The 144,179-nt window shown below is 44.3% G+C and overlaps 2 protein-coding genes across 4 annotated transcripts; one reads left to right on the top strand and one right to left on the bottom strand.

The window, feature by feature from the left end:
• The first annotated feature begins 73,758 nt into the window (after positions 1 to 73,758).
• Positions 73,759 to 118,158, top strand: LOC140479126 (claudin-15-like). 3 transcript variants are annotated; one of them, XM_072573066.1, is made up of 6 exons: positions 73,759 to 73,888; positions 84,902 to 85,174; positions 105,598 to 105,762; positions 111,145 to 111,226; positions 113,294 to 113,398; positions 114,609 to 118,158. In XM_072573066.1, exons 2-6 carry the CDS (start codon positions 84,955 to 84,957, stop codon positions 114,688 to 114,690), a joined length of 654 nt encoding a protein of 217 aa, XP_072429167.1. In that variant the 5' UTR covers positions 73,759 to 73,888; positions 84,902 to 84,954; the 3' UTR covers positions 114,691 to 118,158. The 3 variants fall into 3 exon arrangements, with proteins under 3 accessions (XP_072429167.1, XP_072429168.1, XP_072429169.1); XM_072573067.1 differs by lacking the exon at positions 73,759 to 73,888 and adding an exon at positions 73,951 to 74,130; XM_072573068.1 differs by lacking the exons at positions 73,759 to 73,888; positions 84,902 to 85,174 and adding an exon at positions 95,775 to 96,306.
• Positions 118,159 to 123,765: 5,607 nt separating this feature from the next.
• Positions 123,766 to 133,470, bottom strand: dusp28 (dual specificity phosphatase 28). Its single transcript, XM_072573065.1, has 2 exons — positions 132,919 to 133,470; positions 123,766 to 126,316 (listed from the first exon to the last, which is right to left on the bottom strand). The coding sequence occupies exons 1-2, from the start codon at positions 133,261 to 133,263 to the stop codon at positions 126,197 to 126,199; spliced, it is 465 nt and encodes a 154-aa protein (XP_072429166.1). The 5' UTR covers positions 133,264 to 133,470; the 3' UTR covers positions 123,766 to 126,196.
• Positions 133,471 to 144,179: the final 10,709 nt, after the last annotated feature.

Raw genomic sequence — 144,179 nt, 5'->3', positions numbered from 1 at the left:
CTCCCTCCCACTCTGCCGAGGACATGGAGGTCCTGGGCCTCCTTCACCGCCGCTCCCTCACCACCAGACGCCTGGAGGAAGAACGCCTCATCTTCCGCCTTGGAACCCTTCAACCCTAGGGCATCAATGTGGACTTCACCAGCTTCCTCATTTCCCCTTCCCCCACCTCATCCTAGTTTCAAACTTCCAGCTCAGTTACTGTCTCCTTGACTTGTCCGACCTGCCTATCTTCTTTTCCACCTATCCACTCCACCCTCTCCTCCTTGACCTATCACCTTCATCTCCTCCCCCACTCACCCATTGTACTCTCTGCTACTCTCTCCCCACCCCCACCCTCCTCTAGCTTATCTCTCCATGCTTCAGGCTCACTGCCTTTATTCCTGATGAAGGGCTTTTGCCCGAAACGTCGATTTCGCTGCTCATTGGATGCTGCCTGAACTGCTGTGCTCTTCAGCACCACTAATCAAGTATGGACCTAACCTACTCAAGCTCTCCTCATAAAACAATCCCTCCATACATGGGATCAGTCTCGTGAGCTTTCTCTGGACTGCCTCCAATGCCAGTATATCTTTTTATAAACAAGGAGCTCAAAACTGATCACTTTATAGTCAGACTAATACCTTGCACAGTTTTAGCAAACATCCTTCTTTTTATGCTCTGTTCCCTTTGAGATAAATGTCAATGTACCATTTGCTTTCCCTATTATCTGCTGAGCGTGTATGCCAGCTTTTTTGTGATTTAACTCATAAGGACTCCCAAATCCTTCTGCGCTGTGCTTTCTTCAGTCTTACTTCATTTAAATAATATTCAGTTCTTCTATTCTTCCTGCCAAAATGCATAACCTCATATTTTCCCACATTATATTCCACCAGACAAGTTTTTTTTTCCCCACTTGTTTAATGTGTTTATAACCTCTTCATACTCTTTATGTCATCCTCACCACTTGCCTTGCCACCTATTTTTGAATCATTCTCAAGTCTGCCTGTAGTACATTCACTTTCCTCAACCAAATCATTAATACACATAAATAACTGCGGCCCTAGCACTGATCCCTATGGCACTCCACTAATTACAGGCTGCCATCCTGAAAATGTGTCCCTTATCTCAACTCTCTGTCTTCTATTGGTTAGTCAATCCTCTGTCCATGTTAATATGTTACATCTCTTTTACCTTCTTAAGTAGCCTAATCTGTGGTACCTTATCAAACACCTATCCAAGTATATTACATTCATTGCTTCCTCTTTATCTATTATGCTTGTTAGCTCCTCAAAAATTCAAATAAATTTATCAGGTGTGATTTCCCCTTTGTAAAGCCATGCTGACTCTGCTTGGTTGTACTGTGCACAGCAAAATTTGTCTTAACTAGCACCTTAAGAACCGGCACTCTCAATAAGCTGGCAAATATTACATGCCTCAAATACCACAAAGTTTACTGTATTATTCTATCCAGTTATTACAAGTTTTTAAAATTTATTTACCTCAACATAAATACACTCCTTCAATCAAATGGCCACAAAAATATCAACAGTTGATTCAATTTTGAGTCAATTTCTCCTCAAACACTGTGATCTAACGTGATGTCCGAGTAGTCAGTTGAGGGTGAGTGGGAAGGGTCACTGCCAATAAGTTTATTTAATGCAGAGTTGCATTATTATGTAAGCGATTTATACCTCCTGTATACCTCCTGCATTATGTTTCTATTATTTAGTGTGAGTTTTTACATTGATTATATGGAGCTCTTGATCAACCGGAACATTTGAGCAACTGACGCACTCCTGGTCCCATAGTTGCTGGTTAATAAAATGTTGGCTGTATTTCTAAATGCTCTGCTATTATTTCCCTTAACGTTAAGCTATCTGGTCCATTTCTGGATAAAAGAGTTATATCGGCAACTTTCCAAGTGTCTGGAACTTCTACACTAAGAAACTTAGCAGCACACTAGTTTTCACAACCACTGACGACACCATCATTGTACTACTCTGTTTACACGAGGTGCAGTGAATACAGGCACAAATAGCAGTATGGGAATCTGATACACTTTAATAACAGAAACATGGCTTCGAAATGTCCAGCACTTAGAGCCTTAATATATGTGCATTTGAAGGTGTGGAGTTTCACAACTTGCAGAGAGTCTCCCTTTCATTGCAAGAATGGTAAATCAGCCCATTCATCAACATCCTACCCTAGAATATAACAGCTAGCGTTCTTATAGGGCCAGGGATGGGAGGGGATCATGATTTGTGCAAGTAGACTTTCCAATTAGCTTTGAAAATGTGTTGCTGGAAAAGCGCAGCAGGTCAGGCAGCATCCAGGAATGATTCCTGAAGAAGGGTTCATGCCCGAAACGTCGATTCTCCTGCTCCTTGGATGCTGCCTGACCTGCTGCGCTTTTCCAGCAACACATTTTTCAGCTCTGATCTCCAGCATCTGCAGTCCTCACTTTCTCCTTTCCAATTAGCTTTACCTACCCTGTCTGAACAGATCTGATGAGTGGGTGTCAGCGCTGAGGTATGCGGGTGGTGCAGACAGACATCAACCAGGGAAGACTTCAACCTCAATCTAAGGGAGCAGATTTCACAGATAGCAGGATGCAGGGTGCAGGAACACGCCTGTACAAAATGTGAAGCTTCCCAAACCATTCCAGGGTGTATAGATTACTTTACGATCACAGTTAATGCTTCAGCCCAGACAAACCTGACGGCCAATTTTCCCTCAAATGTCCCAAACATGAGCAGTTCATCTACGTTTGAATGGTGCTGCTTGAAGGGTTATCGTGAACTGGGAGGACTTGCTGCTCCAATGTCAGAATGAGTGGGGGATCAGTTCAGCATTTAAGCTGCACTCTGATAATGCAGCAGTACTTCAGTAAATGGACCTTAGAGTCAGTCCAACAAACGGAAGCAGTTTCTCTTGCAACTGCAGTGTAAAGAGAAGTGAGACAGCAGAAATTCTTCATTTCATCCTCACCAACTTGAAATGGGTAGTCACTTCTTTGACTTCTTATTTCAATAGACATCACACACACCCGCTGTAGGAACCTGCTACAATTCCAGGTACCGATGGGCTGCACCTTCTTGTATCTCTGATTTTGTTTTATTGGTTCTTTCACAGGATGTGAGCATCACCAAAAAGGCTGGCATGTGTTGCCCATCCTAAAGTGCCCCAGGACTGAGTGACTACGAGACCACTTTGGAGGATAGTTCATAATCACCAAGTTCAGTCCCAAGTCACACATACACCAGAATAGGTGAGGCTGGAATTTTTTCTTCAGTATAAAAAAAATCAGTTAACCAGATGGGCTTTAACAATAATCAATGATGGTGTCATGCTCGCCACTGCTAAGTCTAGTTATCTATTATCACCAGTTGAGTTTAAATTAGTTTGTAGAGTCCCTTCAGTGCGGAAGTAAGCCATTCAGCCCATCAAGTCCACACCGGCCCTCTGAAGAGCATCCCACCCAGACTTAACCCCTTCTCTATCCCTCTAACCCTCCCTTTCGCTAATCCACCTGGCCTACACTTCCCTTGACACTATGCGCAATTTAGCATGGCCAATCCACCTAACCTGCTAATCTTGGAACTGTGGGAGAAAACCCACAGAGACACAGGGAGAAAGTGCAAACTCAACACCGGCAGTCGCCCGAGGCTGGGATCAAACCCATTAGCTCCCTAGCACTGTGAAGCAGTGGCACTAACCACTGAGCCACCGTCCTGTCAACAGTACACAGTAGGATTTGAACCCGTATCACCAGGCCCCCTGGATTATTGGTACACTGATGTTAGTACACTATTGACCTATGAGCCCATTCGCTGATAGGGAGGATGTTGCTACAATTTGACCAATAGTGGAGGAAAGGTGCCCAGGTTAGGAAGGTCTGCAAGCTGGAAAAGAAACAGGAGGAAGTGATGTTCTCGAGGACCTGCTGCCCTTGTACAGTCAGACAGTAGATGTTGAGTGTTTGGGAAGTCCTGTGCAAGAAGCATGTAAAATTAAGGAGTTGTCTTTTTAAAGTACTTTATCCACTTTGGGATAAGCGGCATAGATTAGCTGGACTTGGAATTGCTTTCCCACATTCCTGTTATGTCAGAAATCATATATGCTGTTTTGGAAATTTATTTTTCAATGACTTAGGAGAACTGCCTTCACTGGTTATAGGTCAAAGTGAAAATTTGCTGTGTGATAGCTACAATCGATATCCATCGAAATCCAGGTCACAAATTCCCTCAGTTCTGAAGAATAATCATAGTGGACTCAAAAATCTGTTTCTCCCTTTACAGATGCTGCTGGACCTGCTGAGTTTCTCCAACACTTTCTGTTTTTATCACAAATCCTTTCAACTTAGATGCTCCAGTTCTGTCCCAGTCACCATATCAGACCAGCCAATCTCCAGTGCACTGATGCATCGAGCAGATGTACTGGTGCCGTGTCCATTGGGCCAAAAACCTTTATCCCAGCCTTAGAAGGCAGGTAGCATCCTTGTTCCACTAAGGCCCACAAAAAATCATTTAAAACCCAGCTTAAATAGTTTGTGTTTCAAGAAATCAAACATTTTATCAAAAATGGTTAACATGCCTCCTCTTCACTTCATTTACAATCATGGGATCACAATTTCTCTGTTAAAAAGAAGTCTGCCTCCCAAAACAGGCAAAGGTTTTGGGCATCTCATCTAGGTCCCGTGCAAAATGGATTCAGCCACATTATCAGCATTAATAGACCAGTGAGATTACTACAACATGTTGAGGTCACTATTGCGTGTGAATGTCATGCAACAGTGCTGAAAATAAACCACTTGCTCTTTAGCCAAGCCGTCAAATTGAGCAAAAATAATTTATTTTACGTTAACCACGAACAGCAGGGAATTTTAATCAGCTCCTCCTAGAGGATTTAGTTCCCTACTAATTTCTGCCATGATTGCATGTTGAATTTTATCTGACTGCCCCATTATACCTCCTCCTTTCTGTGCTGTATGAATGACATTAATACTGTTCATCTGAAATTAGAAAGCATTTTTAAATTGAAGAGGGGAGTAGAAAGGTTGAAGAGAAATCAGCCAATCTCTGGACATAAATCTGGGCTTCCAACTCCTGGCTCTGTACATGCTGACAAAATGCGCTTCTGGGTGAATCGAATCAGCTGAAAAATTCCTGCAGCTACCTGGTTGGAATCCATTGCTTTGTCTGCTCTGATTTTCCTCAAATCACTTTCTATCTTAATCTGACAGTCAGACTTGATTAACCTGCATGTAAATTACTTTTCTCGCCACCAGCAAGCTGTAGTGAAATTATCTTAATTATACAGTTATCACCTTTAAACTTTAAAGTGTACACTTCCTCTCTATCTCATTATAGACTGTTAAGGGCATGAAAACTGAATGTTGTCCACATCCTTAAAGGGACAGCGAACCACAAATTCACCCTCTCCCTGTAAACCTCCTCTAGTGCTGTTGGTGCTCATTCTATTAGTAATGACAGATCTGTGTTTCACCCCCAAAACCCAACCTCCCACTTTGTACAGAGGATCCTCCTCTTCCTGCCTCAGCATATCTGAAGTTGAACCTCTTGTTAATGCTTTACCCACTGTGATAATCCTTTTGCCCGTCCATGCTGCTCCCTTTCCTCCAGTGAGTGTTTTTTTTCTTTCTGATTACTCTCCTGTGGAGGGCCTTTATCTGTGTTAAAGCTATTGAGAGTGTAGTGCTGGAAAAGCACAGCATCCAAGGAGCAGGGGAATTGATGTTTCAGGCAAAAGCCCTTCAAGCTGTGCCTGAATGAAAAGTTTTGATATAGCCAGGGGAATAGGCATCACTTGTTGAAAATATCACAGCAAAGAGCCAGTGCAATCCATACTTAGATTCTACATTCTTCATGTTAGAAGAGATGCAAAGGATAATCAATCAGTTCACGTGGCTGGAACCAACCAGTAAGTGCCTATAAGAAGGATCAAATGGGGCAATTATAAGGGAGGTGAAGGTGGCCTGGCTGCAGCCTGAGCTAGCCATTTGAACCATGAGAAACAAGCCCAAGTGACAAAAATGTCATCGGGAGTTTGGGGTCATTATTTTTGAGTGGCTTCCAGTGACCCCTTTACATGCTCTCAGTCCCCAGGAATACGAATTGGAGCTTGTGCATCACAATCGCTGACAAGCCTTTATAATTTAGTTTGTCATTCTGACTGATAGCAACAGCCCATTACAGGAAAGACCCTGACCAAATTTGTAGTATTTCAAACGTTCGAGCAGATTGGGTGTCAGCTCCGACATCCCAACTTGACTGGGTTTTTTGAAGAGCTAACCAGGAACGTAGACTCCTTTCACTGTAGGCGACTTGACAGCATGACTTTTGATAAGGTCCGCTTGGGAAATTGAGAGCAAATGTAAGAGCCCATGGAATCGAAGGAAATTTGGTAAATTAGATTCACAATTGGTTGAATGGCAAGAAGCAGAAGGTTATAGTTGGGGAGATGTTTTACTGACTGGAAGTGTGTGTCTCTTGCTGTTCCAAAGGAGCAGTCCTTGCTGCTAGTGGTGTAGATAAGTGATTTAGAGTTAAATGTAGGAGGGATGATTGATAAGTTTGCATTCTATACAAAATATTGGTGGGGTGGTAAATAGGAAAGGTTAGATTACAGCAGGATCTATTTGGGCTGGTTAGATGGGCTGATCTGTGGCAAATGGAAGTCAATCTGGTTAAATGTGAGGTATTGTATTTGGGCGGTACAAACAAGGCAAGGGAATACATGATGTATAGTATGATGCTGTGAAACACTGAGCATATGAGGGACCTTGGTTTGTATATCCACTGGTCACTTATGATATCAGGACACATGGATAAATTGGTTAAGGAACCGTAGAACATACTTACTCTTATTAGCCACTGTATATCGTTTAAGAGCAGGGAGGTTATGCTGGAACTGTGTAAAATATTGGTTAAGACACAGCTGTAGAGTACTGTGTACAATGCTGGACTCCACCATACAGCATTGAATGTGATTATAGTGGAGTGGGTGCAGAAGAGATTTACCAGGATGTTGCCTGGCTGGAGAGTTTCCATTATGAAAAGAGATTGGACAAACTGGTGTTATTTTCCTTTGAGCAGAGGAGATTAAGATGCTTAAACGATGAGGGTTACAGACAGGTTGGACAGGGAGGAATTTGTCCCTTGATGGAAGATAAATGACCAGGGGGCATAAATTTAAGGTAAGGGGCTGACTATTCAGGGGAAACGTGAGGAAAAATGTTTTCACCCAGAGGCTGGTAGGAATCTGGAACTCGCTGCCTGTAAGGGTAGTAGATGCAGAAGCCCTCAGAATGGTTAAGATGTATTCAGATGTGCACTTGCAATGCCAAGGCATACAAGGCTATGGGCCAAGTGATGGAAAATGGGATTGGAATTGTTAGGTTGCTGTTCTTCATCTGAGCAGATGCTATGGGTTAAAGCTCCTTTTGTCTATTTTGTAGACCTCTATGATTTTATGGCCCCAACAGCTTTGCCATTGTAGCATCAAGATGTAGGATATGCCTGGGACCATTCATGACATCCTGATATTCTGTACAGTTTCTCATTTTGGCAGCAGTCCTTTGCTCAGGGATGTACATCTCTTACATCTACTGAGGCTTCTTGTATTTTTATAAGAATCCTGCATATATTTTCATGTAAAGAACTGCAGCCTTTAATTCCAAGTCCCTTCTTCCTAGCTATTCTCAAAACTGTGCCTTCTTTAGCTCCTTCCAGCCCAACTTCGTCCTGGTGTTGGAATATCTCATGGGCCACAGCAACTCCTGAGAGGGTTAGCTGTGGCTCAGTTGTGTATGTCCTTGACTCTAACTTTGCAAAGGCCTGGGTTCAAGTTCTATTCCTGAGCTCACATGGAAATAACCAGGCTGCCACTCCAGGGTCATGGGTAGCATTGATCGGATGTGACTTTAGCCAAGACTCTGTCGGTCTGCCCAGGGCGGTGTCAAAAGTCCCACAACTTTGAAGAAGAGGAGGAGGGCACTGGTGTCTTGATCAATTTTTTTTTTGAGTCTTTGGTACTCCTTGCCATGGAGAGCAGTTCACGCAGAGTCCTTGTGTATATTTAAGGCTGAGGTAGATAGATGCTTGATCAGCAGGAGAATGAAGGATTATGGGGAAAGGGCAGGAAAGTGGTCCAAGAGAAATGTGGGATCAGCTTTGATCCTGCTGAATGATGGAGCAGGCTCGAGAGTCTGAAATGGCCTACCCCTGTTCCTGTTTCTTATTTTCTAAAACATCCTACATTGACAAAAGAAGCAGTGGGCAAATGAAGAGAAACTGCTTCACGCAGTGACTGGTTCAGATCTGGAATCACAGCCACACATCCCACGAATGATTAAACAAAATTTGGTCAGGTTATTTCCTTATACTACTGTTGCTCATGGTGGATCAAGGCTATACTGATCACCAGGATTAAAGGTTTGATGGCTGCTGTGTTAATGTCACAAGTTCTTCTGGGATGGAGTAGAGCAGGGTGTAGATCAGAGACTACAGCCACTCTAATGACTCCCACTCTACAATATATTAGATTAGATTCCCGACAGTGTGGAAACTTGCCCTTCGGCCCAACACGTCCACACCAACCCTCCAAAGAGCAACCCACCCAGACCCATTTCCCTAACACTACAGGCAATTTAGCATAGCCAATTCACCTGACCTGCATATCTTTGGATTGTGGGAGGAAACCAGAGCACCCGGAGGAAACCCACGCAGAACGTGCAAACTCCACACAGACAGCTGCCCGAGGCGGGAATTGAACCCGGATTCCTGGTGCTGTGAGGCAGCAGTGCTAACCACTGAGCCACCATGCCTCCCTATATATGCTGGAGGATGTTCAGTGAATTCATGAAAACCTTAAGCCTTACAGTTCAGAAGGAGATTATTGCTTTGAAGAAGTTACCATAATTCACCCCAACCTCTGATGTGACCCTATGTAAGTATTATTTCTCAGATCTATATTCAATCTGTTTTGAAAACTGCTACGAATTTGCTTACACTCCCCTTTCAGACACATTTCCTCAGTCATCTTACATTTTTATCTTTGATTTAGCAACTGTTCTACCACTGGAAATCCCATCTGCTCTGTTGGAACTCTTCACAGCTTGAGACAACTCGAGCAAATCTCCTTTAATTTCTTCTGCCCTGAGGAGAATAGACACAGCTTAAGCAACCACTGCGTGGGCCTTCAGCAGAGGACCCCAAACCTGAAAGGTTGGACAAGGTATCACTGTGTTCCGAAAATAACCCTGGGACTGCATCCGATTACAAAGCGAAGCGAATTAAGATGAAAAATGACTGATGCAAGCACATGCCCATATTGAGGAGTGACATTTTCTGAACAAAGCTTTTATCTATCAGTGGTTATTCAACTGGCACAGATATGGAGGGAAGGCTAAGTAGCTTTTAAATGAGACTTTTGGAATATATTAGCGAAGCACTGAAGAAGCTTTTAGCTATCGTTAGGAATTTAGCAAATTATCCTATCTCAAGCACTACCTTGTGACATTAGTGCAACATTAAACGAAAAGGGTTTAAGGAGAATGAGCTCCAATCCAACAGATCAACCCTATTTGAACATTCCTGACCTTTATTACAAGGGTGCTTGAAGCAATTAGATGTGGTGCATGATTTTATAATAGGCATAAATCCTGCCTGTAATCCTAAAGGCTGCTCTGCAGTAAGAGATCCCTGTCACCTCCTGCGTTTGTAACTTTCACCTCCCTGTAAGGGGACCAGTCAGACCCAAGACTGAACTCCTGCCCCCTGGAGCTTTCTTTGAATTTACTCTGTGGATGTTGCTAGTGAGGCCAGCAATTATTGTCCAGCGCTAATTGAAGCTTTGAGAAGGTGGTGGTGATCCCCATCCCAAACCACTGCAGTCCACGTAGTGTAGGTACATCCATAGTGTTCCTAGCAAGGGAATTATGGGTTTTGATCCAATGTCAATGATGGAATGGAGAATGGAGGGGACCTGTAGGTGCTGGTGTTTTCATGTGTCCTTGTTATTCTAAGTAGTGGAGGTCTCTCCCCCACCTCTCTTCTCTCCCAATGAACCACAATTTTTAACTTTTCAACTTGTTGTCCAGTTGGCCTTTGAATGTTTCTATTGAATAAGCTGCTACCACTCTTTCTCCTGGCAGGCAGGAGGCTGGAAGAACCCTGCAAGACAGGCAACATGAGGAGCTGGAGAAGTCATCCTGAAGAAGGATTACACTCAAAACATTGACTTCCCTACCTGCTGATGCTGTCTGGCTTGCTGTGTTCTTCCAGCGTCCTGCTTGTCGACTTTGGAGTCCAACGCCTGCATTTTTTTTCCACTATCACCTTTTCAGCAGTCCATTCCCATTCAAAGTAACTCATTAGACAAAGAGAAATGTCTCTTCACCATGCAATCTAGTCCATTAGTCAACTATTTTAAATCTGCGTCCTATGATTAATAGTCCTCCCAACCAACGGAGGCGCTATCTCTACATTAACTGTATCAAAGCTGTTTGTAAAGTTGAACGTGTTTTGATGAATTCATATTTAATTGTAAGGCAATTTGTTCTCTGAGTCAGCCTTCTGTGAAAATGGTAACATTTAAGGGACAGAGCGTTCTAAGATTTTTGCATTTGACTGTTCCAAAACATCACTTACATTCAATTCTGCCCAGCAACAAAGCCGGAATTTGCTCCAAGGTTTTCAATAGATGACTCAAAACAGTTCAGAGGTCACTAAAAAGCAGCTCTAGGATACAGATAGTTGGAGAGAGAAACAGAGAGGTATGTGTGAGAGAGAGGAGTGTGCTAATGAGGAGAAAGTGAGGACGTCGATTCTCCTGCTCCTTGGATGTTGCCTGACCTGCTGTCCTTTTCCAGCACTACACTCTCGACTCTGATCTCCAGCATCTGCAGACCTCACTTTCTTCTGAGTGAATACTGAAGTCATGTTTCCTCTTCTGGGAGAACCTCGAATTAGGGGTCATTGTTTAGAAATAAGGAGTCACCCCAAAAAGACAGAGATGAAGAAGAACTTCTTCCCTCAGAAGGTTTTTGGAATTGCCTTCCTCAAACGACAGTGGATGCAAAATCGTTAAACATTTTTAAGACACATGCCCTTGATTGTCATGGGGATGAATAAGTATTGGGATATGCAAGAATGTAGAGCTGTGGTTAAAATCAGATCAGCCACACCTATCGAATGGCCGAACATGCTTAAAAGGCCAAATGGCCTACCCTTGTTCATTGTTTTTATGTTTGTAGTAGACTTCATGTTAGGTGGGGCTGGAATACAGGATTTCCATATGAACGTATAGTTGGGGCTCAAGAGAGTCCGAGAGTAATTGAATAACTCTGTGTTGGGAGGGCTCAGGGAAGCTCCAGGAACAGTGACAGACTCAAAAAATGTTTGTACACAATAAGTATTTCAGTACAGTAGAGAGTGTAAGTTGAACGTGGGTCAAGCAGCATCCGAGGAGCAGGAGAATTGACATTTCGGCAAAAGCCCTTCATCGGAAAAGGTGCTTTTCCAGCACCACACTCTCAACTTTAATCTCCAGTGTCTGCAGTCCACACTTTTGCCTATTATAAGTTGAATGTCCACACAGCCTTTGCTTTGGGCCACTGAGCCAGATAATAACACAAGCAGGAGTGGTTTGGTAAATCGTGGTATTTCTGAAAAGCTGGAGATATGCCTGTGAGTAAGGGAGGGCTCAGAGAAGCCCTAGGAATTACAAAGGACTTGAAAGAAGCCTATGCACAATCAATACTTTTGTATGTTTGAATGGGGACATTGAAAATGCCACAATTGCTTGATGCAATTGCGTAAGATGAGAGCCCAGAGAAATAGCAAGGGCAGGGCTGGCTTGGTGAGGCTAGCTGCCTCTGAAGTCTTAGATTTATGCCCTGGGGAAAGTGCTGGAGTGTACATCCTGGGGTCCAGAATGTTATAGACTCAGGAAAGAAGAGTGAACAAACAGGACAAGAGCAGTTGTTGAGGCAATCCATGATAGAACAACGTTTGAGAGTGAGTTTCAAAGCCAGATGTGCAGAAGTGAAGAGTTGGAATTATTTATGAAGTTTATTGACATTTGATGACCCACCAAAACATCAATGTCGTGGGTCGGAGTTCCTGAGAAAATCATGGGGTTTGTCTGAATTACATTTGCTATCTAATGAGCGCTGCAGAGTGTTTGATCCTCGTCCATCACCCATATTTACCACACATAACTTTTGGGTATTCAAAAATAAGTTGTCCATGTATTGTGAATTTTATTACTGTTATAAAGTTGTTCAGCAAAGTTGTTAGAGATAAAAATATAGTTACAGACTATGAGAAACTGGAATATGGAATGGTTTGGCCACTACTGGGTTGAAGATGAATTTATCATGTGATTTCTTGGAAAGGAAATGTTAAAAAGTTCAAATGGAAGATTGTTTATCTATTGTTTATAAAAGTCAACTAACTTTGCTTTTTCTTCTTAAAATCTTTCTACAATGAGTTTGTGGATAAATGGTTGGACAAACAGGCTTAAAAAAATTGGATATGTGCTGAAGTCATAGAGTCATAGAGATGTACAGCAGGGAAACAGACCCTTCGGTCCAACCCGTCCATACTGACCAGATATCCCAACCCAATCTAGTCCCACCTGTCAGCACCTGGCCCATATCCCTCCAGACCCTTCCTAATAGTATACCAATCCAAATGCCTCTTAAATGTTGGAATTGTACCAACCTCCACCACTTCCTCTGACAGCTCATTCCATACCTGTACCACCCTCTGTGTGAAAAGGTTGCCCTGTAGGTCTCTTTTATATCTTTTCCTCTCACCCTAAACCTATGCCCTCTAGTTCTGGACTTCCCGACCCCAGGGAAAAGACTTTGCCTATTTACGTTATCCGTGCCCCTCATGATTTTGTAAAACTCTATAAGGTCACCTCTCAGCCTCCAACGCTCCAGGGAAAACAGCCCCAATCTGTTCAGCCTCTCCCTATAGCTCAAAACTTCCAACCCTGACAACATCCTTGTAAATCTTTTCTGAACCCTTTCAAGTTTCACAACATCTTTCCGATTGGAAAGAGACCAGAATTGCATGCAATATTCCAACAGTGGCCTATCCAATGTCCTGTACAGCCGCTACATGACCTCCCAACTCCTGTACTCAATACACTGACCAATAAAGGAAAGCATACCAAGCACCTTTTTTGCTATCCTATCTACCTGTGACTCTACTTTCAACGAGCTATGAACCTGCACTCCAAGGTCTCTTTTTTCAGCAACACTCGCTAGAACCTTACCATTAAGTGTATAAGTCCTGCTAAGATTTGCTTTCCCAAAATGCAGCAGTACCTCACATTTATCTAAATCATACTCCATCTGCTGCTCCTCAGCCCATTGGCCCATCTGATCAAGATCCCATTATAATCTGAGGTAACCTTCGCTATCCGCAGTTTCACAACATCCATATCCCTCTAAACCCTTCCTATTCATATACCCGTCCAGATGCCTTTTAAATGCACACAATATTCCAAAAGGGGCCTAACTAATGTCCCGTACAACCTCAGTACAACCTCCCAACTCCTATACTCAATGCACTGACCAATAAAGGTAAGCTTACCAAACGCCTTCTTCACTATCCCATTTACTTCTGCCTGAAGATTGTTGCAAATGCTTCAGCCTCATCCTTACACTGATTTGTTGGGTTCTTCCATCATTGAGGATGAAGATATTTGTGGAGGCTTCTGCTCCAGTGAGTTTTTAATTATCTGCCAAACTTCATAACTGATTGTGGTAGGACTGTAGAGCTTCGATTGGATGTATCTGTGGGATTGATTAGGTTTGTCTATCATTTGTTGCTTGTGCAAGCTGTCCTGTTGGTGGTTTCACCAAGTTGACACCTCAGTTTTAAGTGTTGCTATTGGCATGCCTTCCTGTATTCTCCGTTGAACCAGAGTTGATCCCCTAGCTTGATGTTGATGTTTGAGTGAAAGATGTGCTGATCCATGAGGTTGCAGTTTGCACTGGAGTACAATTCCACTGCTGTTGATGGCCCACAGTGCTTCTTGGATGCCCAATCTTGAACTGCTAGCTCGGTTCAAGTTTTTCCCATTCAGCACATAGAGTCATAGAGTCATAGAAATGTACAGCATGGAAACAGACTCTTTGGTCCAACCCGTCCATGCCGACCAGATATCCCAATCCAATCTAGTCCCATCTGCCAGCACCCGGCCCATATCCCTCCAAACCCTTCCTATTCATATACCCATCCAAATGCCTCTTCGATGTTGCAATTGTACCAGCCTCCACCACTTCCTCTGGCAGCTCATTCCATACATATACCACCCTCTGCATGAAAATATTGCCCCTTAGGTCTCTTTTATATCTTTCCCCTCTCACCCTAAACCCATGCCCTCTAATTCTGGACTCCCCCACCCCAGGAAAAAGACTTTGTCTATTTATTCTATCCATGCCCCTCACGATTTTGTAAACCTCTATAAGGTCACCCCTCAGCCTCCGATGCTCCAGGGAAAACAGCCCCAGTCTGTTCAGCCTCTCCCTGTAGCTCAGATCCTTCAACTCTGGCAACATCCTTGTAAATCTTTTATGAACCCTTTCAAGTTTCACAACATCTTTCCGATAGGAAGGAGACCAGAATTGCACGCAATATTCCAACAGTGGCCTGACCAATGTCCTGTATAGCCTCAACATGACCTCCCAACTCCTATACTCTATACTCTGACCAATAAAGGAAAGCATACCAAACACCTTCTTCACTATCCGATCTACCTGCGACTCCACTTTCAAGGAGCTATGAACCTGCACTCCAAGGTCTCTTTGTTCAGCAACATTCCCTAGGCCCTTACCATTAAGCGGATAAGTCCTGCTAAGATTTGCTTTCCCAAAATGCAGCACCTCACATTTATCATACATAGAGCCACACAACAAGCTGATTTTGGGGGTGGGGGCAGGTGGTAGTCTCAATATGAAGACAGGACTTTGTCTCTACAAAGACTGTGTGATGGTTACTCTTGGAGATACTGTCACGGACAGCTGCATCTGTTGAAGACAGATAGGTGAGGGTAAGATCAACTTTGTTTCTTCCTCTTATCGTTTTCTTCAAGACCTGCCTCAAACCCAGTCTAGCAGCTATGTCCTTTAGGACCTGACTTCACTGTTGCTGAGTCAAAATCTTGGAATTCCCTCACTAAAGGCATGGTGGGACAACCTACAGAACGTGGACTGCGGCAGCTCACCACCACCTTCTCAAAGGCAACTGGGACAGGCAATAAATGCTGACCCAGCCATTGACACCCACATCCAACAAACGGATAAAAAATAAGCTCAATCAGTCGGTGTGGCTGCTGAACCATTTTTGGTTATAGTCCTTAAAGTCCCCCATTCAGAATACATGCTGTATCTTTGCCACTCTTGGTGCTTCCTCCAAGTGTTGTTCGACATGAAAGAATTACAAACATTTAGAACTATTCACTTACATAGAACATTACAGCGCAGTACAGACCCTTCATCCCTCGATGTTGCACCGACCTGTCATACCAATCTGAAGCCCATCTAACCTACACTATTCCATGTACGTCCATATGCTTGTCCATTGACAACTTAAATGTACTTAAAGTTGGCTAATCTACTACCGTTGCAGGCAAAGCATTCCATACCCTTACCACTCTCTGAGTAAAGAAACTACCTCTGACATCTGTCCTATATCTATCACCCCTCAATTTAAAGCTATGCCCCCTCGTGCTCACCGTCACCATTCTTGGAAAAAGGTTCTCCCTGTTCACCCTATCTAACCCTCTGATTATCTTATATGTCTCTATTAAGTCACCTCTCAACCTTCTGCTCTCCAACAAAAACAGCCTCAAGTCCCTCAGCCTTTCCTCGTAAGACCTTCCCTCCATACCAGACAACATCCTAGTAAATCTCCTCTGCACCCTTTCCAAAGCTTCCACATCCTTCTTATAATGCGGTGACCAGAACTGGACACAATATTCCAAGTGCGGCCGCACTAGAGTTTTGTACAGCTGTAGCATAACCTCATGGTTCCGGAATTCGATCCCTCTATTAATAAAAGCTAAAACACTGTATGCCTTCTTAACAACCCTGTCAACCTGGGTGGCAACTTTCAAGGATCTGTGTACATGGACACCGAGATCTCTCTGCTCATCTATACTACCAAGAATCTTACCATTAGCCCAGTACTTTGCATTCCGGTTACTCCGACCAAAGTGAATCACCTCACACTTGTCTGCATTAAACTCCATTTGCCACCTCTCAGCCCAGCTCTGCAGCTTACTTATGTGTCTCTGTAACCCACAACATCCTTCGTCACTATCCACAACTCCACCGACCTTAGTATTGTCTGCAAATTTGCTAACCCACCCTTCTAAGCCCTCATCCAGGTCGTTTATAAAAATGATGAACAGCAGTGAACCCAACACCGACCCTTGAGGTACACCACTGGTAACTGGACTCCAGGATGAACATTTCCCATCAACCACCACCATCTGTCTTCTTTCAGCAAGCCAATTGCTGATCCAAGTTGCTATATCTCCTACAATCCCATTTCTCCACATTTTGTACAGTTGCCTACTGTGGGGAACCGTTTTCGAACGACTTCCTGGTTCTGAGAGTTTGATTGCTCATCTATAATAATTGCCACATTGTGAAGAGGTTACTTAAGTTGTTAAATGCTAGACTTAACTTTCTGTAGCATGTTCATGAGGCGATTAATGTCGAAGTGCAGACAACTTCATGAACTTCATGAAGAAGTGTCGCTTGGAGTCATAGAGATGTACAGCATAGAAACAGACCCTGCGGTCCAACCTGTCCATGCTGACCAGATATCCCAACCCAATCTAGTCCCATTTGCCAGCACCCAGCCCGTATCCCTCCAAATCCTTCCTATTCATATACCCATCCAAATGCCTCTTAAATGTTGTAATTGTACCAGCCTCCACCACTTCCTCTGACAGCTCATTCCATACACGCACCACCATCTACATGAAAATGTTGCCCCTTAGGTCTCTTTTATATCTTTCCCCTCTCACCCTAAACCTATGCCCTCTAGTTCTGGACTCCCCCACCCCAGGGAAAAGACTTCATCTATTTATCTTACCCATGCCCCTCATGATTTTATCTTTAAGGTCTATATAAACTTCTATAAGGTAACCCCTCAGCCTGTGATGCTCCAGGGAAAACCTGGAGCCTATTCAGCCTGTCCCTGTAGCTCAAACCTTGCAACCCTGGTAACATTCTTGTAAATCTTTTCTGAACCATTTCAAGTTTCACAACATCCTTCTGATAGGAGGGAGACCAGAATTTGCACACAATATTCCAAAAGTGGGCTAACCAATGTCCTGTACAGCCACAACATGACCTCCCAACTCCTGTACTCAATACTCTGACCAAAAAAAGTAAGTATACCAAACACCTTCTTCACTGTCCTATCTGCCTGCGACTCCACTTTGAGGAACTATGAGCCTGCACTTCAAGGTTTCTTTGTTGGATATTTCCTCCTGCTTCAAGGTAAGACCAATTTGCACATTAATAACCATTTATATCATTCAGATGTTTTTTTTAATCAAGATTGAGCCATTATTTATTATTAATTATCCTCAGGACATGGGTTTGACTGATAAATCTGCTTGTATTACTCAAACCTACATGTCCTATCTGAGTAATCATGAGCTCTCTTTTTGAACTATTCCAATCGTTATGGCAACGATATGACCTTAACTGGGAGGGGAACTCTGAGGCAATAATGTACCCATAATATTGTCCTTCTCAGTGGTAAAGGTCAGCGGAAATGGATGTAGAATTGAAGCCACCTTTCGTGATGGAAGAGATATATTTTCAGAAACAAAAACAGAAATTGCTGGAAAAGCTCAGCGGGTCTGGCAACACCTGTGGAGAGAAATCAGGGTTAACATTTCAGATCACTGCTGAAGAAGGGTCCCTCAGCCTAAAATGTTAACTCTGATTTCTTTCCACAGATGCTGCCAGACCTGTATCATCGATAGTCACAGGTGAGGTGCCGGAAGACTGGAGGTTGGCGAACATGGTGCCACTGTCTAAGAAAGGTGGTAAGGATAAGCCAGGGAACTATAGACCAGTGAGCCTGGTGTTGGTAGTGGGCACGTTTTTGGAGGGAATCCTGAGGGACAGGGTGTACATGTATTTGGAAAGACAAGGACTGATTAGGGATAGTCAACATGGCTTTGTGCGTGGGAAATCATGTCTCACAAACTTGATTGAGTTTTTTGAAGAAGTAACAAAGATGATTGATGAGGGCAGAGCAGTAGATGTGATCAATATGGACTTCAGTAAGGCGTTTGACAAGGTTCCCCATGGGAAACTGATTAGCAAGGTTAGATCTCATAGAATACAGGGAGAACTAGCCATTTGGATACAGAACTGGCTCAAAAGTAGAAAACAGAGACTGGAGGCCTGTGACCAGTGGTGTGCCACAAGGATCGGTGCTGGGTCCACTACTTTTTGTCATTTATATAAATGATTTGGATGTGAGCATAAGAGGTATAGTTAATAAGCTTGCAGATGACACCAAAATTGGAGGTGTAGTGGACAGCGAAGAAGATTACCTCGGATTCCAATGGGATCTTGATCAGATGGGCCAATGGGCTGAGGAGTGGCAGATGGAGTTTAATCTAGGTAAACGTGAGGTGCTGCATTTTGGGAAAGCAAATCTTAGCAGGACTTATACACTTAATGGTAAGGTCCTAGGGAGTGTTGCTGAACAAAGAGACCTTGGAGTGCAGGGTCATAGCTCCTTGAAAGTAGAGTCGCAAGTGGATAGGATAGTGAACAGGCATTTGGTATGCTTTCCTTTATTGGTCAGAGTACTGAGTCCAGGAGTTGGAATGTCATATTGCAGCTGCACAATTTTGGAATATTGTGTGCAATTCTGGTCTCCTTCCGATAGGAAGGATGTTATGAAACTTGAAAGGGTTCAGAAAAGATTTACAAGGATGTTGCCAGGGTTGGAGGATCTGAGCTATAGGGAGAGTCTGAACAGGCTGGGGCTGTTTTCTCCTGAGCGTCAGAGGCTGAGGTTAACAAAATCATGAGGGTAATGCATAGGATAAATAGGCAAGGTCTTTTCCCTGGGGTGAGGGAGTCCAGAACTAGAGGGTACGGGTTCAGGGTGAGAGGGGGAAGATAGAAAAGAGGCCTAAGGGGCAACCTTTTCACACAGAGGGTGGTCCATGTATGGAATGAGCAAGTGGTGGAGGCTGGTACGATTACAACATTTAAGAGACATTTGGATGGGTATATGAATAGGAAGGGCTTGGAGGGATATGGGCCAGGTGCTGGCAGGTGGGACTAGATTGGGTTGGGATATCTGGTCAGCATGGACGGGTTGGACCGAAGGGTCTGTTTCCATGCTTTACATCTCTATGACTCTATGGTCCGCTCAGCTTTACAAGCAATTTCTGTTCTTGTTTCTGATTTACAGCATTCGCAGTTCTTTAGGTTTTGTATATAGCCAGGTTGATTTCAGGACATTGCATTTCGGCTGATTAATTTTGATATGGGACGACAACAGCTTTCTGTTCTCTGGTCCCAAACCTTAACCACCGGGAACAGGAAATAGTTCCTATTGTACTTCACAAGGGTGTGCCAAGACTGCATTCTGTTATACTGCATGACTCCACCAGAGGGAGCAATCCCCCAAGTCTATGCTCTCCGCTCACTTTCATTTCAGAAGCTCGTGAGTGACAGGTCTGGTTCAGCAAAGTGGAGAACATATGTGATTTAATTTAAAAATAAATTGATTGTGCAATTATCGGGCACAATTCTACACAAAGTATGGTCTTTTTCATATCTGGGGTATTTGCCTTTCTTGCTAAAGACCACCTCCCTTGACTTGAAGGAGTCTAATGTTTCTGATGTGGATATATAAGGTTATATTCTTGACACACAAGATCCTGATAAATAAACATTTCAACAAGTGCACCATTTCTGTTGAATTATGCCTCTTGTAGTCCACGCCAGGTATTTAAGTGATGGGGCAGACCCTAAACTGTTGTATGTTCCTGAAGCATTGATCCAGTATAATGACAATCCTTGAAAAAGGGATTTGCTTTTTGGCCCATGTTATCCTTTAGTAACAGCGAGGCCACCTGAGCGATTGGGTAGTATTGCCAGCAATTCTTCACAAGTAGTTTCACATCCCACTTCCGCCTGGACCTCAATACCACAGCCACTCATTCAAGACCATTACCTCCATCTGCACTAATCCATCTCTGGCCGAAGATATGGCCTTCCCTCCTTGACCCAACGCAAGTAGCCAAACTTTTAATCTCCTTCATTTTATAAAAATTACCTTCATTCTCCCTTAATTCTTAACTGTGTGGGTCACTGGAGAATCTTTGAGCAGAACAACCTCGATTGTCCGAATGCAACAGCCAATGAGTAGTTTGTTCGGAAAACTGATTGTTTGGATAACTGATTGTTCTGATAACGGATAATGTTGTTATGGGACTTTGAGATCTTGTTCAGATAATCCGAAATTCGGATAATTGATGTTCGGATAACCGAGGTCATTCTGTATAAGGATTGCTGTTAAAAAACATGAAGGGTTGCTCGTGATGTTACTCTTGCACTCAGGGAGCCTCACTGCTATTTCATGGGAAAGCAAGCCAATATGGTTTTCAAGAAAAATACATATTTCATGAAATCATGACACTGGATTAGTGCTCCAGTAACACATAATCCCAGTGGGGGGATCTGTCTCCCCCTTGTGACCAAAAAAAGGAAGGGTGCTGTTGTGGTTCTGTTCGCTGAGCTGGGAATTTGTGTTGCAGATGTTTCGTCCCCTGTCTAGGTGACATCCTCAGTGCTTGGGAGCCTCCTGTGAAGCGCTTCTGTGATCTTTCCTCTGGCATTTGTAGTGATTTGTATCTGCCGCTTCCGGTTGTCGGTTCCAGCTGTCCGTTGCAGCGGCCGGTATATTGGGTCCAGGTCGATGTGTTTGTTGATAGAGTCTGTGGATGAGTGCCATGCCTCTAGGAATTCCCTGGATGTTCTCTGTTTGGCTTGTCCTATAATAGTAGTGTTGTTCCAGTCGAATTCATGTTGCTTGTCATCTGTGTGTGTGGCTACTAAGGATGCCACAACCCAAAGGACTAGCCACACTACCATACATCAAGAGCATTTCTGAACTGACAGCCAGACTACTGCGACCACTAGGACTCATAACAGCACACAAACCAACAGCCACTCTCACACAACAACTCACCAGAACGAAGGACCTGATACCCAGCATGAACAAAACGAATGTAGTGTACAAAGTCTCATGCAAGGACTGCACAAAACACTACATAGGACAAACAGGAAGACAGCTAACGATCCGCATCCATGAACACCAACTAGCCACGAAATGACACGACTAGCTATCCTTAGTAGCCACACACGCAGATGACAAGCAACATGAATTCGACTGGAACAACGCTACTATTATAGGACAAACCAAACAGAGAACAGCCAGGGAATTCCTAGAGGCATGGCACTCATCCACAGATTCAATCAATAAGCACATCGACCTGGACCCAATATACCGGCCACTGCAGCGGACAGCTGGAACTGACAACCGGAAGTGACAGATTCAAACCACTACAAATGCCGGAGGAAAGATCACAGAAGCGCTTCACAGGAGGCTCCCAAGCACTGAGGATGTCCCCTAGACAGGGGACGAAACGTCTGCAACACAAATTCCCAGCTCGGCGAACAGAACCACAACAACGAGCCCCCGAGCTACAAATCTTCTCACAAACTTTGAAGGAAGGGTGCATCAGCCTCACTCTTCTCAATCTCCCCAGTTGGCTAATGCAAAAGTTTAGATTTGATTTCAAGCATGAGGCTGTACCTTGCTCTGTGAAATATGTGGTCCCCTCATGTCTGATGTGTAAGGAGCAATTACAAGGTTTTCTTGAATGAGAGTGTAGTGCTCCTAACAAAGTCAGCCAAGTGCGGTCTTATAGAATATGAGTTCCCTGTTTGGGGCTGTTGACTTGGTCCAGTCAGGGACCCCTGACTAACAGATATAAACAGAAGTATCAGGGGTTCTGTTCACCCTGAGAGCTGGCTCTGAAGATGTCAGACCAGTGTCAAAGACTCTCCATCTGCAAATAAAAGGTGACTGGGTAATGGGATACTGGCCTGTGTGGAGTTATTTCAGTGGCGATAAGAGAAAAGTAATATGCTCCTGAAGACATTTGCTCACAACAGTTATTCTTGAATTGGGGTAAGTATTTCTGGCATTTTGGCATTATTTGGAAAGCTTAACTTGTTTGACCCTGCTGTCGAAGACCGGGCCCAGTATGAGTAAAGATTGTGTTATTTTTTTCCTGGGCAAATGACAGTAGGGCTGATGAAAAGCATCGAGTAATTCTCCTGACAGCCTGCGGACCTGCAGCCTTTTTGGTGATTAGGAGCCTAAAGTTTCTTTAGACACCAGGTACTGAAATCTTTTAAGAGCTGACAAAGTTTGTAAAGGAATATTACTACCCAAAGCCTCCTCTATTTCTGAGACATAATTGGTTTTACTCAGCAGCTTGAGAAACAGGAGGAATCCATATCAGGATTTCTGACGAGGTTAAGATGACTGACAGAGGCATGTGACTTTGGTTTAACCCTTCTGAGATGCTAAGACAATGTTTAGTATGTGGGATAAATGACGTAACCATGCAAAAGTGCCTACTGGCTGAAGCCCAACTAGATTTCAAATGGGCACAAAAACTGGCTTTATCATTAGAAAATCCAGCAAGTGGAGCAGACAAGTGTTGAATGAAATGGACACCCTCACCAGGCTAACTGAGCTTAGGGAACACCACTTGAGTGAAAGCAATTGCATTGCCACAGTCAGGACATATCCTGAACAGATAGCATCTAGGTCAGCCCACAGTAAAACCCCAAAACAAAGCCATGCCTCAGCCAAAGGGTTAACATTTTCTTCAGGATCTGCACTGCTATTCTATTGTGGCCAGTAAGCAGACTCAAGACAGCGAAAGGGTCCCACTAGATCTGAATTAAGTAAGAGAACTCATCGGCTGTTATCCAGGAGAGTGCACACCCTGGAAATCCACCCCCCCACCCTACGTCTTGGAATAATTAAATTGCTTCGCAACATCCAAATCAGAACCAGTCCAAATAAACATCTCGTTAAATGGTCACCTGGTTCTAATGGGGGTTGATCTTGATGAGGCTTTTTTTAGATTGCAGAACTAGACTTTAACAAGATTCACTCTGGACTCCAGCCCTTAAGTTTGAACCAGACCTCGACTAGAACGAGACCCTATACCGGAGAACCTTTCCAGATTATGGGTGCAACTTCGGATCTGCTCTCATGTGAGAAGCAGCTGGTTCAGTTCCTACTGGTTGTAGTAAAAGGTTTGGGCCCAAGCCTTGATGGGGCGAAATTAGTTGAGAAAGATTCACCTCGATTGGCTGAACGTTTTTCAATTTGAAAGTGGTTGCCTGAGTGAAGCCCTAATTTAATGCCTGGAAGGTTTTCAGGATGGTCTCGGGCCTAGCAAAGGAGCCAAGGCCATGTTGCATGTTGACCAGGGAGCAGTACCGTGATTCTGCAAGGCCCGCCCAGTGCCATTTGCCTCACAGGTCAGTTTGCAGAATGGGCAGCACCAGTCATACTGATTGTGAGGCCTGACACATTGCTTTACGCCTTTGTGGGGATTTAAAATCAATGATAAACTGCTTCTTGCAGCTGGATAAATACCCAATCCCTTGTATAGAGTATTTATACACAAAGCCAATGGGAGAGAGGCAGGCTGTCCTTCACAAAGCTGGACATGAGCCATGCATACCTGCAACGGTGGTTAGAAGAGGACTCCCAGACAACTAGTGCACATAAGGGTTTGTACCAATATACTTTGGGCAAATCACCAGCCTGTGCTATTTCTCACCGGACGATGCAGAACATTTTACAAGGTTTACCCCAGGTTGCCATTTATCTGGATGGCATGCTAATAACAGGAATGGCCAATAAACAGCATTTAGAGATCTTGGCTCCTTAGATGTTCCTCCAAGGTGGGTGTATGTTGCAGAAGGGAAAAATGTTGTTTCAGGCACCCCAAGTGACCTCCTTAGGCTATACAGTTATACCCATTGGAAGATAAAGTGAGGGCAATCAAAGGTGCCCTGGCTCCCAGGTCTGTAATGGCGTTTAGGTCTTTCCTTGGATTGGTGAATTATTACCGAAAGTTCAGAGGTAACCTGGCCTCCACCTTGGCACCCTTACCGAAAATGGGTCAGCTTTGAAATGATCTCGTCATCAAGACATAGCCTTTAGGGAAGTGAAGAAGCAGCTATCATTGTCTAAGGTGTGGCACAATATGATCCACAAGTGAGATCTGGTGCTGACATGTGATGCCTCCCCGTATGGTAATGGGTTAGTGGTGGCTCAGAGATGGCCCAATGGAGAGAGATGCCCATTAGTGTACGCATCCTGGATTTTTGGCTGCTGCAGAGCACAAATATGGTCAGATAGAGAAGGAAGGTTTGGTGGTTATCTTTAGTGTGAGAAAGTTCTATCAAAGCTTTACAGACCTAAATTAGCAATAGACCACAGCCCCCTGCTAGAGCCACTCAAAGAGGATAAGGCGGTGCGGCCCATAGCTTCAGGTCGAATTCAGCGGTAGGGGCTCTCATTCTAAGTGTGCCCAATTACAAGTTGGAACACCGTCAGGGAGGCCAAGTGGTAAATGCGAATGCCTTGGGCCACCTCCTGCTAGCAGCTACACCACCGATGGTGCTGCCACTGGGGGAGTCCACTCTGGTTTTGAACTTTCTGGACACACTGCCAGTCACACTGACAATATCCGACTCAGGATGCAAAATTATCCAGTCCTGGCAGAATCCGAACAGTTGGTGGTAATGCGGGGTGAGGAGGGGGTTGCAGCAAAAGGGCAGTCACAGCCAGAATTGAAACCTGTCTGGACCCGGCGAAAGCAGGACACAGTAGAGGACAGTATTTATTACGGGGAGCAAGAGTGATTGTCCTGAGCAAAGGTCAACGCCAGATACTGGGTGAACTCAACCAGGGTCATCAGTGTAGGGCTTGGTGAGACATAGAACATAGAACGTACAGCGCAGTACAGGCCCTTCGGCCCTCAATGTTGCGCCGACCTGTGGAACCAATCTGAAGCCCACACCATTCGATTTTCATCCATATGTTTATCCAATGACCATTTAAATGCCCTTAAAGTTGGTGAGTCTACTACAGCTGCATGCAGACCATTCCATGCTCCTACTACTCTCTGAGTAAAGAAAATAACTCTAACATTTGACATTATATCTGGTGGCCATGATTGGATACAGACAAAGCTGTGCTGGTGGCGCAGTGCCCAGAGTGCCAAAAAGGATAAAAATGATCAACAGCAACTCCCCCAGATTCATGGGAATGGCTGCGTAAACCCAGGACTCGGTTACACATCGACAGCTTCATTCAATACCAAACAGTTCCTACTTGATTATTGGGCCACCCCGCAACGCCAGGGATAGCTCTAGCTGAATTGCTAATGAGGAGAACCAGGTTAAATCTGATCTTCCCAGACCCAGGAGAATAGGTGAAATGTCATCAGGAGCTCCAATGCCAGACACAAGACCCCTCCAAATGAAAGTTTACTTCAGAAGATGACATTTGGTCCCAAAACCACAGAAATAGCTCTGCGTGGGTAAGAGGCATGATCAATACAAGGTTGGGTCCTATGACGTACAGGTTTGTGCAGGTGAGGCGGTCCTGAACAAGCATGTAAACCATATGAAAACTGCAACCTCGCAAACAGGGCGGGAGCAAAACATGCCTTTCCCCTCAGAACAGCCGGAAAGGTTGTCAGAAACCATGGGTTATCCCACTCCGTCTCGTGTGGAAGTTACCTCAGCGTCTGAGATGGACATGGCAGTTGTTACAGCTTCAATGCCATTTCCACTCAAAGGAGAAGATTAATATTTTCTGAGGGCAACAGGCAGGCTACAGTCCGGTACACACTGCCCGTATCTGAGGCTGAGTCAGAGGAACCGACCCAATGCAAATTTGCCTCAGGGACGACTACAAGGAAAAGGAACAGGCCTACATCCCTGAACTCAGAGCGGTAAGGATGGAAGGATTGTAATGAGGTCAGCCTGGTGGACCTCATAGAATAGGAGTTCCCTGATTGGGGCTGTTAATCTGATTCAATCAGGGAGCCCTGGCTGACAGATAGAACCTCTGACACTCCTGTTTATGTTCACCCCGAGAGCTGGCTCTGAGAAAGCCAGACCGCTTGCAAGTACTATCCATATGTAAGTAATGGGTCATGGGATACTGGCCTCTGTGGAGGTACTTCAGAGAGAAAAAGCAATTTAATTATCTGCCAACCCAGGGAATAATAATAACAATGTGACTCCATCAAGCACATACAAAGTTAAAAGCAAGATAAAAGAGTATACTTGAAATGACAGTTGGTTAGCAGTGTCTTGGATCAAGAACAGCCATGCATATTGCTGATCCCTTTCAAGTTCTTGATAGCTGGGTGCTTCTCTCCAATTTGTCTTATCACTGGGTCTTTTGGCTTTCAAGAGACAGAAAAGGAGAACACATTCTCCTGTTGATTCCAAATACATATCCATCTCCTACTGATTGGCCAAAGGCACTTCCCTGAAACACCCGCTTGTTTGTGTATTTAAATGTCTGAGTGCATTGTTTCCAAGTTTGAGAGGTACAGATGATACCTTCCATCTCCAATATATGAAACTTATCATACAGGTGTAAATCAGAACAGGAGATGAGGGTTTCTTCATGTCTAACTAGGTGGATTTGTTTCAGTATCTTTTAATAAAATGTTAATTTCAGTTCAGATGATTTGGTTTATTCCACGCATCCATGAACTTTGGCCAACTTATAGGGTCAGCTGATTGATTTTTTAAAAATTCATTCATGGGATGAGGGCTGGCTAAGCAGCATCTATTGCCCCAGACACCAGTTAAGAGTCAGCCACATTGCTGTGGGTTTGGAGTCACAGGTAGACTAGACAAGGTGAGGATGGCAGTTTTCTTCCCTGAAGGACATTAGTGAACCAGATGGGTTTTCCCTGACAATTAACTCATTAGATTCTTAATTCCAGACTTTTATTGAATTCAAATTACACCATCTGCCATAGCAGGATTTGGTCCCCAGGATGTTATTTGGGTCTCTGCATTAACAACCCAGCGATAATACCACTTGTCCTTCATGTCCCCTCCCTGGACTTAGACTTCAAGGACATCCCATAGAGTTAAAACTGTGTACTGTTTTAATGGCCCCAGCATTGTTTCACCTTTTTAAAACAATTTCAAGTCCGTGAAAATCTCAGGTATTCAAATCAGGTGATGGTATTCAAGAATCAATAGTCCATACTTTACTACTACTATGGCACAGTTCACTGGGGGGAAAAAAAATCCTGCTGTGGGTTCAAAAGAGACCTCATTCGACAGAAATGACTCATCGGATATCTCTCTCTCTCTCTCTCTCTCTGTCTGATTGAGGCCTCTTCTCCTTGCCCTTATTAGGACATTGAGTACTCAGGATTTAAAAAACTAGTCTTGATGTATCCACATCTGGAACACCAAACTCCATTTGATCCACATGGAACTGGTGTTTGCAGAGAAAGATACAAGATCCAAAGTATGGAAGACTTCATATTTTGTGTAGAAATGGGAGTGATCATTGCAATTCCATGTTTCTTTTCCAATAACATTTGTTCTCTAATTTGCTGACTCATACATCAGTTTCACTTCTGATTCCTAAAGAGGAGAGTTCAGGAAGGTAATCCAGGCTGATATTTCTGTGCAGCCTTTAGGGAGTATTATAAAGTCAGATAGTCTGTGGATCAGCCACAAAACAAGGCCTCATTTGCTCCCTCAGGTAATTGTGAGAGATCCCATGACATAATTTCAAAACAGCAGCGAGAACTCTCCTGCGTCTTGGCCAATATTTCCTCATGCAATAATTAAAGCCTTTATCACAACAAGAATAGAGTTTTAAAGTAAGAAGGTTTTGCTAAAGCTATAGAAATCACTAGGCAGGCTACAGCTGGAAGGTTGTGAATACTTTGGCTGCTTTGTCTGAAGAAATGTATACTAGCGTTGGATGCAATCCAGAGAAGGTTCAGTGGACTGATCCTAGGTATGGAGGAACTATCTTATTAGGAGAAGTTGAGTAGGTTGAGCCTGTGCTAGTTGGAATGTAGAATTTAGAGCCAGAGACAACATGATTGAAACAATGACATTGTTAGTGGATTTGACAGGATAGATACAGAGGGGTTGTTTACCCTTGTGGGAAAGTCTGGAACCAGAGGGCATAATCTCAGAATAAAGGTTCACAGTTTAAGGCAGCGATGAAGAGGAATTTCTTCTGCCAAAGTGTAATGATACTACAAAGTTCTTTACTACAGAGGGCTGTGGAGGCTGGGTTATTAAGGATATTCAAAGCTGAGACAGTGAGATTTTTAATTAGTCAAGGAATCAAGAATTATGGGAAAAAGGAAGAAAGGAGAGTTGAGGATGATCAGATCGGCCATGGTCTCATATAATGGTACAGCAGACTTGGTGGTCTGAGAGGCCTACTTCTGGTTTTATGGTCTTAAAGGAAATTATGCAATCACATATCTGATTGGTGCTTGTGACATCTATATTAAACAAATTGATTTCCGTGTTTCTTAAATTACTCCCCAGTTTACTTTCCCTTTCAATGACTCTCTTTCAATGAGGTTCACATTCACTTTCCCCATCTGTTCCCCACATGAAAGGCACTGGACCAATACATGTGATTATTGCCTTTGTCCAGTTTTGTGTTATTATCAGTGTACGAACTTGAACAATAATTCCTTTCAATCAGCTCACAGATACTATTCTCGCCACTCAGTATTGGCCCTACTGACTCCACCTACAAGAACGTTAGGTGTCTCTTTGTCAATATGAGTGTCTTTATGTGTGACCTTTGGTGAAGTAGGGGAAAGTGAGGACTGCAGATGCTGGCGATCAGAGCTGAAAATGTGTTGCTGGAAAAGCGCAGCAGGTCAGGCAGCATCCAAGGAGCAGGAGAATCGACGTTTCGGGCATAAGCCCTTCTTCAGGAATGAGGAAAGTGTGTCCAGCAGGCTAAGATAAAAGGTAGGGAGGAGGGACTTGGGGGAGGGGGCGTTGGAAATGAGATAGGTGGAAGGAGGTCAAGGTGAGGGTGATAGGCCGGAGTGGGGATGGGGGCGGAGAGGTCAGGAAGAAGATTGCAGGTTAGGATCCACTGCATCGCCTCCACTTCCCGCTCCTCCGCCCTTGAACCCCGCCCCTCCAATCGCCACCAGGATAGAACCCCACTGGTCCTCACCTACCACCCGACAAACCTCCACATACATCGTATCATCCGTCGTCATTTCCGCCACCTCCAAACAGACCCCACCACTAGGGATATATTTCCCTCCCCTCCCCTATCACCGTTCCGAAAAGACCACTCCCTCCGTGATTCCCTCGTCAGGTCCACACCCTCCACCAACCCAACCTCCACTCCCGGCACCTTCCCCTGCAACCGCAAGAAATGCAAAACTTGCGCCCACACCTCCCCCCCTCACTTCCCTCCAAGGCCCCAAGGGATCCTTCCATATCTGCCACAAATTCACCTGCACCTCCACACAAATCATTTACTGCATCCGCTGCACCCGATGTGGCCTCCTCTATATTGGGGAGACAGGCCGCCTACTTGCGGAACGTTTCAGAGAACACCTCTGGGACACCCGGACCAACCAACCCAACCACCCCGTGGGTCAACACTTCAACTCCCCCTCCCACTCCACCAAGGACATGCAGGTCCTTGGACTCCTCCATCGCCAGACCATAGCAACATGACGGTTGGAGGAAGAGCGCCTCATCTTCCGCCTGGGAACCTTCCAACCACAAGGGATGAACTCAGATTTCTCCAGTTTCCTCATTTCCCCTCCCTCCCCCCACCTTGTCTCAGTCAAATCCCTCGAACTCAGCACCACCTTCCTAACCTGCAATCTTCTTCCTGACCTCTCCGCCCCCACCCCACTCCGGCCTATCACCCTTACCTTGACCTCCTTCCACCTATCGCATTTCCAACGCCCCTCCCCCAAGTCCCTCCTCCCTACCTTTTATCTTAGCCTGCTGGACACACTTTCCTCATTCCTGAAGAAGGGCTCATGCCCGAAACGTCGATTCTCCTGCTCCTTGGATGCTGCCTGACCTGCTGCGCTTTTCCAGCAACACATTTTCAGCTTTGGTGAAGTATTCAGCCACGGTGGATCTACAGCCCCAGCCTTGTTTCCAGGTGTCTGTTTACTTTACAAGTTACCAATTCACAATAAGATGCAAGAGTCTTGAATGATCCTGGCTTCTTAGTGCACTCTTCGCTTCTTCAATATAAAGTTCCCAATCATATCTAACATTTGGGGAATCAATAATATGGCTTCTTCATTTGAAGATATGACAATATCCAGATAGACTTAACTGGAACACTAAGCACACATCAAAGTACGAATGATTGACAGGTCTCTAAATTAAGCTGCATTAAAGTTGCATGCACATCATACCATTATACCACATTGTCTGGTTCATACTATTTGCTGTTTGCTTCTGGGTATTTCACCGAAACAGACAAATTTGAACAGCATTGTTGAGAATATTCTTTTGACTTAGCTCACCCCTTTAAATGGTGGAGCGTGTTGAGGAAGATGAGGTAAGATCATCCGGGAGCATGTTCATAGAATCCCTACATTGTGGAAGCAGGCCATTCAGCCTTTGGAGTTCACACTGACCCTCCAAAGAGCAGCCCAACACCACCCCCCCCGCCTCCGGATCTTATCCTATTCCTGTAACCCCACGTTTCCTATAGCTAATCCACCTAGCCTGCACATCCCTAGAAATTATGAGCAATTAGCATGGCCAATCCACCTAGTCTTTAGATCAGAGTGGTGCTGGAAAAGTACAGCAGGTCAGGCAGCATCCGAGGAGCAGGAAAATCAACGTTTCGGGCAAAAGCCCTTCAACCTAGTCTGCACATCTTTGGACCGTGGGAAGAATCCAGAGCACTCAGAGGAAACCCACGCAGACATGGGGAGAATGTGCAAACTCCACACAGACAGTCACTTAAAGGTGGAACCGAACCTGGGTCCCCAGTGCTGTGAGGCAACAGTGCTGATCACAGAGCCACTGTGCCGCCCGACAGTTAGTGCCTGCTGTTAGTTTTTCACCCAGTTTGATGGGCTTCCAATCTCCTGGTATTCCTGCTCAGTTCATGTGACTAGACAGAAAAAAAACTTGTAAGAAGTGGGGATTAAATTCCTTGTCTTCCTGATTTTCACTTTGAAAAGTAAGTTCCAAGTACAGTCTCCATTTCGAATAACAAACAGATCAAACTAAGATTCTATCATGCTCCACTGAGCTGCTTTGGCCCTCCTGTTCCAGTGTAATTACCAACCAGTTACAAAACAGGAAGGAGGTCATTCTGAGCACCAAAGGGTGTAGAAAGAAGACATATTGGAAGTGGAAATCAAAGTGTTTCAGATGGCCTTCTGTCCATAAAGAATGGGAGGTCCATTTTGATTTGTTGCAAAAATAATAATTGCACTCTGAGTGAAGCAAGAAACGTGGTGATGTGGAAAGGCAAATGGTTTCAGAGAATCAACTTCTTGAGTTCTTAAAATCAAATCATCAATACCATAAAGATAGCTCACAGGATATTGGAGTTTCTGGCAAGTGTGTGGAATTATAAAAGTGGAGCTGTAATGTTGAACCTACACTAAACCTTAGTATGACCACAGTTGTGAAGAACTGTGTACAAATTTGGACCACCAAGGCAGGAAGGATGCTGTTAGAGAGGGAATACAGCAGAACATCAAAAGTTTCAGGAGGCAGAAGTGATTGTCGTGGGCCATCACTATCAGAAGGTGCTGGGGAAGCTGAAAGGTCTGAAGATCAACAAAATCACCCAGGGTGAATGAACTACACATCAGGGTCCTGAAGAGATTGTGGAGGTAATGTTGGTGATCTTTTAGGAAACAATGGATAAGGCCCCTGAGAACTGGAGAAAGTGAGGACTGCAGATGCTGGAGATCAGAGACGAGAGTGTGTTGCTGGAAAAGCACAACAGGTCAGGCAGCATCGGAGGAGCAGGCGAATCGACGTTTCGGGCATAAGCCCTCCATCAGGAAATGATCCATGAGAACTGGAAAATGGCTATTGTAATGTCCCTGTTTAAGAGGGGAGAAAGGCAGAAGACAGGAAACTGTAGCTGGTTAGTCTTACCTCGGTCATTGGTAAGATTTCAGAATCCATTGTTAATGGTGAGATCGCGGACTACTTGGAAGTGCATGGAAAATAGGCTAAGTCAGCACGGCTTTGTCAGGAGGTCATACCTGACAATCTGTTGGAAATCTTTGAGGAGGTAATCATCATGTTAGACAAAGGAGAGCCAGTGAGCATGATCTATTTGGATTTCCAGAAGGTCTTGACAAGGTGCATCACAGGACGCTGCAAAATAAGGTCAGAACCCATGGTGTTAGGGGTAAGGTACTGTCATGGATAGAGGATTGGCTGACTGGCAGAAGGCAGAGAGTGGGGATATAGGGGTCTTATTCAAGGTGGCAACCCGTGACTAATGGAGTTCCACAGGGATCAGTGTGGAGACCACAACTATTCACATTTTATATTAACGATCTGGACAAAGGAACACAGGTCATTGTTGCTAAGTTTGGAGATGACACAAAGATAGGCAGAGGGATAGGCAATGTTGAGGTAGCATGGAGGCTACAGAAGAACTTGGACAGGCTAGGAGAGTGGGCAAAGAAGAGCAAGATGGAATGTCAAGTTATGCACTTTGTGAGGAAAAATAGAGGTATAGACTGTTTTCTAAATGGGGAAAGGCTATGAAAATTTGAACCACAAAGGGACTTAGCAGTCTTTGTTCAGATTTCTCTTAAGGTTAACATACAAGTTCAGCTGGTTGTTAGGAAGGCAAATGCAATGTTAGCATTCAATCCAAGAGGGCTAGAATACAAGAGCAGAGATGTATTGTTGAGGCTATATAAGGCTGTGGTCAGACCGCATTTAGAATATTGTGAGCAGTTTAGGGCACCATACCTAAGATACGAGGTGTTGGCATTGGTGAAAGTCCAGAAGAGGTATGCAACAATGATCCCAGGGATGAAGGGCTTGTCATTTGAGCAGCAGTTGGGGACTTTGAGTCAATGGAGTTTAGAAGGATGAAGAGGGACCTGATTGAAGCTTAAAGAGTACTGAGAGGCCTGGGTAGAGTGGGCATGTAGAAGACATTTCCACTGGCAGGAGAGACTGGAACCTGAGGGTACAGCCTCAGAGTGAAGGGGCAACCCTTTAGAACTGAGATGAGGAAGTGTTTCTTCAGTCAGAGGGTGGTTAATCTGTGGAACTCATTGCTGCAGAGGGCTGTGGATGTCAAGTTATTGAGTATATTTAAGATAGAGATAGATAGGTTCTTGATTATTAAGGAGATCAAGGGTTACAGGGAGAAGGCAGGAGAATGGGGTTGAGAAACATATCAGTTGTAGTCAAATGACAGAGCAGACTCGATGGGCCAAATGGCCTAATGCTACTCCTTTATCCTATGGTCTTACAGATGAGTGCAGGTTCGTTTTGATGCTGCCTAGTGAGAGGATGTGCAAGTACAAGAAAAAAAACAAGAGAAATGAATCCTACTTTAATTGTATCAAAGGGTTTTTACAGGGTAATTTGATCGAATTATTTAAAATGTATGAAAAGATGGCCCAATGTACACGTAGTTAGAAATGGAGAACTGGTTATGATGTGGTGTGAGCGAATAGACCCCATAACATAAAGCTTTTGGGGAAAGCCAGTCTGCTCTTCCCCCACAGCCATTCCCCTTTCATTGGGTTGAGGTGGGACTTGCACCCACATCCAAGAGGAAGTCCTGCCTACAGGACCCTCCAGCCAGTCAACAGGCCAGCAGCTGTCTCCTCTTAGCAGCGCCACAGGGAACAGTGGTCACTGTTGGAACTGCAGCAAGTTCTGTGACGGAAAGGAGCCAGAAGGTGATGGCCTAGTGGTACTATCAGTAAATCATTAATCCAGAGTCTCTGGTAATGTTCTTGGGACCTGGGTTAGAATCCTGCTATGCCAGGTGGTGGAATTTGAATTCAGCAAATTCTTGAATTCAGTCAAATGATGACCATGATGCTATTGTCGATTGTTCGGAAAAAGCCCATCTATTTCTTGAATGTCCTTCAGGGAAGGAAGCTGCCATCCTGACCAGTGTGGACTACATGTGACTCCAGACGAACAGCAATGTGGTTGACACTTAACTGCCCTCAGCGTAATTAAGAGAATAGAATCCCTATAGTGTGGAAACAGGCCCTTCAGCCCAACAAGTCCACATCAATGCTCTGAAGAATATCCCATGCAAACCATTCCCCTTCCCTATTACTCTATATTTATCCCTAACCTACACATCCCTGGACACTACGGGCAATTTAGAATGGTCAATTCACCTGACCTGCACATCTTTGGACTGTGGGAGGAAACCGGAGCACCCGGAGGAAACCCACGCAGACATGGGGAGAACGTGCAAACTCCACCCAGACAGTCACCCGAGGTTGCAATTGAACCCGGGTTCCTGGCGCTGTGAGGCAGCAGTGCTAACCACTGAACCACCTTACTGCCCTTGCTTAAGGATGCTGGGAAATCCCCATGCCATGCATGATTTAAAAAAAGGTGATTCTCAGGCCTTTCCGGGCAGGGTGTGTTGAAGGGTGTCAGTCAGGGTGGAGTGGGGAAGGAAAACTCAAGGATGGGGAAAGCCTTGGAGAGGTTGAGGTGGGGGTGGTACCTCCCATGGGAAGACAGTGACCAAAAGCCCCACCCAAATAAGCCCAGCCAGTGGGTCACTGGTTTTCTACTTGCTGTCAACTCCACTATCATAGAAAAAACTTCCAGCAGTGGGGGATAGGAGACACTTCACTGACCTTTCACTGGTCACGACTCAATTGACGAATGTGCTGGCAAATTCCAGAATACATCTTCCAGCATAGTTAATGTATCTGATGGGAGGATAAGGACAGGCAGAAGATAGGCACAGTGCATCTGGCATGGCGCCCAGTTTTATACCTTCTGCCATTCTGCCTATTGGGAGGTAGTTACTGGTGGAGGGGCTGTGTAAACTTCAGCCCATTTTGCTTCCAGAGTTTGATAGGTGAGACTTGAACTCTGATGTTACGTTGAAGCTATTGAGGAATGGCATGGCAGGGAACTATTCACACAGAGTCCCGTGGCTAGGGAGAGTACTGCTAGAATTAGTGATTAGAAGCAGAGATATTTCAGAATACCACAGTGAAACTCTGCAGACGCGGGACAGCTGAAATGCATGAAAATAGGGAATGCTGAAAATACTCGGCATCTGTGGAAAGAAACTGAGTTATTGTCCCTGAGTTCTAGCCATCCAGGAATGTGGAGACGGCAAACAATGAGGAAAAATTGCGGCCCTTGCAATAGGAGGCAAGCTGGACTGTCCTGGAGTGGAATTGCTCCTCCTGGGAACAGATAACAACGGCGTCGGAGGAATTGGGAGTAAGGGATAACGTTTTTTCAGGGGACGGGATGGGAGAAGATGTAGTACAGGAGGGTGGGGTGTGGGAGGAGGTGTTGTACAGGAGGGTGGGATCATGGAGGAGGTGTAGTACAGGAGGGTGGGATCATGGACGAGGTGTAGTACAGGAGGGTGGGGTGTGGGAGGAGGTGTAGTACAGGAGGGGGTGAAGGGGAGGAGGTGTACTGCACCTCCTGAAAAAACACTATCCCTTACTCCCAATTTCTCCACCTCTGCCATTATCTGCTCCCAGGAGGGGCAATTCTAGGACATCCTAGATGGCCTCCTACTTCAAGGACCGCAATTTCCCCTCCGTTGTGATCAATAATGCCCTCCAGCACATCTCCTCCACTTCCCACACCTCCTCCCTTGAACCCCACTCCTCCAGCCACAACAAGATAGAATCCCCCTGTGGTCACCTTCCATCCCATTAATCTCCATATACTGCATATTATTCTCCACTTTTTCTGCCACCTAGATCGGACCCCACCACCAAAGATATATTTCCCTCCCCACCCCTATCTGCATTTTGCAGAGACCAATTCCTCCGCAATTCCCTTGTCAGGTCCATGCCCCCCACCAAGCCATGCTCCACTCCCGCCTATTTTACTTGCCAGCGCAAGAAATGCAACACCTGTGCCCACACCTCCCCCCCTCATCTCTGTCTAAAGCCCCAAAGGATCCTTACACATCCAGCAGAGATTTGCCTGCACATCCAAACACCTCATCTACTATGTCCGTTGCCCCTGATGTGGTGTCCTCTACATTGGGGAGGCAGGACGCCAACTTGCGTAATGTTTCAGAGAATATCTCTGGGACCCCCGCACCAACCAACCCCATCACCCTGTGGCCGACCACTTCAACTCCCCCTCCCACTCCATTAAGGACATGCAAGTCCTGGGCCTCCTCCACCGCCAAATCGTAGCCACCCGATGCCTGGAGGAAGAACACCTCATCTTCCGCCTTGGGACCCTCCAACCACGTAGGGTCAATGTTAATTTCAACAGTTTCCTCATTTCTCCTACCCCCCACCTTATCCCAGATCCAACACTCCAACTCGGCACCGCCCTCTTGAACTATCTTACCTGTTCATCTTCCATCCCACCTATCCACTCCGCCCTGACCCATCCCCATCAACCCTCCCCCACCACCAACATCCACCTATTGCCTTCCCAGCTACCTTCCCCCCACCCCCACCCCTCCTATTTATCTCTCAGCACCGTCCCCCCTGCCACATTTCCTGATGAAGGTCTAATGCACGAAATGTCGACCCTCCTGCTCTTTGGGGCATTGCCTGAATTGCTGTGCTTTTCCAATGCCACACTTTTCAAGTCTAATTGATAACTTTGTTTGCTTCCCTTCAAATGCTGTCTGATCTACTTAAGAATACAGTACACTGCATAGATAGGTAGCTAAACGAAATGGATATAAAGGGATATGAAATGGAGCAGGCACATGTCCAGAAAAGGACAAATGTTTATCTGGAGGCTATCTGATGCTTAGTCATCTATTTCTGTGTTGTATTTCTCTGCAAGGTCGATTTCAGACCACACTGAGACACCATCTGTGACAACTTATTCGTAGTTTCAATATTTCCATATCAGTTAGGCGGGAACATTTTTAAAAAATGCGGTTGGCCTTGCATTAATGATTTGCAAAGCTGCAATAAATCCGAACGGTACAACATGAGCTTATCAAAGGACACGTTGTCATCGTAATGGAACAAGAGATTGCACAAAGCCAGAGTAAATAAAGGCAGTGAACAAAATAATCTGCCGAGTGGTGATCATCTGAGGGACAGTGGTGGACTTCCTGCTGCCATTCTCCCTTCCCCACCCATTGCCAGTAATAGATGACAATTTACAGGTTTGAAAATAATGGTCACCCACTTTTTCTGCTCACAGCCAATAAATTATGAGTCACTTTTCTAATGTAAGGAAGTTTTGATGACTTCGGACTCAGCAAGCTCCTATAACCAGCATTGTGATAATGAGCAAGGTAGACACTTCAGTGATCTTTGGTGAAGGATAATTATTGATCAGGACACCACGAGCGAGGATTGCTCTGATGCTTTCTGAAAGAGGCATCACAGGCCTTGATGAAATGCTTCATCTGAAACGGTGGCTCAGTGGTTAGCACAGCTACCTTACACTGCCAAGGACCTGGGTTCGATCCCAGCCTCGGGTGACTGTGTGGAGTTTGCACATCCTCCCCGTGCCTGTGTAGGTTTCCTCTGAGTGCTCTGGTTTCCTCCCACAATCCAAACGATGTGTAGGTTAGGTGAATTGGCCATGCTAAATTGCCCATAGTGTCCAGGGCTGTGTAGGTTAGGTGCATTAGTTAGGGATAAAGGTAGGGAAATGGGTCTGGGTGGGTTACTCTTCAGAGGTTTGGTGTGGACTTATTGGTGAAAGTGGGTACTGGAGATTAGAGTCAAGATTAGAGTGGTGCTGGAAAAGCAGAGCAGGTCAAGCAGCATCCGAGGAGCAGGAAAATCAATGTTTCAGGCAGGAATCAGGAATGTTGGACTTGTTGGGCCAAATAGCCTGTTTCCATGCTGTAGGGATTCTATGAAAGGTGATACCTCCTCAATATTGATGCTTAGCATGGATTTTGTTCTATAGTCTTGATTTCAACACATCACTCTCTGACTGAGGGGCAAGAGTGCGACTGCCTGACTCCAGGGGCCTTGTAGCCTGGTGGGACCAGTGAATACACCACACCACTTACTGCTCGGTCATTCAGGTCAGGAAGATCCCAAATTTAGTTTGTGGTCAATTAGTTGATTTCAACTTGGCAGTTAGAGTGGCACTACGGATTTCTGCTCTGAAATGAGGGGTAGCTCTCCATCTATAAGATAATATTGAAGTCAGGGAAAGTGTGTCCTCAGGCAACACTCTTTATTAGTTGTTTGCACAATATATATAAATGATTAGGAGGGAACTTCTTTATTACTGTTATAGTCTTAGACTTGGTCTTAATTCTAAACGTGTCTCTACCTCAATAGGCTTGCTGGTTCATTAGCACAAAAGCACTTAGCCATTATCCTATACACTCCTATAGCCAACATCTAGCCAACTGTGAGGGTGGCATGATGGCACAGTGGTTAGCACTGCTGCCTCACAGCGCCAGAGACCGGGGTTCAATTCCCGCCTCAGGCAACTGACTGTGTGGAGTTTGCACATTCTCCCCGTGTCTGCGTGGGTTTCCTCCGGGTGCTCCGGTTCCCTCCCACAGTCCAAAGATGTGCAGGTCAGGTGAATTGGCCATGCTAAATTGCCCGTAGTGTTAGGTTAGGGGTATGGGTGGGTTGCGCTTTGGCGGGTCGGTGTGGACTTGTTGGGCCGAAGGGCCTGTTTCCACACTGTAATGTAATCTAATCTAATCTAATCTAATCTAAACATCCTGCTGGAGTATTCAGATGGGTGGTCCATGTATGAGGACAGGAGTGACCTTACTGGAGTTACCCCTTCTTGTGATTGTTCTCTGGCTGGTACCACTGATTCCTAATGAAGGGCCTTTGCTGGAAACATCGATTTTCCTGCTCCTCGGATGCTGCCTGACCTGCTGTGCTTTTCCAGCACCACTCTAATCTAGACTCTGGTTTCCAGCATCTGCAGCCCTTGTTTTTACCTAGTTGATTTTAACTCTACTGCGAATCCTCTTGCAAGGATGCCTGCCTTGAAGAAGTTTTCCTCCTCTCTCCACAAGAATCTCAGTGAGTCTCTCTCTCACTACAACCACCAGGTCATCTCCTCACTCCTGATGAAGGGCTTTTGCCCGAAATGTCGATTTTCCTGCTCCTCGGCTACTGCCTGACCTGCTGTGCTTTTCCAGCACCACTCTAATCTAAACTCTGGTTTCCAGCATCTGCAGTCCTTGTTTTTACCCACTGATACTGTGTCCCAATACGTATTATTGTGGGTAAATTATCACAAGTTACCTTTAATTCAGCTAATTATTAAGAAAGCTCACAGAGAATGAAGTACTGAAATAATGATTTAAACTTTATTGCATGTAACAACTGAGATAAGACCCCTCAAGTTTAGCAAGTTAAGCCTTGCAACTCAATTTGGCTGGTCCCCAATTAATGGTTGAGTTTAGCTATGGTGGTGGCTGTCTCTGGGTGCCTGAAGGGTTCACTCCTTTTGTAGTGTTGTTGTCCAGGGTTCTGCTGCTGAAGAATCTTGGAGTTGAATTGTTGTATAATTTTTTTATCCTTCAGGTTTATGATGTGACGTTATCGATGATCCTTTAGATTCTTTCATCCGCAATAGTGCAATCTGTAGCTTTTCTTCTTATCAGAAGTAGCTTCTTTGTTCCTTGTTATATTTAGCATTGTCTGTCTGTTTGAAGACACAGCTTTCCTGTGATGAATTACTTTTTAAAAAAAAACTCTGTAAGGGAAAGCCATGGCTTAGTGGAATGTCACTATCAATTCAAAAACAAAAAATATGCCGCTGGAAAAGCACAGCAGGTCAGGCACAATCCAAGGAGCAGGAGAATCGGGCATAAGCCCCTTACCAGGAATACATGATGAAGGGCTTATGCCTGAAATATCGACTCTCCTGCTCCTCGGATGTCGCCTGACATGCAGTGTTTTTCCGGCGCCACACTTTACGACTTCTAACTCTCCAGCATCTGCAGTCCTCACTTTCTCCTATTAATTCAGAAAATCAGCTCAGGTTCTGGGGAGCTAGGTTCAAATCCTGCCATGGCAGATGGTCAAATTTGGATTCAATTTTTTTAAAAATTGGGGAATTAATAATCTAATGATGACCTTGGAATCATTGTTGATTGTCAGGAAAAACCTTTTTGGTTTACTAATATCCTTCAGGGCAGATATGTCTAAAAGAGATGGACTCTAGTCTGAGCAACTCAACAGCTATGCTTCATTGTTTGATAATGTCATTGCATTGAGATTTAGCCCAATCACTCTGTAATTGCATTTAATTCTATACTTGACTGGAAAAGTATCTAGCAAGGAGTCCTAATCAATAAACCATCCCTGAAATGTCTGATGGAGAAGTTCAGGTCGTAATTCCTGATGAAGGGCTTATGCCCAAAATGTCGACTCTCCTGGTCCTCGGATGCTGCCTGACCTGCTGTGCTTTCCCAGCACCACACTCTCAACTCTGACCTCCAGCATTTGCAGCCCTCGCTTTCTCCGTGTTTAGGTTGTAGTCTGACTGTCCAATATCCTCTGTCTGACTGTGAGATGAGAGCCTCAGAAGTTTCTCTGAAACTAAATAGACGTTTTTCAAAATAAGACTAAATAAGTGCAGGATTCTAAACATAAATTGATGATGAAGTTTGAAATTGTGTCATGGTAATTGACGTATTCTCTTAGAATGATCATCTCAGCTATTTTACTTCAGTTTACTAAAGTTTATTTCCACTTTGATGAGCTGCTATAACAAATCTGTGACATTCACCTGACAAAAGAAGTTTAGGGTAGCATAGATAGTGAGGAACCCTCAAGCACCAAGAACAAAACAGGACCTGCCAGCTCTGTGGACATCCATGACAATCCCACATTGGACCCTCAACCATGAGGACTCAAAGAACATGTCAAATTATTTACAATCTGTACTGGTTAAAGTTTGGAACTGGTTCATGATGAATGACATATATCATCAGTCATACCTGCTGATGAGGCACACACTTGGATCTACATCCTGTAGGGTTTTGAGAATGTTCAGTCCTGCCCACTCATGTGTTTGATGTGAATTGTTAATGAACACTGATTGTTCACCAGCATGAGGACAGTCTCTCTATATTCTCACAACATGGTGGCAGCAGTGGAAACATTGGTCAAAAGAGACCTTCAGGCCTGGGAAGAATTGGATGTGAGGAAAATGTTAGCAGGATTGAACAAAGACTTGGGCAGCAATGTAGAATAATAGTAAGTCCTAGTTTGCAAACGGAAACCATAAGTCTTCAGTGATGACTGCTGACATGCGACATACTTGGAGCTATACCGAGTCTGCAAGGCTTTGTGAATACTCTTTCCTACCTCATTTCATTAACAGTTCATGAAAAGATGCTGTTCACCAGTATGATGACATTCCCAATATGATCTCACAAAAGCCTATACACACTTGAATAATAAGTAGTCTACACAATCACTTTAAATGAACACAGTCGTGAGGGAAATTCCAGATGAATGTGGAAGGATACCGAAGATTTTATCACTGACATAAGACCAATGTTTATACTCATGATGTGAGTAACATTATCATAGTACATTTTAAGTATCCTCTCTCACTCACTACATATTTCACACTGGCCGTACTGGTTTATTTCCGATTCCGGGTGAAAGCTTTGGCTCAAGTTGCATATTGGAAATTTGAGTGGGAAGGGAATGCTATGTGTTATTTTTCTGACCATACATCCAGTTTCACTTGCTACTCCAATGATTGTTTGTCATGTTTTGTTGACTCATTTCTGTGTGGGAGTCTGCTGTTTCGATTGGGATGATGATGTCATTGTACTAAGGTCAATATTTGCATATTACGAATTGATGTTCAACATCCTGTGTCACCTCGGAGACTCAGAGGGAGTTTTACAATCTGTGTAACGCAGCAACAAGAGTGTTTCCTGCATCTGGTAATGCATCTTACCCACTGGGGTGAGAATGGTGCAGTGGTCAAGTTGGTGGGCTGACAACCCAGAGGTGATATGTCTGAGGTATACAGAGTGAAACCATAACCTTGCACTATCAGTCAGTTGTAACCTACTTGTAGAATAGACTGGAGTCACTTGTCCTCCTCTGCATCCAACCATCACAGTTGGTTCTGAGTGGCACGCCATCACAGCTGATTGGCAAAATGCAGTGAGGGGAGAAATGCTGAGTATGGCACCCCCTGGGCAGTTGTCTCCCTTGATAAAGATAATGATAAATGCCAGGGCAGGAGGATTCCTAGATGATAGCCTGTTCTACACCAGAGGCATACTGCACCTTATTGTAGAGACTACCATTATTGACCAGCAGTGGACAGAATGCGATGAAGAGTCAAGTTTTGGTTAGCATCAGATTGGAGTTGTCGCTGCCACTGTCCTAGTTCAGTCAACCATGACAGGGTGAAAGGGTAAGGTCAATCAATGCTAACTATATTCCATCTTAAAGTTTCCTTGCGCAGACAGGAAGGGATAAATGGTTCACCCCAACTCCAAGACCAGTAATGAAGGGAAAGGGGTGAAAATGGCAGATGTAAGATGACAAAGGAAGCCTCCTGCATCAACATGACCATTTTAAGGATGACGATTTCATCGCCGATTAGCACCATTAATGTGTGATCTGCCTTTTCAGAGGATGCCCCTGCTTTCTACTGAATCGGAAAGGGGCCTGGCAAAGGTGGCTGAAACAAATATTAATCTCCCCACCTGCCCAGCTGACCTGCGGCAGGCATCAGGAGAACCACAACAGAGAAGAAAATGCTAACTCCTATCCTTGCTTCAGAAGCTGGGAAAAGAAGAACAATTCTGAAATGTGTCTGCTGGATTGTGAGAACAGTACAGGACTCTGATTACAACAGCAGTGCCCCCCCACTCCCACTGGACCTTACCCCCAGACAGCACCCAGTCAATGAGCCTGCCAGACTAGGCATCAATATTGCAGCACAGTGACTCAGTGGCTAGCGCTGCTGCCTCACAGCCCCAAGGACGTGGGTTCGATTCCAGCCTTGGGTGACTGTCTGTGTGGAGTTTGCACATTATCCCCATGTCTGCGTGGGTTTCTTCCGGATGCTCCTGTTTCCTCCCACATTTCAAAAATGTGCAGGTTAGGTGAATTGGCCAAGCTAAATTGCCCATATTGTTCAGAGATGTGTAGGTTAGGTGCATTAGTCAGGGGAAATGTAGAATAATAAGAGAGTGGGTCTGCATAGGATACTCTTCGGAGGGTCAGCTTGGACATTTTGGGTCAGATGGCCTGTTAGCACACTGTAGGAATTCTATGAATAGTGAACGTGACTGTGGTCAGGCAGCCTGACTGAACATAGAGCCAGCTCTCCCCTTTATTCAGCGAAACTGAGGACGGCAGCTGCTGGAGATTAGAGTCGAGAGTGTGGTGCTGAAAAAGCACAGCAGGTCAGGCAGCATCTGAAGAGCAGGAGAAGGGTGGGGGTAAAGGTTATAGGTCAGAGAGGAGGGTGGAGTGGATAGGTGGGAAGGAAGATGGACAGGTCATGAGGACGGTGCTGAGCTGGAAGGTTAACATTGGGGTAAAGTGGAGGGAGGGGCAATGAGGAAATTGGTGAAATCCACACTGATGCTGTGTAGTTGGAGGGTCCTGAAGCGGAAGATGAGGCGTTCTTCCTCCAGGGGTGTTGAAGTGTTCGGCCACAAGACAGTGGGGCTGGTTGGTGTGGGTGTCCCGGAGATGTTCTCTGAAGTCTCTGTGAGTAGATGTCCTGTCTCCCTATTGTAGAGGAGACTGCATCAGGAGCAACGGATACAGTCAATGACATATGTGGAAGTGCAGGTAAAACTTTGATGGATGTGGAAGGCTCTTTTGGGACCTTGGACGGAGGTTAAGGGGGGAGAGGTGGACGCAGGTTTTGCAATTCCTGCGGTGGCATGGGAAGGTGCCCGGAAAGGGACGGTGGGTTGGTGGAGGGCATGGACCTGACAAGGGAATCGTGGAAGGAATAGTCTTTGTAGAAAGTGGAAAGGGGTGGGGAAGGAAATATATCTCTGGTGGTGGGGTCCATTTGTAGATAGAGGAAATGGCGGAGGATGATGCGATGTATATGGAAGTTGGTGTGGTGGAAGGTGAGGACCTGAGAGGTCCTGTCATTGTTGCAGTTGGAGGGGTGGGGTTCGAGGGCAGAGGTACGACGTGGATGAGATGCACTGGAGGGCATCGTCGACCATGTGGACGGGGAATTTGCGGTGTTTAAAGAAGGAGGGCATCTGGTGTGTTCTATGGTGGAACTGGTCCACTGGGAGCAGATGTGATGGAGGTGAAGGACCCCACTCCACTACCTCCCCAAACCCCACCACCCCACCAACTTCATCTTCCATCTCGGGACCCTCCAACCACACGGAATCAATGTGGATTTCACCAGTTTCCTCATTTCTCTACCCCGCCAACCTTATCCCAGTTCCAACCTTCCAATTCTGCACTGCCCTCATGACCTGTCCCACCTGTCAATCTTCCTTCCCACCTATCTGCTCCACCCTCCCCTCTGACCTATCACCATTAGCCCCACCCCCATCCACCTATTGCAATCTCAGCTACCTTACCCCCAGCTCCAAGCCCCTCCCATTTATTTCTCCTACCCCTCAGCTCACAGCCTCATTCTTGATGATTCTCCTGCTCCTCAGATGGAACTAATAAAGTAATAAACAAACCAACGGCACACCCATGGGATCTCCACTATCAGGATTCATAGCAGAAGCAGTAATGCAAAGACTAGAACAAACAGCCCTACCAACCATCAAACCAAAAATCTGGGTCCTCCACGTAGATGACACCTCTGTCATCACAAAACGAAACAAGACAGAAGAGACATTTTACATCATCAACAACACCCTCACAGGCATCAAGTTCACCAAGGAGGAAGAAACCGACAACAAACTCACATTCCTGGACATCACAGTCGAAAGAAAGGACAACGGAGAACTACAAACCTGCGTATACAGAAAACCAACAAACACTGACCAAATACTTAACTACACCAGCAACCATCCCAACACACACACAAACAAAGCTGTATCAGAACACTATTCAAACGAGCCACAACACACTGCACAACAGACAAACTTCGGAAAACAGAGGAGAACCACCTATACAACGTATTCAAGAAAAACAGATACGCAAAAAATACAGTCCGCAGATTCCTCAAGAACAAACCACGACAAGCAGACCAAACACAGCCAGAAACCCTAACCACCTTACCATACATGAAAGAAGTTTCAGAAATGACAGCCAGACTACTAAGACCCCTCGGAATCCTAGTAGCACACAAACCCACCAACACTCTCAAACAAAAACTAACAAACTTAAAAGACCTAGTACAACCCATGGACAAAACCAACATCATCTACAAAATTCCATGCAAGGACTGCTACAAACACTACGTAGGACAAACAGGAAGAAAGTTAGCCACCAGGATACACGAACACCAGCTAGCCACAAAAAGACACGACACTCGCTCCCTCGTAGCCTTACACACGGATGAAAAAAAACCACCAATTCGACTGGGACAACACATCTATCCTGGGACAGGCTAAGCAAAGACATGTCAGAGAATTTCTAGAGGCCTGGCACTCCAACCTAAATGCCATAAACAAACATATAGACCTAGATACCATCTATCAACCCCTCAGAAAACGAACAGGAAATGACATCACCACAAACCCCAGGAACCCCATCCAGGACAAACATATAAATAGAAAGCAGGAGACAACAGCTTCGCTTCACTTGGAGGTCGCCACTGATGATGTTACCGAGCCAGGTAATGAAACTTCTGGATATCAAACCTACAGCTCAGTGTGCAAACCCACACCCTAAATGAATTATATCTTATGTAATATGTAACAAGTCTTAAGGATAACAAAAAGTTATTGACAAACATCTGGAATACGAATGGTTTTCATGACTCTTGAGGAGATTAGATACTGTTGTGCTACTGAGAACAATGTGGTCTTTGGTTGCTCTTCTGCTGGCTGTGCTGCTTTGGAGTCACCTTTACTTCAAGTTAGATCTAATGTGAAAGACAATGGCACTAATCAAGATGGTTATTACTAAAGGACCATAACTATAAAAATAGGCATCTCCAGCTTCACTAAGTTGTGCTTATCACCCTTACCATTTGGCGTCTGAGTACTGGACATACAAATCACTGAAATAATAATTGCAAGGAGTCATGGCAATTAGCCGTACAAAGCAATCTTTCAAATTCTAGCGAAGGCCACAAGTTAGCAAAACCAATTCAGTATGCCTCAGCAGACAGTTCCTGCGTACACTGGAAGCTGTTCCTTCAGCATGAATGAGCTAATAACACATCATAAATGTATATAGCTTGGTAGCATAATGTTGAGATGTCCTGAAGATGAGCTAAAGATCCACTGATAACTCTTATCAGTGTTACAGCACAATAGGAAGAGTTGGCTGTGATATGTGGGTTGGATGTAAAATGTTCATATCACACAGCAAGCCAAGAGTGAGACTTGACATTGCACAGTTGACTCTAGGTGTGAACAGAAGGCAGTCTGTTAACTGAAAGAGCAGGCATCCCATCACCAGTGTAGAGGGAACAGGGCCATTTTTCCAAATATCACAAGTTCATCTGTTGCTAGAGCTCAGTAATTTTCTGAATGAATTGATCTCAAGAACGGAACACCATTTCTTTTTGGCCTGAGTCGCATTGGATGCAAATAACATTTGGATGAACCTGTAGCTAAATGTATTCCTCGTCCACACACTTGAGACGGGCCCTGAAACATAGAGTGCTCAAATTTCCTTTTGTTGCAATGTTTGCCTTTTCGGATGTAACTTATCAGACACATTTTAGAATATTTCTCATTATATTCCTCCTGGAGGCGGGGTAGCGATTCTCTTTGTCGTTCAGTTGGTTTTGGATCATTTAACTCATAGAAGATGAAATAAGACATTGACAGAGGTCAGACTATTACAAAAGCAAAATGTTGCCAATGCTGGAAATCTGAAATGAAAACAGAAAATTCAACAATAACTCAACTACTCATGAGTGGACCAACTGGAGAGGAAGAGAGACCTGGTCAAAGAATTATATTTTTCAGGTTCATTGGACTCAGGCTGGGAGATAGGAGGGCTCACAATATAGCAGGGGGATGCATTAGGAGGGGAGTTCTAATTTCCTGGTGCAAGCAACCCAGGGACTTGGTCGACCACTGGATGGCAGATCGAGCTATTTGGACCAATTGAGTGTAAGTTCATGCCTCCTCTTGTTAATGTTGCTGCTGGTTGGGGAGTAAATATATTACGTATCTCCAGGTTTCTATGCCAGCTCTCTTTGACACATGTTTCATGAGGAACAGAGGGTGCTCCCAGTGGCAAAGGGCCTCCGTCACAGCAATGGAACCATTGCTGCACCAAGAGGATGTTGGAAAGTGAAAGATGGATAAACGTTACCTGACTAATATTGACCAGTTCATAACAACCCTTTTTAACTCAGGCACATTCCACAGTGAGACAGACAAAAGGGGCAAGAGTCAGGGGAACATCCAACATAATTTCATTGAACACTTAATCAAAGAAAAACAACATCTACCAGGCTGTAGTATTTTAATTGAACACTCTCAATCTCTTCACAGGATTCTTCAGTCAGCAGTCCTGAATGTGTAACAGTCTCAAATCTACACTAGCTATCTCCTTCTGCCATGCACTGCTGAGGATTTGTTACATGCTCTCAACAAGTTCCCACTGCTGGTTTTGATCTGTTTGTTTGAAAAGACTGGTCATACCAGTTCAGTAAGGTTGAGACAGACTGTTCCTTGGTCTTTGAGGGTTGGCTGATGTTTCAGGATCTCCAGTCATCGATTAGGGCTTCCCCTCTCATCTAGGACTGGTTCTGATCTTTGGGTGGTCTCACCGTGGTGGTCTCTCTGGACACACCATTCAAGAAGGTGTAAAAAGCAGAGCAGGTCTCCTAAATGCAACTGGGGTGGATCTAAAAGACCCCATTACATTATTCCAAACAGCATATGCGCTGTCCTTCGACATGTGTCTTTAAAATAGGTGATCTGATCTAATGCTTTAATGAACCCTTGCAGCAGATTGTTTGCCACAGTTCCTACCTTGCAACAGGGGCCACATTTCAATGACTGTCAAGTGCTTTGAGATGTCCTCTGGTCATGAAAGATTTGGCAGAAATCTTTTCTTGTTTGTGCAAACCAACTTTAAAAGCTTTTGACTCAATTGCAACTGAAGATATTAGGAATTAATATTTCAACTTACCACAATGTTGAGAATGTTTTCCTTTTCTGGACATTGTACATGTGCCATTCAAAAATACACCATAAGTTATAGAAGCAGAATTAGACCATTTGGCCGATTAAGTCCATTTGGTCATGGGTGATACGTTTTTAATCCCATTCTCCTGCCTTGTCCACATAAACTTTTATCCCCTACCCATCAAGAACCTATCAATTTCTGTCATAAAGATTTTCAATGACTTGGCCTTCTACAGCCTTCTCTGGCAATGAGCTCCACAGAGTCACCACCCTCTTGCTGAAAAAAAATTCTTTCTCATCTCAGTTCTAAAGGGTCATCCCTTCACCCTGAGCCTGTCAGTCCTAGTCGCTCCTAAATGGTAGAAACATCTTCTCCACAGGGTTCTGAGGAAGGGTCAGCTGTATTCCTGATGAAGGGCTTTTGCCCGCAACGTCGATTTTACTGCTCCTCGGATGCTGCCTGAACTGCTGTGCTCTTCCAGCACCACTAATCCAGAGTCGAAAAGTTAACTCTGGTTTCTCTCCGCAGATGCTGCCAGATCTGCTGAGCCTTTCCAGCGGTTTCTGTAGTTGTTCTCCACAAATAATCGATCAGGCCTCTTAGTATTCAGCAAAAATTCCCACTCATCCTTCTCAACTCCATCCAGTAATACAAGAATGATTTCCTGTCACTGTACTCCACAATGAACAGCACAGTTAAGTCGAGTGAAAAGCTTCAACTGTCGCCCCCAGTCCAGTGCCATTTTAAGAATAAAAAGATAAAGCTGAAAGAAAGTCCATCTCTGTTGCACCACCTCCACCATGAGCCCTGAGCCGGCTAACCAATGACACCTGCACTGCCAGCCCTCCGCTACCTGTACTGGAGCCACCAATGTCAGAGTCATCGCTCTAAACATGTCATCGCTTCTTGGCTTGGCTCACCTTGCCAACAGGTGACTAATTCTGGGTCCCGTGCTGGGCCCACACACACACCTCGCAACCAGGAATCCCAGGCCAGGCTGCTACCTCACCAAGTGTGCCGCTCTGGCCAACCTCCTCCGAGATGTCACCTTCTCTGCAGCCGCCGACGGGAAAAAGATGAAGGAAAAGAAAAGTAAGGAAGGCAACAAAGGGTCAGGAAAGAAGGGAGGAAGCGACCGTTTGGAGCGAATAGGCTCAGGAGCCCGAACGCTGCCAGCTTGCCAGCACCGCCATCTTGGAGGTTAAAACAACGTACAGACTCAAAGTCCTCAACCACTCCTCATATGACAAGCCCTTCACCACCATGATCATTCTTGTGATTCCCCTCTGGATCCTCCTGTAACATCAACACATCCTTCCTTAAATACAGGGCCCAAAACTGCTTACCACATTCCAAACACTAGAACACAGAATATTACAACGCAGTACAGGCCCTTCGGCCCTCGATGTTGCACCAACCAGTCATATCAATCTGAAGCCTATCTAACCTACACTATTCCATGTACGTCCATATGCTTGTCCAATGACGACTTAAATGCGTCTAAAGTTGGCGAATTTACTACCATTGCAGGCAAAGCATTCCATACCTTACTACTCTCTGAGTAAAGAAACTACCTCTGACATCTGTCCTGTATCTATCACCTCTCAATTTAAATCTATGCCCCCTCGTGTTTGCCGTCACCATTGTTGGAAAAAGGCTCTCCTTGTCCACCCTATTATCTTATATGTCTCTATTAAGTCACTTCTCAACCTTCTGCTCTCCAACGAAAACAGCCTCAAGTCCCTCAGCCTTTCCTCGTAAGACCTTCCCTCCATACCAGGCAACATCCTAGTAAATCTCCTCTGCACCCTTTCCAAAGCTTCCACATCCTTCTTATAATGCGGTGACCAGAACTGCACACAATACTTCAAGTGCGGCTGCACCAGAGTTTTGTACAACTGTAGCATAACCTCATGGTTCCGGAATTCGATCTCTCTGTTAATAAAAGCTAAAACACTGTATGCCTTCTTAACAACCCTGTCAACCTGGTTGGCAACTTTCAAGGATCTGTATACCTGGAAACCGAGATCTCCACGCTCATCTACACTACCAAGAATCTTACCATGAGCCCAGTATTTGCATTCCAGTTACTCCGACCAAAGTGAATCACCTCACACTTGTCTGCATTAAACTCCATTTGCCACCTCTCAGCCCAACTCTGCAGCTTACTTATGTGTCTCTGTAACCCACAACATCCTTCGTCACTATCCACAACTCCACCAACCTTTGTGTCATCTGCAAATTTACTAACCCATCCTTCTAAGCCCTCATCCAGGTTGTTTATAAAAATGATGAACAGCAGTGGACCCAACACCGACCCTTGAGGTACACCACTGGTAACTGGACTCCAGGATGAACATTTCCCATCAACCACCACCCTCTGTCTTCTTTCAGCAACCCAATTATTGATCCAAACTGCTATATCTTCCACAATCCCACTCCTCCGCATTCTGTACAATAGCCTTTTATGGGTAACTTTACTGAATTCCTTGCTGAAATCCACATACACCACATCAACCGGTTTGCTCTCATCTACCTGATGATACAAAGGTAGGTGGAGGGACAGGTAGTATTGAACAGGCTGTAGAAGGACTTGTACAGGCTAACAGAGTGGGCAAGGAAGTCTCATCTACCTGTTTGGTCACCTTCTCAAAGAAGGTCTGACCAAAGACTTGTACAGCCTCAGCAGTGCATACCTGCGCTTACAATCTAGCCCTTTTGAAATGAATGCTAACATTACATTTGCCTTCCCATTTGTCTTTCATTTGTTAATCTTAAGAGAATCCTGAACCAGGACCTCCAAGTCCCTTGGTGCTTCAGATTTCTGATGCCTGTCCCCATTTTGACATTGGTCGATGGCTCTATTCTCCCTACCGAAGTGCATGACCTTACTCTTTCCCACATTGTATTCCATCTCCTACTTCCTTGCCCACATGTCCAAGTCCTTCTACAGCCTGTTCAATGCTACCTGTCCCTCCACGTACCTTTGTATCATCTGCAAACTTAGCATCAATACGCTCAGTCCCTTCGTCTAGAATGTAGTATGTGAATAGCTGTGGTCCCAACACTGACCACTTGAGTCATCAACAGCCAGCCTGAAAAAGACCCCTTATCCCTACCCTCTGCCTTCTGCCAGTCAGCCAATCCTCTATACTTGCCAGTACCTTGCTACTAACACCGTGGGCTCTTATCTTATTTAGCAGCCTCCTGTGCAGCAACTTGTCAAAGACTTTCTGGAAATCCAAATCACATCCACTGACTCTTCTTTGTCTCACTTGTTTGTTACCTCCTCAAAGAGTACTCCTCTTCTTCCATTCAGGGTTATTTAACATACTAGGAACCCTTTTCTGTTTCACTCAGATAATTGACAATTTCTATGGCTACCCAGAATGCATTGCGACAGTCACAGCTGCCTGCAGCTCCATTCAATAGAGTTATTGTATCTGGAATCTACTGATTGCATCATTCATTTCAGTCTAATTGAATCATGACCTTTCTTTTAAAAGAAGATTGTAAGTGGTTGTTGGTGTCCTTGAATCAGAGAATCACAGAATGGCACCATTCATGCATCGTTCAGCTGTTAGGTTTTTTGAAAGAGCTGTCCAATTTTGTCCCTGTCATTGCAACCTAATTCATTACCCACAAACTCTAATTCAACTACCAATGATGCAGTCTCTGGCATTTAATAGAAATGAACTATAAAATAAATGAAAAAATTCTAAAAGACCAGACAGTTTAAATGCAGGATGTTCCTGATGGACAGGCACCACAGCATAAGCATACATGGTAGACCATTAGGGACAGAGATGGGAAGGGATTTCTTCACCCAGAGAGTGGTGAGCCTAGAACATAGAACATTACAGCGCAGTACAGACCCTTCAGCCCTCGATGTTGCAGCGACTCACTGAACAAATCTGAAGCCCTCTAACCGACACAATTCCTTTTTCATCCATATGTCATTCCAGTGACCATTTAAATGCCCTTAAAGTTGGTAAGTTTACAACTGTTGCAGGCAGTACGTTCCACACCCCTACTACTCTCTGAGTAAAGAAACCACCTCTGACATCTGTCCTATATTTATCATCCCTCAATCTAAAGCTATGTCCCCTTGTGCTAGTCATCACCATCCTCGGAAAAAGGCTCTCACTGTCCACCCGATCTAACCCTCTGATTATCTTATATGTCTCAATTAAGTCACCTCTCAACCTTCTTCTCTCTAATGAAAACAGCCTCAAGTCCATCTGCCTTTCCTCGTAAGACTTTCCCTCCATACCAGGCAACATCCTGGTAATTCGCCGCTGAACCCTTTCCAAAGCTTCCACATCCTTCCTACAATGTGGTGACTCGAACAATATACAATACTCCAAGTGTGACCGCACCAGAATTTTGTACAGCTGCAGCATAACCTCATGGCTCTGAAACTCAATCCCTCTACCAATAAAAGCTAACATACCATATGCCTTCTTTACAACCCTATCAACCTGGGTGGCAACTTTCAGGGGTCTATGTACATGGACACTGAGATCTCTCTGTTCATCTACACTCCCAAGAATCTTACCATTAGCCCAGTACTCCTTCCAAAGTGAATCACCTCGCACTTTTCCACATTAATCTCTATTTGCCACCTCTCAGCCTAGCTCTGGAGCTTATCTGTCTGTAACCTGCAAGATCCTTCGGCATGATCCATAACTGCACCGATCTCAGTATCATCCACAAATTTACTAACCTATTCTTCGATGCCCTCATCCAGGTCATTTATAAGAATGACAAACAGCAGTGGCCTGAAAACCAATCCTTACGGTACACCACTAGAAACTGAACTCCAGGGTGAACATTTCTCATCAACCACCATCCTCTGTCTTCTTTCGGCTAGCCAATTTCTGATCCAAACTGCTAAATCACCCTCAATCCCATGCCTCCATATTTTGTGCAATAGCCTAACGTGGGGAACCTTATCAAATGCCTTACCAAAATCCATTTATACCATATCAACTGCTTTACCCTCATCCACCTGTTTGGTCACCTTCTCAAAGAACTCAATAAGATTTGTGAGGCATGACCTACCCTACACAAAACTGTGTTGACTATCCCTAATTAAGTGATTCCTTTCTAGATGATGATAAATCCTATCTCTTATAACCTTTTCCAACAGTTTACCCACAAGTGAAGTAAGGCTCACTGGTCTATAATTACCAGGGTTGTCTCTATTCCCCTTCTTGAACAAGGGGATAACATTTGCTATCCTCCAGTCTTCTGGCACTATTCCTGTAGACAATGACAACATAAAGATCAAAGCCAAAGGCTCTGCAATCTCCTCCCTGACCTCCCAGAGAATCCTAGGATAAATCCCTTCTGGCCCCAGGGACTTATCTATTTTCACACTTTCCAGGATTGCCAACACCTCCTCCTTGTGAACTTCAATCTCATCTAGCCTCTGGAATCAAGCAGATGAGGCTACAACAGTGAATATTTGCATGAAGGGGTTGGATGATCGTCCATAATCATACCGAATGTTGGAAGGCCAAATGGCGTGCTGTTGCTCTTATTTTCTGTGTTCTATGTTTCGAACTTGTTTTGATGGACATTCCCAGCTGACCTGTGTTAAAGATGATTCCCCTGTTGTGAAACCCAACAAGAAAAAGCAAGTACTCTGATATCTGTAATCAGTAAGTTTTTAAAACATATCTCATGTCTTGTACTAATATGACATTAAGAAAAGCAGTTTTTAGGTTCCTATCCTAGGGCACGTCTTCATTCCAACTTCATCCCTTCAACTCAGTCAGATGGTATGCTCAGACTAACCGTGCCTTTCTGGTTACTGGATAACGTCAGTGTTAATTGACTGGCTCAAATATTCCCATGTAAAGCCTATGCTTTACAAGAATCAGAAAGTGAGACTGGTGATATGGGTAGTTTATGTAGACTGAGTATTAACTCAATGACAGCTCATTATCAACTACCTTGCATGGGTGAGTCATTAACACAGTGACAAGTGTAAACAGTCAGACAATATTTACAATTTGTTTAGTGTTAGTGTTTTGGTAACTGATGGGTGCTGCATATATGGGAAGAGATATGAAATCTACTGAGTATTGAAGGATGGAGTCTCCATATAAGGAAAGTAATTGAAACACCACATGCTACGTTTGAATGGGCTGGCCTGGACTGTTTTCATAAACTCCTCCTTATACAGCAGATGTAGGATTTTGTAAGTGTGTCTTTAGGTTAGTTAATTTGTAACAAGATGTCACAAATTTAAAGGAACAACGTACAGATGGCCCATCACAGAGTTCCTGATACACAGTGATGTTTGAATGGTTGGTGGAGACGTGGAGCAAGGTAGAAGGAAAAGAGAGTTTCACATGTTGGTGAGATATGGTAGTTACGGCGTCTTCATCATTGAAGACCTAGGAGGATGGCATCAGCCTGGATAACAGGGCTACTTTCCAAATGATTTGAAGATGCCGGTGTTGGTTTGGGGTACACAAAGTTAAAAATCACATAACTCCAGGTTATAGTCCAACAGGTTCAATTGGAAGCACTAGCTTTCGAAGCACTGCTCCATCATTAGGTGGTTGATAAAGGAGCAGCGGTCCAAAAGCTAGTGCTTCCAATTAAACCTGTTGGACTATAACCTGATGTTGTGTGATTTTTAACTTTGTACTTTTCAAATGAATTGTAATCCTTGGGAAATGGCAAGTTTCCCTGAATTCAATCAGTTTGAAAGTATCAGCCATGGATCTAACGTAATTCCGTTCCTGTGAGGTCAGAGGTTGACTTGGTCACATCTATTTGACAGAGACAGTGCTCCATCTTTATATTTTTAAGCTTCAACCAAGTTAGGTCAGTTTCTAACCATAAGATCCACTTCTGAAATGGAGACTGGGACATTGGAAGAAAAAAAATCAAGAACTCACTGAGGCTGGATAGAGACGAGATAATGTGGAAGGTCAATCCTTGAATGAATTAGCAAGGACAAAGCAAAGAATGACCCAATAGCAGAGAGGTTTACAGCATACAAATTTTCAAAAGATTGTTAAGGCCTGATGTTACAATGTGTAAACACTAGCTTTCAAACACTTGGCATGTTGATATTTCAGCTGTTTTAACAGAACCATAAACTCAATGGTTTCAAACTAATAGTTCTCCCTCAGTGTTCCCCAAGATGATACAGAGTATACTTGATCATAATGACAGGAGCATTATACAATGTAAAAAACACAATAATGGATATTTTAATTGGAGCTGTCCATCACTGTAACTTTATCATACATATATCCAATTGTGGACACCTCAGACAGATAATAAAACTGTTCACCTGAGCAAAAATAATTAATTCTCTTTCTGTAGCTGTGTTTCAATTCCTTTCTAACATTTCTCTTTAACTTTCTATTCAATTCTCTCTATTAATGAGTCATAGAATCACAGAATCCCTACAGTGTGAAAACAGGCCCTTCGGCCCAACAAATCCACACCGACCCTCCAAAGAGTAACCCACCCAGACCTATTCCTCCACCCTATATTCCGAATGCCCCTACCCCTGACCAAAGCACCTACACATCCCTGAACACTATGGGCAATTTGGCATGGCCAATTCACCTAACCTGCACATCGTATCTCATGTAAGATCTGTATCACATTTCATCGAGTTGTTTTCCTGCTAGTTCTGTTCAATCTCTCAATAAAACTGTCCTTTATTTTGTCTCTTCATTTCTTTGTGAAATACTCTTAGTTTAAGCAATTCCAGTTCACAGCCAGCCTGCTCACTATCAACCCTAAACTTGCCTGCTATCAACCCTCCCACCCAACACTGCGGGTACAGTGGCTTAATTAAACTTTCAAGACTCAGAATGGCAGCATAGGTGTTTTAGATTTGTGATGTGACAATTCAAGGAGTTATTGCACTGGAGTTGTAATTTGTGCAATGTTATGTTCCCATTCTCAATGGTGTTCTAGGCAAGTGATAAAGGCCTGGTAGATTCCCTGTAGGGGGGAGGTAAACTGGAGAGTAAAACATTGTTGGACTGTCAAGCTATGGACCATTCTAATTTGGCACAAGGAAGAAGGAGGCCAATTAGTTACCTTTGCGTTCTGAACAGAGTCAAGGAAAACTTTAGAAACCTGATCCTTCAAACAACACAGATTATGTAGCGATTAAAAAGACAGATGTATGGATTAGTGTCTCAGAGTTACCTACACCTGCTGACTGCAAGGAATCCTTGGGAACTAATTTTGAAAAGCAGTTTTTCCATTGGTTGTAGATACTTTTAACACATTGGAGGGACCTAACAACCGTGCCCCACAATTTACTGATTGGATCAACCATTGTACAAATTATCCACAGGACATCTGACCATTTAATTGGTAATTTTGTACCCAATGCATGCCTGAAAAGCTGGTAAGACATGCCAATTGTTACCCAACATGTCCAAGCTATTAAAAAGGCTTTAAGCATAACATTAGTGGAGTCACAAACAAAGGGCATAAAGCAAAAGGGATTCCAAAGGGTTAAAGATTACTCCATCTTCAGATCATTGAATTCACTGTGTTGGTTCTTGGTAACTGTAAATAGCATGATGTATTGTGCTAGGAAATTACTGCTCACATTTAGACTTTGAACAGAAAGAGGAGAGAAGAGCTTTCAGATGTTAAAAATTAACTACACCGCATCCTCTTCTATCCCCACAATGTCAAATTTATTGTTTTCTATTGCTACAAGGAGACGAATGTGAAACCACCAGAGATGACAGCACTCTTTCATTGAATAGGAAGTTTCATAGAGTGGGGTCTGGATGTGAAACTGTGGTCATGTGAATGGAAAAACCAGGGCTCTGCTACATTACCGATATGTCCATGTGTTAAAAGTCCCTTAACGGCTTGAAGTGCTTTGTGATGTCATGAAGTCATGAAAGGCACTATTAAAATGAAAGCCTGTTTTTTTTTACTCCTCCCTCTTTTCCATTGCACCAATACTTATGTTTTGTCTTCCTTCAGGCAACATACTTTGAGCTGCCTTCCTGCACATGAGCTGTCATGGTGGCTGAGTGACTCACAGTGCCAGGTACCTGGGTTCGATTCCCGCCTCAGGCAACCGTCTGTGTGACATTCTCCCCGTGTCTGTGTGGGTTACTCTGGTTTCCTCCCAAAATCCAAAGATGTGTAGGTTTGGAGAATTGGCCATGCTAAATTGCCCATAGTGTGAAGTGCATAAGTCAGGGTCCATATAGGGTAGGCGAATGGGTCAGAATGGGTTACTCTTCGGGGGGGTCAGTGTCGCCTTGTTGGGCTGAAGGGCCTGTTTCCATACTATAGGGCATCTGATAATGAAAACCTGAAATTGAATTCAGCGATTCTTCTCACTCCCTGGTGGCCTGTTCCTATGAATGTTTAATCACATGGTGCATTAAGTTGCCTGAACAAGAAAACAACTAATCATGTGACTAATGCACTTTAGAGAGTGAATCAAAAGAAAGGGGTGTTAGATAGTGGCTCAAAGCCAAATCCAGTGTAAGCGTACCTCTTTCGCCTTGTTGGCTATTGGTAAACATTGACTTTGTCAGAGGTGCTGTGTTTCAGATCAGACATTTTATTGAGCCCGCATCTGCCCTCTCCAGAGGACCTCTAAGGCCCCACCAGACTCTTTTCAACAAGAGCAGGTGAGTTTTCCATTGCTCCCCTGGCTATTATCTATTCCTTAACCAACATCATTGAAAAACAGAGTAGCTGCTCCAGACAAGAGCCAAATACTAAACAACCAAAAAAAACGAAAGAATTGCCAATGCTGGAACTCTGAAACAAAAGCTGAAATTGCTTGAAAAACCCAGCAGCACCTGTGGAGAGAAAGCAGACTTAATATTTCGGGCCCGGTGACCCATATTCTGAAGAAGGGTCACTGGAACTGAAAAATTAACTGCGATTTCTCTCCGCAGGTGCTGCCACACCTGCTGGGTTTTTCCAGCAATTTCCGTTTTTTTTGTGCCAAAGAGGAGTCATGCTTGAAATATTAACTTGGATTCTCTCTCCATAGATGCTGCCAGACCTGTTGAGTTTCTCCAGCATTTCTTGAGTTTATTTCCAGCAGCTTTAATTCAACAGAATGCCTGATATTTATTTCACTGCTGTTGGTGGGAGCTTGCTGTGCACAAATGGGCTTTAACAAAAACTATATTTAAAAAAAAACTTAATGGTTTTAAAGCTCTCTGGTGCAGCCCAAGATGATTTAATTCATTATGTAAATGTATGGCTTTCTTTCTTGGTATGCACATCAACAAAATAGGAAGACCAAACCTTATCCCAAAGGATCTAATTCAACCCATTCCTAAGGGAATGTTATAAGGTGAAAGGTTCCAATGATCAAACAGTTTCTATTTCATTTGCAATCTATATAAATTGCATAAGGGGGAGTGATAGCCTAGTGGTATTATCGCTAGACTATTAATCCAGACGATTAGGTAATGTTCTGGGGAACTGGGCTCAATTCCTGCTACAGCAGATCGTGGGATTTGAATTCAATAAAAATCTGGAACTAAGAGACTAATGATGGCCACGGATTGGTTGTTTGGTAAGAACCCATCTGGTTCACTTCTGTCCTTTAGGGTGGGGAAGTGCTGGCCTTACCTGGTGACTCCAGACCCAACTAATGACTCATAACTGCCCCATGGGTGATAAAAGCTGTCCCAGGTAGTGATGCCCACATCACATGAACAAAGAAAGATATTCATTCATTTGTGTGTTATATGCATTTCTCCGTCTAAGAGTCTTCTGAGCAATATTGCATCGATACAGTTCTTCTGAATGTTTACAACATTTCTATTTTGGGTATTTTCATAACTCAGCTGGGGCAGTGGTGGTGGCGATGATCTTGATCAGTCAGTGGTGGGATGAAATTCCTGCTGCATTGTCCATGGTCCATACCATGAGTGTAATGCCCAGGACTGTGCCAATCTTTGATTTTCTGTCCATCCCTTTCAATGATATAAAGCCCCGGATTGAAAAATACACTATTTCGTGATACCTGCCCAGACCCAAAGGATGTGGTGGCCAATAAAATCCACACACACAGTGCTGCACAGCGCCTTTTTTTTTATTAACTATCAACAGAAGCGATCTGGGCTTAGAACCTCAAGATTTGCTAATTCAGTAATATTGTGATGAAGAAAAATCTTCCCAGGCTGGTGTACAATGGGATAGAACACCGCTTGTCAAATGACTTAGAATGCTTATATAGGTCTATCAGTTAAACCTTGGGCTCACCTCTAATGCACATCATGACAGAATAGCCAAATCGATAGAGTTAACGGTAGTTGTCTTTTCCCTAGGAAGGGGGAATTCAAGACGAGGGAGCACATTTTTAAGGTGAGAGGAGAGAGATTTTAAAAAGACACAAGGGGCATATTTTTTACACAGAGGGTGGTTTTCATGTGGAATGAACTTCCTGAGGAAGTGATGGATGCAGGTACAGTTACAATATTTAAAAGACATTTGGATACATAAATGAATAGGAAAGGTTTGGAGAGATATGCACCAGGAGCAGGCAGGTTGGGCTATCTTAGTTTGGGATCAAATGCAGCATGGACTGGTTGGACTGAAGCGACTGTTTCCATGCTGTCTGATTCTCTGACTCTACAACACTTATTGCTGAGACTATGGTCACCTAGCTCAGTCAGAAAGGGGTCAACCACCGGCAGAGGTCAAGAAATGATAGGAGGGAAGCTTAGAACAATATCTTTAACCACGAAGAAATTGCTGGTATTGAACTTCACCTAAGACAAGTGCAGAGAAGCCCTATGATAGATCATCAAAGTCATTGCTACTTGTGGGGACGTATTTGCTGCTGCATTAGTCTCGACTCTGAGATGAGAAGGTTTGTCTGTTTTATCTGGTGAATGATTCACAAGAAGGCTCTTGGCTAATCATTACCTTAGATAATCAATCGGTCAGGTTCCAAAGTACTGAAAGAACTTTGTGTTCACATGATACAAAGCATGGCTGGCAGAGAATGGTCGCCTTAATGCAGCATAGTGACTATTGGTTAATGTGCAATATATCCCCCATTTGACAAAGTTGATGTGGAAGTAGACCATCTTGGTTGTGTTCTGAGGCAGTTCTCAGATAGGACAGAGGTGTCATGAATGACCTCAGTGGCACTCCAGCTGGTGTGGGGAATAGAAATTGAAGAGATTCCATTTCCTGACTGAAATTCAGGCTGTTTGGCTTGGATGTCTGATACTGACTGGGTTGGGTTTCTGCTGTGATGCCCAACACAGTCTAAGAGCTGCATGACACTGAAACCCATATGGTCCTATTTAGACACACATCTTTCAGTATTATGATAAGACTGGTCAATAAGTGTGGACTTTGCTCTTCAAGCTTAAATATGAAGAGAAGAGAAAGAAAATCTTGCCTTTACGTAGAATCTCCCATGACTATCAGAATACTTAAGAACCAAACTTTGGAGATGAATCACTGCAGTAGGAAATACAGCAGCCAATGTTCTTACAGCAAGCTCCCACAAACAATATATGTGATCATGACTAAATACTTTGGGCTGAATCTTAACATATTTTGGCAAAGTGCTATTTCCTCAAGTTTCTCAGAGGATTTCTCTCCAAATGATGGCAGATATATGGGAACACCATCACCTTCAATGCCCCCTCAAACCACTCACCATCCCAATTTCGAAATATCTCGCCGTTCCTTCACTGTCGCTTGGTCAAAATCCTGGAATTCCCTCCGTAATGGCATCGGGGAACTACCGACAACATATAGACTGCAGCAGCTCAATCAAGAAGGCAACTCACCACCACCTTCCCAAGGAGAAAGTGAGGACTACAGATGCTGGAGATCGGAGTCAAACTGTGTGGCGCTGGAAAAGCGCAGCAGATCAGGCAGCATCTGAGGAGCAGGCGAGTCAACATTTCGGGCATAAGCCCTTCATCAGGAATGTGAGGGTTGGGAAGGAGTATAACAGACAAATAGGGGGTGGGACTGGGAGGAAGGTAGCTTGGAAGGCGATAGGTAGAAACAGATGGGGGGGTGATGGTGATAGGTTAGAGTGGAGAGTGGAGTGGATAGGTGGGAAGGAAGATGGACAGGTAGGACAGGTCAAGATGGCTGTGCCAAGTTGAAGGTTTGGATCTGGGATGAGGTGGGGAGCTAGGAGATGACGAAATTAGTGAAGCCGACGTGGATCCTGTATGGTTGGAGGGTCCTAAGGTGGAAGATGAGGCATTCTTCCTCCAGACATGGAGGCCATCATTGTGGCAGATAGATGTGTAAAGGGATTCAATGTCCATGGTGAAGATGAGGCATTGGCAGGGGGGTGTTGGGGGGGGACAATGAAACTAAATTCCTGGAGGGCATGGGTGGTGTCCCTAATGTATGTGGGGAGATCCTGGACCAAGGGGGACAGGACGGTGTCAATATGAGCAGATAAGTTTGGTGAGATAGGAGCAGGTGGAGATGATGGGTCGATTGGGGCAGTCAGGTTTGTGAATTTTGGGTAAGAGGTAGAACTGGACGGTGTGGAATTTCCAGACAATGAGGTTGGAGTCTGTGGATGGGAGATCCCCTGAGGAAATGAGGTTGTGGATTGTCAGGGAGATGATGGTTTGGTGATGGGAGGTGAGGCTGTGGTCAAGGGTGCAGTAGGAAGAGGTGTCCGTGAGTCAGCACCTGGCCTCAGCGGTGTAGATGCCAGTGCACCAAATTACCACTGCACCCCACCCCCCCCCCCCTTATTCGCTAGTTGCATATTGAGTTTGGGAAGTGAGTGGAAGGCTGCACGTTGCGATGGCGGGAAGTTGCAGTGGGTGAGGCGGTTGGACAGGTTGAGGCGGTCAATGTCATGGAGGCAGTTGGAGATGAAGAGATGGAGGGCAGGTAACAGACCAGCATGGGGTATCCAAGTGGATGGAGTATGTTGGAGGTGGGCAAAGCCGTCCTCAGAGGGTGGGTGGGAGTCCTGACGGAAAAACTAGGCACGGAGGCAGTGTAAGAAAAATTCAATGTCGCGACCTTCTCAAGGGCAGCTAGGGACGAGCAATAAGTACTGGCCCAGCCAGCGACGCTCACATCCTATAAGGGAATAAGACCTCACAGGTTTTCTCACACAACCATCCCACCCTGCCTTCATTCACTACCTTCTACACCTCTGTGGTGCCCCTACTGTCCAATTTTCCCACTATCTGAAGCCAGGAGCATTTGCCACTGTCAGGATATCAGGAATCCAACATCCCTGAAACCACACCATATTTGAATGGTTGCACGTCAGGCATGGCTGAGAATGGGAAGTTGGCTCCCTGCTCTGTGGAAAGGGACATGGAGGTTCTGCTGGATGGGTTGGAGCAGCTGAGGGTTGTCGTCTTCCCTCAGGACTGGCAGAGCAACCCAACGAGGTCAGATCCCACCATTCTGATCCCAAGGTTGCCACTTGAATCAGCAGTCTAGGGAAACATCCAGTACTCTCGGGTAATGTTCTCACTCTGCCAAGGTAAGAGTCACCATCTTCTCTGCGCTACCTCACACTTTCTCTGTCTCTGCTACTGTACCCAGCTCTGATCAAGGCACGTGCAATACGTAGCCTGCAGTATCTGGACTTTTTCATTCTTGCCCATCGCAAATTATCTCCTTCAACCCTATCCGCGCCCCCCCCAACCCTGTGCCCTCACCAGAATATAAAGCTTGCATGCCCTCAGTGCTGCCTACTCACTCCCTCACTCAGGTCATCTCACAACCGTACCCCACCGGCACCAGCGTTAACAGCTATGCCACCAACTCCCATGTCACTCACTTGCCTTCCTTTCTTTTGTTGCAGGAGGAAATGACCCCTTGCAGGGTTGAAAGAACCAGGACGGGTGGAAGGGTGTCCAATTTCCAACTGCTCACTCCCTCCTATGAGGAAAGGCTATTGGCTTTGGCTGGTGAAGACTGGGACCGCCCCTGTGGGGACTCAGGAACCTCTGTGTTGATGATCAAGGAAGATGGGTGAAAGTGAGCACTGCAGATGCTGGAAATTAGAATTGAGAGTGTGGTGCTGGAAAAGCTCAGCAGGTCAGGCAGCATCCGAGGAGCAGGAGAATCGACGTTTCAGGCATAAGCCCTTCGTCCTCATTCCTGATGAAGGGCTTTTGCCCGAAACGTCGATTCTCCTACTCCTCGGATGCTGCCTGACCTGCTGGGCTTTTCAAGCACCACAATCAAGTAAGATGCATTATTCCTGGTTGTGCTGCTCTCTGATCGCCCCAGTGTAGGTTTACTGTTAACAGGCTGCAACTTCACCCCCTTGATCTCAACATTCTCTCCTGCAGGTGCCAGCAGAGTGCTCACGGTGAGTAGGTCACCCTGCAAGACCTGCCCTTCTCCACATCAAAGGAGGAGGGTACAGAGGACTCAGGAGAAGGACTGCAAGACTGCCTCCTGTACACCCTCACCATCTCAGACACTGACTCCTCGGTGGGTATTCTTTTTTCCAGATTAGATTCAGGAGCAACCAAGGCTGGCCGAGGTGAGACGGACCAGGCTGCTGGCACTTGGAGGGCTGCCAGAGACTGGGCATCAGTTGAACCCTGCCCAGGGAAGAACCCCACATGGCACCAAATTGTGGCTCCCTACAAATACACGAGTAGGCACAGGGTGTTGGGTTGGTGGGCACTTGGCAAACCTGACAGAAATGCCGCAGGGCTACAGCACTGCAGTTAGGGCCCTGCTGTATCAGGTACATGAGCCTCTGGACTGAAAGATTGGCAGGTCCCACAGACAGCCAGATCCAGCACACTCAGCCAGTGCTGGGTATACAGCACAGTCCTGCACTCCATCACTCTAGACATTGGCGTTCAGCCGCAATGGCAAAGCAATAGGTGGATAAGATCACTCCAGATGCCCTTTCTTCACCAAGGAGATAAAGGAGGTACCAGGAGGCACCCAGCGGGAGGAGGAACCACTCACCGCGCCCCAAAGGGTGTCCTCACAGAGCACTGCCATCTCACTCCTCAACCCTCTGAGTGTTCATGTTGCGGAGGGTGCACTTACCTCTGGGCAGGATGCACAGAGCACTGCCTGGGCCTTCGATGGCAACAGGTTCCACTGTAGGATAGAGAGTGCACACACAAGGCAAATACTTAAGGCTCTCAGAGAATGTCATGCTCCCAGCTGTGTGTTTCTGCTCCTGGGGAATACTATTACCCTTCAAAGGGCCTCACATCTCTCAAAAACCCATCTCCACACAGAATGAAACACTATACCCTGCCCACTCTGGGTGTGGGCACAGCACATTTTCATCTTCATTGCGCACTTGTTATTTCATCATCAATATCGGAGGTCCCTCTCTCCACTGTCAGGGTAAGCCCCTAGCTGGCTATACAGACCAATCTGGCTACTGCAGGCTCTGTTACACTTGGGGCAGGTAGTGGTCACAGGAAGGAGTGGGTGGGGTGTTGGTGTGACAGAATATTCTTTCCGCCCACCTTCTGCTTTGACCTGATGGCAAGTCCCGGAGTGCTCAACGCCTTCTAATTTGGACGGTCTGGGGGCAGGTGTCTGTGGGAATGCTGCACTTTGCCAGTGAGGCCTTGAGGGTATCCTTGAAGCACTTCCTCTGACCACCTGGGGATCGTCTGCCATTCAGGAGCTGGGCGCAGAGCACCTGCTTGGGGGTGGGGGTGGGGGTGGGGGGGGTCTCGGGTCAGTCATGTGCGGGTGACCTGATATTTACAACACAGGAGAGAATGACAGCAGTCGCTCCTCGAGCAGTGAGTCTCAGGCTCTGCCTCTCTGCATTGATGGATCCCCATTCATGAACATCTCCTTCCTGCTCCCAATCAACCCCATAGGCTTCACACCTCCCCAACTCCCCATCCAACCCCTTTATCAACATCTCCATCTTGCCACCTTACACCCATCCCAATGGAAGCCAGCCTGTTGCTTACCATCAATGGTATTCCCCTGCTCACTATGACCACTATTCCTCCCATGCTCTATCCTCTCTTCCCCCAACTCCTTACACATCGAGTTGTCACCCCTTCACAATTATAATCCCCTCTCCCCCTCAGCATTTTGACTCAAATCCACACAATTAGATTCCCCAGTCTTCGTCCCTCACATCACCCCCGATAACCTTCCCCATACTCCTTGACTGTTAGTGGACGGTCCCCAGGGCAGGATTGAGAAAATTGGCCAAACAGCCCTGAATGACAAGTGACCACCCCTCTGATTTATATCTGTACAGCTCCCTGACTGGCTTCCCATGACTCCTCAGATTGCTTGCACTGGACTGACAGAGATGACCATGGGCTCACTCCTCAAACTTTGGAGGCATGGATCTCCAGACATGCACTGCCCCAAGTGGCCCCCTGATTGTGCTCAGGACCCCAGGCTGATAGCAGCTTGGACTTACTGTCCTGGCCCTACAGAATGCAAGGAGTCTCCCCTGGACCTGACAGAGGAACGCTGCTCTAAAACCTTGAGCCTGTCGCTGCACATGCAGCGTGTTTGGTGTATATGCAGCTGTTACACAATGTGGGTGTGGGAGGACCTAACACAGTGACATTCAGTGACATGTTCACCCCCATGACTGACTGCTGCTGACTAGCAATGACCTACCGCCCTGCTTTGTGTCTGTGCGAAACTGCAAAGCGAAACAGAAGGACCGTGAGCTTTCAAAGAGTGACCAAGGGGGCAGAATGCTAAAAGGCAAAAAAAGGTATGGCAGGGAAGCTGTGTGCTGAGTACTAAGTGATGGAAGCACTGGGACAGCAAGCAAGCAGTCACAGAGTCATACAGTCATACAGCATGGAAACAGACCCTTTGGTCCAACCAGTCCATGTTAACCATAATTCCAAATTAAACTTGGCCCATATCCCTCCAAATCTTTCTTGCTCATGAACTTATCCAAATATCCTTTAAACATTGTAACTGTGCTCACATCCTCCACTTCCTTTGGAAGTTGACTCCACACATGAACCACTTTCTGTGTTAAAAGGTAGTGTCCACCTCCCCTCCCCACGTCTCCTGAGATACAAAGAGAACCATGGATGCTAGAGTTCAGAAACCAGGCAGCCTTCTTCAGGACTCTGTGTTGATGAAGCCCCCCCCCAGGTATGAACATCCCCTTCCTGTGAGGAGTTGTGAAGAAGGGTCACTGAACTTGAAATGTTAATTTTGTTTTTTCTCTCCAGACACTGCCAACCCTTAGGTACAGAGTCGAGAGTGTGGTGCTGGAAAAGCACAGCAGATCAGGCAGCAACCGAGGAGCAGGAGAATCAATGTTTCGGGCAAGAGCCCTTCGACAGGAATGAGGCTTGTGAGTCGAGGGGGTGGTGAGGTAAATGGGAGGGGGTGGGGCTGGGGTTAAGGTAGCTGACACTGTGATAGGGTTATGGAGGTGGAGGTAATGGTGATAGGTGGGAGAGGAGGGTGGAGCGGATCATTGAGAAGGAAGATGGATAGGTAGGACAGGTCATGAGGGTGGTGCTGAATTGAGAGGTTGGAAATGGGAGAAGGTGCGGGGAGGGGAAATGGTGAAATCCACATTGATGCTATGTGGTTGGAGGGTGCCAGGCTTCGGGTGGTTAGGGTGTGGCGATGGAGGAGGCCCAGGACCTGCATGTACTCGGCGAGGTAGGAGGGGAAGTTAAAGTGATCAGCCATGGGCCAGTGGGGTTGGTTGGTTTGGGTGTCCCAGAGACAGCCCGAAGTGCTCTGTGAATTGGCGTCCTGTCTCCCCAATGTAGAAGAGACCGCATTGGGAGCAACGGATACGTCAATGACATGTGTGGAAGTGCAGGTGAAACTCTGATGGATATGGAAGGCTTCTTTGGAGCCTTGGACAGAGGTGAGGGGGAGAGGTGTGGGTGCAGGTTTTGCAATTCCCGCAGTGGCAGGGGAAGGTGCCAGGAGGGGAGGGGGTTTTCGTGGGGTTGTGGCCCTGACAAGGGAGTCGCAGAGGGAATGGTCTTTACAGAAAGTGGAGAGGGGTGAGGAGGGAAATATATCCCTGGTGTTGGGGTCTGTTTGTAAGCGGCGGAAATGGCAGAGGATGATGCGATGTATCTGGAGGTTGGTGGGGTGGAAGGTGAGGACCGGGGATTCTGTCCTTATTGCGGCTGGAGAGATGGGGTTCGAGGGCGGAGGTGTGGAAAGTGAATGAGATGCGCTGGAGGTGACTTTATTTTCATGGGGCGGTGGGGTTGGTTGGTGCAGGTGTCCTGGAGATGTTCTCTGAACCTTGTCCGACCTGTCCATCTTCCTTCCCACCACTCCACCCTCCTCTCCAACCGATCACCATTGTACCTACCTCAATCCACCTATCACATTCACAGCTACCTTGCCCCCAGACCCACACCCCTCCCAATTATCTCTCAGCCACCGGCCCACAAGCCTCATTCCCCACACACTGCTCCAGGACTCACTCCCCTCACACTGCTCCAGGACACACTCCCCTCACACTGCTCCGGGACACTCTCCCCTCACACTGCTCCGGGACACACTCCCCTCACACTGCTCCAGGACACACTCCCCTCACACTGCTCCAGGACACACTCCCCTCACACTGCTCCAGGACACACTCCCCTCACACTGCTCCGGGACACACTCCCCACACACTGCTCCAGGACTCACTCCCCTCACACTGCTCCAGGACACACTCCCCTCACACTGCTCCAGGACTCACTCCCCTCACATTGCTCCGGGACACACTCCCCTCACACTGCTCCAGGACACACTCCCCTCACACTGCTCCAGGACACACTCCCCACACACTGCTCCAGGACACACTCCCCTCACACTGCTCCAGGACACACACCCCTCACACTGCTCCGGGACACACTCCCCACACACTGCTCCAGGATTCACTCCCCTCACACTGCTCCAGGACACACTCCCCTCACATTGCTCCGGGACACACTCCCCTCACACTGCTCCGGGATTCACGCCCCTCACACTGCTCCAGGACACACTCCCCTCACACTGCTCCAGGACTCACTCCCCTCACACTGCTCCAGGACACACTCCCCTCACAAAGCTCCAGGACACACTCCCCTCACATTGCTATGGGACACACTCCCCTCACACTACTCCAGGACACACTCCCCTCACATTGCTATGGGACACACTCCCCTCACACTACTCCAGGACTCACTCCCCTCACATTGCTCCAGGACACTCTCCCCTCACACTGCTCCAGGACACACTCCCCTCACATTGCTATGGGACACACTCCCCTCACACTACTCCAGGACTCACTCCCCTCACATTGCTCCAGGACACTCTCCCCTCACACTGCTCCGGGACTCACTCCCCTCACACTGCTCCAGGACACACTCCCCTCACACTGCTCCAGGACACACTCCCCTCACACTGCTCCGGGACACACTCCCCTCACACTGCTCCGGGACACACTCCCCTCACACTGCTCCGGGACACTCTCCCCTCACACTGCTCCAGGACACACTCCCCTCACAATGCTCCAGGACTCACTCCCCTCACACTGCTCCAGGACACACTCCCCTCACACTGCTCCAGCACACTCTCCCCTCACACTGCTCCGGGACACACTCCCCTCACTCTGCTCCAGGACACACTCCCCTCACACTGCTCCAGGACACACTCCCCTCACACTGCTCCAGGACACACTCCCCTCGCACTGCTCCGGAACACACTCCCCTCACACTGCTCCAGGACACACTCCCCTCACGCTGCTCCGGGACTCACTCCCCTCACAATGCTCCGGGACTCACTCCCCTCACATTGCTCCAGGACTCACTCCCCTCACACTGCTCCAGGACTCACTCCCCTCACACTGCTCCAGGACTCACTCCCCTCACACTGCTCCGGGACTCACTCCCCTCACACTGCTCCAGGACTCACTCCCCTCACACTGCTCCAGGACACTCTCCCCTCACACTGCTCCAGGACACACTCCCCTCACACTGCTCCGGGACACACTCCACTCACACTGCTCCAGGACTCACTCCCCTCACACTGCTCCAGGACACACTCCCCTCACACTGCTCCGGGACACACTCCGCTCACACTGCTCCAGGACTCACTCCCCTCACACTGCTCCAGGACACACTCCCCTCACACTGCTCCAGGACTCACTCCCCTCACACTGCTCCAGGACACACTCCCCTCACACTGCTCCAGGACTCACTCCCCTCACACTGCTCCAGGACTCTCTCCCCTCACATTGCTCCAGGACTCACTCCCCTCACACTGCTCCAGGACATACTCCCCTCACACTGCTCCAGGACACACTCCCCTCACACTGCTCCAGGACACACTCCCCTCACACTGCTCCGGGACACTCTCCCCTCATACTGCTCCGGGACACTCTCCCCTCACACTGCTCCAGGACTCACTCCCCTCACACTGCTCCAGGACTCACTCCCCTCACACTGCTCCAGGACACACTCCAATCACACTGCTCCAGGACTCACTCCCCTCACACTGTTCCAGGACACACTCCCCTCACACTGCTCTGGGACTCACTCCCCTCACACTGCTCCGGGACACACTCCCCTCACACTGCTCCAGGACACACTCCCCTCACACCGCTCCGGGACTCACTCCCCTCACACCGCTCCGGGACTCACTCCCCTCACACTGCTCCAGGACACTCTCCCCTCACACTGCTCCAGGACACACTCCCCTCACACTGCTCTGGGACTCACTCCCCTCACACTGCTCCAGGACACACTCCCCTCACACTGCTCCGGGACTCACTCCCCTCACACTGCTCCAGGACTCACTCCCCTCACACTGCTCCAGGACACACTCCCCTCACACTGCTCCAGGACACACTCCCCTCACACTGCTCCAGGACTCACTCCCCTCACACTGCACCAGGACACACTCCCCTCACACTGCTCCAGGACTCACTCCCCTCACACTGCTCTGGGACTCACTCCCCTCACATTGCTCCAGGACTCACTCCCCTCACACTGCTCCAGGACACACTCACCCTCACACTGCTCCGGGACACACTCCCCTCACACTGCTCCAGGACACACTCCCCTCACACTGCTCCAGGACACACTCCCCTCACACTGCTCCAGGACTCACTCCCCTTACACTGCTCCAGGACACACTCCCCTCACACTGCTCCAGGACACACTCCCCTCACACTGCTCCGGGACACTCTCCCCTCACACTGTTCCGGGACACTCTCCCCTCACACTGCTCCAGGACACACCCCCCTCACACTGCTCCAGGACACACTCCCCTCACACTGCTCCAGGACACACTCCCCTCACACTGCTCCAGGACACACTCCCCTCACACTGCTCCAGGACACACTCCCCTCACACTGCTCCAGGACTCACTCCCCTCACACTGTTCCAGGACACACTCCCCTCACACTGCTCTGGGACTCACTCCCCTCACAATGCTCCGGGACTCACTCCCCTCACACTGCTCTGGGACACACTCCCCTCACACTGCACCAGGACACACTCCCCTCACACTGCTCCAGGACTCACTCCCCTCACACTGCTCCAGGACACTCTCCCCTCACACTGCTCCAGGACACACTCCCCTCACACTGCTCCAGGACACACTCCCCTCACACTGCTCCGGGACTCTCTCCCCTCACTCTGCTCCGGGACTCACTCCCCTCACACTGCTCCAGGACACACTCCCCTCACACTGCTCCGGGACTCTCTCCCCTCACATTGCTCCAGGACACACTCCCCTCACACTGCTCCGGGACACACTCCCCTCACACTGCTCCAGGACACACTCCCCTCACACTGCTCCGGGACTCTCTCCCCTCACATTGCTCCAGGACACACTCCCCTCACACTGCTCCAGGACACACTCCCCTCACACTGCTCCAGGACACACTCCCCTCACACTGCTCCGGGACTCTCTCCCCTCACATTGCTCCAGGACACACTCCCCTCACACTGCTCCAGGACACACTCCCCTCACACTGCTCCAGGACACACTCCCCTCACACTGCTCCAGGACACACTCCCCTCACACTGCTCCAGGACACACTCCCCTCACACTGCTCCAGGACTCACTCCCCTCACACTGTTCCAGGACACACTCCCCTCACACTGCTCTGGGACTCACTCTCCTCACACTGCTCCGGGACTCACTCCCCTCACACTGCTCTGGGACACACTCCCCTCACACTGCACCAGGACACACTCCCCTCACACTGCTCCAGGACTCACTCCCCTCACACTGCTCCAGGACACTCTCCCCTCACACTGCTCCAGGACTCACTCCCCTCACACTGCTCCAGGACACACTCCCCTCACACTGCTCCGGGACTCTCTCCCCTCACTCTGCTCCGGGACTCACTCCCCTCACACTGCACCAGGACACACTCCCCTCACACTGCTCCGGGACTCTCTCCCCTCACACTGCTCCAGGACACTCTCCCCTCACACTGCTCCAGGACACACTCCCCTCACACTGCTCCAGGACACACTCCCCTCACACTGCTCCGGGACTCTCTCCCCTCACTCTGCTCCGGGACTCACTCCCCTCACACTGCTCCAGGACACACTCCCCTCACACTGCTCCGGGACTCTCTCCCCTCACATTGCTCCAGGACACACTCCCCTCACACTGCTCCGGGACACACTCCCCTCACACTGCTCCAGGACACACTCCCCTCACACTGCTCCGGGACTCTCTCCCCTCACATTGCTCCAGGACACACTCCCCTCACACTGCTCCAGGACACACTCCCCTCACACTGCTCCAGGACACACTCCCCTCACACTGCTCCAGGACACACTCCCCTCACACTGCTCCGGGACTCTCTCCCCTCACATTGCTCCAGGACTCACTCCCCTCACACTGCTCCAGGACACACTCCCCTCACACTGCTCCGGGACACACTCCCCTCACACTGCTCCGGGACTCACTCCCCTCACACTCCTCCGGGACTCACTCCCCTCACACTGCTCCAGGACACACTCCCCTCACACTGCTCCAGGACACACTCCCCTCACACTGCTCCGGGACTCACTCCCCTCACACTGCTCCAGGACACACTCCCCTCACACTGCTCCAGGACACACTCCCCTCACACTGCTCCAGGACACACTCCCCTCCCACTGCTCTGGGACTCACTCCCCTCACACTGCTCCGGGACACACTCCCCTCACACTGCTCTGGGACACACTCCCCTCACACTGCTCCAGGACACACTCCCCTCACACTGCTCCGGGACTCACTCCCCTCACACTGCTCCAGGACACACTCCCCTCACACTGCTCCAGGACACACTCCCCTCACACTGCTCCAGGACACACTCCCCACACACTGCTCCAGGGCTCAATCCCCTCACTCTGCTCCGGGACACACTCCCCTCTCACTGCTCCAGGACACACCACCCTCACACTGCTCCAGGACACTCTCCCCTCACACTGCTCTGGGACTCTCTCCCCTCACACTGCTCCGGGACACACTCCCCTCACACTGCTCCAGGACACACTCCCCTCACACTGCTCCAGGACACTCTCCCCTCACACTGCTCTGGGACTCTCTCCCCTCACACTGCTCCGGGACTCTCTCCCCTCACTCCGCCAGGACCTGCTGCCCACACCTGCCGCTGCTGTAGGATTTATATCCGGGGCTAAGGTGACAGAAAAGAAAAATAAGACAGAAGAAAAGAAAAAGACAGATAAGGAACAGCCGGGGCAGAAGGCCTCTGTCAGGAGCATCCTTCTGCCACCATCTTCCCAATACTCCTTATTTTACTGCTTTAATTATCAAATATGATGTTGTATAGCAGATACAATTGACACATTTTATAGAACTAAAACTCTCTAAACAAACAATTCCAAATGCCCACTATATTTTATTTCATCCCCACATATCAGTAAAACATGCCATCCAGCTAACTGGCCCCCTACCTCCCACTTGTGTACTAACAAATATGCAGCTCTCATGTTCCCTGCAGTACAGCAATGACCTCTCTCCAAACGTAACTCCTTCACCGTGAAGTGCTTTGATATATTGCATTTGCAAAACGTGTAATAGCAACTCAAGTTTTGTTTTAACCGTGGAATAAATTCCACTTTCAGTTGTTCTCTCATCATTTGTCCTCTTGCACTCTGATCTCTTTGGAGAGTGAGAGGTGACCACCAGGCAGTGGTAGGGTTGCCAACCCTGGTTTATTTGCCAGAGCAAGGTCAGCACCGTTAGTCCAGGAATGTTCAATCTGTCCTGTACTTCCAAAGTTTAAGAGGGGGAGCGAAAAATGAGAGATTCACTATCAGTTGTTGCTTGCACAACAGACAGTCGATAGGACATTTGGACTGACAAACACAGAGAGGTAAAACTATTTTAGATTTCAGTCTATTTTACTGTTAGGGCTGTTCTAATGGCATGCCTTCTCACAATTTGGACCATTGCTTTGACCAGTCACCAGTATATCTTGCAAATTAATTTAGTGGCTTAGTCACAACCTTTTAACAAGCAACGCCGCACCATCTGGTGCCAGTGATGGTTTTGCGACTGAACTCTTCCTTCTGAGTTGGAAAGTTTTGATTTCAAACTGACCGCTGGAGACTCTAGGTTTGTTTGTTCTCCGTATGTAAAAACTGTGTACAAAATCAAACTGCTCTCATGACTATGCGTGTATGTAAAGATATTTTTATGAATAAAGTATATATTTAAAATTTTTTTAAAAGCCTCCACAGACTTGAGTGCTAAGTCTAGGCTAAAACTTGATGTGATTCTTTGGGAGCTCTAAGATGTCGTTCAGATACAAATTTTCAACTGTCTGTCATCTCAGGGCTGGTTAAAAAAAAATTCTCATGGCACAATCTTGAATAAGAGCAGATGAGATTTTCCCAGGTGTCCATATCAACATTTAACCCTTAACCAAGACCCCCTAAAAAAAAGCAGATTCAAAAACAGAAATTGCTGGAAAAACACAGCAGGTGTAGAGGGAAAGCAGAGTTAATGTTTCAGGTCCAGTGACCCTTCTTCAGAAATAAAACAGATTGTGTGGTAATATTTTCTTCACTGTTTCCAAGAGCTTGTTATGGATTTTTGTTTGCCATTTCTCCCACAGTAGACAGGGCACACGTTTCAGAACTATTTCACTGTCCATGAAGAGTTTTGGAATGTCGTGAGAGCAGGAGGGAAAGTACAGGGATACAAGTCTTTCTTTCTTTAAACATTTTATTTATTTATTTTATTAATTCCGACTCACTTTTTCCATTTTGTGTTTCTCCTTGCATGGAGTCTTGCATGGACAAGAGGTGAGTAACTCACCTCAGAATTCCTTGCCTCTGATTGGCTCTTGGAGCCTTAATATTCATATGACTAGCCCAGTTCAGTTTCTGGTCAATGGCTTTCCCCAGCGTGTTGATAGTGCTGATTGAATGTCAAGCGGAGATTGTCTCTTGTTGGGCATGGTCATTGCCTGCCACTTTTGTGGTACAAAGTTACTAGCCACTTATCAGCCCAAGCCTGAATATTATCTGAGTCTGACTGCAGGTAGGCCTGGACTGTGCTTCAAGTGGTGTCGAACATTGTGCAATCAGCAGGAAGCATCCCCACTTCTGACCTTATGCTGAAGGGAAGGATATTGATGAATTTTATAAGTTTGACAAAATTTTAGAGTTTTTTTGAGGATATAACGTGTAGAATGGAGCATATTAGATTCCCAAAGGATCCTGGAATTATGTTGTCTTATGAAAAAAGGTGATGTACAGTTATCATCCCAGACTGTACTATTGGACATGTCAGATTTCAAACTGAAATAATGGCATGACAGACCAGAAGTTTTATTGTTTGCAATTTGGTTCCTGTGCTAGTCAGTCACGAAACACATTCAGACAGGTTTATGAATGACCCCTCTGAAAGTCAAATGGTATCATCGGCTCATATTGGTGACTGACTTGCTCCAATATCTCTCAATAGCTTTATTGGTTTACTTCCTTGTTTAGAAGAATAAGGAATAAAAATGTTTTGAAATAAAATAACCAGCAGTACCAGAAGTCTGATTCTCTTTATCAATATTCAAACAAGATTGTGCTTGACTGTCCTGAGCCACTTCCCCTCCCCTGTATCGTTGCTGCAGTTTTATTACCCAGTCTCTTTCCTGATACAATCATTTCTGAGGAATCTGAAGGTGTTCCTATCAATGCAATAAGTTTCCCGTTAACAACCAGTGATTGGCTTTAGTGTGTCCCATTTTATTTAAATGAAAGAATACTATTTTCATCATACCATTTCATGTTCTAGCCTTTCTCTTTTCTTATTTTCTGTCCACCTACCTGCTCCATAAAACTAGTACCCTTTTCGTCCTTGGATTTTCTATTCTTCCAATGTCCTCGTTATTTTCCACATGACTGTCAGCTATGTGTCACCGCATGTATGAAATAGAGTAGGTGTTTGCGAGAATGGCTGCTTCTCAATCTCTGATCATTGACACTCTTCGATTTAAAGTCTGAAATGTTACCAGAATGCGATTTTGGAATTCTTCCATATTCATGACTTACCTCGTGTTCTCAATTTTTCTCAGTGATCAAAACCTCTAATCTCATTTTCTTCCTTTGTTTTCCCTTGCACATTCTACACATGTCTGATCAGCTTTCTCTCTTAGAGCCCTAAATTTAAATTAGGGTTAAATAAGCAGCTGAAAATGGTTGACTGGAAGACACACCCCAAGGAATTCCTGCAGAGATGTCCCAGGACCAAGATGATTGGTCTCCAACAATCACAACGCTTTTCCTTTGTACAATATGACTCCAACCAGTGAAGAGTTTTCCTCTGATTCCCTTTCACTTCGGTTTTTCCCGGCTAACTTGACACCATGGACAAGTTCATGAGCGTGAATACTGTTCTTTTGATAGTTTCTTGAACTGCAGATTATTCTTCTATCAAACCAGCGTCCATGCATTGCTCTACCTGTCAGGACACATTGTAGCATTAAGTATCAAACTCTTTTTGACCCCTTCATCATCCTTGTTATCTTTTCAAATGAGGAGAAATATTTTTCAGGTCCGTTCTCTCTGAATTTAGTCATTAAATGTAGAATTATTGTTAAATCAATTCCTGCATTCAATCCAGGATCATCCTCTGTGCTACTATCCTCTCTTTCTTGCTTTACCGTAAGCATATCTTTAATCATGTGTGACGCATGTCTGATTGCATCACCTCCTTAGAGTTTAATATCTTTAACTCGATTTCCCTTTGCATGTCTCTTTGTTTGTCCTTCTCCTCTCATTCCAACTGAAACTCTATTTACTTTCAGTTCACTTTTCATTTCTCTCTTTTTCTTCCTCTTCTCTTTCCGATCCATTTTTCCCTCTCTTTGTTTCTCAATTCACATTTTTTCATTCCTCTTTCTCTCTCTCTCTCTTTTCTCTAACTTAAGTCCTTTTATTTCTCTTTCTCTCTCCAAGTCAAGTTTCATTAATTTCTAACTGAACCTTCGCTGTTCTGGCAGAGGCATTCAGATTTTAGATTTCCCCTCTTTTCCTGGGTGATCACTATAAGCATCTCATCCTTACAAAATTCTACTTTTAACCATACCTCCAAATTATCCGCTAGCCTTTTCAGCATGGCTTTCATCTGAGATTTCAAATAAGCCATTGTTATAATTTCTCCCCTCAGAAAAGTCCTAGCAACAGTCAAAGCGATTTTGGAATTCCAAAGCGTGTAATAAACTTCAAAACAGCTTCTGTCTTTCTGTCCACTACCTTTGCACGGGATCGAATCAGAAAGCCAGACAGCATGGAAACAGACCCTTTGATGCAGCCAGTCCACTCCAACCATTTCCCAAACTAAACTAGTCCCACCTGCCTATGCTTAACCCATAGCCCTCCAAACCTTTCCTAGTCATGTACCTAACCAAATGTCTTGTAAGTGTTGTAACTGGGCCGGCATCCACCACTTTATCTGACAGTTCATTCCACATACTCTCTGTGTAAAAAGGTTGCCCCTTTTTAAATCTTTCTCCTCTCACCTTAAAAATATGAGTTTATAAACCTCAAAAGGTCAACCCTCAACTTCCTATGTGCCAATGAAAATATTTCCCAGTCTTTTTTTTTATATCTCAAATCCTCCATTCCCTGCAACGTCCTGGTAAATATTTTCTGAACCCTTTCCAGTTTAATAATATCCTTCCTATAACAGAGTGACCAGAACTGCACACAGTACTCCAGAAGAGGCCTCACTAAAGCCCTGTACAACCTCAATATGACATCCTGACTCCTATACTCAAAGGTCTGAGCATTGAAGGCACATGTGCTTAAGCGCCTTCTTAACTACCCTGTCTACCCATGACACAAATACTAATATCTCTAACGATTCCCAGATCCCTCTTCAATTCTATCCTGGAAAACCCCCATTTTGTTGTGGTCCCACTTGATGATAATATTGGACAAGTCAGATTCCTGACTCAAGTTTTATTTTATACAATTTGTTTACTGTGCTAGTCAGACCCTGACCATATTCACACAAGGTTTTCAATGTACTTTCAACAGAAGAAACTAAATCTATTTCAAAAAAGAGAAAAAAAACGCACTTGACCGATGTGCTTTTCACTGTCTCTCCCCAAGACAGACAGAGAGCCTAACTCATTAACCTTTCTCCAACTTTGACTACCTTGAGGCCAACCTAAGACTTCTTTCTAGCTCTGACGCCCTGAAGACTCCCACAAACTAAACTGCCCTTCTTCTAGTATGGATGGTTTCTCCTCAACTCAACCTGCTGTGGCCCCTGGAGCTCTGTCTTTTTTGAAGGTTATGAAAACTCAACTAAACAGGAAGCAGCAATTATCTCACTAGCTTGGCAAGTCATTTTACTTAAATCGCAGGATTTCTTGGAAATGCTGTCTTTAGTTCCTTGTGCCAAATGACTTTTTTGACCCTCCATTAAAAAGCACATTAATCATTCACAGAACTGAACTCCATTTACCTCTACTTTACAATCCATTTTCTCAAATCAATTTATAAACTTCCATTGCAATATCATTGGAGTTTTGAAACATACAAGATTCTGAGTGATACTGGCAAGGTAGATGCTGTTTTATTGCCTCACCTCATAGGGTCATCTTAAATGAGGATACACTATTTCAGAATAAGAGGTCTACAATTGAAGATCAGGATAAAGAGCAACCTATTCTCTCAGACAGCCATTAATCTTTGGAATTCTCTGTCCTTATGAGCAGTGGAGACTGGGTCACGGAATATGGTTGAAGCCTAATTTAGATTTAGATTTTTGAGAAGATTTGTAGCTCAGGTTGATAATAAGTATGTAAGTTAGCTTGCTTAGCTGGATGGATTGTTTTCAGACGTTTCTCCACCATACTAGGTATCATCCTCAGTGGGAGTCTCTGGTGAAGTGCTGGTGGTATGTCCCACCTCTCTATTTATAGGTTTTGGTTTTTTAAGGTACGTTATGTCATTTCCAGTTCCTTTTTTCAAGGGAAGGTAGATAGGATCTAAATTGATGCGTTTATTGTTGGAGGTCTGGTTAGAATGCCATGCCTCTAAGAATTCTCGTGTATGTCTTTGTTTCGCCTATCCTGGGCTGTATGTGCTGTCCCAGTCAAAGTGGTGTCCTTCACTGTATGTATGGAAGCTAGTGATAGTGGGTTGTGACTTTTGGTGGCTAGTTGGTGTTCATGTATCACTAGTTTTTGTTAATACAGACCAGAATTCCATCAATAGACACAGCGATTTAGACCCTATCTACCTTCCCTTGAAAACATGAACCGCAAATGACATCACCCACCTTAAGAAACCAAAACTTATAAATGGAGTGGCGAGACATACCACCAGCACTTCACTGGAGACTCTCACTGATGATGTTACCTAGTCATGGTGATGAAACATCTGAAAACAAACCTTCCAGCTCAGCGAGCTAACTTACATACTTAGATTTAGATTTTTAATTGACAAGGGAAAGAAGGGTTATGGGATGTCAGCAGGCATTAAAGCTAAGTCCACCACCAGATCAGCTACCAGCTCTTCCATTAATGGAGCCAAGGGGTCTCTCCTGACCAATAATCACAGTTTAATGTCTCACTTTTGAAAAACAAATCGCCGACAGGACAATGTATTGTCAGTATAGCTCCAAGGAGTCAAGCTGATTTACATTCCCAAATCAGGGACTTGAACCTTTCTGGCTGAAAACATCTTCGAGGAGAAAGTGAGGACTGCAGATGCTGGAGATCAGAGCTGAAAATGTATTGCTGGAAAAGCACAGCAGGTCAGGCAGCATCCAAGGAGCAGGAAAATCGACATTTCGGGCATGAGCCCTTCTTCAGGAATGAGGAAAGTGTGTCCAGCAGGCTAAGATAAAAGGTAGGGAGGAGGGACTTAGGGGAGGGGCGTTGGAAATGCGATAGGTGGAAGGAGGTTAAAGTGAGGGTGATAGGCCGGAGTGGGGGTGGGGATGGAGAGGTCAGGAAGAAGATTGCAGGTTAGGAAGGTGGCTGAAAACATACCAACTAGGAGCAAGAGTAGGCCATTCGGTCCTTTGAGTCTGTCCTAGCATTCAATATAACAATGGCTGGCCATCAGACTCATTACCCTGCTCCTGCTATTTACCCAGACCCATTTGATCCATTTAGACCCAGGAACTAGACCTAACTCCTTCTTGAAAGGATTCGATACTTGGCCTCAACCACTTTCTCTGCCAGAAAATTCCATTGGGTCCCCACTCTTGGATTGGAGAAATTTCTCCTCATTGCAGTCCTAAATGGTTTAACCACGATTATGACCCCCTTGTTTAAGACTCCCCAGTCATAAGAAATAAAGTTTCTGCATTTACATTGGCTAGTCATAGAGTCATAGAGATATACAGTATGGAAGCAGACGCTTCAGTCCAACTCATCCATGCTGACCAGATATCTGAGCTAAATTTAGTCCCATTTGCCAGCACTTTGTCCATGTCCCTCCAAACCCTTCCTGGTCATGTATCCATCCAGATGCCTTTTAAATATTGCAATTGTGCCAGCCTAAAAAGCCACTTAGCTGCTCTCCATGCTGTGAACTCTCTCACACAGGTTTCTTCCAGGTCAGCTGTGAATTTCACTGTTTGTTAATTTTTCTTAGAATGAACTCTGATGCCCAGAGATACTTGAAAGCAAATAGCAGGAGGCAGTGGCTGTGCAGATTCACTGCTGGGTCAGACAGCAGTGTGGGATTCTTTCTCCATTTGAATCACTTCCCATGTGGTCACCACCACTGCCTTTGTCAGTCTTCGTCCTTTTCTAAAGTTGTGATCATGTTTTTTTCCCCAGAGTTCCAAAACAATGCAACAGCTTGCAACACAGTAATGTCTGCTGCTAGAATTCAAGGAAATCAGCTCCAACACTGGAAATACATCAAGAAAGGAGCTCTTACAACCACAACTTTTTTCCCATCCTCCATCTTAGTCCTGTTAGGATTTTCTAGATTTCTGTGCAAACCACTCTCATTCCTCTAAATGCCAGTGAATATAATCTAAGCGAAACCATTCATTCTTCAGTCCTGCCATCCTATGACTTAGTCTGGTAAATCTTCGTTGCTCTTCCTCAGATAAGGAGACACAGTATTGCACATTTGGTCTCACCAAGGCCCTGTACAATTGCAGCAAGACATCCGTACTCCTGTAGTTGAATTATCTCGCTACGAAGTCCATTTGGTGTCTTCACCACCTGCAGCGCCTGCATGCTTACTTTCAGCGACTGATGGACAATGAACCGGACTGATGAGTCGTATTGCACCTCACCCCTTTCAAAATCTTCCGATAAACATCTGCTTTCCAGTCTTTGCTACCAAAGTGGATAATCTCACATTTCTGCACATTATATTGCATCTGCCATGCATAAGCCTACTCACTCAACTTGTCCAAATCACACTGAAGCATCTCGGCAGCCCCCTCACAGTCAACCCGCCCACCCAGCTTCATGTCACCTGCCAACTTGGTGACATGACAGTTAGTTCCTTCATCTAAATCATTATACGTCGTGAACAGCTGGGGTCCAAGCACTGGGCTCTATGGTACTCCACTGCCACTTGGAAAAAGACCTTCTGTTTGTTTGTAAAAGCCAATTCTCTATCCATGTCTGTACACTACCCCCGATCAGGTGCACTTTAGTTTTACATGATAATTTTATATGCTTATCTTTCTTTGGAAGGAAGACTGCTACCAATTGAGCTGAAAAATGTGTTGCTGGAAAAGCGCAGCAGGTCAGGCAGCATCCAAGGAGCAGGAGAATCGACGTTTCGGGCATAAGCCCTTCTTTCAGCTCTGATCTCCAGCATCTGCAGTCCTCACTTTCTCCCTGTTCCCAATTGAACCAAGATAACAATTATCCTGGATTTTCAGCAGATGTCCATAATGCAGAAATAAGAGTAAGCCATTCAGCTCCTCATTTTGATCCTGGTCAATCTGTGTCTTAACTCCATTTGCCCAATTCCTCTCCAGTCTCGCCGTGCTCCAACATCACTTGTCTCAGTGTTGAAATTTGTAAATTCCATGAATTCCAAAGAGTTTTTGAGTAACATTCAGAGAAAGCAATTCAAAACAGAAGTCACAGAAACTTCTGTCATGAACTAAGTTGCAGTTTGATTATCCCAAAGTTTCCCACTGTTAATAAGTATCTACTTACCGATGAACATTTTACTGTGAATTTGCAGCTTATTCAATTTGAGAGCAATGAATAAATGCTGAGCATACGATTTTGAGGTGAAATACCATAGATTGTTCTGCTCTTACAGTGTTTACTTTAAATCATCCAAATTACTCCAAAAGATCCAGTGAATTATCATAAAACACATTCCCCATACAACAGCACGATAAGTCTTTGTGCACGAGAGTGATCACCCTCTATTGTAGAATCCAATGTGTAACTGTTTGTAAGTTAGATGTTCAGACAGGTGCAAACTTGAAAAGTTAGAGATGCCATTACTTTTACTGGTTCAAAAAATCTTTCACTGCTCAATTCATAACTAAAAATTGCAGTAACCTTGTTTTACATTAAAGTCGCAATCAGATACCTCAAAGTGGTTTTGTTTGTGTGTGTGTGTGTGTGTGTGTGTGTGTGTGTGTGTGTGTGTGTGTGTGTGCACATGTGCGTGGTGTGCGTGCACGTGCGTGTGTGTGGGTGTCTGTGTCTCTTTGTGTAGCCCCCTTTTAACTTGTGAGTCATTCAAATTTAAAAATAACCAGCAGTCAGGAGATAAACAGGAGAGTAAGGTTCGTTAGAAAACCATGACTATGCATTTCGTAAGTAAAAATAATAAAGTTGGTAACTAAATGCAAATAAAAACAAAATACAGTTAAAGATTAAAAAATGCATACAGGGATGAAGTTCAATTCAGTCCTCTGGGATGTCATTGCAGACCCAGCATTTGCCATTGATGTGCTGGTTATCTGGAAGAAAGAGTTGAAGTTGAAGACTTTGGTATTCGAATGGTTAGATTTTGCCCTTGTAGATGGACATAAGAGGCAGAGCAGCTTCTGGGAGTTTGTGAAGACCATTTTTCTTTACTGGTTCTGCAAGCACAATGTTTTCATAGTGCCTAGCTTCTTTTACAGCAGAAAAGAGAGGATTTCTGGGAGTCTTCCTCTTAACAAACTCTTACAAGCTGTTTAGTAGTTAGATCAGCTAACAGCAGTGGCTTCTGCACAAAATGGCTATGGACAGTCAAACTTTTACACAGTTGAAAACATAAAATGGCTGCTATTCTCCCACTATCAACATTCTGGGGATCATCATTGACTAAGAATGAACGAGACTTGCCATGTAAATGCCATGGCTACAAGGGTAGTTGAGAGGTTAGGAATACCACAGCGAGTAACTCACCTCCTTACTCCCCAAAGTCTGCCCACCATCTACAAGGCACAAGTCAGGACCAGGATGGAACACACTCCATTTGCCTGGATGAGTACACATCAACAAGGCTTTCAAAGGCCAGGCAACATCAAGGATAAAGCAGGCCATTTGACTAGCACCACATCGACCACCTTCAAAATTTATTCCTTTCACTATCAAGGCACAGTTGCAGCAGTATGTACCCTACACAAGATGCACTGCAGAAACTTACCCATAGTCTGTCAGCTGCAATAATCCAAATGTGCAAACTCTACCACCTAAAAATTATTGAGGGGAGGGAGCGAAGATTATTGGAAACGTTGCCATCTGCAAGTTCCTCTCCAAGCCATACACCTAGGAAATTTATCACTGTTCCTTCAGTGTCACTGAGTCAAAATTCTGAAACAGCACTGTGGAAATACTTAGACCAAATGAACTGCATGGTATGGAAGGTGCTAGCTATGAAGAGAGATTGAGTAGGTTAGGTTTGTTTTCATTAGGAAAAACGTGATTGAGGGGGACCTGATTGAGGTTTACAAAATCATGAAGGGTATAAACCGGGTAAATAGCAATAAGCTTTTTCCCAGGGTGAAGGATCCAATAACGAGAGGTCACGCTTTCAAGGTGAGAGGTGAAAAGTTTAAGGGGGATACACGCGGCAAGTACTTTATGCAGAGGGTGGTGGGCGTCTGGAAGGTGTTGCCAGCAGAGGTAGTAGAAGCAGACATGGTAGATTCATTTAAGATGCATCTGGACAGATGGGAAGAAAAGGGATACAGATGCTTAGGAATTGGGCGACAGGTTTAGACAGTAGATTTGGATCGGCTCAGGTTTGGAGGGCCGAAGGTCCTGATCCTGGGCTGTAAATTTTCTTTGTTCTCTTTGTTTGTTGCAGCAGTTCAGGGAGGTAGCTCATTACCAGCTTCTCTCAGGCAATTCAAGATGGGCAATAAATAATGGCCCAGCTAGCAACACTCACAATCCCATGAACAAATTTGAAAGAAAGCTAACTTCCAAATCATGTTTCTATATTAGAGATTGCGTTAACCCAGGTCTGGAGAATGTTGATAACATAGAGAGTAGCAAGGAAGATCAGAAGTTGGGAAGGGAAAGATTAGAAGCTGAAGATGAAGGAATAATCAAGGAACAATCAAGAGAGCTCCTTATATGACCTCATATCTATGACAGATTGAAAACACTTGCTCAGGAGAAAACAAATCTAGAACCAACAGTATGTTCCACTATTTAAGCTAAAATTGTGCAACACGCTCAACTACACAGCATTCCAAAGTCTCGTGTTTGCTTTTTTATTTGAGTCACTTGTTCCAGCATTTCACAAACAGAATAATGGTTACTTGTACAAATTCTTGACCTTGAGATTCATTCCCACTGTTGTTTGCAAATTTGCAGCCTCCTGATCCAAACAATGCTTGATCACTTTAACATAGAGCTCTTTTCCCATACTGTGGGCTTGGGCATCATTTTAAATGTAACTCTCACTCTGCTTGTCTCTCTCTGCAGATAAGGGGAACCTCAGATTCTCTTGGTCCACACTTATTCAGCAACAAGGAGGAATGGGAGTGACAATCATGCAGATTTTCTCTCTATTTCTAACTTTGATGGGCTTAGTCCTTACAACTGTTTCCATACAGTCCAGTGAGTGGAGGATCTCCAGCACATCAACCACTCTCATTACTACCATTTGGATCTACGATGGACTCTGGAAGGCATGTACTCAAAATGCTCTGGGGATAGTACAGTGTATTTACTACAGTTCTCTGCTCGCCTTGTACCGTAAGTGGCAGATTCTTCTGAATTTCTGGTCGTGGTAATTAAAAGTGAAACATTCTAGACAAATTGATATCCATTTGTTATTGACCAGACCAGACTCCCTCAAAATATTTTACAAAGGTAGCCCAGACACCAGCTTTTTCTTATTTTTAAGGCAAAAGTAAAGTGCTTTGTTCCAGAGGCAATTCGACCAATCAAACTACTCAACATTAAGCTAAAACACAATTCATTCCAACATTGACGTTAAAATGCAAACAACAAAAAAAACTTAGAATAACTTAACTCTATTGGAAAACCTAACAGAATAATAGACACAGTAACAATTACTAATTAACTGTTCCAATATAGAAACATACCCATCGGAAAGATGTTGTGAAACTTGAAAGGGTTCAGAAAAGATTTACAAGGATGTTGCCAAGGTTGGAGGATCTGAGCTATAGGGAAACGCTGAACAGGCTGGGGCTGTTTTCCCTGGAGCATCGGAGGCTGAGAGGTGACCTTATAGAGGTTTACAAAATTATGAAAGGCATGGATAGGGTAAAGAGGCAAAGTCTTTTTCCTGGGGTTGGGGAGTCCAGAACTAGAGGGCAAAGGTTTAAGGTGAGAGGAGAAAGATATAAAAAAGACCTCAGGGACAACCTTTTCACGCAGAGGGTGGTACATGTATGGAACGAGCTGCCAGAGGAAGTGGTGGAGGCTGGTACAATTGCAACATTTAGAGGCATTTGGATGGGTATATGAATAGGAAGGGTTTGGAGGGATATGGGCCGGGTGCTGGCAGGTGGAACTAGATTGCGTTGGGATATCTGGTCGGCATGGACGGGTTAGACCGAAGGATCTGTTTCTATGCTGTACATCTCTATGACTCTATACCCTTTGGCAAAAAGAAAAGTTCAGAAAAATAGATTAGTCTCACAGGTAGCCCAGTAGCAGAGAGAAACACCAGCTTCCAGCTGTAACTGAGTGAGAGGGGAAAGATAATTTCTACTTAGAGTCATAGAGATGTACAGCACGGAAACAACCCCTTGGTCCAACTTGTCCATGCCAATCAGATATTCTAACCTGTTGAGGCTCCCAAACACTGAGGATGTCACCTAGACAGGGGACGAAACATTTGCAAGACAAATTCCCAGCTCGGCGAACAGAACCACAACAACGAGCACCCGAGCTACAAATCTTCTACCAAACTTTGAATATTCTAACCTAATCTAGTCCCATTTGCCAGCACTTGGCCCATATCCCTCTAAGCCCTTCCTATTCATAAACCCATCCAGATGTCTTTTAAATGCTGTAATTGTACCAGCCTCTACCAATTCCTCTGGCAGCTCATTTCATACACATACCACCCTCTGTGTCCCTTAGGTCCCTTTTAACTTTCTCCCCTCTCACCCTAAACCTATGCCATCTTGTTATGAACTTCCCCATCCCAGGGAAAAGACTTTTTCTATTTATCATATGCATGCACTGTCATGATTTTATAAATCTCTATACAGTCACCCCTCAGCCTCTGATGCTCCAGGAAAAACAGCCCCAGCCTATTAAGCCTCTCCCCATAGCTCAAACCCTCCAACCTGGCAACATCCCTGTACGTCTCTAAGCCCACCATAATAACTGCTTAAAGCTAAAACTAAAAACTAAAAAGAAAACAGAAATCCTGGTCAATGAGAGCTGGCCACACCCATCCAAGCTGCTTCTATTGTTCCAATTTTTATAAAAACCCAAGGCTTCATAAGCTGTTTACTGTAGTGGTTTTGGTAGATTGCTCAGCACTTCTGCCTTACAACCTCACTTCAGAAAAAAAAAGATAAAATAACCTCTTAAAGCCACAGCATCGTTACACATTTCAAAATAAAAGTAATGTACAAGGATATGGGGATAAAGAAGGAGATTGTCAATAGTAATGATCCTTATTTAAGGAGCTAGTGCCAGTATGATGGGCCAAACAATCTCCTCTGCACTTTTATGAATTCCCAAACAAATCCCTTCCTGAGTCCTAGAAACCTTCTAATGATGTTGCTGTTGCTGACCCTCAGAGTTTTTTATGCCCTTTTAGTGTAGCTCCACTTGAAGTGGGGTTGGAGACTGGGTGTAAAGGCCACATTTTCTGCAGTTCTATCAGAATTTCAGGCAGGATCTGTCATGTACACAATCCTGATGCCAGGGGTAACTATTGATTTACAGAGATGAAGTCCAACTCTTCAACAACAAAATGGTTCTCTGGGGATTTTTTCTGAGGATTTTGCAGAGTCAAATCCAAATCAATAACCAGTATTCAGTGAAAGCTACATATTAGTGGCAATATGCTCCAGTTGGAGGCATGTAATTAAGCTGATGGCTTTCACTTCTTTCAGGAAGAATGCTAAGTGTCGTGGTTAAGGTAATATTGTTTGCCCCACCACAGTAAGTTCTAAGAAACTATGGAGGGGGTAGACTTTGGCACTTTTAATATCCTGTAAATGTCCCCTTGTGGATAACCTATTTTATAAATGGTGCATGCACTCACCCTAATCATCATAGATATTCACTCCATCACTCGGGATTTGGAACACCATTATTTTTGATAATAGTGCCAATGGAATTCTGTCCCTAGTATCAAATAGCAAGACTTTTTAGCTTCCGGTATATAGCAGTCCCTAATGGATCATATTGACATTAACAATGGTTCTTTACTTTGGTTGCAACAGGAGCTGCCTCAGAGCTTTACACAGAACTGGAGACTGGACATAAAGTGCAGTAAGGCTACCAGGGCCTGTCAGCATTGGGAGACAATCCTTTGATCGCAATCACTGCAGAAATGAGAGTTCAGCAAATGCAGTCATAGAATCATGCAGCATGGAAACAGACCCTTCGGTCCAAACCATCTACGCTGACCAGGTTTCCCAAAACAAACTAGTCCCATTTGCCTGCATTTGGCCCATATCCCTCTAACCCCTTCCGATTCATGTACCTGTCCAAATGTCTTTTAAATGCATTAGCTGCACCAGCCTCCACTACTTCCTCTGGCAGTTCGTTCTTTACATGCACCACATTCTGTGTGAAAACGTTACCCCTCAGGTGTCTTCTAAATCTTGCCCCCTAACCTTAAAATTATGCCCTGTAGATTTGAATTTTCCCACCTAGGGAAAATCGCTTTGCTATTTACCTTACCTATGTGGCTCATGACACCCCTCGACCTCCAACACTCAAGGAAAAGAAGTCTCAACCTATCCAGTCTCTCCTTGTAACTCAAACCCTTTAGGCCCAACAACATCACTGCCCATTCTGGGCAGTCATTTAACACATCCCGGGTTTCAGCAGATTTCTTTTACGTTCATCAGGATTTGCATGCTGACTGTCTGGGGTTGTGTTAAAATGCAAAATGCAAAGGTCTAAAAGTGAAATGCAGGGCTTGGCTCACAGATAGTTCCTAACACTTGCCAGGAATGAGGGAAGAGAGAAGAAGGAGAGGCCATCATGGAAGCCTGGGGAAAGGTATTAGGATTTAATGAAATCAGTTCTCAAAGCAATAGAACACAGGTCTAACCCCAGAGGACAATCTGTTTCAGAGATGATTAGAGGCACTCCTTCAAAACGTCATTAATCCAAATGCAATTGAACCCAGTGCCATTAAGTTTGGAAAATAAAAACACTTAATTCTTCTTAACACTGGGATTGTTTATTCCTTACATTTCACAAGCAGAGAACAGATGAATTAATTTTCACTGAGTTCTTCCTCTGTGTAATCAAAGATTGTACAGCAAAAGTAAAAGAGACTAAGTAGAGACTAAGTTCAGTAGAGACTAACAAAACAAACATGGGAAGGTTGAGTAATATTAACAGTTAGAGTGCAGTGAAGTTGGGAGTAATTAATAAGGCACGGTGATATGGTCACATGGTTAAGTGGTACTGCCAAAGGAGGTGATACTTATCCAATCTTACACAATCTTCAGTGATGAACAATCCTTTAATTGTTCGTCCTCTTTCTTGTTAAAGCACTGATATCAAAGTAACCCTTATCTCAATATCATCACTGTATTATAAATGATCTTCAACAACAGCAATCAATTCTGTCTATTTGCACAGGGCAAAGGCCTGTTTGTTGAAAGTGCCTCTCACCTTTGCCCACTGGCTGGTTTAGATCTTTGTTCAATGTCGAGAGTGTGGTGCTGAAAAGCACAGCAGGATTCCTGTTGAAGGGCTTAGCCCAATACCTCAATTCTCCTGCTTCTTGGATGCTGCCTAACATGTTGTGCTTTTCCAGAACCACACTCTCGACTCTGATCTCCAGCATCTGCAGTTCTCACTTCCTCCATCTTTGTTCTGTGCTAAATAACTAGAAGTTTCATGATCTGAGCTAGAAACATTGAATAAATGAGATGGCAAGCAATTAACATATCAATTAATTAGGTAGAAGACCATAAGATATATGAGTAAAATTAGGCCATTGAGTTTGCACCACCATTCAATCATGGCTGACTTAGTTCTCAACCCCATTCTCCTGCCTTCTGCTGGTAATCCTTGATCCCCTCACCAATCAAGAACCTATCTATGTCGGTCTTCAGTGACTAGACTTCCACAGCCTTCTATAGCAATGAGCTCCACAGATTAACCATGCCCTGGTTGAAGAAATCCCTCTTCATTTCATTTCTAAAGGGCCGTCCCTTCACTCCGTGACTGTGCTCGCAAGTCCTAGTCTCTCCTTGTAGTGAAAACATCTTCTCCATTTCCACTTTGTCCAGCCCTCCCAGTATTCTGTAAGTTTTAATCAGATTCTCCTTCTAAACTCCACTGAGTACAGACCCAGAGACCTCAAATGCTCCTCATTTAACAAGCCCTTCATCCCCGGGATCATTCTTGTAAACCTCCTCTCCAACCCTTCCAGTGCCAGCACATCCTTCCTTACATACGGAGTCCAAAACTGTTCACAATATTCCAAATGTACTTTGACCAGAGCCTTATACAGTCTCAGCAGTACATCTCTGCTTTTGTATTCTAGCTCTCGTGAGGTGAACGCAAACATTGCATTTGCCTTCCGAACTGCTAACTGACCCTACATGTTAACCTTAAGAGAATTCTGTACTAGGACTCCCAAGTCCATTTGTGCTTTAGTTTTCCAAGGTCTTTCCCCATTTAGAAAACAGTCTATGCCCTATTCTTTGTACCAAAGCGCATAACTTCATTCTTTCCCATTTGTACTCCATCTGCCACTTCTTTACCCACTCTCATAGCCTGTCAGATTGACAGAATAATTGTCCAAGTTACTAAATTAGCAGATTCAATTCCCGTTTCATTGGCAGAAATTGAAGTCCTGATTTTAACATCTGTTGCAAATAGTTTGGGGTGGATATTCCATGTGGTCTTCAGACTGAAATGGGGGCCTGATGCCCACACTGTTTTTAAAGATTTTAATTTTGAATTAAAAATGGCCTTTCAGGCCAGGTCAGACATCTAAATTGGCCTTTGCCAATTGTGTGGAACGTTGGCCATGCCCGATTCTTCCTCCCTCTGCACATGAGGCTCCCATGGTGGGGAATTGGAAGGATGGTTAACAGGTGTTATTTTAGCACCAGTCTGCCTCCACTTGGCTCCTGACAAGCACTAGAAATCAAGCCAAATTGAGAGGAGGTTAGGTAACTACCTGGTTCTCCGGAGTGAAAGGTTCTGGGATTCAACGTGACAGATCCTGTCAATCAATCACATCAGCCTGGTCCACAGGTCTACCTCACTATTGGGCAGGAGTCGGAGGTCACCAATGGGGACCGAAGGAATGGCACCTAACAGTCAGGTATGTGAACAGGGCAGCAATGACAGGGTGTCATGGTCAGAGCTTGGGGAAGGAGGCCTGGGACACAGGGGCCTCATGGGTTTCCATTGCAAGCCAATTCCTGTTCCTTCGAGCCAACACAAAACAAAAACATTTTCCATATGATTTATTTTACTGGGCCTTTTCTCTCGCCAGATTCCTCTGCCGACAGTTTTGCCTTTCCTTCAATCAATTTCTAATCCATTCCCAGGCATATCCTAGATCCTGACAGCTTGCTCAATTATTATTCACTTGAACCTTTGCCATCACAGCACCGGCATAGGGCTTCCCTCAGCCCATTCAGGCAGCTACCTGCTCAAAGAAGTCAAAGGCAACAGCTAGACAGACTCCTGAATCTACTGGATGCTGTTTACGTAGATTGTTAATGTACAGGTAACTATGGCATTATCAGTCCCATGAGGTTGTGTGGAATGGGTGAACAGCAATTGTTGCTTTCTCTGTTTGACCACCTTTCTTTTTCAGATGGAAATGACCTTCTTATAGTTTTCCAGTCCTCCAATGAATCTTTCATAATAATTGTTAGTGCTCCGCAAAACCTCTCCTGAGTCCCTCTCAACACTTGGGAGGTATATGCAACCCATGCCAAGGGATTTGATCATAGTGAGCTAATGTAGCCAGTCTAGGACTTGCATCACATTTACAATGAAGTGGTTAATTTGATTTGGGATATCTTTGTCTCGAGAGGGCACGTTGCTCAACTCTCTCACTTGCGGGATATTGACATTCAGAATATTTACGATTTTGTGCGCAGCCTCAGATTCGATTTTGCCTGTTACCTTTTGTGATTTTCTCCCTTACTGTTATACAACTGAATTTCCTTCTGCTGTTAGACTTAGCTTCAGATGTTATATTTTTCTTTTCAGACTTCTCTTTTGCCACAGTGAAGACACTGCTAACATGGTTGAGCAATTTTTTTCTATCCATCTCATGCATCCCTGCACCACTGTTCCTGCAAAGCTTTGATACATAATTTTCACTCTTTCTTACTTTGAACTTATTTCCCAGATCCTTCAAGGGTCACGTTTGTTTGGTCTGAAGTTTTAGGAATTGGAAATATATTTATTCTTATCTGACAGACTAAATGTCATCTCGATGAATATTTACTATTTAGCTCCAGTTGTTCAATAACTTCATACAATCTATTCACTTTATCCAGCCACTGATTCTAGTCCTGGTGTTGTTAATAGGCAAGGGAGGCTGAGTTGGTGCTGCTTCAAGAAGATTAACACCACCCAGGACAAAGCAGCCAACTTGATTGGCACCCCATTCATGACCTTCAACATTCACCCCCTGCACCATTGTAAACAAGGGAGTCATCGGGCACCATCTAATGGATTAGATTAGATTAGATTATTTACAGTGTGGAAACAGGCCCTTCGGCCCAACAAGTCGACACCGACCCTCCGAAGAGCAACCCACCAGACCCATTGCCCTACATTTACCCTCCACCTAACACTACGGCCAATTCACCTAATTGATTGCAGCAACTCATCAAGGCTACTTTAACAGCACCTTCCAAACCCACAAGGGCAGCAGATGCAAGGGACCACCAGCAGCTGCACATTTCCTTCCAAGTTAACCACTATCCTGACATGAAGTTATAATCGCTGTCCCTTCACTGGTTTGAAACACTGGAACTCCCTTCCTCATAGAATTGTTGGGAACACCTCCACCGCTGACCACCCCCACCCCCACCCACCCTCCGATCAAGTACATTGGTCCAAGAAGTCAGCTCACCAGCACCATCTCAAAGGCAATTACAGATAGGCAATAAATGCTGGCCGAGCCAGAGATGCACGTGTTCCATGAATACATCAAACAAAACTTCATGCTGCTGCGTCATGCAAACTGAAATGAAAGGGGAAAATCAGCGTCACTTCATCCCATTGCCAGTGTGTTTCGCAAACGCCCACCACCATCAACCAAAAATAATTCTGGTTGATGATCAATGGTGACAACCCCGAAAATGGCACTTTGGCTGTCAAAGGTTGAGAAGGTATGAATTCTTCGAAATCTTATCTACTTACCCCATCTTCTTCAGTGGCTGCTTTAGAATTAGACATGCCTGGCCTTGGGATATATAACTGGAGTCTTTGAGTCCCACAGCATGGGGAATGAAATCATTCAATACTTGTCATTTCTAAAGAATGGTGTGAATTCCATTTCCTAAATGCTGTTTAGGGTGCTTGTTTGCAGCCTCGCTAACAGGAAGCACCATGCCATGCTCTATAGCAATTGGAATTCCTGGTTATATCTTCAGAACAAAGAGTCCTGATGGGGAAAGTAAGCATTTCTGATTTTTCTCATTCCCAATGCATCACGGAAATTGTAAGAAGCAGTCCACATCCAGGCTTGGCTATTACAAGCGATGCAGATAGCAGAATCTCAGGCACACTTAGCAGGCCATTATCTGCAGAATGACATGTTCTGGGACATGGGAAATTCTGAAGTTCGGGTGTATGTCATGTTAAAGGGGCGAAATGTGGAAACTGCATAGGGAAACAGACTTTTGCAACACATGGAGAGGTTGTTCGAAAACACATCAACGAAGGATGAGGAATTATGGGAAATCCACCCGGTGACCGAGCAGGCTCTGACCAATGCACCTCAGAAAAGAATCAGCTTCATTGTTAATGACAATCAGAGGCCACATCACTTGTCTGAAAAACAAGTGGACCAACCCAGCTAATCTCCCATAGAGACAAGCACATCTTCATTTGCTATCACATCGGTGAAGATGGAACTTGAAAGTGCTCCTCCTTCTTTTACTACTTCTAATTTTCTTGCCTTTCCTCTGTTTGATTCTTACCATCGAGATTTCAGTTTCAATGACCGCCTCTAGCACTTTGCCCAAGTAAGCCGATATCTGTAAGGCAGCTAAATTTCTGCGTCGAAAAGTGTGGTGCTGGAAAAGCACAGCAGGTCAGGCAGCATCCGAGGAGCTGGAGAGTCGACGTTTCATCAGGAATCTAAATATCTGATTCAGCCCAGTGCTATCTCCACCTAGTGGCCAAACATACACATATAGTGCAGAAGGAGGCCCATCATGGCTGTAAGGAGCTCATTCTGGGGTACTGCAATTTCAGTGTTCCCATGACCTCTCCAGTCATGAAGTCAGAAAACCCAGCACAGACTAGAGATAGAACATAGAACCTTTTCATTGTCCTGGCAAGGTACCACAACTTAGAAAATATTCACCAACTTGCCCACTGGGAGATTAAATCATTATTAGATTTGATTCCCCTACAGTTTGGAAATAGGCCCTTCAGCCCAACAAGTCCACACCGACCCTCCAAAGAATAACACACCCAGACCCATTTCCCTCTGACTAATGCACCTAACACTATGGGCTATTTAGCATGGCCAATTTAACTGACCTGAACATGTTTGGACTGTGGGAGGAAACCAGAGTACCCAGAGGAAACCCATGCAGGCACTGGGAGAATGTGCAAACTCCACATAGACAGTCACCCAAGGTTGGGATTGAACCTGGATCCCTGGCACTGTGAGGCAGCAGTACTAATCACTGAACCATCGTGCTGATCTCACTGCTTCCACTTCCAGTTTTGGAAGAGCAAGATCTATGTATAATTGCTTGTTGGTGCAGAACTTGAGTATTGCTGAAAGCACGATATACTGTTGAAACCTTTCATCTTGCACTCATCAGGACAGATACGCTAGAATAGCAAATCTCAAAGGGAACAACAATTTATGTCACATTGTTATTCCTTTTAACATTTGGTACTCATGTGATTCTGTGTCAGTGTCAGTGTCAGACAAATTGCTTTGACAACTCGTCATTTTTTTATTGCGAAAAGCTGTTTAAGGTTTGTTCTATTCGAGGAATTCCCCAAAATTAAATCCTTCTTTTTCACTTTTCCACCTGATGCGCATCCCAAGTTTGACTAAGTGGAATCTGTTTAGCTTCAGCACAGCCATTTACTTCATCCCCCCAATTCCAATGTGACCTATATTAATGCAGGAATAACATTGCCACTTTCTCCAACATCCACTTCTTTGCGAAAGAGCTGACTAATCTCTAAACTTTTCACACAACTATGACTGGATTAAATCTACCCAAACTCTTCAGCTGGATAGAATAGGTGACTGGTTTTAGCAAGAAAATTGGTAGTCTCCCTGCTGGATCCAAACTCGATCCCACTGAATAAAATCTGAATCCATTGATCCATCAGCTCGAATATTAGAGATTTTCAGTTGTTTAACTATTGGCAGGCTTTTTTCCCAATGTTTCTGTGTTATTTTTAAAATGCATCTCCTGATTGCCAATCATTGCAACATACTTGTGAGATCAAAATATCTCTTCATTCAACCTTCCTGCATTTTTGATAATAATCCTTTCTCAAAGTGAATCATCTGCTCACCCTGCAGTATCACTCTCAATGTTGAGTTTCACTGAAAGTCCCCTGTAGTATAGATACTGTAGATCAATATCTTGTCAAATATTAACTGAACTTCACTGTCTGACTCAAGAGTTCCAATATGGTGAAACTAATAAGAACGTTTCTCTCAGAGTATCTTTTTAAACAATGAGTCAATGCACAACATTTGGGTTTCAACTCATTGCACAAAATTTATGAAGAGTAGCAAAAATCTCACTTGAAAGCCAAAACATTGTTTCAAACAAATGTTAGATTGTCCTGATCCACGGCTTATTGCTTCATCTGACTGTCAATTCAAATATTTTCTTTCACATTGCAATCAATAACTGCGCAATATTAACAGTTATGTATAAATATACCACTGTGTCAGTCTTTTTTGCTTTTTTTTAAATGTGCATATAATGGTAGAATCAATACCATTATTCTGCCCTAGAAACTCCATACCTGAGTAATTAACACATCCACCCCAGGTCACACCCGGTTATTACCGTTTACGTGCCACCTTATCATTTTATGGTCTTTGAGCAAGAGGAGCGAAGGTTGAGTTGCCTTTATGAAGCACGCAGAGTGACAGGGTGATAGAGACGGAAAGAGCACCTAAACGTGAAGTGAGAGGTTTCCCAGTGCTCAAGCTCGCAGCGAGAGGAGCATCTTTATTCCTGTTCTTTGTGGTTTCCATCTTGGGAGAAGTAACACACCATAACACAGATTGACTATGGCAGCAGCTATTGAGATTACTGGTTTCCTGATGGGGCTGGCAGGGTGGATGCTGACTGGATCCACATTGGCGAACAATTATTGGAAGATTTCTACAGTTTTTGGAAGTGTGATCACAAGCTCCAGGTTATACGAAAATTTGTGGAAAAGCTGTGCCCAAGATAGTACTGGTGTCTTCAACTGCCGAATGTTTGAGACCATGCTTGGTCTATCCTGTAAGTGCTTCACTTTTACTAATAACAGTAGAATTTCTTTTTAAACACTTTGATATGTTACATGTTGAAAGTTTGAGATTGTTTTAAGACTTTTTTTTAAATCACTCTATCTTTGTGGCTTGGTCTCAATGTGTAACTGAGTGTTAGTTAGTAATTTTAACTGAACAGTATCTCCCTAGCCAAAAAAGACTAGCCACCAGAGTTTTAAAAAGTAGTAGATTAATAATTGCGCAAGAGTGTTCTTTCATCCAATCGACTTCCTTTTAAATTAGGATTGAACTGTTGCAGAATCTTTCTTTAAATTTTCAATCTTCTTTTCTTTAAAAATTGATTGGCATTTTAATACTGACAAGCAACATTGGTCAATGTTAATTCAAGAAAATCCTTCTATATTTTGTTTAACATGAAGTGATGCCTATTATTTAAACTGATATGGCTAAAGGAATGAGGATAAGAAAGGCTTACATTTGTACCATCACTGAAAGTTTGTGCTTTCTCCTTATTCATCTGAAGGTAATTCCATGCTTTTTCATTGAAATTAGGTTTGTACTAATAATATGCATGTAGATTTGTGTTGTAGGATAGTGTTTATTTTAACTGAATTTAGTGTGTGAATCAACAGGTTACAGGAAATGGGACTAGATTAATATTGGATATCTGGTTGGCACCCAAAAGATCTGTTTCTGTCCTGCAGAACCCTATGACTCCATGACTATGACTCTATAAATGCTGATCTGTGTGAATACAGTTTAAACTTCTAATCATCACCTGGTACAATTGGTACTGTAATACAAGTAAATGCCAGCAGGCTAAATTCTTCGGAAAAAGTTTTGTTTATCGTTCTCAGTTAAACCTTTTCTAAAGCAGTGATGTTCTGAAATTTGTAGCTTGGAACAAACGCTTATGTCAATTGCGATGATCATTAGCTTTATTAGATTAAGTTCTCAAGCAACTTAGTAATGATGGCAATATTTTGCACCTCTGAGCAAAGTGATCTCATTAAAAAGAATTAAAAAGCAGGTAGATGCTTAAGAGATGTATGTATGGTGACTAACTGATGGTAACTGGTTGTAATCTTTGGAACAACAAAAATATCAATGAAAACATTATGATTGCTTTACAGTGAAATGTTACATCATTATTAAAGTTTCAGTTGGTTTACAAGACCATTAAGCTATTACTAGGTAGTTCGTGATCTCCATTTTGATTTGAGTCTCATCAGTGCCACGCAGGAGTTGTGAAAATATCAAAATGGATGCACAGAAACCCAGACCAGCATTATAGGCACAGATTACGAACCTTGAAGAAGATGTTTTCTTTTAACGATATCAAACACATAATATAAAATGTTGAAACTATGATTTTCAAGGAAGAAACATTAGAATTTTCATGAAATAGAGTCACAGAGTCAGAGAGATGTACAGCATGGATATTGTATATTTTGGCTCAAATGGAGTTTTTACTCAATTAGTAAGACTTAGTTCTACCTACATATATTTATCTAAGATTTATTAACCCTTTGAGTTTTATTTTTTAGATTTAATCTTTATTTAATTAGCATCTAGGAATCAGCTAATTGTTAAAACAATCTTCTTGGTTGATTTAGGTAACTGGGATTAAACCAGTTTAGAAAGACAATGCAAGTTTAGAAGATGTTTCCAAGTAGACTTCTGGCTTGCTGAAATCCTGCAAATTGATGACTTTTTAAAAAATAACTTCAAATCCACCAAAGTATTGTATATTGCTGCAACCAGGTGAGGAGGGGTGAATTAGCTCCCCTCTTTTTAATCCCCTTATTCAGCTGCAAGGACAATATTTAATTTTTTGGCATATGTCATCTTAAGGAATTAATTATAAAGTTTTCTTGACTGAAGGAAAGAAGGATAATAGTACTTGCTAGCTGCAAGAAAAATAATGGAAGACAACATCAAACACATGCACAAGCACTGGTGTAAAGTTTAAAAAAGGAAGTGTTTAGTTTTTTTAAAAAGGGAGGTTAGGAATTAAGAATTTGCAATTTGAAAAGCCTTTAGAGCTCTTGAACTGTTCAATTTAACTTGAGACCACAATTGTTTCATCGATGACCTGTATCCCCCAACTAGAGCAAAATTTGTGGATATCTTTGCGTTCTTGATAAATGGATATGTTTCCAATTTGCTTTCTCACTGGGTGCTATTTTTAAAGAAGTTTTGTGAAACAGGAAGAGAGAGAGGCTTCCAGTTCTCCTGTTACATGCACATTTTCCATCCCTGCTTGTCCCAAAAGCTGTTATTTGAAATACAGTTAATTTTACATTCCCATGCCTAGCTTCATTTTTTTTCCCAAATTGGATAATCTGCAGGTGACTTTCATCCCAATATGTGAAACATTCAAAAGGTGCAAATGAAACAGGAGATATAAGTCCTAATGACTGGTTTCAGTCATTTTAATGACATGTTAATTTCAGACTGGATATTTTTTATTGATAGCTTCATAAGTTTGGCCTAACCTGATTAGAGAACAACTGTGACCATCGTAGGCCAGTGATTTTCATCTTTCTTTAAAAAGAAAGCATTTTCGTCTATGAAGGTCACAGAGAATTAAGCCTTAGATGATGGAAGTTGAACATTGATTGTTCATACCATGAGCACTTGCTGCACTATTAAATAATGCTGCAGAAATTAATCATTGACCCACATCAGTCAGTAAGAACCCAATGTTCTTGAGCATAATATCTGAAAGAATTATCCTATTAGTCCTAATCTTTCTGCTTTTTCCTCATAATGGTTCAATGTTTTGCTTTTTAAGTGTAAATCCAATTGCTTTTTGAAAGTTACTATTGCATCTGCTTCCACCATCCTTTCAGGCAAAAAGCTTCAGGTCATAACTGCTTTTGTGTAAAATTATTCCCCTTAATCTCTCCAAGTTTCTTTAGTCAATTATCTTAAATGTATCCCTTTACTTAACAACGTGTCCATGAGTGGGAACAGTTTCTCCTTAGTTCCTCTATCAATTCTGTACAAAATTGTTTAACACTCCTATGAATTCTCTGCTTAATCTTCTTTGCTCTAAACAAATTAAAATTACCTTGCACATTAAGTGTCCAACAGTGATCCTCACTTTGACGAAATTCATCTGCTCAAATGTGATGATGAATCTATTAAAATAACAAGCTTCATGTGAGAATCTATCTAGGATGGGAAGGTGAATGTCTGAGAAGCTTACAAGCTTGTATCTCAATGCAGTGGGAAGATCATACTTGAATGCTAATTGTGCTACTGAAAGGCTGTAACTGCAGTGGGGATGGTGTCGAGATGAGGAGCAGTAATCATCTCAAAACTGAGATGAAGAAAGTTGGGAGACCTGCCATTGAGATCGAAGACTAAAAAGGGACCTTATCAAAGTGTCTAACATGCTCAATAGTGCAAAACAGATAAAACCAGATCATTTCAAAGTGATCAGTCCTGGGTTGCCAGGACTGGAGGGAGTGATGTTAAATTATCTGCAACTTTAGTTGGTTTTTTTTCCAGAAAATGTTTTCCTCAAACAAATATTTATTACAGCCCTCTTGGTGAAGTTACAGGTGCAAGGGCAGTGGAACTTTCAAAACGCCGTTGGATGATTAGTCAACAGCCCAATGATAATTTTACCTGACCTCCCTTTGACGAGTCAAAAGTTCTTTTATGGATTGTACAATACTGCTCCAGGTTTTACCAAGCATTTGCCAGCTAAACCACCCTGCACTTAGGTTGCAACAATATGGCAGGGCTGGTAGATTACAATTTGAGTGCTAGTGGCACGTAGACAGCAGAACTGCCGAAGTACAATGGGTGAGATGTAACACAAGTGAACACCCAGCTACAGATAGACACTTCCTGGAAACCAGCTGTGTGCTTCCATGTTAATTAAGGAGGAAAGATATCCTTCCAATGGTCTTCTTTCCATTCTTTACCCTGCATTATACCCATATTAAATGCCTGCATCTTTCTTGCCCACAAATAGAATGCACAGAATCAAGCATTACCAATACTAGTATAGTGATAGTAGTCAGATTAATGAGACAATATTAATGTTTGTAGATTCAGAAATGGTGTTGTATTGATAATGTTACTAGATTAATAATCCAGAGGCCCAAAAAGTTGAGAGACCAGACATTGAGATCGAAGATTACAAGGGGACCTTATCAAAGTGGCTAAGGTTCAGAAGTGCAGAAAAGATAAAATCAGATCATTTCAATTTTTTAAAAAATTCATTCATGGGATTTGAGCATCAAGGCCAGCATTCATCGCTCATTCCTAATTGCTTTGGAGAAGTAGATAGTGAGTTGTCTTCTGGAACCACTGCAGCCTTTGGGTTATAAGGACACTCACGGTGTTGTAAGGAAGGCAGTTCCAAGATTTTGTCCCAGTGACTATGAAGGAACGGCAATATAGTACCAAATCAGAATGGCATGTGGCTCAGAGAGGAGCTTGCAAGTGATGGAGTTCCCGTGCACCTATAGCCCATGTCCTACTGGGAGGCAGAGGTCACAGGTTTGGAAGGTGTTGTTGAAGGGGCATGGCTTTGAGGGCATGAGTTCAAGTCCCATCATGGGAGAGGATGGAATGTGAAGTTAATTGATAAATCTGGAATTAAAAGCCAGTCTCAATAATGGTAACCATGAAACTATCACCAATTATCATTTTTAAAACTCATTTGGTTCACAGAGGTCCTTCAGGGAAGGAAATCTGGCATCCTTACCTGCCTACATATGATACCAGATCCATCAGTGTGGTGGACTCCTAACTAATCTCTGAAATGGCAGGGCAAACTACTCAGCTCAGTAACAAGTAGGGGATGGGTAACAAATGCTGGTCTTGCCAGCATCACCCACATTCCATGAAAGAATATAAATAAAAACCTTGGCTGTGCTGGTAACTAATGGATAAATTCAGTGATCCCATACTGTCAGCATTAAACCTCATTTAAAGGTAACAGGAATCAGACAATTAAGCAGACTTGCCTTTAACCTCTGTTTCCTGTAAGACATGATATGGGCAACCAACGGATCATTGAATTTACCTTAATGATGTAACTCACCCATTCATGGCAGAAATTTCACTCCATAGTGAAATATTTATGCATTTAATGTACACTCATCATATTTACCAATAAACCAAATTGCAGGGGCAATCAGAGAAATGGTTGAAATGGGAAAGTTACACGGAGATGGGGAAGGAGGTGGGTGAGGTCTGGATTTAATTGGATATCTCCTTCAAAGAATTGACGCGATCATGATGAACTGAATAGCCTCCCTTCTTCATTGTAAGTCTATGCTTCAGGAAGCAAGGCTTAGGACGGTGGATTACTTCAGAGCCTGATAACTAGAACCCGAATTCTAAAGGATCTATTGTCTTCAGCTCAGAGGTCAGGAGCCAGGAGCCTGGAGCCTGGGCCTGGAGCAGCACTGGAGCCCACTATTTCTGTCCATGCACCTGGTTACAAATCTATGATTCTATGACCAAATATGCGTCAATCTTCAAGATACTCTAAATGAAATGTTTCAATTCACTGAAGCATGCAGAAGTACAATGCACTGTACTATGCCTTTAGCTAATGGTGATATTTTAGGGAGTGTCACAAAATGAGAACCTTTCCTGCATGATTCAGGAAATTATCCAACCGCGTGAATTGAAAATTCAATTTGTGGAAATATTAGTTTTAGATATAGGTGTCTTCTGGCGAACTCAATGTGACCAGAAATTGACGTAAATTGTGTCCTGTTTAACCCTTATTTTGTCTTTATTAGTTGTGATGTTAGCAAAAGGTTGTAGGATGGCTCAACAATGAACAAACAAGAATTAGGTTGTGGACGGTTGACACACCCTTGCTATGACCTAACCATATGTCTGCCAATACACCCTACCAAGGAAGTTTCTATGAAATATAAAACCTGTTGCGGCAAGACCTTGAAGGCTACAGCTGGAAGGTGCTTGTGTAGCTTTCAGATTGCCATAAAACAGGTATTACAGATTAAGTGCCTATCACCACCCGGCATATGGGGCCATTGACTTCTTTCAAAATGTAACTTGGAGGAGAATCAGAGCGGGCTAGCTGTGTTTCTGTAGCATTACTAATCTGGGATAACACCAGTTGAAAATCCGTGACACAAGGTCAAAGCTTCACCGAGGACAATGATGTTGCGAAAGGTAGCAATGAGTGAAATATTCACCCACCAGTTTAGTGTCATAATTTATATGAGTTAAGCTTCAAGGAAAATTACCAAAAAAGGAAAAGGGAAGCTCACAAGATCGAAGGTGTTGCTGATAAATGTTAATCATTCTTTAGGTGCAGTCTAATTGGACTTAACATCCACCCGTAAGAATATTTGAAGGATTCCAGTTAGAAGGATGTAATTTAACAACACTTATGAATGAAACTCAGAAATTCTAGTCAATTGAATTATTTATTCATTCATTAATCAGTTTATGGGTCTGGAAGAAGAAAGAGAATTGTTTAGACCAACAGCTGTGACAGTGACAGTGTCTTATTTCAAAAATGATCTTGTTAAAAATCCATTGTTGGTCTACTGACAACAACTTTACCTAATTTATGGGGGCATTGCTTGCAGGTATTATGCATGCTTTCATTCAGCATTGGGTATTGTACTTGTTTACATAGACACACTTGGGTGTCTTGAGCATCGTTATGATATCCATGCCTCTAAGCCAGAAGCAGTGTGTTGAGGTTCAAATCCCATACAGTCCATGCTCAAACAATGTGCTTTCATATTGCAGCCAAATAGGATGAGTATCAAACAGCAAATCCCTTCAACACATGTCAATGCCAAGCAGAGAGATTGGAAGAGATTCCTGGTCAGCTGTGTGATGGCATGGGCATTGGAGCATTACCATTCCTATCCATAGCTTCAGGCTGCAACATGAATACATTAGGGGATTGTCTAGGTGAACTGTAAGATGCCACCACCAACATGTCTGCATTTATATGTGAGCATGGTGAGTGGTCATGTGTGTACTCACATAATGTGATCAGACTGAAGAAAAAAATGATGTCCATGTCCAAAGTTGAAGACTCCAGCAATATTGAAAGCAGCACAAATGAAGATATATTTGAGGTAATGTCAGTGAGATAACATCAATACTGCATTTCAGATTAATAAAGGAAGGAGAGACAGATAGAATCTCAGAATCTGACAGATTTGTGACTCTTTAAAAAGTGAGTCAAAATAGATAATATGGCAATATAAGGAAGAGTGAGAAATGTCATTTGTCTTATTGAATAAATCTATCCATCATCATTCATCCCAAGAATCCAACTTAATTTCAACCACTCACATCTTTAATTCCATAATGACTAGAACTTGTATTAACCCTTGAGTTAGGAAGTTAGAATTGGATTAATCTGAAATGATGAAAGTGAATATACTGCCCACAATGCATTCCACTCTGATGCCCTTACAGCAGAAAATGAATTGGGCAGTGTGTAAAAGGGGGCTGCAAATTCACTAACACCACATTGCACTGTTGCCTGAGTCAAACGTCAGCTCCAATTGTGTTCTATTCTGTCTTACATGTACTTTGAAATCAGTGAAGCTTTTATCTATTTTTCCTGAGAAATGTGAGACTGTGGAATCCAGTGCCACAGTTGAGGCAGAGGTGATAGCAGGATGGGAATGTTAGATATTGACGGCAACGTGAAAAAGGAAAATGGGAAGAAGACAAATACCATGGAATGAGAATGACTGCTCATGTGGAGGTGAAACACAATCCAAGCTAATTAGCTGAAGAGCCTATGCCTATGTTCTGATTGGACATTCAATAATATTGTGGATATATCCTATTTTTACGATTTTGCATCTTATATAATTTGGCAAGGCCAGCTCATTGGATTTTACAATGAGGATAGAGAAGGAGCAAATACACTCACACAGACAGAGAGAAAAGACGTGCATAAAAATTAAAAGTTTTCAAATTATAGACAGGCCATTCAACTCCAACCAATCCGTGCCTCTGTTTAAGTTTCAATTTAGCATATCCCCCAGCTTTTCTTACCTATTTATCTTCACATAACCATTGCTATTCCATTCCCTTTCATGTGTCTCAGCTTCCTTTAAAAACCATCAACCCTATTCACCTCAGACTTACATATGATAGCAAGTTCCTCTTTCTCACTACACAAGATAAAGAGGTTTCCTCTGAATTCTCTATCTGGATTATAGAAAGAACCACATTTGGAGAATCACTGCCCATAAGATTACAAGAGATGATCCCACTGTCACTTAATATGGAATGTGTCACATGCTTAATATGAGCAAGAGTCCTGAGTGTGATCTACACTGTGATCAGGTGTTCAGTTTGTGACTCCGTTAGATGTAGCTTCCCATAAGGATCATGAGTTCGTGGAGTGACCCATTATGTGAGCATCTCAAGTTTTGAGACTCGACAGCATAGCGTGGGGGCAGGAATTAGAATATTCCCAGTCACTACTGCACTTCTGTGTCCAGCTTAACATGGGATTTCTTAACACGTGGACCCCAGCACACAATGTTCTTCAAGCATCCATGCTGTATTCAACAAATTTCATCATTGTATTCCAACATTTTGCAAATATCCTAGACAGATGGCTAAATAATTTTAGTGTGAGTTTTAAGGGATTCTTTTTGTGTTCCTCAAGGGTTGAGGAATTAAAAACTTCCCTATTTTTGGACAGATCATATGAATCAACCATTGTACATTCAAAGAAAGGTCAATTGATTCCTGGGATAGATGCAGGAACAATAAAACAACAACTTTACAGAAGCCAGTCAGCAGAGGCACCTCATCCCATCCCTGGGGAAATTCAGGATTCCATTTTAATGGGAAGAACTCCCAGGATAGGCAGCAGAGGGTCAGAATCAATAGAGAGCGCTCAAACATCTACCCAACAGGATGTATGTCTTCTAGCCTCAGGGGAGTAGTCCCAAACATGTCAATGAGGTACCTCCACATTACAATTTGATCATTCTTGTGCCATCTCTGAGAGAGATTACCTATTAGCATGGCAAATCCATGCTGTGACCTCTGAAGGGTGGCTCATGTTCATCCAAACACTTCACATATAATTCTTATGGCCAGAAGAATTTGCATGCTTCAATTTAGGTAGCGAGAAAAGGAAGAAGGAAATTCTCTTGAAGCTCTGTTGAGAAAAATATTGGGTATATTAATGCTCAGATGTTTCCATGCACAGTGTGGTGGCTCATATGAAGGCTGTTTCCACATCACGCCTGGCCCAGTCTTGCACCAACACTTAAACATTTATTTCCTTCTCTTGCAGCATATATCCAAGCGTGTCGGGCACTCATGATCATCTCCATCATTCTGGGAGTTATCGGTACACTGATGGCTCTGTTTGGCCTGAAATGTACCAATATTGGGAGCATGGATGAGAAAGCTAAAGGAAAGATAGCCCTTTCTGGCGGGCTTATCTTCATTCTATCAGGTAAGACAATGACAAGAACTTTCAAACAATTGGTTAAGCAGGTGAATGGTGGGTTACATACTGAACAAAAGGAATAACTAGTCCATGCCTGGTGATATATTTTAAATGGAGCTTGAGAACACATTAGAACCTTACAGAATGAATGGGAAAGCGTGCGTGTTGACTTGAAATCCCCCAACACGTGCTGCAGGCTGATGAGAAGGACACACAAACATTTGTAAAATCACTGAGATGGTGCCTCTTATGGTTGAGGGTTAAACAGTGGCCAGGAACTCATTTGCTCTTTTTTGAAAGAGCACAGTGGAATAGTGTATATCTTCCTGAGAAGGCAGACTTGGGATAATTGATGGATGTACTGTACTTAGATTTCCAGATGACATTTGACAAAATGCTATATCAAAGGTAAAATATATGCTTATAGTGTAGCAAGTTGGCAGAAACTGGGCATTAATGGGCGGTATTTAGATTAGCACAAATTAACAAGAGTATTGAGTACAGGAGGTGGGAGGTCATGCTATGGCTGTACAGGACATTGATTAGGTCACATTTGAAATATTGTGTGTAGTTCTGGTCTCCTTCTTATCAGAAGAATGTTGTGAAACTTGAAAGGTTTCAGAAAAGATTTACAAGGATGTTGCCAGGGTTGGAGGATTTGAGCTACAGGGAGACGTTAAATAGACTGGGGCTGTTTTCTCTGGAGTGTTGGAGGCTGAGCAGTGACCTTATATAAATTTATAAAATCACAAGGGTTTTTTTCCCTGGGTTGGGGGAGTCCAGAAGTAGAGGGCATAGGTTTAAGGCGAGAGGGGAAAGTTATAAAAGAGGGCCAAGGGACAACTTTTCCACGCAGAGGGTGGTACGTGCATGGAATGAGCTGCCAGAGGAAGTGGTGGAAGACAGTACAATTACAACATTTAAAAGGCATCTGGATGGGTATATGAATAGGAAGGGTTTGTGGGGACATGGGTTGGATGCTGGCAAGTGAGACAAGATTAGTTTGGGACATCTGTTCGGCATGGACGAGTTGGACTGAAGGTTCTGTCTCTGTGCTATACATCTCTATGACTCTATGACTCTATAGTGCACCATAGGGATCAGTGTTTGGATCTCAATTATTTCCTAACTATACCAATGAACTGAATGAAGGAACAAAATGTTTTATTGTTAAATCAATTGATGATATAAAAATCGATAGGAAAGCAAGGTGTGAAAAAGACATAGAAGAGTCTGCAAAGCAGTATAGATAGGATAAGTTTACAGACAGAAGTAGAAAGCAGAGAGAATAATGGGGGGAAATATGAATTTGTTCACTTTAGCAGGAAGAATAGAAAAGCAGCAGATTAGTAAAATGGGGAGAGACTGAGGAGCTTTGAAGTACAGAGGGATCTAGATATCTTGGTACATGAATCACAAACCTTTAGTATGCAGCTACAGCAAGTAATTAGGAAGGTCAATGGAATTATGCTGTTTGCTGAAAAGGCAATGGAATTTAACAGTCAGAATGTTTCACTGGAGTGGTACAGAGTGTTGGTGAGGCCACATTTCCAGTACTTTATACAAGATTTGGTCTCTTTATTTAAGGAAGAATGTATATGCATCATAAACAGTTCAGGATAGGCACACTCGACTGATATCAGATGGGTGCATTAACCTGAAAGATGTTTCTCCTCATGGAAGTTACTAAAACTAGAGGACATGAATTAAAAATCAGGGATCTTCCATCTAGAAAGAAGTGAAGAGAAACCTTTTCTCTCTGAGGACAGTGAGCCTATGGACCACTATTCTCCAGACAACAGAGGTACGTTATTGAATACATTAAAGATAGAGGTCGATAGATTTTTGACTCTGAAGGGAGTCAATTGTTTTAGGGGCAAGATGGGAATGTGGAGTTGAGGCCACAATATGATCAGCTATTATCTTGTTGTATGGCAAAGGGACTGATAAACCCTGAGGATCCTGCTCCAAATTTGGATGTCCATATGTTTGCATGTAAAAAATACATGAGTCACATTGGGTGCTGCAGATTACAAGTAAATGACTAGTTGTAATTGAAATGCCAGATTGATAATAAAAGTACTAGTTGTATGAGTAAGCTTTACTTGGTGTTTCTCCTTGAGATCAAGTTAGCGATTATATCACCATAAAAACATACAGCACAGAAAAAGGAGGGGACACAGTTCATTGATCCTGGGCTGCCTTTTTGAAACTGCTATCCATTTTGTCCCACCTCATTATCACTCCCCCATCCCCCAACTCCATGTTGCCCTTCCAATTGATGCTTTTCATGAAGCTGTCCTCATTTATTTTTGAAAGATTCCCATTCAATCTGCTTCCACCCTTGTTTCAGACAACAGATTGCAGATTGGAAGCACCAACATGAACAGTAGCTGAGTCCCAAGTACTAATCAATCATGGTTCAAATGTTGACTCCCTGCAATTGAGCTTCTTACCCACTCAGTGTGAGTGACAACTTATGTAGAGGCTGTGATTGAAGATAGCCTTTAGTTCCTTAGGAACTGCGTTGAGATCAATTATTGAATAGCCCACTTAACATTAGCAGAACTTCCATATAAATATCGATTGAGCTGATTATTCATTGCCAAGGATGAGTGTCACTATTCAAAAGATATTTCATAATCGAAATTTCTTCAACTTAGGTTACGGTCCGGGCTTAAAGTTGACTGACTGACAGGAAACAGAGAATATAATTTTGCCGAACTGGAGGAGGGTCTACAATGTAGTTTCTCAGTAGAACTGGGACTCAAAGTTTGTGAGAAGATTTGTAGCTCGGGTGCTCGTAGTTGTGGTTCTGTTCGCTGAGCTGGGAATTTGTGTTGCAGACGTTTCGTCCCCTGTCTAGGTGACATCCTCAGTGCTTGGGAGCCTCCTGTGAAGCGCTTCTATGATCTTTCCTCCGGCATTTGTAGTGATTTGTATCTGCCGCTTCCGGTTGTCAGTTCCAGCTGTCCGTTGCAGTGGTCGGTATATTGGGTCCAGGTCGATGTGCTTATTGATCGAATCTGTGGATGAGTGCCATGCCTCTAGGAATTCCCTGGCTGTTCTCTGTTTGGCTTGTCCTATAATAGTAGTGTTGTCCCAGTCGAATTCATGTTGCTTGTCATCTGCGTGTGTGGCTACTAAGGATAGCTGGTTGTGTCGTTTCGTGGCTAGTTGGTGTTCATTGATGCGGATGGACACTACTATTATAGGACAAGCCAAACAGAGAACAGCTAGGGAATTCCTAGAGGCATGGCACTCATCCACACATTCAATCAAAAAGCACATCGACCTGGACCCAATATACCGGCTACTGCAACGGACAGCTGGAACTGACAACTGGAAGCGGCAGATTCAAACCACTACAAATGCCGGAGGGAAGATCACAGAAGCGCTTCACAGGAGGCTCCCAAGCACTGAGGATGTCACCTAGACAGGGGACGAAACGTCTGCAACACAAATTCCCAGTTCGGCAAACAGAACCACAAGAACTGGGACTCTTGCTTTTCCTGATAAATACTAATGCATTAGACTTTGGTGTAGAGGACAATTTTCAGATAGCACTTAAGTAGAAAGTGAACTTTGAGGGGTCAGTGACAGATTTGAAGCTGGCATTGACTGGCAGGTAAAATGGGCAGACACTTAGCAGATGAAATTTAACGTAGAGAATTATGGAGTGATTCTGTTGGCAGGAAGTGGCAAAGTAGGTAGAAAGGCAGCCTATAACAGGGATAGGAACACTTTATGGAGAGATATTGACAGGTTAAGCAAATGCATTATGATAATGGAAGATGTGAAGTTGTTCATTTTCGAAGGGAGAACAGAAGAACAGTGTATTAGCTAAATGGTGAAGAACTGCAGAAAGCAGCAGCTCAAGGGATATGGTGGCACTTGTGCATGTAACACAGAAAGCTACCGCACAGATGCAACTGGTAATCAGGAAATTTAATGAGATGTTGACCCTTATTCCAAGGGAATTGAAGTATATGAGTAGAGAAGACTTGTTGCACCTGTACAAGGTGCTGGTGAGACTCTATTTGTAGTATAGTGAGCAGTTTTGGTCCCCTCATTTAAGGAAATTGAAGGAAGTTCAGAGAAAATTCACTAGGATGATCCCTGGTATGGAGGGATTGTCTTATAAACTAAGGTTAAACCGGTTGGAAATTTACTCATTGAAGTTTAGAAGAAGGGGAGGTGGTCTCACTGAAACATAATGAATTCTTAAGGAGTTTGACAGGGTAAATGCTGAGAGGATGTTCCCCCTCATGGGAGAGTCTAGGAACAAAAGGCATTAGCTTAGAATGAAGGGGTGCCAATTTAAGACTGAGGCAAGGAGGAATTTCTTCTCTTAGAGAGTTGTGAGTCTTTGGAACTCCTTGCCACAGAGAGTTGTGTATATTTAATGCTGAGATAGATAGATTTTTGATTAGTCGGGGAATCAAGGGTTAGGGGGAAAGAGCAGAAAATTGTGATTGAGGAATGCCGGATCAGCCATGGTCCTATTGAATGGCAGAGCAGGCTTTAGGGGCCGAATGGCCTCCTTGTGGTCCTACTTCATTTGGTCTCATGGAGGTAACACAAAATGCAGGCTACAGTCTTTGCAGGGATTTTCAGGGACGGAGAGATTCGCAGGACTATAAGTACAAATGGTTGAACCTAGCCAGGCAGGTTGAAAAAGTGGTTAAAAAGATATATGGATCCCAGGCTTGAAAAATGGAAGATTTGAGTAGGAACCCAACATACTATGAGAGACGGGTATAAAACACAAGGGGTTGCCCTCAGCTGGAGAATGGGCTCCAGTCTTAAAAGGCTTCAGCAAAGTCTTTCACTAAAATGGGTACAGAGAAGATTTACAAGAATGGTTCCAGGGTTGGAGGATGTCAAATATGAGGATAGAGTGAAGAATCTGGGGTTGTTCTGAAAAGAAGAGGTAAAGAGAAGAAGAATTTAAGGTCATGGGGCATCCCGATTGGGGTACTTCTCATTAACGAAAGGATTAGGATCCAGAGGGCACCAATTTGTGGTAATCACTCAAAGAAGAAACAATTACACATGGAAAAGACTTTTTTTAATGCAGTGAGTAGTTAGGATCTGGAATACTCTAAAGGAAGAGTCAGGCGTGTTTTTCAAAGGAGGAGTTGATGACCATCTATAAAAAAAGATGCAGAGCTGTAGGAAATGGGAGGTGGAGTGCAATTAACTCAGCTGCTATTGAAGCAGCCAGTACAGACTTGACAGACCAAATGGCCTCAATCTGTGATATGACCATTCTACAATTCTGTGATTCACTCCTTAAGTAGAACTTAAGCAAATCAGTAAAAATGCTCCATTCATTATCTGCTTTTACATCTGAAGTTTGACACATTCTTTCTGCTTGGTTGACAGGTATTTGTGGAATTGTTCCCATTTCTTGGTATGCTTACAACATCACTATGGAATTCTACAATCCTGTCTACGGTGGAACAAAGTATGTACATAGCATTTCATTAAAGTGTGGTATTATCAGCTGTACTCTTTCAAAAGTCAAACACATTCAAAAGGAACAACAGATCAATGTTTCTACCTTGTCCTTTGAGAATGGCTTGGCAGTCATGTATCTGTATATTGGAGAACAAATGGATGGGGTAAAGATTTTTACTAGGATTAAATACTTGTACTTGCAAAATATACTTAAATTTCTATATCCCGTAATCAGTACATTGGGAAAATGATTAAAGCATTCAGCAAGACTGGCAGCATCTGTGGAGAGAGACATACAGATTTGACATTGCAGGTCAATGACCTTTCTTGGAACTTGAAACTAGAAACATAGAAAACACAGGAGTAAACCATTCGGCCCTTTGAGCCAACTCCACCATTTTATATGATCGTTATCCAATTGCAAACTCTGTTCCTGTTTTCCCCATACCCTTTCATCAGTTTGGCCTTTCATCACTAACTCTTTCTTGGAAACATTCAATGTTTTGGCCTGGAACACTTTCTGCACTAGAGAATTCCACAAGCTCACCACTCTCTGAGTGAAGACCTTTCTCCTCATCTTCGACCCGTGTCCTTAAACTGTGATCCCTGGTTCTGGACTTCCCAGTCATCGTGAACATCCTTTCTGCATTTATCCTGTCTAGTCCTGTTTGTATTTTATCAGCATCTATGAGATCACCCCTCATTCTTCTAAACTTCAATGAATGTAGTGTACTCGAGGGTCAAAGAACCAAAGCAATCATCCATGCTCGGTAGCAGAAATTATTACATTTTTTTAAAAAGGTTGATGTGAAAGACAAAGGGAGTTTGTAATGGAGTGAGCAAGGAAATAAAGGATCCGGCAAATAGGGATATAGCTGGCACATAATAATTAATTAGTAATAGCTTGGTTACAAGTTGAAGTTGCTGATCACAAAGTTGAGACTAGAAGGCTAAATGTCATGACTTAGTAAAAGGCTCTGTACAAGTGTTCACTGTGTTTGCTAGTTCATCACCTTGTGTTGCCAAAATGTTTGGTTTCCAAAGCAGACGTGAGACTGATAAGCTCCCCACTTGCAAGTCTATCAACTACATCAGCAGGTGCTGACTGTTCATATGGGCCTTGCTATTTAGCACATTTACAGCCTGGTAATTTAGTTTTATCTGGTGAAAGAAATCTGTCAGAAACAAGGAACAGTTTGTGATCTTGTGAGTTTAAGCCGACTAAAGATATTCTGACAGTAAATGGAGACGATAATATCCATAAAACCTGTTGAGCTTAACAGCACAGGTTATTTGTTCAAATTTGCTTTCCTGTGTCATTCAACAAAAGTTATCCGTTTAAATTTGCTGTTCTCACCTAGAAGGCCCTGCCCTTCGCTAGAAACACCTCCGCCACCAAAGACCACCTGACCATTCACTCTCTCTGCGATGAGTGCATAGGAGCAGCGGTCACAGACATTCTCACTGACACACTGGCTCCAGCAACACCCAAAATTATAGCTTCTCATCTCCATGGCCTCACCCCTCTCTATCTCTCTGCAACCTCCTTGAACTCTACATTCCTGAAAGAGGTCCTCCACAACTCCCTGAGCATCACTGATTTGCATTGCCTCACCATGACAATTAGGCCTTCATTATTTAAGTTGGCCAAAGCTCCGGAATACTCTCCCTCGATTTCCAGGCTCTTTACATCTCTGTCTTCCTTCAAGAAATATCCTCATCAGCCTTAATATCATATATGTGGGTTGATGCCAGTTTCTGTCTGAGTATGTTACTTTTCAAAAGTACCGTTCATAAGGATCACTGTGTTTGATGTTCAAGTGTTTTCTCAATGTCCATATACTGGATAGTGGTTAAAGCTGGTTGATCCTGTTATTCTCCTTGCCTGAGTAGCACCCCAAACATAACATGCAGAGATTGGTAATCAATGGTTTAATGATTCATGTAAGTTAATAAAATATAGTAGTTGATGGCATTAGTGTTTAAAGTGTCACCAAAAATTGGTTGTTGGTCCAATTGGTTCGTAAATGATTACCTTTAACATTCATAAGTTTAATGATGTCTTTGTTTTCAGATATGAGCTGGGATCTGCTCTCTACATTGGATGGGCTGGAGCATCTCTCCTCATCTTGGGAGGTGCATTCTTGTGTTGTTCCTGTAAAAGAAATGCGCAACCAAGGTGAGTGTTATTTTTCCTGTTGGTTACTTAATCCATCCTGACTATCCCTTGAAGAGTTTTGCATTTTTTTTATAAGATAGACTCCCATTGGGGCAGCCTGGGGTGGCTCAGTGGTTAGCACTAATGCCTCACAGCGGCAGGGACCTGGGTTCAATTCCAGCCTTGGGCAACCGTTTGTGTGGAGTTTGCACATTCTCCCTGTGTCTGCGTGGGTTTCCTCTGGGTGCTCCAGTTTCCTCTGACAATCCAAAGATGTGCAGGTTGGGGTGAATTGGCCACGCTAAGTAGTCCATAGTATTCAGGGATGTGTAAGTTAGGTATATTAGTCAGGAGTAAATATAGGGTAGGGGAATGGGTTACACTTTGTTTTGCTGAAGGGCCTGTTTCCACACTGTAGGGATTCCATTCTTTTAAACTCCAGAGGCTACCTCCTCAGTTTCCTCAATAGCCCATTATAGGACAGTCATGTCTTTCACAGGAATTAGTCTGGTAAATGTCAACTGTACTCCATCAACAACAAATATATCCTTGCTTTGGCAAGGGGACTAGAACGGCACACAATATTTCAGGTTTCATGTATGTGGTGTTGTAAGCAATTGAAGCAAGAGTTCTTTACTCCTGGACTCAAAATGATGAGTTGTCTCTTTAAAGGTTTGCAATTACTTGTTTTTTTTTACATAGCCCGCTGATATAGCCTCAGATAGGTCTCATAACTAGTAGATTCTAAATAGACTCAGTGATAAGCTGGCTCTCCATAGGTCCAACTGTGTGTCAGCTCTGCATGTGCCTATGAGTGGGCTAGATACTAGACTCCACCTGAGCAAGTTCCATAGAGACTTCTTTTCCATTCCCAAGGAAGATAGCATAATTGTTCATTGTCGGCCAAAATAGTGTCTGACAAATGAATCTACTGCCCTAGGAAATTTTTGTTGCAGCAGCTTCATCCATTAAGCTTTGCTAAGCTTTGTCAAAGTACTTGTTTGGATTGATTTTTCCTATTTCTATTTTGTTTTCATGATATTTTGAGACCCATTTGCCTTGATATTCCTGTAGGAAAATTGAAGGAGGGCAACAAGATAAAAATGAATGTATGTAGAAAGGACGAAGTAAGCCAGGCAGGAGCAAAGCTTTAGTTTTGCATGAGGGCACCTAGGAAGGAGAGTGGTATGTCCCAGTACAAGTAATGATGACACTCTGTTCTCTTCGACAGTGGCTACAAATATTCTTCTGCCCAAAGTGGACAACGGATCTACACAAAGACAGAGTCAGCTCATTCAAAAGCTTACGTCTAAATCAGAGACTGACCAAAAAAAAAAATTATGTTACTCAGGTCTTCGAGAGCCTTGCTAGAATCATATGTATTTTGTAAAATCATTATGCCACTCTGTGAAGCATTTAAATAAGTAGAGCATATATCTGCACTGCAATGCTAAATGTTTTGAAGGTTCTAAAATTATAATGCCAGAGATTTTTGTTTTGTTTTAATTGCCACACAACATAAATCATGAATCCATTTATAGAGTATTGTAGTTATATGGCTGGGTTTCAGTCTCATTTGGTTTACTGGGTTGGGATTTGTTATTGGACTGAGAATAGGCATTCTTCTTGTGAGTGAGCAAAGGGAAGGAAAATCTGTTTAAGATCTACCTGCCAGCATCAGCCAGGAATAGATCACCTTGCAAGTTTGGCTATCCCATGCTTTTAAAGAGGGGGCATGTCTCATTGAAACATTGGGGCTGATGAGTTGCCAGGATGGAAGCTAGAATATGATGAGGGTGCAGTGGATATTATTCAGAGAATGAGGTGCAGCAAAATTGTAGTCTTGATGGGGGCTGGTTCCCACTTGAACACTTCTGGTGAGGACAAGTGATTACAAAGAGCTGTAGACATAAAGCAAAGGCCTTGGTTTGTAATCCATTAATTTAAACATGTGGTACATCAAGGTGAGAAGACTGGTGATCTCCATGCATATTGTGTGCACAGCTCACTGGAAGACCCAACCAAATAAATAATCCTTGTGTTTCTTTAATGAAAATCAGTTGACACATAAACATGTTGACACCATTACAGCGTAGGAACTGTCTGAGTCCTCTATTGACTCTACCTGGAGCCTAACTGTAGTCAGAATTTCTCATTTGGAATTCTGATTCGCTGCAGTACCAACTTTCTGTGTTTCAAATTCACATGGGTTTCTGGGCTTAAGACCCACACAGATCCCACTGCGTTTACCTTATACACAGACCACACGATGGTTAACTTCTGCACAGACATACAATAACTAAGCTTGGTGCAGAACTCAGTAAGGGTAAACTCAGGGCAAAATGTAATCAAAGGTCATCATAGCTTTCATGGCAGAATAAGGGAGGGGACATCTTTTTTCATCAATCAGTAAGATATTGAACACAACTGGAGGAGTCAACAAACATTGTTTACCTTTGGGCATGCTAAAACACAGTAGCTGTCCATCTTCCACTCCTTATTGCTTATTATGGCATGGCACTTCTGCAAAGTTATCCTGGCTTTCTGTTCTTGTGTACGGTTGAGAAAGCATAAGTGAACCCTCACAGAGAGTCTTTCCACTTGTCCTTCTTAGATTTGGCTGAAAAATGGCACAAATATAATTTTTCACTTTACTTCCACCATTATGTCCAAGTACACTTGGATCACCTGCATTATGCCTCCAGACATGTGTCATATCAAGAAAGTGTTTTGTTGGGAGGTAGCTCACAGACAGAAGTGCTTTTTGTAAATCAGTATACTGGTCTCTGTTCTTCAAGTAAGACTTAGCATACTTTGCAACACTGTCACAGGTCACTGTATTGGAAAGTGAGAATTCAATTCTATCAATGTGTATTCTGCTAATCCTAAATTTAACCACCCCACAAATAATGAAAAGCATTTCACTGATTAATTGGTTGCACAGTGGCACAATGGTTAACACTGCTGCCTCACAGCATTAGGGACCAGGGTTTGATTCCAGCCTTAGGCAACTGTCTGTGTGGAGTTTGCGCATTCTCCCTCTGTGTGTCCGCATGGGTTTCCTCTGGGTGCTCTGGTTTCCTCCCACAATCCAAAGATGTGCAGGTCAGGTGAATTGGCCATTCTAAATTGTCCAGTGTTCAGGGATGTTTAGGTTAGGTGCATGAGTCAGGGGTAGCTGTATGGGAATGGGTCTGGGTGGGATACTCTTCAGAGGATCGGTGTGGACTTGTTGGGCCAAAGGGCTTGTTTCCACACTGTAGGGATTCTAATTCCCATTCTAAAAACCTTTGGTAACCAAAACCCCTTCAGCCCTGATGAGGTAGTTTTAAAGTGTTCGAAAGCTGCACTATATATTTAGTCTTCTGCATGACAAATCCTTGTGAGCAAGACTGTCTGAAGTCCAAAATCCTGAAACAGTACAGTTTTGTAGCATTGACTGCGCAGCTCTTATAGGATTCGCAGTAAAGCAAAACACTCTGGCTTTATAATCTCTGACTTCTCAATCACCAAACTTCAACATTGAGATGTAGGCCTCAAGAATGCAGAAATAGCCACCCAAAAGCTGTGCACAGAAACAAAGCTAGGTATCGTCAGGCCCTAAAACATTCAAACAAATTGACAAAGTCAATCAATAATATAATCAGAACCTAATACATAAAAATCCAGATCTGCTGACCAGAACAGGGGGATTTACTAATGTGAATTTCAGGAGTTACAAAACGACCTTGAGGTTTTATTGTTTAATGGTTTTTAATGTGCTTCTAATCAGTTAATGTATTAATATTATTTCCAGAGGTTCACATACGAAACAAATCTGTAAAGGTCAGAGGCCAAAGCTATCCTCGGTAATACCTTGCATCTAAAAACTAAAGAAAAGGAAAACAGAGAGGTGCATCTATATAGTACCTTTCACAAATTTAGGATGTCCTAAAGTGCCAATGAAGTACTCTTAGAGTCTAGACACTTCTGCAATGTTGGAAACAGGAGCATTATTCACTGGTTAATTTGTTTTTTGTGATATTGGATTGAAGGATACATTTTGTCCAGGTCATCCGGAAGAGAAAAATATCCTGTTGTACTTCAAAGTAGTGCCATGAAATCATTTATGTGCATGTCAGAGAGTAGGTAGGGCCTAGAGTTTCAGCTCCAATGATGCTGCTCTTGGGCATCAGCCTAGAATTTCACAGTCAACGTTCCTAAAGTGGGACAAAACCCACAACCATCCAACTCAGAAATGTGGACAGCAGCCAGTAAACCTTGGCTAACAGGCAAACCACATTTCAAAAGTGGGAAGGAATGGAGATTTAATAAAAACAACCGAGCCCCTTTAAGAGGTCCAAAAACATAGTACTCATCAATAGATGTACCTCAGAACCAATAGCACAGTTTGGAGGGAAAAAAATAACAGTATTTTAACAAACCCTTTCAAAAGTCAACGAGAAAGCAAGTGGAGTCAGTTTGCAATTGATGGGCCTAATCAAGATGTCACAAAGAAATAGAGATGGTTGAGAAGAAAGGTGGACTACTCCATCGCTTTGAATCTATTTCATCTGATTTATTTTCATTTTTATATACACGTTTGTGTCGTTTGCAGTGCTGAACATTTATTGGTTGCTCATTGTTTTGTATTAGCATAATTGTGTATTTTTCCAGCTTTTTTTTGTAGTTTTTAATAATAAGATTGATAGAAAAAAGTTCTTAATTGTTTGTGTAAATGCTTCAATAGAGTGTAAAGTTTGTTCTTGTTGAAATTAAAACATGCCCAATAAATAAAAATTGAGAACAAAATTTCTCTACGTGTGGCAGCAATTTAACGGGTAAAGGTTGGGGCGGAAGGCAGTTGATGTGATTCTGCTCATTTTCAGCTTTTATTCAGGTGTGTTCACAGGCACACAGAAAACAGCTATGGAGTTGCTGCGTCTGTAATTTCAAAGTCAATTTCTATTACCAGGGGCCATGTATTTAAGGTGGTGGGGGTGGTAGGGGGGGGAGAGGGGAAGGAATTTAAAGGAGATGTGAGGGGCAAGTTTTTTACACAAAGAGTGGTAGGAGTCTAGAACACGCTGGTAAAAACAATGACTGCAGATGCTGAAAACCAAATACTGGATTAGTGGTGCTGGAAGAGCACAGCAGTTCAGGCAGCATCCAAGGAGCAGCAAAATCAACGTTTCGGGCAAAAGCCCTTCATCAGGAATAAAGGCAGTGAGCCTGAAGCATGGAGAGATAAGCTAGAGGAGGGTGGGGGTGGGGAGAGAGTAGCATAGAGTACAATGGGTGAGTGGGGGAGGAGATGAAGGTGATAGGTCAAGGAGGAGAGGGTGGAGTGGATAGGTGGAAAAGAAGATAGGCAGGTAGGACAAGTCAAGGAGACAGTAACTGAGCTGGAAGTTTGAAACTAGGATGAGGTGGGGGAAGGGGAAATGAGGAAGCTGTTGAAGTCCACATTGATGCCTTGGGGTTGAAGTGTTCCGAGGCGGAAGATGAGGCGTTCTTCCTCCAGGCGTCTGGTGGTGAGGGAGCGGCGGTGAAGGAGGCCCAGGACCTCCATGTCCTCGGCAGAGTGGGAGGGGGAGTTGAAATGTTGGGCCACGGGGCGGTTTGGTTGATTGGTGCGGGTGTCTCGGAGATGTTCCCTAATGTAGAGGAGACCACATCGGGAGCAACGGATACAATAAATGATATTGGTGGATGTGCAGGTGAAACTTTGATGGAGAACACGCTGCCAGGGGTGGTGGTGGTGCCGATACAATAGGAGGTGTTTAAGGGATGTTTAGATAAGCACATGAATATGCAAGGAATGGCGAGATATGGACCAAGGGCAGGCAGAAGGGGTTAGTTTTTTTTTAATAGATATTTTTAGTGGAAATTTAACATTTTTACAAGTTTACAAAAATAAAAAAAACTTTTAAGTACAAACATTGAGATACAATTAAATCTTAAATAAATAATAGAAGGGGTTAGTCTAATTTGGCGTCATGTTCGGCACAACATTGTGGGCCGAAGGGCCCGTTTCTGTGTTGTACTGCAGTCTAACATGTTAAAGAGTCAATTAACACAGACTTCAACAGAGCTCTTTGACTGCTGGAAGGCAGCTTTACTGAAGAATGTGATATTTATCAGGGTCACCACAGTCAGTGTGGAGTGGAGGTTCATGAAACTGTGAAATTGACAGGCTGGAATGCCTTTAAGAAATGAAACTGACGATCTGTTTCGCAAGCCTAAGTGAAAGGCTTTCGCTCATGGGATTTTCTTCCTGACAATGTACTGTCACTGCTTCACAGGTGCTTTCCAGGAGGTCATTTCAACCTGTGTGTTTACTAGCCTCAATCTGTACTTCCCTGCTGGCAACCTCTGCAACATGGGGACAGTTAAAGCATCACTAACCTGGGCCTTCAATAAGAAAGGAGTATCAAAATCAACAGCAAAAAGGAGTAACAGAAGCAGAGGGAATAATGGGCTAGCCATGGTTAATGCTGGGTTACAGTGGGCAGGGAGGGAGGGGATGGTGGACCTGGATAAGATGCTCTTTGGAGGGTCAATGCGGACTTGATGGGCTGAATGGCCTCTTCCCACTCTGCAGACTTTCTATGATTCTAATGAATGCCTGCTCGTGAGCCACGTGCTGCTCCTCAGGATAGGGTGGACACAGAGGTCAGGCTGGAAAGTTCCTTACCACCAGCACAGGGTACACATGCAGTGGGTCAGCTTCCACAGTATGACTGAACCACAGTGCTTCAGGAGGCTCAGGATTTCATGGCAGGTCATTGCTAACAATTCCAACTTCCCAAAGCAAGACCTCGTTCTAGCTGGGCCATAATGGTTATTAATGTGGCCCTGAATTTCTTCACTACTGTCACGTTTTGGGGTCTACTGATACCAACTGCTGCCCAGGTGATTAACGCCGTGTTTGTCCCCAAAGCCACACTATATGTCCTCTTCGCTACTTATAAAGAGCCATCAGATGCATTTGCTGCAATGGTTGGATTCCAACAAATGCAGCGAGTCATGGATGTTATGCTGTTGAGAATGGAGGCACTCTCAATTCAATCAAAAAACGAGTCTATGCAATCATTGATCAGTTAGTATGTAATCACAGGAAAGGTTACATGCATGTTACCTGTATTTTGGAAACTTAAATGTCCAAACTCAGTTTTGTGCTAGCTGCTTTTCACAGTGTTATTATAAAGGTACCTATTAATATGGCAGTCCATGCCAACAATAGTAACGCATCTCCATTTCATAGTGCCAAAGTGGAACTGTTAGTCATACCAGTGAACATTTTAAATTCTCAGTTTCTCATATTTTCTGGACCATATTTTGCCTTGATTCCCTCTTATAGTATAATTCCCTCCAAATTTGACTCTTGCAATCAAAAGTGCAACTGTCTGAATGCACTTGTTCACCTGCTGAGCCTGAAAAGGGAGATTGTTTTACTATCAATTGAAGCTGAAGTGAACTAAGAATAGATTGGGCCTGCGAAGATCATTTCTCTGTTTCTTATATTTGCTTCTAAAACAGACCTCCAGAACTTTGATGAAGCCCTTTCTATTTTACTGTTACTTATATAACAATCAGCTGATTGACATATCAATCATTAGCGAATTATATACAAGTATGACCCACCAGTAGCAGTGCACCAACAACAAGGCAGGGTAGGAAGAGAGGGAGGCCCCTTTATTTTTCATATTTTCTTATCAACCTATTCAGGTATGCTATGATACTCCTTTGGAGCAGAAGGGATTTGATCCCAGGCCTCCTAGCTTAGAGATAGGGACACTACCAATCTGCCACAAAAGTCTGTTTATTTCATGCAAATCTTCTTGAAAGGCAAAACTGTTGTGTGATGATCATTATAGATGTATGCCTCATGGCAGCCACCCTGTCAGCCTTTACACTGAGGCCCAATGGAAAGGCAACAATGAGTTCCCACCAGCATTCTGCCCCATGTCTCTGTTGGAAACAGTCCTCCAATGCACTTCAGTCAGTACCAAAGTCATCATTGTCCCCGCTCTCATAACTGGGGAATCAGCAGTATCAGTAATTTATGAGCGTTTGAGTTAGAATGATTCACATCAGAGATGGTGGGGCAGGGCAGGGGGTGAGGTGTGGGGATGGTGGAGAGGAGGCACTTGCACTCCCATTTCCTTATTACCTGTAGAAAGCCTTGTGAATTTGCTGCCTAGTTTGGATCCCCATAGGTTGCTTACCTGTGAAGGGTTAATAATGCATCCCATTCTTCTACTTCTTCTCCAACCAGCACTGGTTGAACTGTATATAATAACGAGAGACAGGAATGGGCCCCTTGGCCCGTTTGAGATTGCTCTGCCATTCAAATCCGATGCTTCCAATGTGGTCTTTTCTACTCTGGGGAGAACGAGCATTTCAGCCAGGCCCACAGAGACCAACTTGATCTCCCAGTCACTGCCCATTTCAATTTTCCTTCCCATTCCCTCTCCAACACGTCCACCCTCAGCCTCCTCCATTGCCACGGTGAATCAGACCACAAATTGGAGAAACAAGACCTCAGCTTCCGCCTGGGAAGCCGACAGCCCAGAGGACTCAACATTGAGTTCTCCAATTTCAAATTACTTCCCTTCCCAAACCCCTCCTCCTTTCTAGCTCCTCCTCCTCCTCCTTTCCATTTCACTTACTGACCCTTCCTTCCAGCTACCAACCAGATTCATTCCTCCCATCGACCAACCAGGTCGTGTCCTCTACCTGTGTTCACCTGTCACTGCTTTACCACTGCTCCCCACTTCCCGCCCTTTTATCTGCAGCTCCTGAAGGAGGGTTATACCCAACACATTGACTTCTCCACCTCCTGATGCTTGCTGTGTTCTTCCAGCTCTTCCTGCTCATCTACTTTGGATTCCAGCATCTGCTGGATTTTAATCAATAATTCAATAAGATCATGGCTGATCTTCTGCTCACTGTCACCCACTCTAACTACCTGTATTTCCTTCCATTTCTTTAGTAACCAAAAATCGATCAATTCCTGTGTTAAATGGTTTCAGGAACTGAGTTTCCACCTCTCCCTCCAAAAACCGCTGTGTAAAGAAATTTCTCATGTCTGTCCTACATGGCCATCTCCTCATTCTGAGACTGTGATCAGACCCAGAGTTCCAGACCAATGGAAACAGTTTCTCAGCATCTACCCTGTCTCAATGTGTTTCAATTACATCACCTTTCATTTTTTCCAAATTGAGGGTATGTGGGCCTATCAATTTCTCCCCAAAGGATAATCACCTCATTCTTGAAAATGGGGGCTGGTTCGCTCAGTTGGCTGCTCTGCAACGCCAACAGTGCAGGTTCAATTCCTGCACTAGTTGAAGGAGAGTCCTTCCATCTCAGCTTCTCCCCTTGCTTGAGGTACACTGACCATCAGGTTAAACCACCTCTGTCTAGTGAGGGAATGGAACAATGGTGACTTTACCCAATTCTGGATCAGTCCTAAGGCAAGCTGGAGAACTTCATCTTCTTGAGCAAGTCCAGTACAACTCTGAAATCCATGAAACTATTACACTCGATATTAGACTGACTCTCAGTTAACAAGCCACTACCCTGAATTCCCAGCCTATAACCTATCCAACTTTTTAATTCATCAGCAATGTAGTTGGTGAGTTCCAACTCACAGCTGGTGCCTGTCAGTCACTCTGACATTCCAGATTCTATATCTGTCCTTATCTGGTTACTATACTTGGAGCTGTCTCTGCAGTGAATTTCTGCTTAAGAGATCTTCAACTTGGGTGTTAAACAAGTACCAAGTCAGCAAAATATCAGCAGAGATCACTAAACGGCCCACTCCTTTATAGCTCCTGGGGTGGGGAAAACCATAAAGACATCATTCCATCCAGTTTGCCCATATTTATTGTGCCCATTTGGGTGCCGCCATGTTTACTGCTGGCAGGGCATGCTTACAACCTTTCGAATACACAGTGTGAACCTTTCAGGGGACTCAGGATTCGCAGCCTTGTTTCTCACAGCATCATTCCTAACATTAATGGTGACAGAAGGAGATTCGGTCGTAACCTCCAAAAGAGGATGGATAAGGACTTGAATGGACGAAATCCACAAGGCAATAGGGAAAGAGCAGGACAATGGGACTAAATGCGACGTGCTCTCAAGGAGTTGACATGGGCAAAAGATGGGCTGAATGATTTCACGGCTAAATTTCAAACTCAGTTCACAGTGAATATTGATGAGTTCCAAGTTGTAGCCTCTGCTAAATAGGTTGTGACAGCTAACAATGAGAAGTGTGGATTTCATAGCGCTGTTCTGTTAGTTCACTTTCTGTTAATTGGTGAGAGACCAGGCATAAACCTTCAAGAAACTCAGTCCAGGACAACACCAATGATATGACAGAATATAACAAATTTATGCCAAGTTTAAGTTTTAAAGGCAGATGGATTAAATATACAGGAGGAGCATTTATTGTTTTTTTCTGTTTTACTATCTTTAAAAGTTTTTTTTTCTACTATACGCAGAAGTGAGAAGTCTTAAACTGTTCCTGAATCCTGCAAAAGGAATAATTCGAGAGGAGAAACAAAACATGATTCTAGATTAAATTAGATTAGAATCCCTACAGTGTGGAAACAGGCCCTTCGGCCCAACAAGTCCACACCGACCCTCTGAAGAGTAGCCCACCCAGACTCATTTTCCTCTGACTAATGCACCCAGCACTATGGACAATTTAGCATTGCCAATTCACCTAACCTGCACATCTTTTTCAATGTAGTGCTGAGGAAATGTGGGCAGTGCTGTGTATTTGAAACTTTGGAGAGGACAGTACAGTGTAGTACCACCCTTGCAAGAAGAATCAAACCAAGAGAGGACAGAACGGTGGGCAAAAGGAAATGTAAGCCAGAATTTGTAGTTGGTTGTCACCTGAGTTTTAATTCAATGATGGATAGGACATGACAAATGGTTGCTAAAGTAACTATTGTTTTCCTCTTCTTCAATTCTCTGCCCAGAGACAGGTCTGACCCATGACACTGCGATCACCATCACTGGTAAAGCTGGGAACCATGTCCCATATCCATCTCTGCTGGAACAGGGATCGAACCCATGTTCTTGGCACCAATGTGATCCAAACCAGCTCTCCATGGGCTGAGTTGCTGTGGCAAAACATGAATTTACCTGCATGCTGTCACCTAGGGCAATAGGTAGTGATGTAAATGCCTTAATTCCTTTCTAGGTCTGACCAGGAATCTCTCCCACTTACGCCACTGACATACACTGAAAGGATTTTCAGGTTAATACCCTTCAACCTGCTCAGCCGTATTATGATACATCCTCCTTGACATCAAGTCTTAGAATGAGACTTGAGCTTAGTCTATATATGGATCCAAGTCTCCATAAGACCTCTGTTGTCACTATTCTAAGGCAAAGAAATTACAATATAAACAACTCAAACCATATTGTAACTCTGGTCCTGTAATATCAACAGCAATCTGAATTGGCATCATGCTTTTAAGGCAATAAAATATCACACGGTGGTTCACACGAGCAATGTAAAATCAAATTTGACACCGAGCTGCATAAGGAGGCATCAGAGAAATAATTGAAAGATTCGGTAGACAGGTTAGGAATGTCTTAAAGAGGAAATTGAGGCAGAGAGCTGAAGGGGGGGAATTCAAGAGGATCCAAACAAAGCCTCCAATGAAGTGATTAGAATCAGGGATGCACAAGACACCAGAATTGGAGGAACAAAAGTAATTCGGTGGGTTGGAGAGGCTGGAGGAGAATACAAAGGTCAGGAGGGGCAAGGCCATCGAGTGATTTTCAAACAAGGCTAGAATTCGGAAATTGAGAAATTGCTTGAGAACTGATGAATATCTGCAAGCACAGGGGAGAAGGGTAAAAGGAAGCTAGTGGGAGTTAAAATACACACAGCAAGCTCAGCTTTGATCACTGGAGTTTACAGAGGGTGGATTGTGGGTGGTCAGGCAAGGCTGAGTAGTCAAGTCTCGAGGGAACACAAGACATCAAAGAGGGAGGGTTTCAGAAAACAATAAGCTGAGGCAGGGGTTCTGACAGAGATGGAAAATGTCCATCCAAGTGGTAGGTGTTGTCAGTTTATGTTTGGAAACTGATGAATTATCAGCAACAGGCAGCGTCTGGATGACAATTAGGAGGTATCAAGGAAACGGGGACTTTAAAGGTGATGATGCAGGACAGGGGAAAAAAAGTCATCGAGATGACTCTGGCAAGAGATGTTTGTAGCCAGGACACTATAGTCCCACCTAATTGGACAACAATGGAGAGATATTGGCAGATAATGGAATGATTAATATATCAAAAGTTGCAATCATATTGAGAAAGATGAGGAGAAACTCTGTACATGAGCCACATTTGTACAGGATGTTATTTGGGTTTCTAATCGGAGATGTTTTGGCTCTGTGGAAACTTAATTGGAAAGATTCTAAATGGAGTTCTGGGAGAAATGTGCACAGATTTAAGAGGTAACATATGTTTAAAGAATATGGAGAGAAAAGGCTGGAGATGGACGGTAATGTGCAATGTTGGAAGGCCAATAAACTCATGACCAGTCTCTTGTTGTAAACCCTCCAGCCTCAGACTATTTTGTTACAACAGCACCTGCAGATGTTTACACATGAGGCAATACAGAACAGTGGTATCATACATTATAGCCAGATGAATTCGTAATGACATCCTTGTTGAAACAGTGAACCATGACAAAATAAAGCAAAATAACTGAATGACAGTAGCATCCGATATAGATTCTCTCTTAATATCAGTGAAGCAAGTCTCAAGGGAACTATTTCAGTGCAAAGGCTGATGTGCTGCTTGACGTATTCATTCACTGGCTGAAGAAATAGCCTCAGTCTGTCTGGATTGAAGTTCCCCTTCATATCGTTGAAGTTGCTCCCAGAATCCCTCATTGGGCTCCACCGTTGGTCTGACTGATTTCACGTGCTGTGAAAATAAAACACAGCAACAGGTTTAAAATCCATCAGTCAGGTTCTACAGGAGGGAAGTGGAAATGCTGGCTGGGTTGCTTCACTTCATAAGTTAAATCTACCAGGGGCCAATTATTGTAACTCCACTGCCAATCTAGCTGGCATCATTGAACTCTATGCAAAGGTCCTGAGGCACTGTGGCAGCATAACTACCTCAGGACTAGAATGTTCATCTTCAAGTCCTACCTGCTGAAGGTGTCTCATACCATGTCAGGACTTAATTGAGGAATATGATGGAATTGCCCAGGGAAGAGAGCCGACAGGATTGCCCAGTGAAATACTTGTCTTATCAGGAAGCCAGACAGAAAGCCTGTAGTCAATGGCAAGGATCGTAGAGGGGTTCAATCTCATCTTAGCACAGGGCTCTGTTAGAACATGGAGAACTTGGAGGCCATCCTTTCTAGAGTGGAGATGGTGTTCAACTTAATTTGCAAAAGTGTGATCCCAATCGTGATGCAGCGTCTCAGACCTGCTGCAATGCCCCAGTGAAGTGCAAAGGCAGCTGGAGGAACAACATCTCGTCTTCCAATCAGGTACATTACAGCCTTGATCACTCAAAATTGAGTTCAATAATTTCAGAATATTTGTCATCCACATCAGTTACTGTCTCCCACACTCCTATGTCTCACTTTGTACGGGTTGATCCTTGTACAGCCAACCCATTTTCAAGTATTCCTTCTTCCAATTAGCAACTCCTGTCGTATTTTCACTCTCTTGACTTATCATAAGCTATATTTTTGTTTGCCTATCCCTTTTTTTACTTTCTCTCTCTCTCTCTCTCTGCCCCTGTCTGAGCATCATGTCCACTCCCCCACCACCCATCATCAGCATAAAAACCACCCTTTCCCAGCTTTGTCAGTTCTGACATTGGATTGCCAGACTCTGTTTCTCTCTCCACGGATGCTGACAGACCTGCTGAGTTTCCCCCATTGTCTGTATTGTGTTACAAGTATAAGCACAAGGAGTAGATTATAATATTCAATATGCAGTCAGTTCTAAAATTGCGACATTTGATTATCCCAAAGTGTTAATTTCATTTCTGCTTACCAATGGGATTAGGGCTTGTTGCATCGATTACAATAGATTTCTGAGAATAGTTCAGAGGTCACTGGAGAGATGCCACTGGAAAGGAGTTTAAAGGTGATAGCCATTGAGACTAGAAGGCTGTGTGTGAGTGCATGTATGTATGAAAGAGACTGGGAGAGAGACAGAAAGCAAATTTCACATCAGGAATGGCTGTTTTTGTCTAAAGGTAACCAATCTGCATTGGGTTCTGCATAGTTGGGGCAAAGAAAAGTCTTACACAGTTGAATAGCTTTGCATTGTGACAGCTCAGTGAAGACATTGGAGACAATGAACAGAATTAACAGTTAGACAATTGTTAATTGGGTGGCATGGTGGCTCAGTGGTTAACACTGCTGCCTCACAGCTCCAGGGATCTGGGTTTGATTCCAGACTCGGGCAACTGTTGGAGTTAGCACATTCTCCCCGTGTCCGTGTGGGTTTCCTCCAGATTCCTGATTAGATTCCCAAGTGCTAAAGTTTCCTCCCACAATCCAAAGATGTGCAGGTTAGGTGAATTGGCCATGCTAAATTGTCCATAGTGTTCAGGGATGTAAAGGTGGGGTGCATTAATCAGGGTGTGGGTGGGTTACTCTTCGGAGGGTCGGTGCGGACTGGTTGGGCTGAAAGGCCTGCCCCCACACTGTAGGGATTCTAATTCTAATTCAAAACTGAACTCAATACGTTCTTTGCAGTTGATGCACAGAGAAGTCTTAGAACAAATGAATTACAATGCATAGTGAGGGCTCAGGGAATGTCTAAAACTGTGAAGGGCTATAAGAAGGCAATGAATAATTAATAGTTCAGCACAATAGGCAGTGAGGGTCAAAAACCGAAGTGCAGCATTTACTTTGTTCAACTGAACCAAATTAGAGTTTAGGAAACTAATCCAGGGCTTCAGTGGCTTGATAAAGCTGGCTAGATGCGCAAGTCAGCAAGCGAGGGCTCAAAGAAGTCGGAAGAACTAGAAGGGTTTGAAAGAAATCTGTGTACCATCAACAGTGCAGTATAATTGTGACGTGCTGGAGTGCCATTTTCAAAGATCTAGGGAATTTACTCCCAGGAAAGGAAGGTGAACTCCCAGGACATCAGCAGTGCTTGAGGCAGTACACAACAGACCAACTTTTCAAGGCCAGATCATCGAGAGTGAAAGCCAAATCCCTTGTGAAATTTTAATGAGATTTGGTGACTCACGATGTCATTCACATCTGGGAGGGAAAGGGAAAATTGCTGAGGGATCTGTTTGATTAAATTCATTATTGATGAGTTCTGTGGTGAGTTCAACTATCATTTGCCGGTTACCCATATTTGCATCACGTTAAGTTTGGGATGTTAGGATATAAGTCTTATCTATCTTAAAACAACCTAAACCCTTCTTTCATGTCAATAACCTTTGCATGTTTGTTTGGGTAAGCTTCATTACTCTTCTTTCGTGATTAAAGAAGCCTGGCTGACTTATTTCTAATACTAAGCCAGTTAAAGTGTGAGCCTGAGATAATCGGTCATATCATCATCCTGGTTGAATGCGAGCAGTGGGGGAGTGGGGCTGGAGAGGAATCGATGTGCATCTCCAAGTTTGAGTGAAACAAGTGGAAGCTCGGAGTAAAGTCAAGCAAGGTTAGCTTGTTGCTATGCAAACTCTGACTGATTAATACCACACATTGTCTGCACTGCAGAGCTTTGGCACAAACACCCTTTCACTATGCTCTCACCAAATGTCTCAGGCTTGCTTTGCATCAGAGGTGCAGATGTTACGGGTACCATCTGGCCGACCAGTGGCACTTGTGCAACAGAGAAGTGCTGCAGAGCCACATTTCGCAGGCAGAGAATGTGCAGTTCACATCAAACAGGTAGAACTCCTGCTTGTGCTGATCTTTTCGCACGCTGGTCTACAGACACTAAACGTGGTGATGGATTTTTTTCCAACTAACAGACTAACCTGCGTTAATCATTCTGGAAATATTGATAGCAATAGAGGTTCAAGCTGCGGTACTAAAATAAATCAGCAGTAAGAAAAGGTTGAATTGAACCTTTGAAGCAATTTAATTTAGCTAATGGGACTAACTGAAGACCCTCTGTCTGATTGCTCACATCCCTTCCTTATTGATTTCCATAAAAGCAATTTGGTCAGTAAAATAACATTTTCTGAGAACATCACGTACAACCACACTGAACTCTGAAGGGACAAAGTGTGGCTGTGTGTTGTTACCCATAATACTGGAGTAAAACTAAGGCTGCCTGCCTCTGTTGCTGTAGAAACCATCCCAATAATGTCATGAGCTAGGTTTCACAATAGGCACAGCAGTTTATTATTCCTCCCTAATTTCCTCTTCATCCATACCAATAAAGTGCTGACTCATGGCTGGCATTGGGTTACACTTCAGATTGCCTCAGCTCTCCAGAGGTTCATTCCCCAGCGAGGAGGTTGGGATAGACAGTGTGGTGCCGGGAAAGCACAGCCGATCAGGCAGCATCTGAGGAGTAGGAGAATCGACGTCTCAATCATAAGCTGTTCTATGGTAAGAATAGGAGTAGACCACTCAGCCCCTGAAGCCTACTCCACCACTCTATCAGCTTATGGTTAGCCTGCAGCCCATCTAGCCAGTACAACTCCGTATCTTCTGATCCATAACAAAACCCTGTCAAACTCGGTCTCCAGGTTGTGTGTCAGATTTCTGCCTTTATGAGAAAAAAATGTTTCCCACTCTCCCTCCTAAATAGCTTAGTCCTGGCTCTCAAAATTATAGCCTCTCTTTCTTGATGACCCCCATCAGAGGAAATAGTCCCTCCGCATCTACGCTGCTAAACTCCCTTATTACTGTAAACACCTCACCTGTCAAATTTCAAAACGTAAGGGTTCACTGTGCCCAGGCTTGTTTTTCACACAGCATTAACATATCCGATCTACAGCAAGCCGGAGTCCACAGTGATGGCGATGGTGAGGCAAGGTGATGGCAGAGTGGCATTATCACTAAACTATTAATCAGGAGACCAATGTAATCTTCTGGGTTCAAATCCTGACACGGCAGATGGTGGAATTTGAATTCAATTAAAACAAACTGAAATTAAGAGTATCATTATTAAGGACCATGAAACCATTGCCGATTGTCAGGAAAAGACCCATCTGGTTCACCAAAACCCTTTAGGGAAGAGGACTGCCATCCTCACCTGGTCTGGCCTACATGCTTCAGACTCACAGCAAAAGTGATTGAATGTCAACTGCCCACTGGGCAATCAGGGTAGGGAAGTGGATGCTGACCTAGCTAGTGATGCCCATACCGTGTGGTATGGGCCAAGTCTCACGCCAGGAGGTGTCAGTTTCAATTCACCATTCATTCCAAAGTATCTGATCTAAGTCACTGACAAGATGCCACTGACCCTCCCCAGCCCCTGAGCCCACTCTCCTTCCCCACCCTACCACTGACCCCAGGCTGGATTCGAAGAGCTGCCTTCCCACTCCTGATTGGTAAAAACAATGACTGCAGATGCTGGAAACCAGATTCTGGATTAGTGGTGCTGGAAGAGCACAGCAGTTCAGGCAGCATCCAAGGAGCTTCAAAATCTACTTCGAAGCTACTTGGATGCTGCCTGAACTGCTGTGCTCTTCCAGCACCACTAATCCAGAATTCCCACTCCTGATTGTCATCCTATGAGTGTCTCTGGAGAGAGAATGGTTGTGACAGCAATCAAAGTCTGAGTTAGGCAGACCTGTGTTGCCCCGCAATGTTTGAGCTGCCTATGAGATCTGTTAGCATCCATTGGACCACGTCCCAGAAACAGAAGAGTTAAGAGAAGGGAGGTGCTGCCCTTGTGGTAATACGACCTTGATCACCTTCCAAAGCTGGTCCTAGTAATAATGATCACAATCATTGATTGTTCTAAAAACAACCCATCCGGTTCAGTAGTTTGTGCCCTTTAAGGTTGGAAATCTGCCTGCCTTAATCGGGTTAGTGTAGATTTGATTACAGATCCACAGCAATGTGGTTAACTCTTAACTGCCTTCTGAAATATCCCAGAAAACCACTCACTTTGAGTGCAATTGGGGTGGGCACTAACTTCTGGCCTTGTCCACGATGTCATGGAAGAATAAAGGGGCGTTTGGTTGGACCTTCTCACTCACTGACTCAGTCTCAGCTGAAGCTTTGCCCCATCCTGTTCACCATGATCCAGGAGGTCAGGATCGTGTAAAGGGTGTGGACTGGGTTTACTTGCATTGTACCAGAGGTGGGCTTTAACTATATGGGGAGGTTGACATCCTTCCCCTTACAGCAGAGATGGTTAAGGGGAGATTTAATAGAGACATTCAGAATTACGAGGGGCTTTGGTAAAGTAGATAGGGCAAGACTGTGGCAGGAGGGCAGCGAACAGAGGATTTTTCAGTGGTAAAACCTTGCTGTTTAGCTGATAAAAGACTCAGTGGCGAAAACATTTTACTCTTCTCATGCAGTGTTATGGTGCAGAAAGAGGCCATTCGGCCTGCACTGTTTCTGGTTGCCACAGCCTTACTGTCACACAGGGGCTGCTCTCTCATTAGAGAGAGATGTGACTGGTGGAGGTTTAACCCAAGGGTCAGCCTGGTGGCTCAGTGATCAGCACTGCTGCCTCACAGTGCCAGGGACCTGGGTTCAAATCCAGCCTCAGTTGACTGTGTTGAATTTGCATGTTCTCCCCGTGCCTGTGTGGGTTCCCTCTGCGTGCTCCAGTTTCCTCCCACAGTCCGAAGACGTGCAGGTCTAGTGGACGGCTGTGTTAAATTGCCTGTAGTGTCCAGGGTTGTGCAGGCTGGGTGGGCTAGCCTTGGGGAATGCTGGGTTACAGGGATGGGGGTGTTGGGGGATGGTGGTGGGGTGAGGAGACATCTCTTCAGCCAGTGAGTGGTGGGCCAGTGGAATCCATGGAGCGCGGTGGAGGCTGGGACGTTAAATGCCTTCAAGGCAGAGATTGATAAACTCTTGATTGTTTAAGGGGTACGGGTAAGTGACGTTAAAATGCCCATCTGCCACAATTTTTGGATTAGTGGTGCCGGAAGAGCACAGCAGTTCAGGCAGCCTCCGAGGAGCAGCAAAATCGACGTTTCGGGCAAAAGCCCTCCTGATGAAGGGCTTTTGCCCGAAACGTCGATTTCGCTGCTCCTTGGATGCTGCCTGAACTGCTGTGCTCTTCCAGCACCACTCTAATCCAAAATCTGGTTTCCAGCATCTGCAGTCATTGTTTTTACCTATCTGCCACAATTGAATGGCGGGATAGGCTGAATGGGCCTTAGTTTCACTCCTATGTCTTCTGGGTGCTCTGAAGAGGGGGAGGGGGGGGTAGGCATGGGCTGGATGGCCTGCTTCCACGCTGTAAGGATTCTATGCCGGTGGTGGCAAAAAAAAGGGCAACAGGGCAACTACTCAGGCAATAGCCCCAGGGGTGGGAGCGCAGCTAAGGGGAGGAGGGGCCGAACGGCCTCCTGCTGCACGGTGGGAGTGGGAGTGGCCGGTGTGTCTGACTCACCTGGAACGCCTCCTGCAGGGACAGGCGCCGGTACTTCATGAAGTAGGCGGTGCAGACGGCGGCGGAGCGGCTGCGGCCGTTCTTGCAGTACACCAGCGTCCTGCCGCCCCGCCTGGCCGCCTCCTCGATCGCGTCCGCGCACCGGTCGAAGTACTTGTGCAGATTCTCGGCGGGCTCGTCGAAGACCGGCACCCGCATGCCGCCGATCCTCAGCGCCGGGAAGGGCTGCTGCTTGGATACATTGATGCAGAAGGTGACCCCTTCTCGGGAGAGCAGCTCGCTGTCACAGGCGGACCGGGAGTTACTGATCAGCACCGAGTCACTCAGCGCGCACAGATGCAACATCTGACAAGTGTGGGGTGGTGGGTGGGAGCTGGGTTTGGGTGGGAATTCCTCCCTGAGATGAATTGCAGGAGTCAGAACCACTCCCTAAGAGTTTACCCCAGTCCAGGTAGCAGCAAGGTGAATAAATTGGGACATCCTGATAAACGCTTAAAAGTGCGTCTCTCTCTGAAAGCAGTCCAGTGATCTCAGCTGAGTGTGTACGAGTAATAAATCTGCTCTGTTTACAGTCAACTCATGGCTTGGGAGGGTTCCACCAGGTCCTAAAGCACACTGCAAATTGTTCGCTCTTGATGGAAAGGACTCCTACAAAAATATATAAGCAGGAGATTTAGAGTCTCCTCAGTTTAGGGAACTAAACAAAAGGAACTTATATGAGGCAAACAAGAAACACAAATATTTTCTTACTCCCTTCCACTTAGAATTCCCATTATGCAGAAACAGGCCACTCGGCCCAACAACACCACACTCTCCCTCCGAAGGCCATCCCAACTATTTCCCATGGCTAACCCACCTAGCCTGCATATTCCAGGACACTATGGGCAATTTAACGCAGCCAATCTACCTACCCTGCACATCTTTGGACTGTGGGAGGAAACTCCTGCAGGCAGGGGGAGAATATGCAAGCTCCACACTGACAGTCACCCAAGAGTGGAACAGAACCTGGTTTTTCGTCATGCTGTGAGGCAGCAGTGCTAACCACTGAGCCACCGTGCCACCCTACTCGCTTTTAATTTCCACTTGCAGTTGTCCTTCCGTGTCTCAATCATAATGTTATTCTTTAAACCAGTCAGCTATTCAGCAGCATGAGGCATCACAGCCAAAACTGATGCCATCCTTCACCAACATCCACTTTCCCTTGGCTGAGAATCTCCCTGCCCCGTGATACGGGAAGGACATTTGCAGCCCCGTAGTTAGAAAGCAGGACAAGGTCAGCTGGTGTCCAAGGATAGTTTCCCAGATGGGTAAAACATCTTCTTCACACATCCATAAGGCCATACAGATATAGGAGCAGAATAGACTATTCAGCCCATTGACATTGCTCTGCCATTGAATGAATTCATAGCTGATCTGATAATCCTCAGTTTCCTAAATTCAACTTTCCTGCCTTTTCCATGTAACTCTAGGTGCCATTACTGGTTAAAACCTGCCCACCTCAGCCTTACTTGACATATACATAATATGTAGACATAACAATCAGCTTGTACAACCCTCTGCAGTGAAAGATTCCACAGGTTTCTTACCCTCAGAGAAGAAATTCCTCCTTGACTCTGTCTTAAATGGCCAACCCCTTACTCTGAGGTCAACTCTCTGGTCCCAGCCTCAATGAAAAGGGAAACCAACTTTTTTTGCATCTGCCCTGTCAAGCCCTCTGATATTCATCTTCATGCATGTGCCTTTTCATAAAAGAAAGTGACCAGGAAAGAAGAACTGCACATCACCGTTACCGCAATTGCACAAACGCCAATTATGCATGAGTGGTGAGATTCTCAGTGAAACACAGACTCTCACCATTGTTTGTTCAGATGAAAGGTTGAGCAAACCCTTTTTGGGTGAGACAGCAAAACAGTCACAAAGGTCGGTTAAAACTTAATGAACCTTGGCCCTCAATGATCTTACGCTGTCCTTTTCAGACTGAACTGCTGAACTTCTGACTTGGTCAAAGGTTATTAAAATTGACTGAGGCGTCCGTATCTCCGTGGCCAATCAGTCACCCTTGGTAACTTGTGAGCACTTCCTCCTTCGTTCACCCATGTGAAATGCCAGGTAATGAGATCCCCTGTGGCCTTTGACCTACCAGTCTATTCTAGCACTTCCTGCTGTTGTTCAGGCTGAGATCAGCTAGCCCAGCATAATGAGATTTTTTAATTCATTCACAGCATGAGGCACTACTAGCAAGGCCTCCATTTATTGCCCACTGGGCAATTGTCAATCACATTGCTGTGGGTCTGGAGTCGTATGAAGTCCAGACCAGGTGTGGATGACAAATTTCCTTCCCTGAAGGACATTAGTGAACCAGCATCATTTGCCAATAGACTCTCAATACTAGATTTTCTTTTATTGGATTCAAATTCCATCATAGTGGGATTCCTCCCAGATCCCCAGAACATAATCTGGGTCTCTGGATTAATAGTCTGACAATAATGTCACTAGGCCATTGACTTCCTTGGTTGTTATTGCTCAACTCTATCTAAAGTAATGCTCTCAGCTTTTGTGTGGCATCACTAGTTACTTTTGAGTCCAATCTGAACTCCCTCTCTCAAAGTGGTTGGTAGGCTCAGTTGGTAGGATTCCTACCTTTCAGTGAGAAGGATGTAAGTATAAAATTCAGTCCAGAGGCTTGAATGGATAGATAAGGCCTGCACTGAGCATATGATGTTGCTTTCTTGGATGCGATGTTAGCTGAAGTCCCACCAAGCTTTTCAACATATGCAAAACATCCCAGGTTATCATTTTGTAGAGGAGCAGGGAGATCTTGCCAATGACCTGACCATTATTTTTCCCTTAAATAGCATCCCTATCAAGTCATCATGTTGCCTTTTTTTGTGGGAACTTGCTGTGTAGAGATTGGGTGTCAAACTTCCTGCATTACAACAATGACTACACTTCAAAGAAGCATCTCATTGACTGCAGAGAGCTCTTTGGGGATGTCCTGAACACATAGTGCGTCTTTGATTGTGCCTTTTCACCCCACTCTGCAGTCTTACTGAACTTTGCACTCACTCTGCGCCAACAATAAAAATAACAATCACAGTTAATTGAAGCCTGCACCTCCTGACAAGACACACATCAAAATATGATTCAGTTGGCAATGATTATGAAGAGTTATAAACAATGAGTCAGCATGGGGATGAAATTAGAAATCACATTTGTTACAAAAATAATAAACCAAAATGTTGCAAATCCTCAGCAGTCTGGCCGTTCTTTTGAGAGAGAGCCAGAGTTAATGGAAAATGTTAATTCTGCTCTTCTCTCCACAGATGCTGCCAGACCTGCTGAGTAATCCCAGTCTTTCATATTTTGATTTCTGTTTTCCTGCACCAGTAGTATTTCACTTTTGCTTTAAAAGGTGACTCTTTATTTTGTAAAGTTTTGTACTCATAAAGATGAGGTAGGGAATGAAAAGGGGTTCTTCCCTTTTCTGAGATCTCTGAATCCAACCATTCTGTACATCTCTAAGTTCCTTCCAACTGTGCTGCTGCTCCCCTAGAATCTGTAGTTCTGGCCCCAAACCTGGGTCCCCACCTCCCTCGCACCCTTCAAAGAAACTCATTACAGATGACTTGTTTGACCAGACTTTAAGTCATTGACCTTATTATTTCTTTCTTTGGTTTGATATTAATCCTTTGTCTGTTTATACATATATGAGGAATCTCACCATATGTCATGAAGTTCCAGAGCATGGAGTAAATGCAAGCTGTTGTTTTGTAAATATCGAATGATTACAAGTAAGGCTGAGTGTAAATAAATGCACAGGGAAGATTTCTCCAAAACATCTCAAACAAACGCCTTCGAGACGTGGGGAGACAATGGCCTAACGATAATATTGCTGGATTGTTAATGCAGAGACCACGTAATGTTCTGGGGACCGGGATTCAAATCCCGCCATGGTAGAGTTTGAATTCAATAAATGTCTGGAATTAAGAGTCTAATGATGACCATGAATCCATTGTCGACTGTCAGGAAAAGCCCATCTGGTTTGTTAATGTCCTTTAGAAAAGGAAACTGCCATCCTTACTTGATATGACCAGCACGTGACTCCAGATCCATAGCAGTGTGATTGACTTTTAACTGCCCTCTGGGCAATTAGGTATGGACAATACATGCTGACCCAGCCAATGACACCCTCATCCTGTGAATGAATTTTTAAAAAGGCAAATACAGTCTGAGGTTAGATATAGAGAATGGCTATTCTGCCATTGTTCCATAGAATACTTGTAGGAGATACTATGGATATTTTTCCTAATGAACCTGTTCAGAGATGACATATGTCCTGAGCAGTTGGGACTTAAACCTGCGTATCCTGGCTTAGAGATAGAGACGCTACCAATGTTTTCACTCGAGCCCACAGTTATGTATCTATGTAAAGCTTCCTCAATTCTCTACCCTGTAATCAGACGCAAACTCAGATGTGCCTTCACTGCTACCTCAGTACAAAATTTGTTTTTGGTAGTTTGCGTGTTGTTTTTTGATAACTACTGAACTTGTAAAGTAGCCAACAACTGCTCAGGGATGTCCTTAAAATGTGTTCAGCGTCCCTATTAAATTCTGGAAAAGGATTTGTTCTGGAATCTTTGGGTGTTTCCTCAATAAAACTGTGAGGATAAGGATTCGGTTGGTGTCCAAAACCAAGAACAGCAAGAAGGGAAAGGGCTACAGTCTTTACTTTGTCTCACCCCAATGTAATTATGCCCAAAACAACCCACAAGCCCTGATTCTTTAATGAATTATATTACTATGTCAATTATAACTCAGGAGGGAAGCACATTTCTATCAAGTGAATCAATCCTTCTGTTCACAAGGTGTCTGTTGTCACCACTTCTTGGTTGTTCTGTTACAACAATGTGACACTCTGCTTAACCAGTAATCGAAATTTGTAATGGGATGTAACACAGAGTTTAGTTGAAAGCAGTTCAAAAGACAAATGTGCTTACGACCACACCAGAACACTCTGGGAGAACGGTTGGGAAATAGCGTCAGTGATTAAGTAGAAGAAGGTTGCAAGAGTTCAGAATAGAAACTCCATTAGCCAGAGTCCCGGACATGCACGTGTTATACTCCTGACAAATGAAGAGTGATGGCCATCAAGAGAGAAGCAATACAGGAAGGAGAAAACGACATTGTTGGAATGTTATGGAAATTAATCCAAGCATCCCAGAGGGAGATGAGGTAATCGGTGCTGCAATGATTCAGTCGAGAGTGAAGATTTCCTGTGATCTTTGCCAAAATGTGCAAGCGGCAGTCGAATGAACTAGACTCAGAACAAAATTGAATGGACTGCTGCTCAATGTAAGTAGCTTCTCAGAAAGGACATATCAGAAAGGAGGAGGCACAACGCTGGAACAATGGTGGAGTTAAAAGGGTTAAGTTATGAGGTCAGGTTGCAGAAACATGTCTGTGTTCCCTTGTTAAAAATCACACAACACCAGTTTATAGTCCAACAGGTTTAGTTGGAAGCGCACTAGCTTTCGGAGCGACGCTCCTTCATCAGGTGATTGTGGAGTGCTCGATCGTAACACAGAATTTATCGCAAAAATTTGCAGTATAATGTAACTGGAATTATACATTGAAAAATTGATTGTTAAGCCTTTCATCTGTTAGAATACAGTGATAGTTTCACTTCTTTCATGTGTAAATCACAAAACCCTTTTTTTTAAAGTTGCATTCTTGGGTTAACTGTTAACAATGGTGATAGCTAGACAATATGTTGAAGGTGTTGGCCCCCTGTGTTCTCTGTCTATGACCTGATGTTTAGATTGATTATAATCTAAAAAGTGAGGTAACAGAGTTTTACATAAATTCATGCAGTTTTTGAGCTCAGAGTTCTACATGAATGGATGCAGTTTTTGAGCAAAGTGCAATGTAACTCTGCAAGTACAAATTCACCACACAAAATATATGTGTGCATGTGGGTCTGTGTGTGTGTGTCTGTCTAGGGTGGGGGTTGTGAGTGTGAGAAAATGTGTGTGTGTGTGTGTGTGTGTGTGTAGCGAGTGCAGAGTGTCTTAGGTCTGTGAGGGGGTGCATGTGTGGGAGTGTGTGTGTCTATAAGGGTGTGTGTGGGTGTCTGTGTGCGCGTCTGTATGTACCTGTGTCCGTGTGTATGTGAGAGTGTGTGTGTGTGTGTGTGTGTGTGTGTGTAGTGCAATGGTGGTCACCTGTAATATGACATGAACCCAAAGTCCCGGTTGAGGCCCTCCCTATGGGGACCGAACTTAGCTATCAGCCTCTGCTCGGCCACTTTCCTCTGCTGCCTGTCCCGAAGTCCACCTTGGAGGATGGTCACCCGAAGGTCCAAGGCTGAATGTCCTGGACCACTGAAGTGTTCCCCAACTGGGAGGGAACCCTCCTGTCTGTTGATTGTTGTGCGGTGCCCATTCATCCGTTGTCATAGCCTTTGCTCGGTTTCCCCAGTGTTCCTTTGAGTATGGAACATTGATCGAGATGTTTACATTATTTTTTGGAAGGGTTCAAGAGGCGGGCTGTAGAGCAACTGTTTCCTCTGCAGGCGAAATCCAAGAGTGAATCCTAAAATTAAAACTTCAACCATTGAAAAGAAAAATCAGGAAGCAACCGTTCTAATCTGGAATTCCCTGTGCTCTGTGCTCCCAACAAAAAAAAAACTCAAAACAATTTTTTAAAAACATTGATAGAATTCTGTTGGATAAAAGAAGCAGGAGATTTGTGTGGCATGGTGGCTCAGTGGTTAGCACTGCTGTCTCACAGCACCATGGTCCCAGGTTTAATTCCAGCCTCAGGTGACTTGTCTGTGTGGAGTTTGCACATTCTCCCCGTGTCTATGTGGGTTTCCTCCCACAGTCTGAAGATGTACAGGGCAGGTGAATTGGCTATGCCAAATTGCCTATAGTGTTAGGTGCATTAGTTAGAGGGAAATGGGTCTGGGTGGATTACTCTCCAGAGTGTTGGTGTGGATGTGTCGGGCTGAAGGGCCTGTTTCCACACTGTAGATCCAAAGAAGGAAAGTTGAGTTGAAGGTCAACTGTGGTCTCACTGAATTTTTAAAATTTAGATTTCATTGTCACGTGTACTCAAGTACAGAACGACAGGAGTACAGTGAAAAGTGTCTAATGTCATCACACACCGTGCCATCTTAGGTACAAGAGTTACCCAGGTTGAAAATGTAGGTACAAAGTAGTATAAGAAAGAAACGAAATTAAGAAGTTAAGCATTCTAGATCATCATAAGTAGAAAAGTAAAGAAATAAGTTAATAGTTAGCATTAAAATCCTTCGTACTATTAACTGGAAAACTAAAGAAATTGGCTAAAAGTTCAGCAGTCTTTCTTGAGTGTTTAACCATGCTGGGGCTCGAGTCCCCTCTGCTTAGCTCACTCTCCAGGAGACCTCAGCTGCCTGTTGTTGATGTCACAGCCACAGACACCAGGGGACTTCCCTCACCACTCACTCTTCCCACATTGAGCCGTCATGCGATTCCCACTGCTGCTGCCACTGAAGCCGCTGCCTCTAGAAGATACCTGAACAGGGTCAACCCACAGCCTCCAGTCACCAGGTACACACTTGGACCCGTTCTCACCAGCGGCTGCCTCGGACACCAGGCTGCGAGATCACGGGCCGCCGAAAGACCATCACTCTGGGCTGAGAGACGGCCACAGGCCAACAAGAGACCGGGCTGAGACACCGGGCTGAGAGATCACCACAGAAGGAAGAAGATAAGAAGCACAGAAAGAAAAAAGAAGAGTAAAAGAAACAGATGGAGTGGACAAGCTCTGGCTAACAAGCTCTGCCGCCATCTTGAAATTTGAACAGTAGATATGAGGGGCTAAATGACCGACTCTTCTTCTCTAGGAGGCTACTTTTGACTACCACAACTGATGGATGTTGCTCAGATAGAAAGAAGAAATGTAATGAATTTCAAACATTATTTAACACGAATATATTCAATTCACCTTTTGATTAAACAGCGATGGGATAAGAGGCTATTCACCATTTGACCCTCACAAGACAGATTAATCATTGAAAGCTGTGTTACGTCTATGCCATGCCTCCATTTCAACAGTTTCTATTTTACACCAAATTGTTCCTATTTCCAACTCGCGACATAAGTGGCGCAAAGTGAGCTACTGTTGTTTTCTTAAACTGTAAATTCCTCAGTTTATTCTGTCAGTTCATCCCATGGGTGAATATTGCTTTCCAAACCTGAAGCTGGCAAGCAGCTAAAATGGAGTGGCTTCATTTCCCATGCCACCCTCACTTTTAATCAGTTGGTGTTGTGACTTGCTGATTCTTAATATTTCAATGAGAAGTGAGGGCCCACAACCTCAATTGTACTTAGAATCATAGAATCCCTTTTGTGCAGCTAAAGGCTATTTGGCACTTACGTCGATAGCAACCTCCTGAAGAGCATCCACCAAGACCCAACACCCCCTCATCCTATTCCTGTAACCCCACATGGTCAATCCAATCCAATCCAGCTAGCCTGCACATCTTTGGACTATGGGGAAGAACAAGAGCACCTGGAGGAAACCCACGCAGACACAGGGAGAATGTGCAAACTCCACACAGACAGTCACCCAAGGCTGGAATTGAACCCACATCCCTGGTGCTGTGAGGCAGCAGTGCGAACCACTGAGCCATGACTCCGCTCTTGGATTGGATTTTAAGTTGGGTCTGGGTAGCCCAGGTTTCTCCTGTTGTTGTAATGAAATATGTTGTGCACATCTGAGCATTGAAGGAAGGCCCAGGCCTCTGCTGCTCCAAGCTTGCCAATTTCCCTCTGACAAGACCATGCCCAACACCCACTGCTACCCTCAGTGCAACCACCATCGTCCCGATGCACAAAGGTCTCCTTCTATTCCTCAGCTGCCACTTACCCCAGTCCCACCAACCCACGACCCATTCGGGATTCAACTCTGTCTCGGTACCTTGTAGTCTATGAATGTTAACATTAGTACACTCCTAACTGTGCTTTCAGGAAGTAGCTTGCCTTTAGAAAATAGCACTCACAGTCTCTTGACATTCCAAACCACTTTACAAGTAAAGAAATACTTTTTTTGAAGTACAATCACTGTTGTTAAAAAAAAGAAGCATTTAGGTTAACTTGCATTAACGTTCCAAAAAGACGGATCTAATATTGACAGGAGAGAGACGTTGGTTGCAAGAATGATGCCAGTTAGGATGAAATCAAAAAAATGCTGGAGATCACAGCGGGTCAGGCAGCATCCACAAAGAGAGAGCAAGCTATCGGTTCGAGTTGAGATGACCCTTCATTGGAGCTGACCTGCAATGTAGTATTTATGCTCCAGTGTGGGAGTGGAGTGTTGGGGGAGAGAGAGTGCTGATAGAGCAGATTAAGTGATCAGAATGTGAGAATGGCAGAACAATAGTGTGTCTACCTGCCAGACAGGAAACAACAGACAGTCCCACTGGGATCAATACCTTCAGGTTGTGAACCCATTCCCATTTGTTCCCTTTCCTTTAGCTTTCCTTGTTACGTTCTCTGTCAATTCCCGTCTCCGCCCCCGCCCCACTCTAGTGGGACTGTCTGTTCTTTCCAGTTTGGTAGTTAGACACACTATTGTTATACCATTCTCACAATCCAATCACTCAGTCCGAACTGTCAACATCCTTTCTCCCCAACACAGCTCCCCCATACTGCAGCATAAATGCTCTCCCCTCCAAACTTCACATCAGCTCTGACAAAGAGTAATCTGGACTCAAAATATTTGCTTGCTCTCTCTCCATGGATGCTACCAGACCCGCTGTGATTCCCAGCATCTTCTGTTTTCAGTACAGATTCCAGCATCTGTAAAAGTTTGCTCATGATGGTTAGGATGCCATGGAAACTGTCCCAGACTGCTTAAAGGCGGTGCCACAGGATCTTTTATTTCCATCTGAGAGGGACCGCAATTTGACAGTGCATCTGAAAGGTGGCATCTCTTGACAGTGTAGCCCTCGCTCGGTAAAGCATTGAGGCATTAACCTGGATCAGGTGCCCAGGCTGTCAGGGCTTGATGAAGGGCTTTTATCCGAAACATCGATTCTCCTGCTCCTCGGATGCTGCCTGACCTGCTGTGCTTTTCCAGCACCACAGTCTCGACTTTAATCTCCAGCGTCTGCAGTCCTCACTTTCGCCCACTTGTCTTTACTCTTTAAGGATACAAAATCAAAGAGGTTATGATGGAGCTGCATACAATGTTAGCTGGGCCACAGCTGGTGTATTATGTGCAGTTCTGGTCACCACATGGTAGGAAGGACAATGTTGGGCTAGTGAAGATTCACCAGGATGTTGCCTGGGCTGGAGTGATTCAGAGAGACTGCATAAGCTGGAATGGATTTCTTTAGGACAGAGGAAACTGAGGGGGCATCTGAATGAAGTGTACAAAGTTCTGAGGTGCATAGGCAGGATAGAAAGGAGAAACCTTTCCCCTTAGTTGAGGAGCCAATAATCACAGAGCGCAGGTATATGATACGGAGCAAGAGGGATTTGAGGAACAACCTTTTTTTCATGGAGAGGGTTGTGGGTATCTGGAACTCACTGCCTCAAAGTATAGTTAAGATAGAAACCCAAAAGACATGTAAGAACTATTTAGCTCAACTTGAAACAGCATCACATATAAGCCAATGGATCACATGCTGGAAAATGTGATTGCATTAGATGGACGTTGGATGACTGGCGCAAACATGATGGGCCGAATAGCCTCTTTCCATGCTTTAAAACTGCATGACTGTATAATTCAAAGTAAGCATGCTGATTCATTCCTGACACACTTCAAAAGCACAAAGTTAATGAAGAAATACTACATATTTTATGGACTGATTCCCACTGTGAAGATTCTGGAAAAAGAGGTTAATCCTTCCACACAGGTGCTTATAGGTGACCTAGTAGGGCATTGGTCATGTAAGTATTGAAACCAGCTGAAGTGTAACAGTTTGCAAGCTTAAAGTCAGGCATAATTAAGGGCCTAGTGGTATTGCAATAATGTCCCTACCTCTGAGGTACACAACCTGCGTTCAACTAGCAGAAAGTGAGGACTGCAGATGGTGGAGATCAGAGTCAAGAGTATGGTACTGGAAAAGCACAGCATCTGAGGAGCACGGTGATGAAGGATCTTATGCCTGAAACGTCGATTCTTCTGCTCCTTGGATGCTACCAGACCTGCTGTGCTTTTCCAACACACTTTCTCGAGCTTGGGTTCAAGTGTCACTTGTTCCAGAGGTG

Source organism: Chiloscyllium punctatum, chromosome 6, assembly GCF_047496795.1.
Source record: "Chiloscyllium punctatum isolate Juve2018m chromosome 6, sChiPun1.3, whole genome shotgun sequence".
NCBI lineage: Eukaryota > Metazoa > Chordata > Chondrichthyes > Orectolobiformes > Hemiscylliidae > Chiloscyllium > Chiloscyllium punctatum.
This window is presented reverse-complemented; position numbering and strand designations above follow the sequence as displayed.

What these genes read in the sequence shown, in the direction of transcription:
- LOC140479126 (XM_072573066.1), top strand. Translation starts at nt 84,955, where the DNA reads ATGGGAGTGACAATCATGCAGATTTTCTCTCTATTTCTAACTTTGATG. An exon ending in TTCTCTGCTCGCCTTGTACC is followed by an intron (nt 85,175 to 105,597) that starts GTAAGTGGCAGA and finishes CTTCTCTTGCAG; the next exon opens with CATATATCCAAGCGTGTCGG. An exon ending in AAAAGAAATGCGCAACCAAG is followed by an intron (nt 113,399 to 114,608) that starts GTGAGTGTTATT and finishes TCTCTTCGACAG; the next exon opens with TGGCTACAAATATTCTTCTG.
- dusp28 (XM_072573065.1), bottom strand. Translation starts at nt 133,263, where the DNA reads ATGTTGCATCTGTGCGCGCTGAGTGACTCGGTGCTGATCAGTAACTCC. An exon ending in CCCTGCAGGAGGCGTTCCAG is followed by an intron (nt 126,317 to 132,918) that starts GTGAGTCAGACA and finishes TTATTTTCACAG; the next exon opens with CACGTGAAATCAGTCAGACC.